General features: G+C 39.5%; 7 protein-coding genes across 12 annotated transcripts in view; 4 read left to right on the forward strand and 3 right to left on the reverse strand.

The window, feature by feature from the left end:
• Positions 1-7,582, forward strand: part of LOC133448499 (tripartite motif-containing protein 16-like) — a 9,417-nt gene extending 1,835 nt beyond the window's left edge. Inside the window, exons 3-6 of the mRNA XM_061727083.1 lie at positions 1-27; positions 113-281; positions 2,514-2,585; positions 2,686-7,582. The exon at positions 1-27 is cut by the window's left edge and continues 207 nt beyond it. Coding sequence (XP_061583067.1) covers positions 1-27; positions 113-281; positions 2,514-2,585; positions 2,686-3,233 — 816 coding nt within the window. The 3' untranslated portion in view covers positions 3,234-7,582. The remainder of the gene's footprint in view (positions 28-112; positions 282-2,513; positions 2,586-2,685) is intronic.
• Positions 6,611-27,509, reverse strand: LOC133448498 (sodium-dependent neutral amino acid transporter SLC6A17-like). Its single transcript, XM_061727082.1, has 12 exons — positions 27,396-27,509; positions 24,491-24,943; positions 19,931-20,088; positions 18,346-18,472; positions 16,806-16,987; positions 16,605-16,715; positions 16,264-16,505; positions 15,967-16,159; positions 15,695-15,887; positions 15,247-15,406; positions 14,985-15,147; positions 6,611-9,030 (listed from the first exon to the last, which is right to left on the reverse strand). The coding sequence occupies exons 2-12, from the start codon at positions 24,765-24,767 to the stop codon at positions 8,623-8,625; spliced, it is 2,214 nt and encodes a 737-aa protein (XP_061583066.1). The 5' UTR covers positions 24,768-24,943; positions 27,396-27,509; the 3' UTR covers positions 6,611-8,622.
• A 12,675-nt stretch (positions 27,510-40,184) lies between these two features.
• On the forward strand, positions 40,185-47,016 carry LOC133448500 (RNA-binding protein 15-like). The gene is made up of 2 exons (XM_061727084.1): positions 40,185-45,484; positions 46,330-47,016. The coding sequence occupies exon 1, from the start codon at positions 40,243-40,245 to the stop codon at positions 42,793-42,795; it is 2,553 nt and encodes an 850-aa protein (XP_061583068.1). The 5' UTR covers positions 40,185-40,242; the 3' UTR covers positions 42,796-45,484; positions 46,330-47,016.
• A 2,466-nt stretch (positions 47,017-49,482) lies between these two features.
• Positions 49,483-56,018, reverse strand: LOC133449350 (amphoterin-induced protein 1-like). The gene is made up of 2 exons (XM_061728495.1): positions 55,897-56,018; positions 49,483-54,663 (listed from the first exon to the last, which is right to left on the reverse strand). The coding sequence occupies exon 2, from the start codon at positions 54,604-54,606 to the stop codon at positions 53,089-53,091; it is 1,518 nt and encodes a 505-aa protein (XP_061584479.1). The 5' UTR covers positions 54,607-54,663; positions 55,897-56,018; the 3' UTR covers positions 49,483-53,088.
• A 9,235-nt stretch (positions 56,019-65,253) lies between these two features.
• On the forward strand, positions 65,254-70,099 carry LOC133449351 (G-protein coupled receptor 61-like). The gene is made up of 2 exons (XM_061728497.1): positions 65,254-65,539; positions 66,824-70,099. Exon 2 carries the CDS (start codon positions 67,026-67,028, stop codon positions 68,424-68,426), a length of 1,401 nt encoding a protein of 466 aa, XP_061584481.1. The 5' UTR covers positions 65,254-65,539; positions 66,824-67,025; the 3' UTR covers positions 68,427-70,099.
• A 3,168-nt stretch (positions 70,100-73,267) lies between these two features.
• LOC133448501 (AMP deaminase 2-like) lies at positions 73,268-110,860 on the forward strand. Of its 5 annotated transcripts, XM_061727087.1 has the most exons (19): positions 73,268-73,286; positions 73,509-73,569; positions 92,748-92,878; positions 93,947-94,077; positions 94,624-94,692; positions 97,557-97,668; positions 97,776-97,962; positions 98,798-98,939; positions 99,017-99,106; positions 99,202-99,331; positions 99,869-100,063; positions 100,168-100,299; positions 100,398-100,561; positions 101,638-101,764; positions 101,855-102,018; positions 103,283-103,403; positions 105,616-105,789; positions 105,912-106,022; positions 107,578-110,860. In XM_061727087.1, exons 2-19 carry the CDS (start codon positions 73,560-73,562, stop codon positions 107,791-107,793), a joined length of 2,406 nt encoding a protein of 801 aa, XP_061583071.1. In that variant the 5' UTR covers positions 73,268-73,286; positions 73,509-73,559; the 3' UTR covers positions 107,794-110,860. The 5 variants fall into 5 exon arrangements, with proteins under 5 accessions (XP_061583071.1, XP_061583069.1, XP_061583070.1 ...); XM_061727085.1 differs by lacking the exons at positions 73,268-73,286; positions 73,509-73,569 and adding an exon at positions 77,764-77,946; XM_061727088.1 differs by lacking the exons at positions 73,268-73,286; positions 73,509-73,569 and adding an exon at positions 86,354-86,701.
• On the reverse strand, positions 110,857-121,653 carry eps8l3a (EPS8 signaling adaptor L3a). 2 transcript variants are annotated; one of them, XM_061727091.1, is made up of 20 exons: positions 121,528-121,653; positions 120,898-120,977; positions 120,706-120,779; positions 120,555-120,619; positions 120,310-120,468; positions 118,528-118,677; positions 118,384-118,448; positions 118,238-118,302; positions 117,123-117,277; positions 116,934-117,042; positions 116,723-116,796; positions 116,558-116,632; positions 116,152-116,297; positions 115,062-115,248; positions 114,939-114,979; positions 114,743-114,839; positions 114,542-114,646; positions 114,332-114,417; positions 111,371-111,503; positions 110,857-111,252 (listed from the first exon to the last, which is right to left on the reverse strand). In XM_061727091.1, the coding sequence occupies exons 1-20, from the start codon at positions 121,615-121,617 to the stop codon at positions 111,250-111,252; spliced, it is 1,959 nt and encodes a 652-aa protein (XP_061583075.1). In that variant the 5' UTR covers positions 121,618-121,653; the 3' UTR covers positions 110,857-111,249. The 2 variants fall into 2 exon arrangements, with proteins under 2 accessions (XP_061583075.1, XP_061583074.1); XM_061727090.1 differs by having other exon boundaries at positions 118,238-118,305.
• Positions 121,654-121,896: the final 243 nt, after the last annotated feature.

The following is a 121,896-nucleotide window of genomic DNA, read 5'->3' on the forward strand; positions in this document are numbered from 1 at the left end:
ACTGAAAGCAGTGTGCATTTCCTGGAGGTGACGCATTTATTTCAATGGAAACTAAGGTTGTCTGTGAGTGACGGGTCATCTCTCCATGACTAAATCTCACCTTTTCTTAAAGGACTGGCCACATGTGCGACGTCAGTGTGAAAAACATCATCTCCAGCCTTCCCATGAGCTCTCAGAAGATCAAATTCGCCCGTTTGAGGCAACAAAGACTATTGTTGAACAGCTTGGGAAGCAACTGGAGGAATTCTGCGACAAAGAATTGGCCTCAATCTCTCACACAGGTCCGTACAAGTCTAGTCTCACAAGTCCTCAACTCCTCTCCTCACACCTTGGGTGGGTTATTACACCATATATATAGTATGAGTCGGCCAGGATAGACATGAGTCGAGAGAAAGTGATTTTCTTGCCTTTTTTTCCTCTTGCTGTAGGATTATTAATTACTAGTACCGTATAAGTAATCAATACTAATAGTATTAGTATTATTGATACTGACCTCTTCTTGTACTTGTTTTAACTCGTTTTAATCTTGTAAGCACTCTGAGATTCCCTGAATGAAGAGTGCGCTATAAATAAAATCTATTATTATTATTATTATTATTAGGATGCTTTTCCGCTACATACAATTGTGTTTTATTACATTTATCAGGGAAACATTAAAAATGTTTGCTAGAACTTGTATGTTGAGTAAACTCATGGCTCTGCAGGACATCATACATGCCAGAAAGACTTCTTCAAAGGATACAACAGTGCACCCTTGCTTATAGCTCCTCCAGCAAGTCTCCTCCCTCTCTCCTTGAATTGTTTTTAGGAATTTGGACTTCTTTCAAAATGTTTTTCTGAGATCATTTTCAGGGTCGCTGAGGAGAGATGAGACCAAGAGGTTCAAAACAGGACCGACTTCTTGTCACAAGATTATCTGTGCTTTTATTTCACAAAGCTGGTTGTTAGGATGATGATAAATAAGCAGGAAAATCAGATGATGCAGGGCGGCAAAAACGTGAGGCGTGAACGTCTCACAGCATCCTTGTTTGTACCTGGAATTTTTTTCAATTTCCCGTGTTTTTGTAAAGTTATTTTACTAAAAGTTACATACAGTAAGATAATTCTGCCTTCCTGCCTTTCTCTCAGAAAGTTAGATGACAGTGAATAAAAAGTCAGAAAATGAGGTTGGAAGTATTCAAGAGATCCTGAAATTGAATCCAGGATATTGTGTATTGAGGCATGTAGAAAAACCAAAGGTTTGTGTCTTTTAGCCCTCACTTTTTGTCATTTTATTTTACTTAACTGGTCTTTTCCTAAAACTGACCGAGTAATTTTATTAGCAACACAAAATACTCTATTTTAATTTTGAGTTTGAAGCAGTATTAGATTACTTTTAGGATCCACTGAGCGGTATGGATGACCAGGAGCGTCATGCAAATGGTAATAAGGAATTTTCATTATCTGTTATAAATTGGGGAATGAAAATATATATGCGTAAACTGGATCACAAATTAGGTATTAAATACATAAATAAAGTATTTTCTTTTTGAATATTTTATTGACTTTTTTCTTTAAAGAGATTATGTAAAGAGAAAAATAGATAACCTAATTTGAAAATTAATTAAGGACTACATTTTCAATCAGGGGATTTAAAAAGGTCATTCTGTTTTCCTTTTCTGTTTTCTTTTTTTCCTGCTGCATTTTCAAATCCTTTTAAGAAATAGCATTTCCTAATTCCATTACCTTTTCTTTTTCCCTTTTCTCTGGCAAATGCAATGCTATTCAGCTCGCTGAGCAGAGAGATGATTTGCATTCAAGGACCTTATTTGCATAGTTTAACATGCTCAAAAAGAACAAGAATATTGTCAGTCTTACAAGTGACGTGTCGTCCACATCTGTAGGGAAAGCCTGCCAGCTAAAATCTTTTTTTTTTTTTAAAAAAAACAACAACGAACAAATAAAGATAACACTCTTTGCCTGATGACAAGCTCTTGTGACCCTGAAGAGGATGAAACAGATATGTAAAATGGATTGATGGATGGATGAATGAAAGTTAAGCAATAGAGGTTTAAAAGATTTTCTTTTTGTTTCAAAAATGCCTCAAAAACTAGTATCATTGGTACAGATTGCGAATTTAATACAGTCTAACACACTTTTCCAGTATTTTTCTCAAACTTGCTGGCAGAATGATTACAACTTCACCTCATAGCAGGCATGTTTATCGTTGCATTAAGATTAACGTTTCATAAACACAATTTCCCTCGTATTTTCATAGAAGCTAATACTGTACATGAGAATAATCCCCCGGTTACTGATAACTGTATTAACATCAAGGGGATATAATTTCCCCACATTAACATTACCGGTACATTAGACTGGTTCATTTTTACAATAACATTCAAGTTCAACACATATATGGCAGAATCTTTTGCTCATCCTGAGTTTCAGAGGTTACCAGGACCCCCACTGAGACACTGAAGTTCAAGCTGCACGTGGGTTTCTATTAACAAGGTTCTGGTGTCATTTCATAGGTCTCTCTGGAGCTCACAGGATTCTGAACGAAAAGGAAGTGGAGCCTAAAATCAGAGAAGACTTTCTCCGATGTGAGTTTACCTTCAAATGTATCACACTCCATGGATTCACCTCACGTACTACTCACACAATAATGCTAATTTAACTTTGTACCCTTCTGTGTTGTCTCAGATGCATGTGAGCTTTCTCTGGACCCGACAACAGCTCATAAGGACCTAACTATATCTGAAGGAGACAAAAAGGTTATGTTTAGCCCACATACAAATAAAACTCCAGCCTTTCGTCACCCAGAGAGCTTCACCACCCGGCTGCAGGTGCTCTGCAGGGAGGGCCTGCAAGCCGAGCGGTGCTACTATGAAGTAGAAATACAAGGAGAGAAGGTGGAAATTGCCCTCGCCTATAAAGGCCTAAACAGGAAATCCCGCACCCAACTGTCAGCATTTGGGGGCAATGCAAACTCTTGGAGTCTGGATCGCTCTAAAACGTATTCTGTGAGCCACCGGGGTGACAGTGTCCAGCTCACGACTCCTCCTTCTCAAAGCAGGGTTGGAGTTTATCTTAAGTTCAAAGAGGGGACCCTGTCTTACTATGAAGTGACGGACAGTATGAAATTTCTCTACAAGGTGGAAGCGACATTCACAGAGCCGCTGCATCCAGGCTTCTGGCTTGGAGAAAATAGTTGCATCAGGATCTGTGATCTGAGACAAGACGCACTGTGAACAACAGAGGACTGGAAACAGCTTCTCTGTTCTGAGAGATTCATGCATTATGCAGAGCAGCAGCTTATCTATTCTATTTTTATACAAAAGAAAATTACATAATAACGCCATAATAACTAGGTCTATGTTCTATAGAGGATATATTTTAACCCTCTTACAACTGTTTTCCCAGGGCATCCAGAGCCCATGTGGCTACCGGTATGTTGTTCACGGTTTTCTGAGGAACTTCAAAGGTCACACACATTAACCAGCTGTTTCCAGCCTTTTCTTTAATTTAAAGATTTCCTCCCTGCAACTATTCACAATATTATCGTATAAGCTGGTGGTGCTATTTTTTGTAATTTGGCATTAAGAAATGATTATTGTTATTAGCAGTAGTAGTTATTTTGAACCCACTGACGAGTCTCTGAAGGTAGTGACCCACGAACCAGCATTGAACACTTTTATTTGTTTATTTAGTAAGCATTTTCATAGCATAAAATTGTAAATTTGTTTTTATTTATTGCAATGACATGTAGTAGCAAAGGGCAAGATTTTTGGTTCTTGTTTCCATGTAAACAAGGAGCATAAATACCTTATTATTTTAGCAGGTTATCTAGGTATAAGCACCATATCTAAATGTGATATACACTGGCCAAAATAAGTTCTCAAAGGCATTGGCAATCATTCAAACTGTTGGGGAGTTGTATGTGCATGACCTAAATGCAAACTTGGAGGCAGGAGTAAACAAAAAAAACCTATATACAAAATGCACTGCCATGGCAGGATATACTGAAGAATTAAAAATGCGCACAGAGAGGAGTATGACGAGGAGCATGGCAAACAAAATGACAAATGAGAATATATTTTCTTTATATACTCACAAATCTTTAAATGACAATCAGTGAAGACAACAGGGAGAAGAAATGGCAGAGAGGAGACTGATTAAACACAGGACAGGCCTGACAAAGAACAAAAAGAAAATATATTTGCAAAAATCATTGCAAAAGCCAGACAGAGCCCTGAACCCCACAACCCCTGAAAACCCAACAGTGAAACAAAACACAGAACAGAGTTCACAAAGAAAATGTCCACAGGGAAATAAAACCTCAGATCAGACACAAATAAGATGATTAGGAGGATGGATATGATGAGTGTGATTGTTAATCCATATAAAATTAATCTCCTCTTAAAATAAAAAGGCCCACTGAATAGAAAGTCTGGGCTCAAATATTTTTATTCAGATTTCAACTGGTGACTCACTAAGACCAAAAAAGTGGACCACGTCAGTCCAGCTCAGGTCTTTACACTGGCTGTTTGTCCATCAGAGGATAGACTTTAAAGTTCTGATGTTGGTCTAATACACCGGTAACCACCTGACCCAGTATGAACCTTCCAGACCCCTCAGGTCTTCTGGATCCGGTTTTTTATCAGTTCCTAGAGTCGGAACCGACATGGAGAAGCTGCATTCAGCTTCTGTGCTCCACACGTCGGGAACAAACTCCCAGAAAGCCTCAGATCAGCTGAATCACTCAGTATATTTACGTCCAGGTGGAAAACACCTGTTTTCAGCTGAATTTGAATAAAGCGCTTACACACTTAACCTACACTGGTACTTTTAAGCTTGAGTTTCAAAAGTTGATCATTGTTTAGCCACTGATTTTATCTGATTGTATCTATTTTCCTTATTTCTTTTTTGTTTAAATTTTAAATCATGCTTTTTATTTCTACTATGTGATGTTAAAATGTCCTCTGTAAAGCACTTTGCACCTTGTTGATTTGTGCTATACATACAGTCATAAACCACCAACGGCTCCCCGGTGTTGAACCAGAAAGGTCTAGAAGTAATACAACTGCTTGTTCAATCTTTATTTTTAGTATTTCATGTTATTATAATTTTTGTGAGTTTATGATTTTTACAATAACTGCCAGCATCATACAATCATACCACTGAGGAGAGGGGAAAAGAGAAAGTAAAAGGACATTTCTAAACGTGTCTTTTGTACATACAGTGATTGCAATGTGTGCTAAGTAAGGCCTTGCACACACCCATATGACTCTATACACACAGCACTCCAAAAAGTCACAATACTGTACATCCCTTAAGATATAAAGAGTGGTTCCCAATGATTACCTAGGAAGGGACAGTCAAGTGTGAAGATTTGGGTCCAGCCACAGTTCTTCTTATGCAGTATTAAATACCACAATATTGCTTTTACACATAACTTAATATTTTTTGCTATTATTGAGACAACAAAACAAAAGCTAACTTTCCTGCAGTCTTGTGAAAAAAGTGCATGAATCACATTCATTTTCAGTTTTTTTTCTTGTTACATTTACTGCTAAAACTGTTACTTATTAAGACATTGATATACTTCACATTGAATAAAACGTATCTTCAAAATTGTTTGGTTACATGAGATTATTTACAGACATGAACAAAACAGATATCTCTAAAGACAGACTCAGCAGCAAGTACAAAGAAAACAACACAAGAAAAAAATACTTAAAGTTTACTGCCACACGCTTTGAGACATTTAAACCTGAAAACATTTTAAAATGGATAAATTATACAGACAATGTGCTACTCTGAGATATACCACTAAGATACCAAAAATATAAAGTTTGACCTGAAGAGTGGCCATCTGACAGTGTCCATACAGTATACAGTAAATAAAAACCCTACACAAAGATTTTCTGAGGTTAACGAGAGTTCATTAATGTACATGTGTGCAGCATCTTTCTGATAAAGTTGTGCAGTTCAGGGAAACTTGGCATCGTAGAATCAGACCAATCAGGCAGACTTCTTTGTAAAAAGCGACCAGTTAGCAGTATTTCATCACCTTTGTAGGAGTATTAAAGGTATGGTAAGGGATCTCTGAATGACTTGACACCTGAACCATCCACCTCCCGTCTAGTTGAAAATCTTCACTCTTCAAAGATTTTGCAGCTCTTCATCGAAAGTAGCTTGTCTCACTGTTATGGTGCACTTCAGTAAAATTTCTATCTGTCTCTGATTTATGTTCCTGGAAACTAGTTGTTCAGTAATGGATATATTGCTTATTATCTCAGTGTATCTCAGTCAAAAGATCCCAGATGCCACTGACATTAACTCTACCATCCAGCAAAAGCTTCAAATCTCACAACAAGAACAAGCTAGACAAACAGCAGAGCAGGTCTTAAAATACTATTTCAGTTAGCGACACACAAGTATTGATAACTTGTAAAACATAAAACTTTGTTACTCATTACATCTACAATACTGCAAATATACAGAAATAAAAATATAGTCAGTTGACACCTTATAACAATTGCTTTAAATACAGTGATAAAAAAATAAATTAATAAATGTATTGATATCCGTGTAACAGTAATTAAATATGCTCTTTTTTTTAACCTGCAACTCTTCACTGTCACTGTGTAGAAAATGTTAGCGCCAAGACATCCTTCTCACCTGTACCCCACAACACTTCACGATGTTTGGTATTCTGCAGATATACAGAGAGCGGCATGTTTGTGAACATGCATGTTTCAGTCAGTGCACGTGAGGAGTCTAAGGCTTTCAGGAGTGCAAACTTTCAAGTCAGCTGACGAGTTGACATAATTTGGATTCCTTCTCTGAAGGTTTGAAAATCTTTTGGTCCATCAAAGTTCATGCTGTTTTGGTCATAGTGAACATAGTTTGTGCATTTTCTTTGTTTTGTGCTCTAATAAAGATATTTGATTAAGGATATATTTTACTGTACAGGACAGATTTGACGAGTGTCGCTAATCTCACCTTCCTGTGTGTCTCGTTTTAAATAATACAACAATCAAGGTCCACAATCATCTCTTTTGTGCTTTTGTAGCATTGAATAAGAAAACTGGATGTTTGCTTCAAATCCTTGTGAATAAACTGTGCTTCCTGTTACTAAAACATATGACCACATGTGACTCCTTCTGTTAAGTTTCAAACAGGCTCCTTGCCGCTGCTCATCCAGAGCTCACCCACCCCACCCATGGACTGTTCTCTCTGTTGTCCCGTAGCATCCGCTCCACAACAACCAGATTCACTAAGTTACTGCCCCCTAACCATCAACCTGCTAAATGCCAAATAACCCCAACCTGCTGCCACTTTGTTTCTGCTCATTCTGTTTATTCTGTACATAAGATACATTTAAGTGCAATATTTTTCTGACCCCTGTAAATAAGACTATATTAATTCTACCACCGCTCTACCACCAGATAATTGCAATAATCCACACAGCCACTGCTACTACGATATCTCTGCTTTATACTGTGTATCCTTTTAGTTGTAGTTTTACTGTTGATGTATATGGAAGCTGAGCAACAACATTTGGTTGCATAAGAAATAGCTGATGTTTTTAGTTTTTTTTGTATCTGATGACAAATTAAGTCTAAGTTCACTTTCAGTGTGATTTTGCACGAGTCTAATTTCCTGTGCTAGAATTCAAGTGTTTTGTTATTTATTTTTGTACTCGGTGGAGAAACTGAAATAAGTGATTTTCTACATAATATATCTGTGTCTTTGTTCTCTAGTTAACAAACACTGTATATTCTTAGATTACATTACCATACCTGACATTACTGTACAATAAAAACAATAGTGGCTACACATAAACTACATGGGGTCGGCTTTGGGTTTCTCTTTAAAGCAGCCTTCAGTGTTTCACAATACAGAGAATCCTGCATAGACAAATTCACACAACCTTTTTTCTAAGATCAGACGATCAAAGATCCAGATGTGTATGTCTACGCTCAAGTCAGACGAACTGCATCATTTCTAAAAGATAATAACTTGGTCAGTGTAATGCTGCTTATGGCTTTGAAACTTAGTATTGCTGAAGAGGGAGACCAATGCAAACACTGAGAGGTTTTTACAACTTGAAAATAATCATATTCACACGTATCTCAGTTCTCTCGTACCATCATGCTAAACAAAAGCCCGTCATGGCTCCAGCCACAGCATACACTACATTCATGCTTTCAGATCCCTGCACCTCTGCAGAAAGGGGCATTGCGTCTGCTGAGGTTCTTTAGACTAAGGCAAAGAAGAACAGATCACAGATTTTCCTCATATTGACATAAGCATGTTTTAAAAATATAAAGATGAGTTTATCAAGCATAACAAGCAACCTTTGTGTTAATTCTCTTGCTTCTCAGCACGTATCTCTGAATGGGCCACTGGTCCAGTCGCAGGACAACATAGACAGACCCTGGACATCTTTTCCAGTTGTTGAGGCTTGTGCTCACAGTTGAACTGAGTTGTTTTACTCTGCTTGTGGCATTAGTGGGGCAGTGACGGGAGTCCTCGGTGTTGCAGTGACCCCTTGTGGGGACTTTATGGCTGAAAAGTAAAGTGTGCTAAAGGGCTGGGTGTCAGAGGGGTGTTTGTCGGGGCTGGAAACAGTCAAGAGTCTGACTCTGGAGTGACAGGCGTAGTTGGAGTCGTTGGTGTGGTGGGGCTTATGGCGGCGTTTTGGTAGCTTGTGCCATAGCAGATGTTTGGGGACAAAGAGTTGGGGTCGAGGGTTTTGTTCCCCCCTGGAGTCAGGAAGGGTTTGCGTGTCTGAACTGAAGACGGTGCCTCGCCGGGCTTGGCACCGAGAATAAATCTGCCCTCTTCTTGCTCTTCAAGGATAGACATGTCTTTCATCATGGTTTTACGGTAGGACACAGACAGTTTATTGGAGCCATCTGACATCAAGTTGAAGCGCCGGGCGATGTAGACGATGGGCAGAGGAAGCATGGCAACTACGATCAGAGAAAAGCACATGGCCAGAGCCCAGGGAGGGTAGCTCTGGAAACGCTCCTGAGCCTAAAACAACGAAGAAAGTTCAAATGATGATGCATTACTTTAAAAAGATGACTTAAACCTTTGTAGCGAGACGATATCCATTCAAGGGTAATGAACATTACATTGTTCATAATTCCTCATTACATCATCATCTTACTCTGAGCAGCCGTAACATTAAGACCACCCTGCCTAACATCTCAGACCCTTTGGGTATGGAGGGCTAATAAATGTTGAAAAAAAAACCTTTAATGAAATTACCACATAAAAGAGGGAAAATGTTGGAGATGATTCATTAAATCCTAAAGGTTCCCGTAGGATGTCTACCTCCATCTGCGCCAGCTGCGACTCTGCAGATGGGGATGTGGGTCTGCATACTGCACACTATACATACCGACTATAAATGCAAATGTTTTGTCAGTTTGCTGGTATTAAGCACTCAGGTATGGGTCCACATAATGCCAAGGAGGAAAAATATCAAGAAAATACAAGAACCACAGTTCATGCCCGCCTCTTACTGGACTCACTTACAGTCCAACTAGACAAAGGGTTGTGAAAGGGTTCAAAGATGAATTTCTTTCTTAACCCTATAATGCTGGATGTATCATATTTGATACATGAAATTTTGAGACCTCTGAACCACCCGCATAATTAGGAAAGAAAAAGAAACATTATAAAAAAATACAAACAACTAAACAGAAAATACATAGACTTATCTAATGTAGTCATAATGACAGGGAAAAAGATGATTTAGAAATTGTTAAAAACAAAATTGGAAGTGTTTTTCATTTTAATATACGATTAACTTGATAATATAACTTTTTTGGGGGGGGTTATTTCATATGTCAGGCATTAAAGGGTTAACATTTTTTATTAAACAGAAAATAAAATTCCCTCCTTGAACTGCCACCTTACTGTGGTGGAGGGGTTTGTGTGCCCGAGTGATCCTAGGAGCTATGTTGTCGGGGGCATTACGCCCCTGGTAGGGTCTCCCATGGCAAACAGGTCCTAGGTGACGGGCCAGACTAAGGGCCTGATTTACTAAAGGTTTGCGTGTGTAAAAACGTGTGCAAACTTGACAGCACCCGCAAACCAAAGTGCAAGCTGATCTACTAACAGCGTGCAAAGAGGACTGCGCCTCTCAAATGCGCAAAATAGCACACGCTATTCATTTAGTACTTTTGCCCTGATGAATAATCAATATGGGGCGTACCCGCCAGAAATCGCTAAATACTGGGAGGGGAAAATGCAAATTTAAAGTCAAAGTCTTTGCGGGGATTGTGATTGCGTCTGTATTTAATACGTTCGAAAGGAAGGTGCTAATCTCCACATGCAAAAGGAGAAATATTTTATTTGAATGTTAAATCGAGTATTATTCAGCAAAAGGTTGCCACAGGAGGCACATTCATTTTTTTATTTGTGATAATAAATAAATCACGTGTTTTCATGGAGAAAAAAGTGTTTCTCATTGTGCGCCTATACTTTCTGTTCTGCAGTCTTCATACCCCGGTGTTGTGCCGTATTCAGCACCCCTGCCGTGAAAAGCACCCCCTCGTCTGACAAAAATGATATTCTCATTCCGTGTCATGTTCTGTTTAGCGTCCAGTTTTGTGTTAAAGGGATTGTGACATGAAAAACAAATCTTTCTTGATTTTTTGTGTTTTGTTGGGTGTCTTGACATCAATTACACCCAAAAAACCACAAACTTTTAACATTCAGTGTATTGTGTGCTTTCTGGGATTTTCCGCATAACTATGCAAAAACGGCGCATGTGGTTTGGTGGCGGATCGTTACGTAACGATCCGCTAAATCACCGCCCCCTCCACCCAGCTCCCTGTCTCCTCTCCTCTCCAGTGCACCATAAAGGCTGATTTATGGTTCCGCGTTACACCGACGCAGAGCCTACGGCGTAAGGTTACGCGGCGACGCGCACCATACGCTGACCCTACGGCGTAGGGCTCTGCGTCGATTTAACGCGGAACCATAAATGAGGCTTAACAAGGAGCTGTTTAGAGCCTCTTTTGTTCTAATCACCGGAGGAAAACTGCTAAGAAGACCCGCGGCCACTGACTGGACTTAAGATAAGGGGACAGTGCTGCTTGCATGCCTTTATTTTTATGATTGTTTGCTGTGGTTCGCCCTCCTGCTTTTCCGTGCTTCGCCTGTCGCTCCCGGCTCTCTCCGACGCCGCTGTGAGCGTATGGCTGGAGGAGGAGGAGGTTTGGAGGAGGAGCGGAGCAATGATTGACAGGAAAGGGGAGAAAGGAAGCATTTTTCACGGCGCAAAAAAACACTGTAATAAAAAGCCAGGAAAAGAGTACTAGAGTGAAATTTTTCTTGTTACACTCTTTTAGACACATTTGAGGGATGTTGGCCAAGACTTTTAATAGTGTTAAAAGCATGTTAAAAATGATGTCACAATACCTTTAATGATTCATGTTTAAATGCGCTCATGGATTCCACAATAGTCATACTTTCCCACAATCACAGTCACAGATAACAAAAATCGGGTAAATGGTTATTGATGTCATTAATTAATAGCCTGCTTACTGTGTTGTCTTCCATAATATTTGTTACTCCTAAGTATGTGTTTGTGTGAGTGTGTATATATAAATATATTGAAGTGTCAGTGTGTTGTTTTTTTTCTTGGTCTACTTATCATTGAATATACGAGGGGGTGCTTTTCACAGCAGGGGTGCTGAATACGGCACAACAATTTGCCTCTTCCACTAATATCTCTAACTCCAACTCGTCAAATTTCATTTTGCGCTTGCGACTATATCCTGCTTTCCATCCAGACTCTCCATGGTGCAAAGTTTGCGCTGCAAACCATAAGACGCGCAACACCTCATTTAAATACTGCAGTTTGCACTGTTATCAATTGCGCACGCAATCTTAGTTGATCACCCGCAAAACACACAACAACAGCACGTGCAAACTTTTTCAGTGCACACGCAATTTAGTACCTTTTATTTAGGATCTTAGTAAATCGGGCCCTAAGAGCGGTTCACAAGCCAATCATGAAAAGAAGACAGCGACGCCCGGTTTGGCGTCACCGGGGCCCCTCCCTGGAGCCAGGCCTGGGGTTGGGGCTTGAAGGCGAGCGCCTGGTGGCCGGGTCTTTGCCCGTGGGACCTGGCCGGGCTCAGCCCGAAATGGTGACGTGGGCCCGCCTTCCCGTAGGCCCACCACCCGCAGGAAGGTCCATGATAGGCTGTTGCCATGTGGACTGGGTAGCAGTCGTGGCGGGGTGCCTCGACGACCCAATCCCTGGACCAAAATCCTCGCAGTGGGGACATTGAATGTCACCTCGTTGGGGGGGAAGGAGCCGGAGCCTGTGCGTGAGGTTGAGAGGTACGGACTAGAGATAGTCGGGCTCACCTCCACACATAGCTTGGGCTCTGGAACCCAGCTCCTTGAAAGGGGCTGGACCCTCCACTACTCTGGAGTTGCCCAGGGTGAGAGGCGGCGGACTGGTCTGGGCTTGTTTATAGCTCCTCAGCTCAGTCGCCATGTGTTGGAGTTCACCCCGGTGAACGAGAGGGTCGCTTCCCTGCGCCTTCGGGTCGGGAAAAGGTCTCTCACTGTTGTTTGTGCCTACGGGCCGAACAGCAGTGGAGTACCCGGCCTTCTTGGAGTCCCTGGGAGGAGTACTTGATAGTGCTCCAACTGGGGACTCCATTGTTCTACTGGGGGACTTCAACGCTCACGTGGGTAATGACAGTGATACCTGGAGAGGCGTGATTGGGAGGAACGGCCTCCCCGATCTGAACTCGAGCGGTGTTTTGTTGTTGGACTTCTGTGCTAGTCACAGTTTGTCCATAACGAACACCATGTTCAAGCATAAGGGTGTCCATCAGTGCACGTGGCACCAGGACACCCTAGGCCGGAGGTCAATGATCGACTTTGTTGTCGTTTCATCTGACCTTCGGCCGCATGTCTTGGACACTCGGGTGAAGAGAGGGGCTGAGCTGTCAACTGATCACCACCTGGTGGTGAGTTGGATGCACTGGCGGAGGAGAAGGTTGGACAGACCGGGCACACCCAAACGGATTGTGAGGGTCTGTTGGGAACGTCTGGCTGAGCCCTCTGTTAGGGACATCTTCAACTCTCACCTCCGAGAGAACTTCTCTCAGATCCCGGGGGAGATGTGGGGACATCGAGTCCGAGAGGGCCATGTTCTCTGCCTCCATTGTCAACGTGGTGGCTCGAAGTTGTGGACGCAAGGTCTCCGGTGCCTGTCGTGGCGGCAATCCTAGAACCCGGTGGTGGACACCGGAAGTACAGGATGCCGTCAGACTGAAGGAGTCCTCCCGGGCTATGTTGGGCGGTGGGACTCCTGACGCAGTAGATAGGTACCGGCAGGCCAAGCGAGCCGCGGCTCGGGCAGTCCTGGAGGCAAAAACCCGGGTCTGGGAGGAGTTCGGGGAGGCCATGGAGGAAGACTTTCGGTCGGCCTCGAGGAAATTCTGACGGACTGTTCGGCGCCTCAGAAGGGGGAAGCAGTACTCTGCCGGCACCGTTTATGGTGTGGGTGGGGAGCTGTTGACCTCGACTGGGGACATGAAGAGGGAGCTAGTCGAAAGGCGAGGCTCTCGATTTACCGGTCAATCTACGCCCCTACCCTCACCTATGGTCATGAACTTTGGGTAGTGACCGAAAGGACGAGATCACGGATACAAGCGGCCCAGATGAGTTTCCTCCGCAGGGTGGCTGGACGCTCCCTTAGAGATAGGGTGAGGAGTTCGGTCACCCGGGAGGAGCTCGGAGTCGAGCCGCTGCTCCTTCACATTGAGAGGAGCCAGCTGAGGTGGCTTGGGCATCTGAACCGGATGCCTCCTGGACGCCTCCCTAGGGAGGTGTTCCAGGCATGTCCCTCCTCCCTAGGGAGGTGTTCCAGGCATGTCCCCTCCGGGAGACCCCGGAGAAGACCCAGGACATACTGAAGAGACTATGTCTCTCTGCTGGCCTGGGAACGCCTCGGACTCCCCTGGGAAGAGCTGGAGGAAGTGAAGTGCTGAGGCTGCTGCCCCCGCGACCCGGGAACGGATAAGTGGCGGACGATGGATGGATGGATGGATGGATGGATGGATGGATGGATGGATGGATGGATGGATGGATGGATGGATGGATGGAGAAAATAAAATTGCATCCGTACAAACCAGAAGACTTCTGAGACAAAAACCCTTGTACAGACAAAACCAAAGATGTTTAACTATAATGAGCAGTCGCATGTTGCCACATCATATAAACATATACTTATCCCAATTGTCAAGCAAGGTGGTGGAGGGATGATGATCTGGGCTTGTTTAGCAGCCACAGGACCTGAGTTGAGCATGAATTTCTTACTATAATAAAATACACTTTGACCAAATGTGAGTCCATCTGTTTGGAGATCTAAAGCTTGGCTGAAATTAGGTTTGGCAGCATAATCGATCAATCCAAGAACCCCAGCGAGTCTACAACAGGACTCCCAACAGAATCAACGGCCCGGTCCAAATCCAGACATAAATCTGTATGAAATGCAACGTTGGGGCCTTATGAGAGCTGTGTTTAAACAAATACCTGTAAACTTTAATGGGCTTAAACACAGTTTTGACGAGCTGTGGGTCACAACAAAGTGAGATTGAAAAAACTATAATTTACTGAATAACACACTGAATCATAGTCTGCACACTTCTGCATTTCCATTCAGTCTTTGTTAAATAAATGACTAGGTAATATGTCATGTGTTGTTGTTTTTCTGAGGTCATATTCAGTTAATTTTAAGACCTGGTTAGAGCCCGAATTGAACAAGGGTGTACGGTACTTTCTTTCTCACATGACAGTGTGTGACCTACTGCCCTAAAACAGCAGCTGTGATCGGTCCAAACTGTCTGCTTTGATCAATAAGGTTGAGTAATGTCAAAGCTATTCTAACACTGTGCTATTATGAGACGAGCACACACATTCATGTACGTATACACACATGGACTGACCAGATCTTGAACCCAAGCGTTATATCCTGGAGGGCTGATAGCCATCTCTACGACCGTGGCTGAGATGAGAACGAGGAGACAGAGAGGGGAGACATACTTCCACAGGTAGAAATAGATGATACATGGTCGGAAACCAAGCATGTCCTCCAGGTCCTGCATGAATCTGACAAGGAGATAACAAAAAAAGCTAAGGATGTCTTCTTCTGATGCAGAGTTACTGCAGTAATCACAGACACACATAATAGCTAAGAGTTTGTCTTACCTTTTAGTGCCGTATATCCAAGCAACGGACACATTTTCCAGGATGACCACGACAGTGAGAGGCAGACCAGCAGAGTAATCATCGAACATGGTGACAAAGTAATTTCCTGAACGCTGAACAAACAACAGGCCACAAAAGAAAGCCACAATGCAGCAACACACTAAAAGAAAAACCCACAAGAGGAAAGATTAGAACAGCATTCACAGAAATTATTAAAAAAAAGTTATTGTTTTTTTAATCTAACAGCCAGTGAGTGTTTTTTTTCCTGCTCCTGTTTTGCATTCAGTACACTCAGATCAATGATGGAAAAGCCTAATGCTTCCGAATCCCAGATGCACTTTAAATCTTGCTAAGTGCTGAGTAAAGTGTTTCAGCAACTCAGTTGAAGAAACCTGGCGCTGGTGTGGGTGGGGGCGTCATGCAGTGAGAGTGGATGGGGGGGGGTTACCTGTGAAAAGCTCTTTCTGTACTTTGTAGGCATCCAGAACAGGTGTGGTGATGCCGGTCATTGTGCCTATCATGCTGCCCAGACCGAGGTTGATAAGCATGAAGAAGAACATGACTGACCAGAACGGGGATGCTGGGAAATGGGTCATGGCCTCCGTAAAGGCGATGAAGGCCAGCCCAGTGCCCTGAACGGACTGCGGAGAGACGTCCAGTGGTGTGAGAGACAGTAGATGCTGGAGTTTCAGACGTCATAACGTCTCATATCAGACTCACCTTGTTGAGCTCGTCCTCCAGGACACAAGGCTCCAGACCCAGCTGGGCAAAGCTGTCCTCCTTCACCGTCTTGATAACCCCGTATATCTCTGCGTAGTCTAATGTGGTTAGGTGGGAAAAGTTCACATGTGGAGGAATGAGGTCATGACTCAGGACATTAGAGTTGAGGTATCCCAGGATCTTTTCACCATTCCTACAGAAACAAAAGAACAGCATTTGTTTACATGCGTTCGCAATATGGTGGCCCATCTTTATGCATTTGTCTCCACAAAAGTTGGTTTAAGGTGTCTGACTTACTCTGTGACACACTTTTCGTTCATGATGTTAGCCTTGAATCCCAGCACGGCGAACACGACCAGCGTGGCCAGAATGGACGTTAGGAAGTTGATGACCGAGACGAGCACTGCATCAAAGTGACAGTTGTTGTCAATTTTGTTGTAACTGGAGAAGGCTATGACTCCTCCAAATCCCAGACCCAGGGCAAAGAAGACTTGGGTGGCGGCTTCCCTCCACACTTTCGGCTCCAACATTTTCTCTAACTGAGACATGAGGAGATGCGCTTGATTATTAGGTGTTGAATGTTGAAATATTTTGGTGGGAGAAGTTGTGAAAAGACACAGGTGCTGTATCCGTCTCACCTTGGGGGTGAACATGTGAGCGATCCCGTCTATTGATCCTTTCAGCATTAAACCCCTGATCAGGAAACAGAACAGCACCAGGTAGGGGAACAGAGAGCTGAAGTACATTACCTGTGGATGTCAGTCAAAGAAAACCCACACTCAGCACAGGGAGACGGTGATACTTTTATTATTTAATTTTGATTCTTTCCACTACAATACCTTCCCAGAGGAGGCGATTCCTTTAATGACGGCTAGGCAGACGATGATCCAGGCCACAAGCAGAGACAGCGTCATCTTGACGTTGAGGCCGCCACTCTCTGCGATAGTGCTGGTTGTGTTCAGAGTCTGCCGGTACCAGAAATACGTCGTGGCGGAGCTTTTTTCGCACTCTGGCTCCACAACTCCACACCAGAGGGAGAGAAAAGTTTACTGTGACTGATAAAAAACATGCAGGAAACACAAGAGAGGAGCTGAGGAGGGCAGACACGGGGATCTTCTGATAGAGAGCTGTTTTTTCATGGTCTCTATCTCAGCTCTCAGCTGGTTTGCACCTCTCAGATGCTGCACAAGGTCAGTGTACTTAGTATGCAAAACACAAACGCCCAATTCACACAAGTACCGTAGACTTATTATTTTTTCTGAGCACAGAAAACCTTGTAGAAATGATACATGCTGTGTGTGGCTTAGGTTATAGTTTTCAGAATTAAGATTAGTTTAAAATTGCAGGGATGGTGTAAATGTATCGACGTTGCCCCTAAAATCTGGTGACTTTGGTGTTAGATAGATAGATAAATAAGACTTTATTGATCCCACAAGGGGCAATTTGTTAGAATGACAAAGAAACACATAAAGATACATGAATGAAATATTTATATACAAATCTATATGTGCAAATAACTGATTCATTGCCATGATGCTTCTCCATCACAGTGTGTGCAGCTGTGTACCAGGCAGTCAAAGTGAAGTATTTGACAGTCAGAGCGGCTGGATTGCTCCTCACGTCCTTCTGCCAGCTGCCCGAGCCCGACTGAGTCACACAGGCTGAGTGATTCTCGCCTGCATCAGGGGTTATGTTATTATCGGCACTAACTGAGTAAACTCCGGAGGATTTCAGTCTGGATTATGTCAGAGAAGTGGTAGGAAGTGAAAACCGTTTGCCAACTCAGGCCGCAGGGTTTGATACATGATCATTATTAATGATTTGCAGTGATCATTGAGAAGTGGCTCCAATTATGACACTGAATCCTTTTTTTTTTTTAATTTTAAGTCTTATTTGGCGTAAACTAAAACATCTCTACTAAAGTCTTACATTTGGGATGATACGAACGAGCATAAAAAAGGTTATATTAAAATCTGCTTGTATTTCTTAAAAGAATTATGACAGTTGATGTTTCTTTTTTCAATACCTTCTGTACATTTGTGTTTCTGTTACGTTTTAAATGATCTTCTGGAGCTTTAAACTAATTTATTTTCATTTCTGATATAACATACAGAAAATTGTATGTTTTTTATTTAAAGTGTTTTTTTTATGCATTGAAACAACCTAAATTTTGTCTTTTTAACAGTTTTCTCATTCATATTTTTGCACCTCTATGAATACATTGGCTCATTTTGTTTATTTCTCTGTTTAGTCTATTTAAAATCATATTTTTAAATTATTGTTTTGATTACAGGGGATGGTGCAGAGGTCCCAGAAATGCATGTATCAAATATAATGCATCAGACATTAAGAGGTTAAAACAAAATTGACGTCACTCACTGGCAAGTGTCCCATTCCTTCTGATGGGACAGTCGCTCCACGGCAGCGGGTACTGGAAGGACTGGAAAAAGTAGAAGATGCTCCATCCAATGATGACATTATAGTAGAGGCCTACAAATCCACACACCTGGATAGATATGTAGAAATAAAATGTGTTACATGTTTGATGACATCCACAGTAGTCTCTGTGCTAAGTGATCTGAACAGATCACAAATATATAATGCTTATTGCTGAAAACTGTTTCCCGAGTGAGAAAAGCCTGCAGACGAGGCAACGTGCCTGTCCCGCTCTGCTGCTAGTCTTCTAAGGGCCTGGCCAGCGAGGACATTGAGATGCTAAATACGGCTGAGGAAAGTATGAATAATTAAAGTGCTCTATTTCTGCAGCGATCTTCCATGTGTTATTTATAGCTATTTCTTCAGCAGTTCTGAACCTCTGGAAATAAAATGTTACCTTTCCTTCTCAACACATCAATGACAACCAGGAATCCAAGACAGACGTGTGATTTTGCACAAATGGCCACATGCACAAACAGTATCTATCTACAAATCTGCAGGAGTACTCCAAATTTTTTACATTTTTATTTATATATATATATAAATAAATACAAATGTAAAAAAAAAAATATATATATATATATAATATATAAAAAAAATATAAAAAAAAAAATATATATATACATATATATATATATATATATATATATATATATATATATATATATATATATATATATATATATATATATATACATACATACCAGTCATACTTTAGGTATTTGGCATTGTCTCAACAAGCTTCATGAGGTAGTCAGTTGATATGATTCTCAATTAACAGGTACAGTAAATGTTAATTACTTAAATTGCTCTCCTCTTTGACATGTTTAAAGCTGCCACTTGTGTTGTTTCAGTGTAGTGTTGGTTTACACTAAATACCCATATTCAGCAACAAAAACTCAGTAAAGTAAAGAGAGATAAATGACCCTCATTATACAAGTCACAAAGGTTGGCTGGTTTGAAAACTAGCAAGACTTCTGATTATGTTTTCAGATGCAGTGGAAAAAATCCTGAAACTGGCTCTTGTCTGGATCAAACCAGGACAGGAAGACAGAGACTAATCTTTACTACACTTACAAGCCTCAGAAATCATCACTTACCTGCACCTCAGATCAGACTCATAGGTTTAGATGTAGACATCTCAATATCAAGTCGTTCAAGGCGATTTGGGACCTAATTTACCTAAGTGAGAGAATGTCACCTTTTTCTTTTCTTTTGAATTTAATTGTATAGAAGACATATTCTTTGTATTAAGTATTAAGTGACTGCTCATATAGAGCAGAGGACACCCTCATAAATCACACAGATGAAGCCTGGGCTTGTTGTTTCATCCAAAACCTGGTGCACATTCAGACATTACATTTCTGTTTAACTACAGGCTTCTATGGAGGACCAAAACTGACATCATTAAAATGAATAGCAGAAATATATATTTTTTCTTTTTCCTTATACGTGCGTTTTCATAAAAAAAAAATGCATTTGATTACCTTGACTGATGCTTGTTAAATGATTCAAAAAATGTCCTCACCATGAGACTTGACATCCCTATCCCACCCAGACGAGGACAGACGTAGTTCCACACGCCAATGCTCCCACGTCGGATCTTCTGACCCACCGCCAACTCCAGGAAGAAGAGTGGGATGCCGATGATGAGGAGGAGGATGAAGTAAGGAACCAAATAGGCCCCTGAAAAACAGATTAGTATTTTTGACTGTCTAAAAGTGGCTACGTCATGCCATGCCATGTCTTCTTATGAACGTTATGCAATTTCAAAAGTTTGGGATATTTTGATTTCTTACATAGTTATCTTCATGTATTTAGTTTATGTGTTCCATTTTTGTGTTCAATAGAAATTAAAAGAGCAAAAGAAAAAAAAAACAGGAACATCTAAGCCATGGTAGGAAATACAGTATAGATCACAATAAATTAATAAATAAAGTGGTCTCTTTGAGTGGTTTGAAGAGTATAAAACATTATGGGATGTTCATCCTTCAGCCTTCACAGGCACCAGATCTCAACGCAAATGAACACCTGGGAACAGTGGCGGCTGGTGATAAAAAATTTTGGGGGGGGCGCACTGGCGAGTGGGGATTAGGGTTAGGATCAGTGTTGTGCTAGTTACTGAAAAATAGTAATTAGTTACCATTATTAGTTACTTCATTACAAAGTAACTCAGTTAGTAACTCAGTTACTTGGACCAAAAAGTAATGCGTTACTATGAAAAGTAACTTTTTAGTTACGTTAAAGCAGCACTATGTAACTTTTCCACCTTAATATCATATTTCCAGAGTCATTTTGATGGTACATCAATTTACAACAGGTTTAATGACACCTCTGTCATGGTCTGAGGGGTCTGTATCGCCTTCACTGGCACTATGTAACTTTGAGGAGCATGGTAGGAACCCTGCCACACTAAAAAACTACAAATTTTTACGGCTTTGACTGCTTTACGGCATACGTCACTTCCCCCTCCTTCCCGATTCGTAGTCGAGACGAAAATGGGCGGGGCGTGGAGCGCAGCTCCGCAGAAGCTGTTGTTGAGCTAAACACGGAGCTGCTATCATGGGTGAAGCAGCGAAACTTTCACTGTCAGTGCGAAGGCCCTATTGCAGGGGTATTCAACTAGATTCGGCCGGGGGCCACATCTGCAAAAGGACTGTATGGAGAGGGCCGCACAATTTGGAAATGTGGGGGTTTTCAAAATGGATTTTGCATTCAAAGACGAAGACTTATGTAAATATAATACATTTGTATTATACATTTGAATATATCTAGTTTACATATGAATTATGTATTAATTGTCTCCAGATTTAGTAATTGTGAATGTTAAATATAATATTCAGATAAAGAAATATTATTTTGAATGCAAGTTCATTTTGAAACCATGCATTGTGCAAACTTAATGAAATTGATATTGACCTACTTTTAATAAAACATGCCATAATGACAAAGCACCACTTTCCACCAAGATTTCCTTATTTGAATATTATATTAAGCATTGAGCACAACCATTTTAGTCCATAGTAGCCAGTTATAAAAATATTATTTAAAAAAAAAAAAAAAATTCAAGAAACACCCCCTTTTTTGAAATATGACCGGGGGCCACATAAAAGCTCCTGCCGGGCCGCATGTGGCCCGCGGGCCGCCAATTGAATAGCCCTGCCCTATTGTATCTGTAGGAATGTTGTTTTTTTTTTCCCTTCTTCCGACGAAATTAGGGCCTTTTTGCACCCCTAAACGTGTCCCAAAAGTTCCCAAATTTTGCACGCAAGCCAGGCCTGGTGAGATGATAGAAAAACGAAATTCGCTACACATGTACAACATGTCAAGACGCACCAAAAAGTCTCCTGGACCAATACCCTAACACTTACAGGAAGTCGGCCATCTTGAATCAAATGACCGTTTGGTGGTGTCATCGGACTCGGTTTTGAGTCCTTGACCATAATTGGTGCAAATTAGCCCCGCCCCTTCTTCTGATTGGTTGATATTTGATAGATCCTATTTTCTGCCATAACTTTTTAATGGTTTGACATAAAGAGTCATGGGTGGTGTCATCGGACTTAGTTTTGAGTCCTTGACCTTTATTGGTGAAAATTGCACACGCGAGAGCTCGTTCATCGCTGCTTGCAGCTTTAATTTTACTTGCAATTGTATTTTCATTTCAGTTAATTTTGCATTGTTAATTTTAGTTTTGACTTACTTTTAGTTTCTTAAAAACTAAAACTGTTATTTCTGTTAACAGGATTATTTTTTCCCTGTTAGTTTCAGTTTTAGTCAACTATAATACATTTTGCTAGATGCTCCATCACCAAATGAAGGAGCATCTTCTGGAGGTTTGTTATTGTTGAGATTGGTAGCGTCTGTGTTTTTAAGTTACAATAAATCCTGTGTTTTCAGACTGCAGCCACTGCTGCTTTTTTATTCTGCTTTACATATTTCTAGTAAAATGAAATAAAATAAAACGCTGAAGCATCACTTCTTTCACAAAGTGGCAAAAACGAGGGCTTTTATTAGGTACTTTTATTTACCATTTTCTTAGCAGATGAAAGAAACAGCTCCAAATATGCAAATATGAGTCATATGTAATTCTAAAGTTCTCAAATTTTCCTTGAAGAAACCAGTTTTAAATTACTTTAACTTTCCAAAACCAATAGCAGAGTTTAATTTTAATGAGCGTCTAATTTTGTACCCCTAAGAGCCTGATTTAGGGAGGAATCATTAAGATGCAAACGTGTTTTATGCATAAAAGTTGAATAACCATCGCGGATATGAAGATTTACAGCAGAGAAACGTGGTATTAAAACATCAACAGCAGGAGTCACATTCATTCACACATCGTGTGAGAGAGTAATGAGGCAGAAATATGGGAGGCTAAATCAAGAATGCTGAACGAGGGTGAAAGATAAATGTGATGAACAGCCTTGTGTTCAAGCCAAGAACCTTAAATCAGCTTCAAGTGAGTACGCTCCATCACATTTATTATAAAATAGAGCCAACGTGTACAGGAGAGCCTGCATACAGCAATTCAAGTCAAAGACAAAGACAAATGAGGTCGAATGATAAGAAAAAGGATGGGAGCCCACACTGCAATAACTACCAAACACAATGGGCCTTTAATGTGTCAGTAATTGGCTGTTGCAGAGCAAATGACACAGTGAGAAATGGCTGCTCGCCAGGTCGCGTAACTTGACAAGTCCGGGAGTGAAGCTTCCAGGATTAAATCCAGCCCAGAGGATATAAATCCCACATATGCGGAGCAGGTCAGGTAAAGACACGGAAAACAGCAGTACATCAGTCCGTGATGAGGCGTTTTAATCTGATATAGAAAACAGGTTACATCCTAGACACAAACAAAACCTCATCCCTATACATTTCCTACCAGCCTCTGTCTGTTTACCCGAGTATGACTGGACCTCAGCCTGTCCTGCCAGCTGTTGTAATCGATACTGCGTCTATATTTAGACCTTTCTGCACAATACAGCTGCTCTCCTGGCAACTCTGCACTGAATGAAAGGGCTGAGTGGTTTTTGATAGTTGCAATCTGACTGTCATAAGCAACACATCCAGAGTCCATGATGGTATGCAGTTGTATCAATGCTCTTTGGGAAAGCTGGTTTACTCTTTTGGGATGGCAAATTAATGCAGAAAAGTACAATTATATTTTAGAGCAGCACATGCTGCAAACAAATTGACATTTTTATTCTGGGGACATCTATGCATGTTTATGTAAAAATGACAATCTGTATATTCAAAAAAGGCTTGGATAAGGAAGAAGAGGGAGTACAGAACTGGCCAACCTGCAGTTATGACCCGTCCCTGGAGAGATGATGAAGATGAAAAAGCTTAATTGCTTCATAACTTTAGCGGTAAAACGTGTTATGTGTTGTGACAAGGCAACGTGGCAAAGTGATAAAAGCGCAATTTCCCTTTTATTTTTGTACTTATTTATTTATTTATTTATTTATTTATTTATTTATTTATTTATTTATATCAGTTGAACAGTGCTGCAGGCCTGAAGTGCACACTTTTAAATATATAATATCTTGGGTTGATTCTATTTGCATTGAAATAATAGTCATAGTAAATAGACTTATGCTGCTGTTTTGATCCACTCATGCAAACTACGGTGAAGGATTTGTCATTACTCGGATATATCAATGGGTCAACCCTCCTGTAGACTGTAGTTTTTAGTTTTTTGCACTCTTAGGTCATAATCTCAGTCTGACTGCAGACTATAAATAACATACTCAGCTACGCTAGGGAGAGTTTCTCTTTGTTCCTCCTCACATATCAAACTAATCCATTAAAATCCCCATAATCAAGTCCACTCTATCAGTCACAATTTCTGAGCCTATTCTATTATATCTCTCACAGCATTTGTTGTGCTTTGCTCCTGAATCTCCTGGTGTCATCCTGCGATGAACCCTTTTACCAAGTTCCAGTTTCCATCGTGATGCAAAGTCAGAACTAACTGGGTGTGCTTGGTATTTTTACATGTTCCACAGGGCGTGACTGGATATTAATGGCTATTTGTACCTTGTTGTGTTACTCCACTCTGGTCAGATTGTTGTAATTATTACAAGCTTACCTCCACCGTTCTTTTGGCACAGGTAAGGGAAGCGCCACACGTTCCCCAGGCCCACAGAGAAGCCCACCTGGGCCAGGATGTACTGCAGTTTGCTGTTCCAGGCGGGACGCCCATCGTTTTCGGGCAACTGGGGGACCTTCTTCCCCGCGGCCGCTCCGACATTCAGGGAACTGTTCTTGTAGTCGATCGGCTCCTCGTGTGCGAGCAGGTCAGCCACTGATTCTGTGACGTGCTCATGGCTCTGCTCGCGCTGTGTCACCTTGCTGTTCTTAGGCATTGGGGAGGCTGAGGGTTGGGAAGGGGTGGGGGTGGAGAGAGAAAGAGAGAAGGGCAGAGACCGGGAGGGACAGAATAATAAGTGATAGCAGAAAAGAGTGGGGAAGAGCCGTATGGATGCGACTGAAAAGGCGATGCTGAAGGACGGCAGCCGGGTTCCAGGGCTGGGCTTCAGTCCTGCGACAGGAAAAGAAAAAAAAAACCCATAAGGTTCAAGCTAAAAATTATGCTTCAAGGACATCATTGGCTTGAAAATGCTTCGGAAGAAAAAAGATAGAACAAAAACAAAAAAAAGGTTGATATCAAGTCATTTTATTTGTCTTTTCCTGGTTTTGGTCTTTATACAACACTTAAGTGCTTAAGTGCTGACTCCATTATTCTTCCATTTAGTGCTCAGTTAAGCTTGCGATAAAACACACTGTTTTGTTTCTCCAGGGTCACGAAATATGTCAACATAAAGACAGGCGAGCATTTGTCTCGCCCATACAGTAGCGTTACCCACCACAGTTCTCCCTCTTCCATGCAGTAATTTTGGTTAAAAAAATTCCCAATCCTGCAAATTGTTCTGTTTAATTTCCCTGCTCGGCAGAGCTTAACTTTAGCGATGCTTTTTTTTCTGTAAATCCCCCTAATCCTCTGGAGCTTCACAGTGACATTCATCCCGTCCCCCTCTTCCAGGGAGTGGTTGGTTCAGACCAAATGTAATGGAGGAAGTGAACACGTCGCTTCGGATGAAGTGCCCTCATGTGTTCTCCTGATCCACATCACCAGCCCCTGGTGTAGGCTCATTACTTATTGAGTGGCCTGTTTCTCTGGTATAAAAATCTATCATCACAAAACTGTAAAGCTTTGAGAGGTTCAAAAATGTAGAAGAATGAAAACAAAGTTTGTGCCATGAAGTTTGTGACTCAGTCCAGTCAAAGGAAATGGTACAACCCCACAGGTGAATGAAGGCACTCCATCATACATGTTATGTTACAGCAGTGACGTTCAGCTTTGTTCATCGTCACACCACTCACTCCTTACGCCAGTTCCAAAATAAGCCTTTTCTCCATCAGCAGATTCAGCACAAAATCCTTTTCCTCTGACAAGAAATCAGAGAAATCTTCATATTCACAATGTGTTCGTTTTGCTTTCCTGCTTTGAAAAAACTATTTTTTCTTGTGGTGTATGTAAAGATGAGCCTGTGATGCAATAATCCACCAACAGCCATTCACAAGTCTTCATAATCCCGTATGCATTAACTGTAAAATCCCCAGCACTGCTTTTCTGTCTTGTCATTCAATCCGACTCTACAGTGAACAAGACACGTAAAATCAGTCAGCTGCTGCATCATCTAGCCAGGACTGGGAATACATCGGCTCACCCGACCAATAACCAGAGTGGAAAAGCACAGTCAAGATGGAGTGCGGGGAGTTAAAACGTCCCGTAGTTTCCACAGCTGAGAAGAAGCCTTTGCAATCTGTTTTCATTCAGTTCCTTTGTCCTTGAAGGGAATTCTCTGAGCTCAGTTGAAAGCCTATAACATGTCTGACATGTGTGCGTTTACTCTTTTAGTGTTTTATCCTGTAAATGCATGACTAAGTACACAAAAAGGTGAACAAATAATGCAAATAATGCTGACCGGTGTAATATTCTTCAGAGCAGGTAAGAATAGACTTTCTTTAAGGAGCTAGACAGTGCTGCATGCATGACAGCACATTTTCATAAATATAAGACCATCCTTTATGATTCCAGATTCATGTATTCTTAATACCATCTTTTGTCATTTAACATGATTATGTTAAGTGTCAGATACTAAATTAACTGACATATTGTAACACTCTCTGCGTTCTGAAATTGTCACATTATCTCAGGTTCCATCATCAAACCTGATGCAAGACTGGTGAAATTTAAGTGCAATAAGTGGTTTTTAGCCATTTTAAGAGAAGGATACAGATTCATTAAAAAATACACATGCAAACAAAATGAAAAGACATCACAGGTAGAAGATGCACTGAAAAAATTTAGCTGTCAGAGATTGATTTACACACGCTCCCTGAATGCATCAGCTTCACCAATTACTGATGTTTAAAAGTACAGAACTGTTCCTAACATTGATTATACAACTCCAAGGAGCAGTTAGCAGTTAATCGGCTGCTTTGCAAAGGAAATCCCTAAAAAGTATGAATCTTGGGTTTAAGAGAGCCAACTGAGTTGCTGTTTAGTATCAAAAGCCCATGATGTAAAAACGTGGAGAAACATCTAAACTGATGCTGATATGTATCTTTTAAAAACACAAATACTTTAAAGATGTGCAATACCAATGAACAGCTTCAGCAGCATCACCACCTGACACATCTTCTGTAGATAGTGATTGCTTTTCTATACACATTCAAGGTCACAGAGGACTATTTCTCGACCTTTTCCTAAACAAAAGCACATTTCACACAATTCCAGACGACCTTTGGGGACTGAAAACAAAAGTTCCTGTATTCATTCTTAAGATATGCCACAGAGTGACTCGAACTATTTTAAAGTAAACTTCTGCTGTTAAACAATCTCCAATCCTTTAAATTCCGGTCTGAACACTGAGACAAAAAGAAGAGAAAGGAGGGATGTCAGAGCATGAAACACTGTTATTTCTTACCGTGAGTCGTCTGGAGCTATGAACAATATCCAGAGTTGGAGGTAATCACACAGCTGTGGTGTAAAACAGGAGGAGACGTGGATTTATCCAGCGAGCAGCGCGTGTGCATCGTTGTGATGGTGAATGAGCCTCACAGGACGGTGGGAGGACGAAGCGTCACATGCTGAAGCCTGATTTATGGTTCTGCGTTAAATCGACGCAGAGCCTACGGCGTAAGGTACGCGTCGACGCGCTCCGTACGCCGTAGGCTCTGCGTCGATTTAACGCAGAACCATAAATCAGCCTTAAAGCCCCAACAATTGACATGCAGGGTGGAGAGTCCGGAGCGCACCGTGACGCACGAAGTGCCGCTCAAGAGGAGCAATGACAGACGATCCGCTGCTCGTCTGAGGCTCAGAGCAGACCCTGCATCTCAGCATCGGGAAAGGGATGCTGAGCGGAGAAAAGAAGGTCAATAACAGACGCCGAAATGTGAAGGTTATCCACTCCTACCTGAGGAAGTAGTTTTCTGACGCAGCTGTCGTCATTCACTTTTCAGCTGAGGAAAATCTGAGATGTTCAGGGCTGTCCAGGCTTGTTGTAATAAAGGCAAGAGGTAAACCTATAGTTTAAGGGGCATCAGTGTTGGGAATTCTGACAAAGAAAACACACTTTGTTCCCGGGTAATGGAATGATGGTATAAAGAAAGGAAACAAAAGGATGGGTATATTGAGTATCATTTTTATAACAATTTAAATAATCCTTTTTTTTAACATATGTGTGTGCAGATACATGCATATATGTAGTGTACATATGTATGTGGATATGTAATGTGCTCGTATGTACCGTATGTACATGTATGGATATATGTGTAGGTACGTATGTTAGTACGTAAGTAGTTAGGTATGCATGTAAATATGCATATGTTTTTTTTTGTTGTTAGCTATTATTCATTTGTTGTATTTATTTATATTTATATGTAAGAAGGGGGGGCATTCATAAGCCGAGGCTTCAGCCCTGCCCCTTTGGTCGTGACCTAAGTGTATGCTTGGTGGTGACCAATACATTTTTTTCATTCATTCATTTCACTTTCACCATTGTGTACAATTCATTTATTTTTTGGAAGCTGCTTGTCCTGTGCGTACTTGAAAAATCTCTCCCTCCACAGTCCATGAAGACAAAGAGAGAAACGAAGTGTATCCTACAAAATATAGAATAGAATAGAATACTTTATTGTCTGTCCCAATGGTGACAGAAATTCCTCTTTGACAGGGCTCACAAACACATTCACACATTCCCATCAAGCCACATTACAATAGAAAACGAATAAATACATTAAAAATACATTAAAAAGAATAAAAACAGTAAATAAGTTAGAACAGACATGACTAGTGCCTGTTAAGTTAGGATGTTAAGTAAGGTATGTTGCTTTATATTGATTGTTTGGTTTGTTTCTGTACGGTCCTGTTACATATGTTATCTGTACACGCACTGATGCTGATGCTTTTCCACAAATGAAGTTCCTAACGGATAAATAGTTATTTATTATTTATTATTATTATTATTATTTATTAAAAGTGCAATGATCTATTTAATAGTGTTCAGAATGATTGTGGCAGATGGAATGAATTATTTTTTGTAAATGTTTTTCCGGGCCAGTGGGATTTTATACCTTCTGCCTGATGGCAGTAGTTGAAATGAGTGGTGGAGGGGATGAGAGGATGAGAGGATGAGGGGATGAGAGGATGAGAGGGGTCTTCTGTGATCAGAGTGGCCTTCCTGATCACAGAACGGTTGTAGAGATCGACAGGGGTGTGTGTTGTGATCTGCATATTTTGCTGGCCTGGTTTATTATTCGGGAGCGTCTGGTTTTGTGTTTGGTGGTGAGCAAGTTGTACCAGGATGAGATGTTGAATGTAAGAATGGATTCAATGAGTGAATGGTAAACCAGAGTTAAAATGTCTTTTCTGATATTAAATGTCTTTAGATTTCTCAGCAGGTGGAGGCGCAGCAGCACAGTCTTTTCTGGAGTAGGCTACTTTTGGCACCAACATGGGCAGTTATGGCACCGCAAAGTGGACAAGACATGGCCCAAAGATCACGAGATTGACCGAACTTGTGTTATGGCATGTGTTGTATGAACTGGATAGACAAGGGTTACAAAATGTGTTGTGGAGGCCTGGTGTTGCCAAATGGTCAAAATAAAAAGCAGATTTAAGCCATATCTGGTGAATATGTATATGTATTAGGCGGCCGCTGCCATGCCAGGACAACACAGTCAAGGCTGAATGAAGACCAAACTTTTTTTTTTTTTAAATCTGGGATGTTATTCTCATTAACGCTGATCAACAATTTGTTTTGATTTCAACCGTAATATATATTTGTACAAAATGTTTAGTAAAATGTTTCAGCTGAGAACTTTTGTCTAACCCTTTTGTTATTTTCCTAGAAATTGTGGTGGTTATGTTTCCTGTCGGGTGTTTGGTCCCTGGCTGCTGGCATCACGCCTGCTGCTCGTTGGTGATCAGGCACGGTTAAAAGCCTGCGCCATCCTGGAGTCCGATGCCAGATCATTACCTTGATTGGATGGAACGCAGACACCCACTTTTTTTTTTTCATTTCATTTCATTTATTCCATTCATGGTATATATTCTTAATAATGTTGTACAAAATTCCATGAAGTACACATTATCACCATGAAAGAAAAGGAGCAGGAAGAAGAAAACTTATGATACCTGCCCTCTCTGTTAATACAATTACGTTGACTTACTGAACACCAATCTATCTATACACATATTTATAACAAGAAAACAAACAAAAATACCACTCTTCTATCTATTTTTTTCTCTTTCTCCTTCTTCTTTTTTGTAGGCACTTATCTTTCCTTTTTTAAACATTTTCTTAAGCTGATACAAACTTTTCAGTTCCTTGCTTTGTCCATGCCATAATTTTACACCTGTAACAGAAATACACATTTGTTTTATGTTTAGCCTTGCAAAAGTATGTTGTACTTGGTTGCATTCTTGGTGGCTCGTGCCTACTCAGCCTTGGCCTAACCCATCTCAGCAGCACATCTTCCAGCCCTGCGGCTCCTGGACCCGGACTCTCCTCTCTGCCCTTTGACCTGGACCCTGAACACACCCATGGCTTCCTGCTGCCTACACTCCCCCTCTACCTAAATAAGTCCTTCATCCTACAGTCTTGTGTTTGCTTCTGGCTCCAGCCATCACCAAAGCCTTAACAGAAATGACCCCACTTAAATGTACACTCCCTTGATCCAGCTGTAAACCTCTGGCCTTGAATGGGGTGGTCCCTGTTCTATTAAGATGCTGGACATGTGATGCGACTGCAGCAAACACAGACACCCAGGGGTCCATATATCAGGCGCCGTCCAGCAAAACATTTTTTAACACCTCCGAGATAGGGGAGGAAGATGGCAATGAGAGGCCGTTTTTCATCTTGAGCCAAACAATTTATTTTGCTCCCTGTAGCATACCGGCCTTCTTGGCTTTTATGGTAAAAATATGTGCTTCTTAAATTCCTATGTCCTTGTTGGCTGCTCAGGCCTCTGAGTCTTCAGTTGTTTTGACACTGGCATCTCCTCCTTCCACCCCACATATTTCCATAAAACTCTGCAACATTGTTGACACCTCTTTCGCGAAAAATAGCTAAAAAAGAAAACTCTTCTGGACTGAAAAGATGTCATCTAGACCAGTGAATAATATTCCATGGGTGACATTTCTTTTAAGCTATGCTGCCTTGTTCATCTATAAAACTATAAGCTGTCCTTGATCAAAGCAGCATGACCACGATTGCTGCAGGGTATCTGTTAATTGGAGAGCAGCATGACACTCAGAGATGCATACACACACATTTGGGCTGTTTTACTCAGCAGTCCTGCAAGCCTGTGGGATTGGTAGCGCGGCGGGGTTGCTGCCCTCTCTGGTTAGCAAATAACCCAACAATCCCGTCTGGGTTTAAAAACACACAGCTTTGTTCCACTTTCCCTGATTCCCTGTCTCTCTAGTCACACTTCCACTGTTTTAATAACATTTGTGGTTAGATTTAAAATGTGTTTTAGCACTAGATGATCACTAAAAATACTCACAATGTTTTCATTATTAAAAACACAATGGTACTATCAGTAGCTCCACACTGTTTTTTGCTAAACTAATATTGTATTCAAAAGGAGCTGAATTCTCACAAAACTCCATAAAGTGTTACACTGACAGCTGAAGGCACCTAAAACGGTTAACAATAGCATTTCTGCTCATATAGTATCAATTATATGAAAAATAATTGGAATTTTCTTTTGAATATTCAGACTTTTACTTGACTAAAAAGATGTTTTCATCTTTTACTCCTCTGACTGGCTTCAGAAAGTGTTTTATTTTTCAGCTTTATTGATCCGTTGGTAATAGACAGATACTTATCCAATCACCAGCAAAGTATTTTTTCAATTTTCTCGCCTTTTTCCATTTACTACGGCAGATTTCCCAGATGGTGCCGTGTAACTATCACAGACTGGATGCATCTTCCCGGTCTGAAAGGTGAAATCAGCGTAAAAATGCTCTAAATGTGCACTCTGAAGGCTCTGTCAGCCATGCAGGCGTTTAAATTATGATGGTTTTTCCATAAAGTGTGTGCAGCTTCGCTGTGTTGCACCTTGTAGCATCCATGCATCACTTTCAACGTGGTTTGAACGGCTGCAATCACATTAATAGATAAGCAGAGCAGTGACGCCCTATTGCTTTCTGATCAACTGTTTAGAGTAATCCTAAGATCATGTCATTAAATAAATGAGTAAGGGCACCGTCCAGACTTTGGTACTCCATTGTTTTATCTATATTGATTAGATACAGACCTTTTTTTATTTATTTTTAATCAGTCTGATCTAAATGAATGACAGAAAATGATTTAAATGCAGATCAAACAGATTCGATTAAAAAAAAACAAAAAAAACACTGTTAAGTTACCTGCTGCATTGAAATCTGTCACTAAAGGCGACCAAATGTATGAACAAAGGACACCACGAGTCTAAAATGACAATCTGATGGTGTAGTAGTGAAGCAGGGCTGAAACTTTAGAAGCAAATGACAATTTAAAACTTGACTTATTCCACAGAAAACATCTTTCTTAGTGAATCTTTGGTCCAAACTGATATTTTCACATTTCTTTTTGTCAAATTTCAGTTACCGGTATATAAGTTATGCTTTAATATGCAGCTATCATCTGGCTCTGCAGCTCCCACATGAATGTGTTGGGTTTTAGTTATCCACGTGGAAACATTTGGATTCCGATGAACAAAATGGTGAGAAGGTTCCCGGTTCGACTCCCAGGCCCAGCAGGGTCTTTCTGTGTGGAGTTTGCATGTTCTCCCCATGCTTGTGTGGGTTCCCTCCGTGTACTCAGGCTTCCTCCCACAGTCCAAAAACATGCATAGTAGGTTAATTGATGTTTTGAAATTGCCCGTAGGTGTGAGTGTGAGTGTGTCTGTTTGTTTATATGTGGCCCTGCGATGGACTGGCGACCTGTCCAGATGAACCCCTGCCTCTCGCCTAAATTAGCTGGGATAGGCTCCAGTAAACACCCGTGACCCTGCAAAGGATAAAGCGGGTATAGAAAATTGATAGATGACCGACAAAAGACTGAACTTGAGGTTTAAAAGCGGTTGTCTAGAAACCAGGAGGTTGCCGTGGATACGCCACGTAACGAAGCCATCTGCATCGTTATGTTTCCCCAGACAATCCCATTCTGACGAAGCTAATGCTGACATGTGGACATTTACCAGCTGCCTGTGTTGACAATCTGAGTTTTTTTTTTATGTTTGAATGGTAACAAAACTATTACCAGATTATAGGAGTCAATAGGCTTCTTCCCATTGGGACTTTCACTGGCTGAACACAATGTGATTGCAATCCCCTCAGCAGTACAGATGATTTTCTCTAACCTCCCAATTTAGGGAGCGACGCTTCTTGCAAAGCTCATGAGCTGAACTAAATAACTGGAAAAGCTTAGGTGACAATATCTATGGTTAGTTATTAATTCAGAATTCAATCTCTTCTGTGGCTTGTTTGGTTAGTGATTAACCTTGATCTCTCTGAAATGTAATCGTGCCTTGTCTTTTCTCTGAATTCATTTCAGAGTCTTCTGCCCACTGTCCTTCCTCTTGTTTTAAAGATGCTCTCCTGGAAATCTTTCCTTTCGATGTCCTCTTGGGATGTTTTTTTTAATCTCACCTTTCCTGCTGCCTGACGTCGGCACCCTTTCGCAGCACATTTCTCCTCCTCTGCTGCTCACCCCGCTAACTTCCCAGTGTCTCCCTGCTGGTTTGCAGCCCCTGCTTTCTTTTCTGCTCGTTGTCACACACTCACGTGCTCATGCTTTCTGCATCTGCACCACCACACCATCCCAGTACTTTTCCCCTACTCCAGTCTCATTTTCACGCCCCCCTCCTCCTCCTTCGTGCTGTTTGTCTGGGTCGCTCTCAGCTGCTAAAAAAAGCTTCACTCTGCACTGGGATCCAAGGTGTTATTTATCTATGCTCATTTTTTCTTAGTCCAAGCACGTGGACAAACACAACGGCAGATGCATTGGAAAGCCAGAAAAAAGCATGTGTGAGTGTTGTTGATCAATGTAAATGGACAAATGAAAGCGATTGATGTCGATTAGTGGGTCCACATGGCTCACAATGATATTTGACTGAGTGAAATTATCACTTTTGTTCAAGATGCTTGGATAAATTGCACCAGACATTATTGCTTCATTAGAATAATGTGTGAAACAAAACAAAATCAACACAAACATTTTGAAAAAGTACTTTTTTGTGCTATTTCTTTCCTAAACAGTAAAGCTGCCAGGCATACTATTCTTCAAGCATCTTTTTTTGATTTTATACTCAAAGCTCAGAGCTTTTATCTTTTTAAACATCCTCAGTTAAAAAAAAACAGCTGCAGAGTTTCACTTCAGCTTAGTACGAGGACGTGCTGGTGTTGTGCAGGTGTTTATACGGCTGAGAAAGTGGGACATTCTGGATCTCTAACCCACAACAGGATAGGGGGGGGCACCGCCACATTCGCACCTGCCTTCGTCTCATTACACTGCCTTTATTCATACATCCCAGGATTTACCAACATAGATCATCTATTTCCCCCCTTACATGAGGGGGAAATTCATCACGATCGCACCGCTAATGCAGATTATCCAGGTGAAAGACTGACTCTCTTTTGGACAGTTGATGACAGAAATACACTAAAAAATCTGTCACCAAACATCTGTTCCACAATTAAAACAAGTTAGAGCTTGCCAAAACCATGTCATTCACCTGCAAGCCAAGCTTCACTCATAAAAAGCTGTTTCTGCCTATAATCCCTTGCAGATTTCCTCTTTGAGAGCTCATTAACAAAATGACCTCTCATATGCAAAGACTTTCATATTCTGTCACATACGTGATGTCACAGTAGTAAGAGATGAATCCCCTATCCATTGTAGAATTTGTACAAATTGCATAATCCTGAATCCATACTGTGTTATCATAGTTTTGTTTGGGATGTTTAGAAATAACCTGGATATTTGATAGTTTGCTCTCATACGCCATTCTTTAAAAACACACTTAGAGTTATTTTAATGTGGGCAGCAGATTGTCATGCACCGCGGGAACATGTGACGGCATGTAGAAGTTCACCAGATGGATTCTCAGAGATGGGACAAACTCGCCAGGTTGAGGGTATAAAGCTCCTACTCCCATTTTCCCCCCCAGGTTTTTTTAGGACAACATAATCCTTTAAAAATACCAGTACAGAAAAGCACACACGTTCTTCACTAAGTGTTGTTTGTGCAGATACAATATGGCCAGACTCAACTAATAGTGTGATTTAGATGTTAAAAACTGTGTATATTTTAGTGAAATATATTTATTTTTTTTGTAACTTGAAAGCAAGAGCTCAGTCTGTTTGTCCTGTAGTAGCCTGGTGGGATCATACAATCTATCTGTATAACAGTAAGATCACTGACCTCAGCGCGTGTGTCTGTATATGTGTTTGGTCCTGAATTGGCGCTCCATCAAGTAAGAGTTTAATAAATGGAGGACCATATCTCCCCCCGCTGCTGTGCAGCCGGTAATCCTGTGCGTGGGCGTGCCCTACATAAATGCTTCAGCATTTTATTTCTGTATTTTATTGATAAAGATTATAATAATGTACCTGTCACATGAGCAAACAGCTCACATGGTTGACGTGTATTGATGATAGCACAGGCAACAAGCAGCTCCCAGCTTTTCTGTTAAAGTTTTCATTGATTTAAAACAGCAGTCAGGAAATGAAACAAGAACTCCTTCTTTCCCTCCGTGAATGACGCTGGACGTTCTCTCCTTCTTCCTTCCCAGATCGTTTTTTTTTTTACTTCTCTACCTGTCTGTGCTTTCTCATTCTATTACCTCTTCATCTGTGCTTGAACTTAAAACTTTGCATAGAGGAAAGTACACAATATGGAATTCAGTATTATATAACCAGCTGCTATGTTCAGTGAAGCTTTTAAGATTTATATTTAGGGATATGTATCACATGTAACACACACACACACACACACACACACACACACACACACACACACACACACACACACACACACACACACACACACACACACACACACACACACACACACACACACACACACACACACACACACACACACACACACACACAATTATAAATAATTGGATCGTTTATAAAAAATCCTTATTGATATTTTATTATAAGTGATAAATGGTCTCAAGTTTTGACATCATAATAATTAAATAAACAATATTTATTGTTTTTAAGTTTTTAAGATCTCTGTTAGATACTGATAACAGGGTTAAATCCAAACACAATTTCTAAATAGATTTTTGTAGCTTTGAGTGAAATTAATATACACTATACAGAACTGTCTCAGAAAATTTGAATATTGTGATAAAGTTCTTTATTTTCTGTAATGCAATTACTGTAAAAAAACAAAAATGTCATACATTCTGGATTCATTACAAATCAACTGAAATATTGCAAGCCTTTTATTATTTTAATATTGCTGATTATGGCTTACAGTTTAAGATTAAGATTCCCAGAATATTCTAATTTTTTGAGATAGGATATTTGAGTTTTCTTAAGCTGTAAACCATGATCAGCAATATTAAAATAATAAAAAGCTTGCAATATTTCAGTTGATTTGTAATGAATCCAGAATGTATGACATTTTTGTTTTTGTAATTGCATTACAGAAAATCACAATATTCAAATTTTCTGAGACATTCCTGTATATTACAGTAAACTGGGTTTATTGATGATCTGCCACTGATGTGGTTACTAGAAGAAACATTTCTGCCCTCTAGAGGTAATATTAGATAATGCACTATATGATTTAGTGGTGATAGATAATGGGATTCTTCCTAATGATTGTGGTAAAATTTTACGTAGAATCAAGTGATTCTGTGTAAATGGTAAATACACAAAAATTGCATTATTTAGCTACACAGTTCGAAATGAGTGTATTATTATGATTTTGTACCCCAAATAACAGTGGGACAGGGGAGACTTGATAACAGTGGTACTCAACTTTTACATTGTTGTCACATCCTTTCCCCTTTTTTTTCTGTCCAAACATTGGATCGGTTCTGTATATATATATATTATTTATGTGATAGGAAAAAAGTGTTTCCCATACTTGATAAATAGAAAACTGCTGAGAACCTCAGAATATAGCCTTGGCCGACAACAGGTGCCCGAACAAAGATTAGCAGTGGGAACACCAATGTTTTGTCTACTAGAATCTATCATCCTCTATGCTTCAAAATCAGTATGCTCCTCTGTTTCATTGTCATTCTGCATCGAGACGCCTGATATATTTTCTGACCCTTTTGCATGCAACTGTTTAATTAAGTCTACAAAAATCTGGATCATCTCACAAGTCTGATATTCTTGGTAACTTAGACACTCAGTTTTCAGTCCAGTTATTCACCTAGTTGGAAAGAACGTATTATAGAGGTTTGACAGGTTTTTCCACAACAATTTATATTCCCCTTGTATAAATTACAACATAACACCAAAGGGAGTCCTATGGAACAATGAAAACTTATATTCCAGGAAATTGAAAAGCCTGGGTGTATTGCATGTTGTGATTATGTATGCCACAATAACTTAGAGCCACAGGCTTTTAGCTCCATGTGAGTTTAACTGATGCATGTACAGTGATGTGAATCTTGTGGTCAGTGAAAGGATTAAATATTTGAAATGAAAACTTCAAGCATATAATCACCCTTATGAACATTTTAAATAACCATAATTTAAAAAGAAATTGATATTGTAGCTAATCTCCAAGTCTCAGCCTAGGTAAAAGAAAATATGAGACACTGGCTAAAATATGAATAGAGACTGAGTAGGATTATTTGAAAGCTATTAAAGCTCTGCATTTGTACAGTTCAAAGAAAAAAATTCAAATGTTGAAACAAGAAACAACAATTAGTTTTTGAAAAATATATAAGTTGTGACTATAATGTTTTGTAACACCTAGGAGTATTTTACGATAATTCAAATTGAGTCAATTTTATGTTAATATTATTGTAAAACTATAACAATAATGTATTATATATGTACACTTTTAAGAAAGGAACTGAGAATTGGGTTAGATCTGTATGGTACTGTTTTTTATTTTATTTTTCCTTTTTTAACATGATCTGTCCCTTCTTGTAGAGCCTCGGTGTTTTGTAGGCGAACACTTAAGTATCTTTAGACTTCCACCACCTCTACCTTTAAGGTAGGTCGCCCTCTAATTCACCATTATCTCCTTGACCTGTTGCCACCTCCTATCTCAGATGCAACTCTGGACTTTTGTAGCTGGTTTATCTTTGCTTTAACAGATTGCCTTTACTCCTACTTAAAAAAAAAAGAAAATCTGGTCATGTATATATGTATATACAAATGTATGTTTATATATATATATATATATATATATATATATATATATATATATATATATATATATATATATATATATATATATGTGTGTGTGTTTGTGTTTGTGTTTGTGCACATATATATTCAATACATACTTAAACAATACTGGCATTACTTCTGTGCAAACACATCTTCAGAATCAGAATCAGGTTTATTTGGCCAAGTCAGGTCAAACACGACAGGGGAATTTGACTCGTTTATTTTCGCTCACTGTACAGTAAATAGACAAATCATATATACATTTTTTTTTAAGTGAAAGGTGCAGCAGTATGAGGTAGACATTGTTATTGAAAGGTGCATTGTTACAGCATATGATTGTGGTTATTATTATTATTATTATTATTATTATTATTGCACAGTGATTGATTACTCTGAGACATCTTACCACTTATAGTATTCAAATTATGAATAGTAAGCCTGGAGAAGAGAAACACATTTCATTAGTTCAGACTAATCTTAAACTTTTTTTTTATTAAACTTTATTTAAAATAATTATCACAAAATAGTATACAGGAACAGTATACAAATAAAATACAGAACATGTGCCAGGGGTGATGTCTACAGTTTTAAAAGCCTTTTCATTTGTTGATTTAGTGATTAATTTTAAGTAAAGTTCAATTTCTTTCTGGAAAACATAAAAGCAAGAGGTTTTCCTTGAAAATGTACTCTTATGAATATGAAATTTGGCAAGAAATAGAAACAGATTTATCAAAAAGTAAAATTTTCCTTCTTTCTTATGGAAACAATGGAAACCAAAAACAACATTTTCTCAATGTAAATTAAAATCTATAGCAAAAGAGTCAATAATAAATTTGCTAATATCTGCCCATAGTTTTTTCGAATGAGAGCAAAGCCAGAATAAATGAACAACTGTTTCTGGATGAAAATTACAGAAGTAACAATTTGTATTAATGTCCTTTTTAAATGTCTGCATGTAATGGCTAGCAGGATAATATTTATGTATGATTTTGTAAGAGACCTCCTTAACCTTATTTGTGATTAAAAACTTGTTAGGAAGCATCCAAGTTTTTTTCCAATCAATATGATCTGTGAAACTATTCCAATAAACAGTAATATTAGGGGTAGCAACAATATATATTTTAAATAAGACACGTACCCTTTTATTATTATTCTTTTGGGTCAGTGAAAAACATATTTTACCTATTGGAGAGTCAGTTGAGAATGGGACTGACACATTTCTAGACGAGGAAGTACAACTGTTTTTAAGACTAATCTTAAACTTATCTCGTTTCCTTTCTTTGATATAACCTTTGCTTGTAAAAGTGTACTTTGACCCCAGTTCATGAGGCGGACCATAATGCCGCGTTCCATTTGTCCTCGGAAGTAGGGATTTCCCAGTTCCCAGTCGGAATTTTCAACTGGAACGCCCCTCGAAGTGGGATTTCCCACTGGGAAAGTGGGAGAGTCTTCACCACCCCCGAGTTCACATTCCAAGATGGCTGCCCCGGTTGTAAACAGTAGAAGAGAGCTGTGTAAAAATTCGTAGCACTTCATTCTAGTTTTGGTCACACTAAATCAGTCGTATAAAAGTATTGTTCGGCATATATATGCTGCTATAGTGTAATTTACATTTTTCATGTGGTATATGCGAACTACAAACTTGTTTACCTACTTTGTAACTGGAACGCTGATAACTCGGCTGTGACGTCAATCCCAGTTGCAAATTCCGACTTCCGAGGTAAATGGAACGCAGCATTAATGGGAGAGCTGCGTGACGTCTCCCGTGATTGACAGGTCGCAGGGCCAATCAGCTTCTTCCACAGGCACACGGCGGAACTTCCGGGACAAGCGCTACAACTTTTCAGTGACATGGCGGCTGCACGGCTCGTCTAGAGACGGAGTGCTTTCTGACCCCGTTCATGCAGTTGACTTCAGTTTCAGTCGCGCAAAGGGTGCATTTAAGTTCGAGTAGCGTTTTCGTAATGAAGGGCAAAGAGCGATCTCCGCTGAAGAAGCGCTCCCGGGCGGGGGACGACGGCCGGGAGCGGGAGCGGGAGCGGGGAGGGAGCTACCCGGGCGGGAAGAAGCCCGCAGCCCCGCCGGGCAGCGGCGGCTCCGCTCCGGGCTCCGCTGCGGGCTCCGCGTCCTCCAGGAGGAGCTTACACTGCGACAAGAGGGACTCCCGGGACTCGGACGGACATCATTTATCGAGCAGAGCGGGCGGTGGAGGCGGTTACGAGTACGGGGGAGTTTCCTCGGGGCCGCCGCCAGGGGGCGCTGCTGTCTCCGCCCGGCCGCCCGCTCACCCGGGCAGCGAGTACAAGACCCTCAAGATCAGCGAGCTGGGCTCCGAGCTCAACGACGAGGCCATCGAGGACGGGCTTTTCCACGAGTTTAAGAAGTTTGGAGACGTGAGTGTCAAAATCAGCCGTGAAAACGACGACAGGGTGGCGTTTGTGAACTTTAGAAGGGCGGACGACGCCCGGGCGGCCAAGCACGCCCGCGGCAAGCTGGTGCTGTACGACCGGCCGCTGAAGATCGAGACCGTTTACATGAGTAAGCGCAGGAGCCGCTCGCCCCCTGTGGGGAATAACAGAGCCGCGCATGCGCAGAGAGGCCTGTCTCCCACGGGGATGGGTTACAGAGACTACAGGCTGCAGCAGCTGGCCATGGGCCGCCTCCCTCCTCCACCGCCTCACCTCAGAGAGCTTGAAAGAGAGAGGGATTTCTCGATATACGAAACCAGGAACAGACCCCCGTTCATCGCTGAGTGCTCTGTTTTCCGGGAGGAGGATATGCTCAGCCCCGAGGACGACCAGAGGGCCAACAGGACGTTGTTTCTGGGAAATTTGGACATTGGTGTCACGGAGAACGACCTGAGGAGGGCGTTTGACCGCTTCGGCGTGATCACCGAGGTGGACATAAAGCGGGCGGTGAGAGGGCAGAGCAACACCTACGGATTCATCAAGTTTGAGAATCTTGACATGGCTCATCGGGCTAAAATAGCCATGTCGGGGAAAATTGTGGGTCACAACCCCATCAAGATTGGATACGGCAAACCGACGCCGACGACCAGACTGTGGGTGGGCGGGCTCGGACCCTGGGTGCCGCTGGCTGCTCTGGCCAAAGAGTTTGACCGCTTTGGCACCATCAGGACTATAGACTACAGGAAAGGGGAGGTGTGGGCTTACATCCAGTATGAAAGCCTGGATGCTGCTCAGGCTGCGTGTACTCACATGAGAGGGTTTCCTCTCGGTGGCCCTGAGAGGAGACTCAGAGTGGACTTTGCAGACACAGAGCATCGCTATCAGCAGCAGCAGTACATGCAACTTCCTCTCCCCTTGCCGCATTATGATTTGGTCCCCGAGCCCTTTTCTCACCGCCTCTCTGAATCTGTGAGAGCGAGAGAGCGGTCCCCCCCTCGCTTTAGAGACCGGGATATCTACTCCACTGCTGAATGGTCTGGTCTGAATGTCCATGACAGGATACGAGGACCGGGCTTTGATCCCATCGATCGTCTGGACAGGCATCCGAGAGATAACTGGTCATTGGAGCGGGAGCTGCAAAGCAGGAAAAGGAGACATGTGGACGACGGCTGGCGGCCAGAACGCTCACCTGAAAACACTGACTATGGTCTGGGCCGTCGTGGCGGCTCGTTGGACCGCAGTCCTGGAGGAAGCAGTCGTGACGGCGGGCGCTGCAGCGACCCCGAGCGCCCGCCCCGCCCTAGCAGAACTTCTCCTGCCCGAGAGCGGCAGAACAACCACGACACCGCCTTCGCAGACAAGAGAAAAAGAACACACAGCCCGTCTGAGGCGGGTTCCAGCTTTGACAAAGATCGCAAACATAAAGCTGGTGACTCGTCTAAGAGCCCGGTGAAAAGGGAGCATCACTCAGAGCATCCATTCCCAAACTCCTCCAAGTCGAGCCTGGCCCCTGATCCTACCAACGATGGACAGAAGCTGAGCCAGGCCTGGCAGGGAGTCATCCTGCTCAAGAACAGCAGCTTCCCCACCACCCTGCACCTGCTGGAGGGCGACATGAGGGTGGCGTCCAGTCTACTAATAGAGGGCGCCACAGGGGGGAAGACGCCCCAGCTGAAGATCAACCAACGCCTGCGCCTGGACCAGCCCAAGCTGGATGAAGTCTCTCGTCGCATCAAGGCCGCCGGCTCCAGCAATTACTCCATCCTCCTGGCCGTGCCGGGAAAGTGTGCAGACGGCGAAGGCCAGGACACCAGCAGCTCGACGGAAAGGCCGCTGAAGAACCTGGTTTCCTACTTGAAGCACAAGCAAGCCGCTGGCATCATCAGCCTCCCCGTGGGGGGCAAAGGTGACAAGGAGCACGGAGGAGTTCTGCATGCTTTTCCCCCGTGTGAATTCTCCCAGCAGTTCTTGGATGCCTCTGCCAAAGCCTTTGCCAAATCTGAGGACGACTACATGGTGATGGTCATTATCAGAGGAGCACCATAAAAAAAATATATATGCAGATGTCTGGTTTTCACATTCAGTAACTGTTAAAGTGTGTGGTGCAAAAACAGGGAGAAGTAATGGTAACAAAACAGAGCAGGAAGGTTCTGACAGCCACCATGACGGTTCTCTATGATGGCTTTTATTTCATATTGTTGGAGTTTTATAGAAAGGAAAATCCAGTTGGGTTAAATAGATTGATTTGGTAAACTAATACAAGTGATATGTTGCCTTCTGCTGTTGAGTTATCAGATAAATATACATTTCCTGAAAGGTACTTTTCTGAAAGTTACTCAGACCAATCTGCATCTCTGTGAATCTGTTCAGTGTATTGCCTTATCTCTTTTTTAAAAAGAAACAAGGTTCCTTTAATATCATTTCACCACCTCCCTGTAACAAGACAACTAAGGCCCAAAAGAGAGCATTTAGCCTTTATTTGATTTGTTCTTTGCATAATTTGAATTGATAACATTTTAGTACTTAATTTTCTCCAGTCAAGCTAGAATTCAATTAAGCTCACGTGACTTTTATTTTTCTTTTTATCCAGCTCTCATTAATGGACATATTCCAGATGTGCATAAGTGTTATTTGTTGCTGATTAAGTTACAGTTTTGAGTACCATCCAGTTCAAATGTTCAGCGTACCAGTTTTTCTTATTTTCAGACGGTTTTGGCCAGTCCTGCTCAGAGCTAGAAGAAAAAAAAGACAAGTTGTTCATGTGAAGGGTTTGTGTGTATTTGACATCATCATCAGAGATCCTTTCTGAGCTATTCCTGGAGGTTGTGTGCCTTTACCAGGTGGGAAAAATGTAGCTTTCCTTATGCTTTTTTCCTCAATATTCTATTCAGAAGTGGTTTCTAGAGCAACTATATTGTTTTTTTTTTCTTAAATGTAGAGAGGATGGACACATCAAGAAAGCTCTGTATTTCCCTTCTTGTTTTTATTACTTTGCATAATGTTAATTGGAGTTGTACTGACCGACTATAACTTTTTGATTCAAATGGGAAAAACTGATGGAAGTGACAAATGTGCGCATATTACAGTATTTTAGCCTGACCAGATCTGGCTTTCTAGAAAACTTAAAGCATTAAAATGCTTGGATTTTTTTAAATATATTTTTTCCAGTAAAAATAAGCCTGAACAAATGCTCAGTATTCAACAGATTTGTTCTAGTTCAGACAGCTTGTTTGTTTTTTAGGGCTCTTGATTAAATAGGCAAAATTCTCAACAGAGTCACTTTTTTGTGTCCGTCCTTTCTACAAAATAATTTTACTGTCATCGTATTCACTTTGGTGGTGCAGTTGCTAAATTAAGCTTAATTTTTTGTCTGGCATTATAATCTATTATTTTGATTTACTACCCCAACAAAACGTATACTGTTAAAGAAAAAAAAGAAAAAAAAAGCTGGTGTAATCTTTGAATCAAGCGGTATGTGTATGTGATGTACATGTTTTACTTGATCTGGATTCTAAAAGTAGAAATGATTGCTACATTATCTTTGGACTTTTAAGAGAAAATGCCTGCCTGTCTGGCACTCCAACATGCCATCCTCTGAAAGGACTTTTAATAATTGTTTTTCATGCTTTGATTTGAGTATTGTGTTTCAAATGGAAAGAAAATGTGTGCTGTAAACTCAGGATATCTGGAGAGAGAAGTGGAGAACACCAATCCTCGGGCCTCAGAAGTATAGCTAACTGTCAAGAGAAAAAAAACACAAAGTGCAGCTTGCACTTGATTCATCTTGTCTTAATAAATTTGCTCTTTCGTGGGAAACACGAGTGCCTCGGAAGACAACTTTTGTGACCTTTTCTGTTCTTGGATTTATGTATCAAACTGGAGAGGCTTTCACTTTGACAGCAGGAGCCGTCCCGGCAGGAAGGAAAGGAAGTGTGAGAAAGGAGGGAAGCCTCTCCGTTCTGTGTTTTCCATGTTTTGCAACATTTATCGAAAGGCCTCTTTGAAGAGCTTTTCATGTGACCTTCATTCTAATTGAAATTTGGTCCAAACTAGAGTACTTTTTTCAGCAAGTCTAGAGTCACTGTGCCACCTTTTGTGTGGCTTGTGCATCAGTCAAGTCTGTTTCTGTGGAGGCGTGGCTGAAAAACCAGCAAATCGTCACCCCAGAGTCACCGTCTGCATCGGGTGGTTTCTGCGGAAGCACGGCAGTGTTAGATGGCCCCGGCCATCTTTTTCATCCCACTCTGGCAGGAAAGCAGAGTGTTAATTCAGCGTCTCCAGCAGCTTGAGAAGGAGCAGTATTTGTGTAGTTTTGAAGAGGAAGATCGCTGTGCTAGGGCCAGACTTCACATGTCTCAGCCTCTGTCTGGAGGAAAAAGGTTGAGACGGTGACGGCACTTGCCGGAAATTGGAAATGAAGCACAACAGAACAGACAAGATTGCTTCTAGAGTCCAGTCTAGTTGATGCATTGATCTGATTTCTGCACTGTTTAAAACATACTGTGGCAAACTGTTTGAGAGCCAAGTGACAGGTGTCAGGCTGCCTGAGCCTGCTGCAGGATCTAACTCATCTACGCATTGCCACGCCGACTCGTCTTCTGGGTCGCCCTCCAAACAGAAGGATGGGAGAACAGAGGGAGGTGGGGGGGTTGCAGATCTGTCTTCGGTGTATCTGGAGCTGCAGGAATCTGCAGCTTTGAGTCCCTCTCTGGCTGTTCATGCTTCTGTTTCTCAGGTAACGTATTCAGAAGTGGTACGGGTACGTATTGTAATGTTGACAATGTTTTCAGATATAACGTTCCATAGTGATTTCCCTCTGCTGGTTGAGCTTTCCTGTTTTTTATAATTGTTAGTCATTAGTGCACCGAGGCCGACAGCAAGTCGGCAGCACAAGCAGTTGCACAAGACTACTGCTGCTTTAAAAGAAAAAAAAAAGAAAAAATTGAGATTGTTTATCAAGCACATGAGCTGCAATTTAAGTAGTTAATTATGTGTACATATCCAAAGTTTAGGACACCACTCCAATCATTTAGGATGAGTTTTAAACAGAATTACTATAACTGGATGCTTAACTTCAGAATAAATGCTCCACCTGTGTAGTGTAAAGCCTTTTGCAACAATATTGAAGCATATTTTGCTTCCCTTGTCCATTTATACACTATTTTATATTTTAAAGAGTAAATTAGTTTGAAGTTATTGTAATTTAGACCTATAATTTTACACTGAAAGGTAACTTTCACATAAATCTCATAAATTATGGAATAGAATATAATGCTCAGGGAAATTGGAAGAATATAATCTGCTGAATAATGGTACATACCAAGTGCACTCAGTTTTACCCACGAGTCCATAATTTAGATTGTATAATCCGTCTCCATGTTGGAAAGGCATCTAGCAGAGTTGCAATAAACCCGAGGGTTCTTTATTTGAGTTCACTAAACATGAAAAACGTGCATGAGTGAGCAGTAGTGGTTTAAAGAGTTGCTGCAGAAAGATTTAGCGTGAAGAATGTTTTTTGAGGGTTTCCTCGAAGCATGCAGCTGGAGATGAATTCATGATGTGCCGTGGTCTTCTCTGCAGAGCGGGTGTGACGTACATGAGCTGCAGTCTTATCAGTCAGCAGCGCTGATGGCAGGCTGATACGCAGGCTGCTGGAGGATGACTGTGCGACTGCACCTGCGCAGTCAGGTTGGTAAACGTACGGGCGTCACACTGAGCCAATGCAAATACTACTAATGAGCGCTGGTTTCACAGGAAACTAAGAATTGCCCTGTTTCAGAGATATGCAGGGCTTTGGAAATATGTGGACTTTTTGTGGTTTAAAAGGAGCTCTTGCAAAGATTTGGAGCTGAAAAGTTATTTAGCTCTAGTTTGCCTTGTTCCTTTTATTTTATGCAAACTGTTGCTCATCCTTAAAAAAAAATAAATACAGTTATTGAGGTGTTGCATGTGTTCAGAGGCTGCTCTTAATTAAAATCTCGAGTGTTTCAGGCAATCCATCGACAAAGTTGCAGAATGAGAAGAGCTTCTCTGTCTGAGAGCGTTCAACTTTACCTGCAGCATGGATGACTTCTGTCCGGTCCTTGTTCCACTCAAACATGCAGAAGTCCTGGAGATTCGACACATTCCTTAGGCATCTATGATGAGCTGAATTGGTGAGTACATTTTAACTTGGTTTCAAAAATGTTCAGTTCTTATTTGTATGTTTTAATATTTGAAAATCTGGAATTTAAATTGTATTTGACTTGTTTGAATAAAGGCAGCTACTCCTGAATGAACATGCTGTTATTGTCTGTTTTCCCCCTTCACTACAATCATCTTGGGTTCTTAAAAATGTGAGCGTAGACATTTATTTATTTTTTCTAATGATTTCTTTTGGGCTCTAGTGGCTCTTTATTGAAGTTGCAGACAGGAAGGGGGTAGAGAGAGAGAGTGGGGATGACATGCTGCAAAGGTGCGCAGGCCTGGATACAAACCCGCGACCACTGCAGGAGGACTGTAGCCTCAACACATGAGCCGCTTGCTTAACCCACTGCGCCACCGAGCGGCCCGAGCATAGACATTTTTAAATGTTCCCAGCGTTTTGTTTTTAAGAAAACAATATTTCTCTCATAGGGCACTTTACTCTGCTATAAAAAGTTGAAGAGCTTTTCTTTAAATACAAAGAAGCAGTCACTCACTATATATTGATTCAGAATAAACTTAATATACTTTTTTATTTTGTTGGAAATACACAGAATGAATCCTGAGAGTCATCAGAAGCCGCTTCAGTGTCTTGCACACATCAAACCTTGGACATTTGTAATAATGGTGATAAATGTGCATCCATGCGTGATATGTTTCTTATTGCTCCAGAGAGTCCGTAAAGAATCCCTTTTAAAGAGAAGGAAGTGACCCATAAAGGTGATGGAAGAGAGGTTTGTATAAAACCCTGAAATGAGCAGACTTTTGTATGGTGCTGCTGTGCGAGCAAATGAAGTGACCTTTTCTTTTCATGGAAAAGAAAAAAGTCATATAAAGCCTCTGCTGTTCAAATATGAATCTTCTGTTTAATTTAAAAGACACAATAATTCCTAGTTTTTGACAAAAAGGGAATCAGGAATATTCTAACAGGAACCTCTTCAATCTTCACCAATATTGAGAGGAAAACAAGTACATTGATTTAGAAAACTATTGGAGGAAAAGCTAACGATGAAAATAACTGGTTGCGTTTTTGTTGCAGATTATATCGGTATTTAAATACAACTGTAATGTTTTTTTTAATGTTCAAAAGACTTTTTGGGATCACCACAATGTGTTGATTTGCTTCTACTTATACAGGCCTGGCACCAGCACATTGAAAAAAAACAGTTGCAGTCGAGCATATGTCGCTTTTGAAGCACACACACACACACACACACACACACACACACACACACACACACACACACACACATGCAGTTACTTGCAAAATAATTTCAACCATAAACTGATTCAAATTTGAAACTGAATACGATTAGATGTATTTATGCCAACTTCAGAAGTTGATGTCAGCAGCATGCTTTCAAAAGAGTTGGGACAAGGACACAAAGAAATTTCATGGTTTACAAATGCAAAGTTTCCACATGTTTTATCACAGTGTATGCAACACGTGTAAGTTCATATCTGCCATGCATGGACGGATGGGTGGCAGATAAACACTGAGAAGAAAGATGTCCCGCAAATTTAAATTTTTGCAAAATATGAAATGGATATACAAATTAGTAAAGCTTTCTTATTTATATATATATATATATATATATATATATAGATTATATATTAATCCAAGTTTGCAATTGCCTTTTTACCATGGCACCTTGTATTTCTATTGTATACTGTGTTTTTTTTTATATATATATATATATATATATATATATATATATATATATATATATAAATTCTGTCTCAGAAAATTAGAATATTGTCATTGTCATCATGGCAAAAATCATCTCAAAAAATTTGAATATTCTGGGAATCTTAAACTGTAAACCATAATCAGCGATATTAAAATAATAAAAGGCTTGCAATATTTCAGTTGATTTGTAATGAATCCAGAATGTATGACATTTTTGTTTTTTTAATTGCATTACAGAAAATAAAGAACTTTATCACAATATTTTAATTTTCTTAGACAGTCCTGTATATACATATCATTTTTTTAATACAGTTCATTACAAGAGATAGATTGATAGTTTCTTTCTTCCTAAATTGGGAAAATTAAGTGTTACAGCAGAGAGGTTAAGGTACAACAAACTAAAAGAGAGAAACATATCCCATAAACCTCTACAGATCATGATAGTGCTACAACTCGCAGTAATTATGACCACAAAGCGTACAGATTTAAAAGTGCACAGGCTATATTATTAAATAATAGCTGATTAAGCTATCAAATGTCCAGGCTATAATAAGTATTTCTATTAATGAAGTGAATGATGTGTTAAAGATCAGTACAACCGTATTTCTCTCTTCTAAAGATGAGATTTGGGAATTAAACTGCGATGATATCACTTTTAAGATATTAAATGAGGTGAGTCAAAATTCCACTGAGTATCAAGGCTTTGCTGGTGCCACTAGATGGCAGAGGACTCACTAAGCTGCACTGTTGAGCCACTTCATCATCATACAATTCTCCAAGGAGGCGCCTGAGGAGACGATGAGTCACAGCACTCAAAATCCAGTCCACAGTCATTCATCATCAGCTGGCGCCTGCTCACTCTCATGTGTCTGATGTGCACTGATCTGAGCCTTTCTTCAGGCTGCTGTATTTGTTCTAATTATAATCTGTGATTTCACACCCAAATAGGATCCATTCGTCAGCTCTCATTCATGTGCACACAATGAATAGACTCACAACAACTATCTTAGCATGTGTTTCTATTTATAAGTATGAATAATTTCAAACTCAAGACTGCATTGTGCTGGTTTTTCTAAATGGTCCAATAATCAAATGGCTGGTTTTACATGTACTTTAGGTAAACATAGTAACATGATCATGCCCGCAGAGTGAAAGTGTAGCCTGGCAGGTGAGGTTACAATCTCAAATCCAATCCAATATATTTTCTTTATATTGTAAGGTCACAACAAACAGATGTATGCATTTGAAGAGTTCTGAATATGATGCCACTCATTAAGCCCTTGAGGTACCATTTTCTTTGGGAACTGTGTAGCCAGTGATCCAAATAAGGGCATAAAATTCAGAAATGCCAAATATTCCTAGAAGTAAGCATGACAGAAGCAAACAATACAACTCTGTTACTGCTCCAGTGATCTGTGTGGTCTCTCATTTCAGCCCCGAGTGAAAAAGTCTGCGTCATTAGTGTAAAACAGAAACTGGGTGGTCTCCTCCTGTTAAAAGTCTCGATCCTAAGCCGAGATAACTAGGATCTTACTGTACTCTTTGTGCATGTGAGCAGCGTTTGTATCTGACATATTTGGTGCATTCACCTCACAGCCTATAGTAGATGTTAATACCTTTAAGTTTATTTTAGCTGTTTATGATGTACAAGAGTAACACGATTATAAACAAGAGCTGATACATGAAATAATAAATCACTAACTCTTTAAACAGGACTGGATGACTTGTCACTAATGCAGTATTACAGCACATGATGTCAACATAATACAGACAGAACAACTGCACTGATTATTCAATTCACGTATACGCACGTCTTTGGTTATTATCAGTGACTTTCTGAGTAAAAACAAGAAAAAAACATGGCTACTTAAATTGCAAAACAGTGTTCACAATGTCCAGATCATTTCCAAGGCTTCAGTTCTCTTAGGCACATCTGCTTCATGAGTTCATTCATTCATCTCATGTAAACGATCGTGTAAATTATTTTGAGAAAGCACCATGACAGGCGAGGATGTACAGTATATCATTATCGTCTCTTCACAATAAAAACAGAAGTTTGTATTCTTATACATTTAACACACCTACAATCTAGACATTAGCATGTTTTCTTGTTATGTTGTCTGGCTTGTTGTAGACTACCATAGTGTGTGTGTGTTTTGTGTTTTATATCTATATCTATATTATAGTTTACAGAGAGGCTAGAACTTCTTTCAAAGTTATTACAACATGTCTTCTAAGTATTTTCATTATTGACATTGCAACTACTATGAAGACATCTGCTTGAAATACTACAAATTCTGTTGTAACACTACTGGGTGCACCAGCAGCTGCCATTTCTAACCTTGTTTATGAGACTTCTGGCTGATTTGCTAGGGTTGGGCACTAATGCACAGAAGCATTTAGTGGATGGTACTTGCTCTCATTTATGTCCCTCTTGGCAATACTTCCCAGCAACTCTGAAGTGCCATTATTGCATGATGTACAGTACACTTTCATTATCTGTTGGAAAGTCATTTAACACATCATACTAAGGGTGCAAGGAAGGTAAAGTTAATAAATTGAATCGCTCAGAATTCATAGAAAAAGGTATGCTAAAGTGAGGAGAGGGTCAAAAGCAACTGTAAACGGGTTACATAGAAAAGAGAACTGAAAAAAATAATGTGTGACTTCCTTTTAAAGCTGGGATGGCTGAAGTGAAGAAGCAGTTACCTGCAGTAGTCGGCAGTCACAGTGATTTCAGTTTGGAGTCTCAAGGAGGAATACCGATGGGAAGCGAAGCTAACAGTTACTGAGAATGAAGGCTGTAGAGAAGCCAATTTTAACCATCTAAAACAGTGAAAACCTCAAAACCGCCTTCAGGCTTCGAACAGACACTGTTTCAGATATATCCACGCTTTTGGAGCAGGTGGTTATTTTGATTTCTTCCCACAGAACGTCCCTGTTTCGACACAAACCTAGGGCTATGTCACATGCTAACTGTTGCAGCACTCATCACATGAACCGTGTCACACAAAACCCTGATTGTTTATCTGTGTGATTCAGACGAGATGCTGTGTAAATATGGAAAAACAGTTTTTGCTCCAACCATGAAGGGACTTAGGAGGTTTATCCCTGCGTGTTGTGGCGCAGTATTGCCCCTGATTTTCTTTCTATCACCTTTATTCCTTAAAGGGGTCACACCTGACCCTTATCCTCATCTCATCCTGCCAGCTTATATCTGAGCTCCTGCTCTCCACTCCTTGCCAGCCCATTAGACTTCTGACATGAAGCTCTGAGGAATCCACCAAGTCCCACTTTGCAGATGAGTTTTTGTTCATCCTGAAATTCCCCTGAAATCCTGTTTTTGTTTTGTTTTTTTTTAGTTCATCTTCTCCCCGTGGGTGCTGTGGGACTTCTCTGTGTCTTTTCCAGAGACCCAGCTCTGAGTTTTTGTTTAACTTATTGCTTCTCACCCATCCCGCTTTTGAGTCTTCTGATTTTCGGAGCCCTTACGACAAATGCTTCCCTTATCCAACACACCTGATTCAACTGAACTCATTTAGAAATGATCATTTTTGATTTTCTTATCAGGGAGACGGGGTTTGAGCTAAATTTAGAGCAAAAACTATCAAAAGCACAAATGTGTAAAGTATTATATCATTGGAATTACAGCAAAATTACATTTAAAATCACTCTGAAGAAGGCCACAGTTACTTTCCAGTTAAATCTCACTTGTATCTAAAATAAATTAGGTTGATCCAATTACATGAGAGTGGTCCTTTCTGGCATGTTCTTTGATGATTAATACAAAAAGTCATGACATGCAAAACTAAAACTTTAAACAAGTTCCACAAATAATTAAATTCAAAGTGCTTTGGATAAAAATGAGCTCCATTTTCAGGCAACACTCTCCTCCCAGCACCATATTTCCTGCTGCATAAAAGCCCTATTTCATGTGCTCAATCTGGACATTTAAATGCAAATCATGCCCAAGAAGACCATAAAGATGTTTTCATGCTATTTGTCTCTCAGTTGTTGGAGTTTCTCTGTGGCTTTTTTATGCAAACAAGGCGTCAAGCTCTTATATTCTAACCTAACAGCTTTCAAAAGGACATTTTGAAAATTACAATGTCCTTTTCCACTCTTGACTACATATATGTTGTTTTTATCCATTGACATCACATCTGATGTCTGTTCTCTACTCTATGGGACCTTGATCAATTATCAATTTTCAGTCGTGAGATACAGCAAAAGCATTCATTGAAATATGGCATGCTAACTATTTAAACAACAGTTTTCCACACTGGAAGGGTGTTCTGTATGTTTGGGTTGTTTTTTCTCTAATTGCTTTCATACAGATGTTTCAACAATCGAGTACCAGTATATAACATTTCAGTAGAGCCAGTACAAGAGCCTATTAAAGCTTTTGTTTTCAGTTTTGCACACATTCATCATCTGTTGCTGTCCTTCCACGCCGGTGCTGGTTCTTATACCACCATGGGAGTATCAGAGCTGACGGACTCTGCATCCGATCTCCTTCTCTCCTTGTTGTCTCCCTGCCACTCCTCTTCTTCTTCACCTATTGGGTTCAACTTCCCGTTCTGCTCCAGAGGATCCTTGTGTTCCAGCAGAGCTGCATGCCTGTAAGGGAAGCCGCCACTCGCCCCCCTCTGTTGCCCCGTCTCTTCATATGCCTGAGAGACGCTGATGGTTGAGGAGTGGAGGCTTTCTCTGGGCTCTTCTTTCTCCATATCTTGACCCGGGCAGCAAGCACAGCAGCAGGGGGTGAGATAGAGGTAGATGAGGACCAAAACTATACTGACCAGGCATGCTACAAGGGTAGTGTAGGCTGTTTTTAGATTCTCCAGTCCACCACTCACGGTAGAGTTAAAAACCACCACGGTTATGAACAGTGTTTCATTGAGAGAATCGCTTGTAGCGTGGCAAGTGTAGACTCCTGAGTCCTCTGCTTTCAGGGGCCCGAGGCGGAGGCTGCCGTCAGAGAGCATGACGGCAGTCTGGTTTTCTGGAGCCAGAGGGATGTTTCCTGGCAGTTCCCATCTTTTCACCATATCCTTCTGCCTGGCATCACAGTCCAGGACCACATACTGCTCAAGATGGGCCTCTTTCTTTAATACAGTCACCTTACTGCAGTTTAGATAGGCTTTGTCCAAATCCAGTATGGGCATAATTTCCTTCCGCTGACCTGGTATCACACACGTATGGATGCTGGTGAAGTCGGTGGCAGAGCTAAGCTCCTTGAGGAACCACCGTGCCACCAGGTCGTGCAGCTCGCAGCTGCAGGTCAGTGAGTTGTTGTGGAAGTATAAACCATTCTTGATCCAGGCCGGCAGAAGCTGAAGCTCATGCAGGGGCAGCGCTTTAATCCTGTTGGAGGAAACATCCATTACTCTAAGGGTGTCCCACCTGCTTTGCTCCTTCACCAGCTCCAAGGGGAAGCGCGAGATCTGATTCCGGCTGAGGTAGAGCCGCTGCAGAGAGTTCAGGCCAGAGAAGGCCGAGCGATCGATTTGAGAGATGCTGTTGTTGTAAAGTAGCAGGACTTCAAGGTCCTCCAATGGCTCAAAGATGAACTCATCCAGCAGACGGAGGCCGTTAGAGGAGAGGTCCAGGTAACGCAGCTTTGTCACGTGCACAAACGCCTCTGAGGAGAGAAAAGTGAGGCCGTTGTTTTTGAGTATTAAACTGTGCAGTCTGCTGAGATGGACTGGGGTCCACTCAGCACGCAGTTTGGTGATGGAGTTGAAGCTGAGGTCCAGAACAGCTGTATACTGAGGGAGAGCTGTGGGAACACTTTTGAGACTTGCATTGGAACAACTGATGACATCACTAGCGCACACACAGGTCTTATGGCAGTCCAGGGGGACTATCGCCAGCGGCCCGTGGGCTTTCACTGCTACTAACAATGCAAGTAGATGCAGAGCAGTGGTGAGGTGTCTTCTAAGAGCTCCTGCAAGGGCAAAGTTGATTGAGGGCCCCATCATGTCAGGATTGCAGGATTTGCTGTATGGGTGCCCAGTCTTCACAGTAGAGGCAGGACGCTGCAAGGACAAAACAGGATCAACAAATCTGCAAACAATCAAAATAAAACAAGCCTTTGGAGGGGATGATGATGATGCTGAGAGAAAAGGCAAAAGTGCTCATGCAGCTTTGCCTTGCAGACGTGGACTGAAGGAGCACGCAGGCTATAACCAGTACTCGAGTTGAGGGGGGTTGAGGGGGGATGGCATCCCCCCTGAAATAAAAACAATCAAAATCATCCCCCCTGTAAAACTGCCATCCCCCCTTTCCACCCCTTATGTCATTTCATCAATGAATGTGGTTTTACTGCTATTTCAACATTTAGAGTCATCACCAGAAAAATAACACCAGAAAAATAACTTATTTGACAATTTTCACCTGTTTCAAGTAAATTTTCACTTGAAATAAGTAGGAAAATCTGTCAGTGGGACAAGATTTATCTTATTACAAGCAACAAAAATCTTGTTCCACTGGCAGATTTTTCTACTTATTTTAAGTGAAAATCTACTTGAAACAGGTGAAAATTGTAGTTTTTTCCAGTGATGACTCTTGTTTTAAGTGTAATGAGATTTTTTTTACTAAAATGAGACATTTTAACTAGAAATAAGACAAATATTCTTGTTAAGATTTTGAGTTTTTGCAGTGATCCATTTTACTTATCCTGTGAAGGACAGAGTCATATTGATAAGTTCAGAAAAGTGTTTTTTATTGTTGTGTTTTGATGTATTTGATGTAAGCCCAGTGGATATTTAAAGCTTACAGAAGGCTGCATTTAACTGCTGCTATGTCATTCCTGCAGTATTTCTGCAGGTGTTTTGGTCGGTGCTATTATTTGTAATATATTATATTATTTGTAATCAGCACAAATTATCTGTCCCCATATGATAAAATCCACCACCCCCCTGATTTTTTTTTTACAACTCGAGTACTGGCTATAATAGTACAGAATAACCCAAAATGAGTCATTAATAAATAATTTATCACTTGAACAAAGTCGCAGGATTCGTGCATGTATAACTTAGCAATACAAAACAGTGAAACGTGCTTATTTTGTCCGCTCCCCCCGATCACTATCCCATAACCGCGTCTCCTCCAGCATGTCGTCAATGTTTGTCCCAGCAGGTTTATTAAGGCTGATTTATGGTCCCGCGTCACACCGACGCAGAACCTACGCCGTAACCCTACGGCGTAGGCTCTGCGTCGATTTAACGCAGAACCATAATTTAGCCTTCACTGTCCGGCTTCTGCCTTACCTTTATTTTCCTTCTTCTTCCTTTGTCGGCGTCAGTAATTTCAACAGGCCAAGTGTTCACTGAGATGTTGTTTCATGTCAACATCCTCCCACCTGTCAGCCGCGTCGGTCCCTGCAGAGTTTGTGCAGGTCAGAATGACAGAGAGGAGAGAGTGTGTCCGCAGCAGCGGACCAAACACACGCAGCCAGCTGGCTGCTGGTCGGGGGGCGTCCACGGCAGAGGAGGAGGTGTGTCACATCCCCTCCCTTCCTCCCTGCCTATCTCTAATGCATATTACAGTTTAAAAGGAGAAAAGCAACATTAAGGCAACAAAACAAAAACATGCCCAGCGCTGTAAATGCATCACAAGTGACCTCAGTGATGCAGTCTCTCCAAAAACAGTGTAAAATGCTTTCATTTTAAATGATTCATTTATTGCAGTTGCTCATCCAGTTCCATGGCGCCTTTAATAATGAAGCAGTAGTTTTATTACTGGGCTGAAGGACAGAGCAAACACCCTCTGTGTTCCTGCAGCTGCAGCAGTCGTCGGCAAAGGACGTGATCTGCATGCAGCATGAGATGAGGGATCAATACGGGGAGGTCTGAGCAGCAGCCACAGCGTGGCTTTAATGGATGGGTTTACCCCAGACACCAGTCAGACGTGGGTAAAACAGGGCAATCAAAGCAGTAATAGTCAACACTATCAAATAATATAATGGAAGTAAAGTAAGGAGATACTGAGCAGGAGATGCAGAGTAACACACATGTAAAGGCATAATTTGCCGAAATGGTGCTGGAAACTGTCTTGCAGACAGATTACACTGATACAAATATTGCACTTGATCTACTTAAAAAAAAATAAGTCAACTTTTTGCATGAGATTATTATGTAGATCAAGAAAGACTAGTCTTTGTATAAACTACTTAATTATTTTTATGTAAATAATACATTTTGCAAGTACAGTCAACTTAATTGTGTTAAGTTCACTTTATTTATCAAAATTAAGTTGACTTTACTTGCAAATTAATTTTGTACATACTAAAAATTAAGTCGTTTATACAAAGACTAGTCTTTCTTGATCTGCCGTACATAAAAATGACATGTGAAAAAGCTGCCTTAATTTTTGTAGATCAAGCAAGATATTTTTTTTACAGTGGTGTTCTACTTAAACAAATAAAGCATGTTTAATCCAAACGTTGGTCAATCTGCCCAATAAATTAAAATTGTTAAAGGAAAGGTAAATACAACAAGATCATTGCTTGTTGTTTGTGTGTAAATGAAAAGATTGCCTGGGATTCACATAAATACTGCTTGTTAAGGAAAACAAATGCAGATTAAGATCAAAATGTATTCATGTAAAAGCAACAAACTTAATATCACAGATTTAAATGTGTCATATTTACATGCGCTTAGATTTATTTTTTTCAGTGTAGGGACAGCTCAGTGGGGGTCTGCTGCAGAGGGAAGTCTCTAAAAGCAAGCAAAGAGCCATAACTTTTTTCATGGCCAGTTAAACTACCCTTACATAAAAAAATGATGTGCCCGTGAAAACTGTCTACAGTCTCAATCTGGGTGTCTGGCAAGGTGCATGTGGAGATGAGAGAGAACTGTGATGCACTGTGTGGCTGATATGATCCAGTTAAAAAGTGAGATCTACTCAAAGGACATATTTACATTCTCAAGATAATTCTGACGTCCCACAAGTTACAAAAAATAAACAAAAAGAAAAATGTAAAGCATTCTCAGCTGATCGAAACCTGAGAGGACTGAGTTGTGAAATGATTCAAGAACAAAAAGAAAAAGAAATCATATAAAAAAGCTCTTGAATACTCGATTGTGTGTGGCTTTTTTGTGTAAATTGAAATAATTGCCGTCATGTTAAAAAAAGTTTTGATTTGTATTCTGAGACCTGTTGTGGAGCTTTTTCAAACTCACATGAATTTAAAGTGCTGCTTTGTCACAAGAGTCAGATTCACGATTATCAAGACAAAGAACTGCTTTAACCATCAATTTATCCATTAATGATGAGTGACAATCTTAAAAAACTACATATGAATGAAGTTCATAACAAGGCCCATGCATTCAACGGCATCTTTATTTTATTTTATTAGATTTTCAAAATAAACTGATAAAAATGATATCATTATTATCATTATTATTGACATCTAAATCATAGATTGTCGCCTAATGTAACTTGCAAGGCCCGATCTGTTATGAATTTGATTGATGGTCTGTGGGGTCCATACTCAGACCCTCTTGTGAAAGAGTTGCTACCACAACAATAGAGTGAAAGATATATTTCTCCTCCGAGTCTCTTTTTTACAACCCTCACACTCTTCAGCTCCATCACTGGTGTCTCAAACATCTAAACCATCTCTCTTGGATCGTGTTTTTATCATGCATCTTCATCCAGGATTCTTTTGTTTACGTCATGTATGTGGATCTAACTGCCAAGGAATATCATACTAATTATGTTAAAGTACATGTTTTGATTTACATCAGCTCTCACAAGGTTGCATCACATCTTCCTATTAGTATGACTCTTCAAATTGTTGGAGTTTGAGGAGACAGACAGTTGCTGGGCCACTATTTTTCAAATCTTTTATCTGTAATGTGCTGAATGTTTTCATCGGTGACAAATTCAGATGAAGACAAGTGGCAGGAGTACACAATCCTTCAGTCTCACAAACGTAGGTGTTTAGGTCCCGTAGTGAGTCATCAAGGCGATTGTGGAAGCACCCAAACTGTCTAGTGGAGTTTCTTACACAGTAATGAATTGCATTAAACACACTGGAAAAATCAGTGAAGTCAAGAAGTCTTTTCTTTAGTCTGGAGGATGCAACATCTGTGCTTTCCAAAATTAAGTCCTGATTTGGATTTGTGAGACCACATGACCCATTTTTACGATCTCAGTCCATCTTAAATGAGCATGTGCCCTTGAAATATCTTTATACATGTTCTTTTATTTGCATGGTAGTTTTTTTAACCAATGCTTACTGACGCAGAAGTGAGATGTTATACCACTTGTTTTTCCTTTTTTTTATTTTCATTTCCAGTGTTTGGTTAAACAAAAGGACATTTCTTAGCTACAAACTATATCAGCATATGATTTTTTTTCTTTTGTATTTTTCAAATGGTTTTATTAAAGGACTCATGTGTGATTTAATTTTTTATTTACATTTTGCGTATTTTTCTAACTTATTTTGATTTAACAGCAAAATAATATTTATAATAAAGAACATGCAAATGTAATGATTAAAAAAACTCTTGGAATCAGAATCAGAAGGCTTTATTGCCAGACAAAGTGAAAAACTATTTACAGTACTAGGAATCTGTTGTGGTCAGAAAAATCTTATAGTCTTATATGTATACAGATTTGTAATATATACACAACAGAATAAAGGTGAGATAAATAAGAACAAAATGATCAATAAAAATATACATTTAAAAAAACAGTAAAGCGTTATATAAAGAATGATGGGAGAGAGATGTAGTGCAAATGAAAATGACTGAATTGGGGGGGTGATATTGCATCAAAGAGTTGTGCAGGAACGACGCTTCTGCAGCATCTCCTCTCTGTCTGACACAGTTCTCAGTGGCAGTAATTACTCTTCATTTTCATAATCAGCTTTGAATTGATTCCCATTATTGTCCAAACCCAAGCACAAACAATCCATGAGTATCACGCTCTGGGAAAAGATGCAGAAATTGTCTCCAGCAGTGCATATGTTCTACTTAATTGTGTATAATGTTTTTATGGTTCAAGAAGATGTATGACATTAGACCCACAATCACCTTGTATTTCAATCTTAAACTCTGAAATTTTAATTCTCGAGAGAAAATGCATTTATAGCTGTGACACATACAGTTAAAGTCACAAAATAAAGTAAGATTTTGCCTGTTAAGATGACGGACATGATCCTCATGAAGAAGAATCAATATTTCATTCTACAGCTACTGACTTGTGGTATTCTCCGGTGCACACTATTGATCACAATGTGTCTGCGTGTTCTGGCATTTGTGGTCATTGTTCTATCATCATCAAACCATTTTTTCACTGAGATCATTCAGATTGATGTGGTCTGAGTGGGGAAGTAGGAGAGAACCGGGTTGATTAAAGCACATTCCTGCTGGAGATCTTTAGCTGTGAATTATAAATTCAGGTGCGACTCTGGGACAGTGGCAGCAGGTTCAGGTGAAATCCAGCCCAGACCAACATGCTCCCTCAAGTACATGAGTTCAGCCTCTTTTTCTGGAGAGGGGATGTTTGTTGTCTGAATTATAAACACACATAAGCTGATCAAGATGATGCCACATTTTGGTCGTCCTCATGCACTATGATGCTTTGCTGAGGCTCATGTGCTGTACTATACAAATGTACTAAATAGCAGATTGTTGCTTTCATAAAATGCTTTTGTAATTATTAAGGCTGAAAGACTAGCGTGTATCAATCAATCTATCACTGATTAGTAATTAAGGTAAACTGCTGTGAATTTTGGTTTTGTTATGTTTTTTGTTTTTTTTTCAGGTCTGTTGGCTGTTTTGCAAAAATCTTTGTGAACGCTTGAGGTCATTTTGGGCAGTTTTCTGTCCTTAGATGCTCATGTTCAGCAGCTAACTCATTCAGCTTTCTCAGGAACGTAACAAATTAAGGCAGAAGTGGAACTGATCATTCCTGCCTTTATTTCTTTATGGCTTTTATTCTCTCTGAACCTGTCAATGAACAAAACATCGCTGATTCTGCTGCAGTCTGTTCTAAAGGCAGTCAGACTTCTTTTGTTCATCTCTAGAAAGACAAACAACATTACTCTTCACTGGCTTCCAGTCAGTTTTAAAGTCAGTTTCAACGTTCCAGTTGTGACTTTTAAAACTCTCAGCGGGGAGGCGTAATGGTCATACTCTTGCAGTCGTCTTTAAACACGTGATCAGGCATTTGCTGGTAAGGGCACCTGCACTTTTAACCAAGGTAACTTTAACTCAGTATGTGGACAAAAACTGTGAAAAGGGGATGCAAAAGGTAACAAGTTCATGGCCTCTTTTTTCTATAGAACTGAATTGGTACTTAAATATTTATGACAAACTAGGCAAACGTTAGAAGTGCAGGCCATGAACTCTCCTCCTTTGCAATTATCAACCACACCTTGTCTGAGTTTTAAGGAAATATGACGACATGGCAGCGAACAGAAATTTCTTTTAATAAACTATGTGAGCACGTACAAAGTTAAAGTAACCTTGGGTCATTTGCAGGGAGCCTATTCAAGCTATAGTGAATCTTTGATTTTTATTAGAAGCTTAAAATGATAATTTACTCTCATGTCAGAACTTACCCACTGGGCTAACATTAACAGTTATTATGCAGCAAGCACATATTTTATTCTAACTCAAAACTGCTTTGATAGATGGTCTTTTGGTCATTAATTAATGTTTATATTCTTTAATGGACTTGGTGTTAATTAAACTCCGGGGTTTTCCTTTAAGGATCACCAAAACGTGCCATATATCCTCTTAATTATTTTGAATGAAACTTATATGCAAGAAATGTTCCCTTTTTAAAGTGACTTCATATTCAAATGAAAGCAAGAACAAGTGCACATTTATGTTTAAAATGTCTTAAACAAGTATATGTTCAGTGAGATATATCAGCTAAAGCAGGTAAAATATATTTCAGATGTTTTTTTTCATCAAGATAAGGATCAGTTAGTTTGGGGATCATGTTTAAAATGGAACATTTGCATTTCTTAGTGTCCTCTAACAATGGCCAACCTCATTCAAAACAAATAACTTGTTAAAACACCAACATGCCCAGTTGCTTACATAGATGACGAAATATCAAATTAGTTTCCAGAGAGGATTAATGAAAACTCTGCTCCAGACTCAGGGTTTTACAGCTCTGCTGACTGCAGAGAGCACACTGCCACCATGTGTCGCAACCAGCAGGCTCAGGGGTCTCGCTCAAATTATAACTCAGTGAAAAACCAAGACTCAGCCTGCGTCTTGCAACAGACTTCACCACTGACAGGTACATTTGAAACTTATAAAAAACAAATGCTTTTTGAGTGTTTTCACTTTGTGAGTGCTGAACTTATTTACATTACAAGTTCAACTGCACGTACCCTGATCAAAAATGATGAGATAGTGGAACAGAGACCTGAGAACTTAACAAGTGATATACCCTTATATGTATAATATGCATACAAGTACAGGAATAGACATACTGTGAATATGAATATGTAAATACATACTATGCACAAGAGGATGCAAATATTATATAAACATGATATATAATGGACACATAATGAACATGAGTTATTAAGTCTAATTTCAGTAGGTAGGAACGATTTGCTCCATCGTTCCTTAGAGCAGCGAGGTCCATGACACAAGCTGTTGCACAAGCATGGTTAAACGTAGCTTGTGCACTGCTTCAGTTGAAAGGTCAGTGGTATCAAACAGTAATTTAATTTAACTATGCTTTATTTGCTCTGACAAAATGTAGTTTGTACGTTCTGTTTTATATCTTATGAAATCTATGGTTAACAGGCAATGCAGATGCTTACTGCATGGTGTGCTCCTATCTGCAATGCGATGGGGAAACGAGCATGATGGAAATGGTAGAGTATAATTAAAACGTGTGCTTTTTAGGGCACATTATTCCATTATATCCATTATTTTTATATTAATTTCCCAGCCATAGTGCTTTGTATTGTATTATTAATTTATATTAATATATATCTTTAATTTGTTTGTAGGTGCACTGCGAGTCCTCCAGTGGAATGTGTCCACTATGACAAAGGGACACAATATAAGTGCCAGAAATGTGGCTGAACTGTTCTGTTTGGCATTTTGTTGTTGTTCTCTGTTATGTGTGGCCAGGTATGGGTTGTGTTTCATTTTTGGGAAAAGTTAACCCTTATTTTTCCTCTGTCCATGGTAGAGTTTTCTTATTTTAGTTTGTTATTTTAGTTTGAATTGGCTTGGCAGACTCTACTCTTGAAACGAGAAATTGAGACAATTTGTTTGTGTGCCTTTACCTTTATTTCGTATTAATTTATACTTATTATCAATCCAAAAATAGTGATTACAAAATGAATAAATTGGGGGGTATAAGTATGCTGAGATTCATCCTGCAGTGGTAGTGAGTTGATTAGTAGTCTTACCTGAATGCATCAAGTGATGGGAGCATTATTTGATAGGATGTTACTGGACTATAAAATTATGCTACCCCTGAAATATTGATTTAAATGGATAATATGGGATGTTGAGTATTTGATCCTTCAAAATACATTACCCATGACATGAATTGTATTACACTTTGTGAACATTATACAATAAAGGGGAAAAAAAAACAATTCTATCGATTTATTTGATATTCATTCAGTCATTCGCCTTTATTTAACCAGGCAGGTCATTAAGAACACATTCTTATTTACAATGACGGCCTGGCAAGCGACAAGGACCACTTGGGGGGAAAAGGACGTGGGCTAGGGAGTAAAACACAGTAGAATTGCTCTACAAAAGGTAGAAAACCATTATGTAGCATTTTTCGATAGGGTAGCAAAAATCGACAGATGCTATCGGTTTATACAGCGGTAGCATTTTTCGACGAAACAGCAGAAATCAACAGAACACCGGAAGTACAGTTGGGAGAGAGAATGTAAATTAAATTGAAAGGCAATGATTTGCAAATCTCACTATTAAATATCATTGGCTCAGAAAAGAGCATTTAGGATCATTACCCCCGGACGTTTGGAAGTGATATGTAAAAAGTAGCGTTGGCAAAAGTGAAACAAGTTCACAAGTGCATCTACTGTTCCTGCTCCTGAAGTACTGACAGTGTCATTATCAGGTTTACAGTTAACCTTATTAGTCAGTCAATGCATGGAAGGTGCTGCACATTAAAATATGTTCGTTAATGGAAAGAAAATGGAGCAAGATGTGATTTTGATGAAATGCAAATGTCTAATGTTTATCAAGAGGAACATTGCAAATGCAAATGAAAAACATCCAGGACTCAATAGCTTCATGCACACTCCTTTAGTGGAGTAGCCTTATCCATAATAGCCCGGATATCATTGTCCCCCTAAGACAGAGCAACGAGATGAACTGTATGTGAAAAAGATCACCGTGGCAACAAGAGTCCCAGTTTGAGAAGCTGGGGTGGTGGAGACTGAGGCCTGGCCTAATCAATGTCTCCTTGTCTCAGTAAAGCTTGCACTGGAAGACATCTAGGGAATTCCTGCCTAAATCATTATTGACTGAAAATGTAAATAATTTGAATAAATAAAGATAAGTATAACAAATACAGGAAACAGATATGAAAGAACTGCACATTACACATACCAACATATATGATTATCAGTGGGAGTCTTAAATGGTCACATGTTGGCTTGGTAGATGTGAGGCCTCCAGCTGTGATCTAGGCCAACAGCACTAGGAGGCTGTAATATGATCAATTCAATTTCATTTATATAATGTCTATTAGAATGGGCAGTGTATTGTGATAGACAGTTTATTAATAAATTAAAGCTGAATTACAATACAAACTGTCTCCAGGCACTTTTCAAAAATCCAGAACATGACCTCTGAGCAAATATGAAAGAGACAATCAGTGGCAAGAAAAGCTCCCCTTCAAGAATGAAAAAACCTTGAGCAGGACCTGGATCATAAGAGGGGACCCTCCTGGCGAAGGGGAAGAACAGAGGAGGGAGATTGACAGAGAGGATTATTCAGAACGAAAAATAACATTTTTGGATGGATAAAAACTAAGAGAGATGGCAACATGTCACATGTCAGCACTTCAAGATCTGCAGTTAATAATACCAAGTTGTATTCTGTCTGGCTTAGTAGCCTGTCCAGAGTTAACAAACTGCATTAATGTTTACAGCAACTGATATTCTGCATGAGGTTTAATAACTTTTATGAGATCAGCATGAAAGCATTTAGGCCTAAAGATTTTCATTAATGTAACATACAAAGCAGTTAGCGTGACGAGATATTAAAAAGAATAACAAGGTGCATACATGCAGTTAACAGAGCTTTGGTCTATGCTATGAAAAACATATTTACCAATAAATTATCAGCATGTTAAATAAAATACCAAATTAGTTTGTATTAATCCACTAAATACCAGCATTAACTTACCTGACTTTATGAAACCCCTTCAGAAGCATCAGATCCATCCTTTAAGCTTTGCTTGAAAATACATTAATTCTTCCACACATACATTTCCCATTTCCATCATAATAACTTCCTGTTTTTGTGGGTACAATTTTGACAAAACTGTGAGGAAACTAGGACCCTGCAGAGATCGCAGCTCTGCTCTTATTTCTCTCTGCCTCCTGCTCCATCTCTGCGGTCACTGTGTGTGAGTGGAGGGGAAAATCAGAGAGGAGCTGGTGTCTTCTTTGGGAGCGTTTACATCAGCATCGTGTGAGGAAAAAGAAAACCCCTGCCACCACAGATGTAGCCATCCATTGAGGAAAATGCACAGGGCAGATGGAGGGATGATAAAAGAGCCATACTCTTACTGTGGAAAGAGCTCCAACAGCATTTACAATGTGCAGTGATTGATTTCCACTGTGAACCTCGGCAGTGGGAGCAAAATCAGGTTTTCCATCCTTGGAGACCAAAGCAGCAGACAGCTGCATCAGGAAATACTCAGAAACAGGTACACAATGATCTTTTTCTTGTTCTCCTTCTGTTCTCATCCCATCATAATCCCCGATTATCACCAAATTGTCTTGCATGTTCTCCACCTTTTCCTCTAATCTGCTTATTATACACAGCTGATTACAACAGATGCATCTACTTTGATTGTGTTTTCATACATATGTAATGTGGGCCTTGCTTCATAATGGGCTTAATGCACTGATGGTTAACAAACAAATGAGAAGGCTGAAAGAATGAACCAGGAGCACCTATATGTGTGCTACAGAGACACTGCCCAGCGAAGCAGTCTGTCACAAGTGATGAGAAATATGGGAGTTTGATTCTTTTGCATCCATGTTTGTTTAATCCTCAGCAGACAGGACATCTCAGGCTTTTGTAACATATGTAGAAGACATCATTTATAGCAGTATAGCACTACCTAGCATGTTTCTTGTCTCCAATAGATGGGCACAGCAGACATGCATATGTTCTCTGTAAGTGTAAAACATGTTGAGGTTTTGTGTTCACAACACTATATTCAGCCATACAAACGCGGTCAACGTGGCTTCTGTTCTATTCAGGTGAACAGGGACAATTACGGAGTAAATCTCAGACCTACACACAGTTCTGAGGCAAGGGCGTCCAAAATCAGTGATCGCATTTATATAAGAACTAAATAAGGACTAAAAATACATGTGAATGCAGGCGATCCTGCGGAAGAGGGCTAATACCTGTTCTGTGCCAGAATTAGTTTTGGTGAATGAGCTTGCAGTCATGCATTGAGAGGATGTGTGCTTGAAAAGTGCACATCACCTGCTGCTGCTTACACTTAGATTTCACCAATTAAAAAAAACAAAAACAACATACAACATAATGCTAAGATCAAAATAAAACATAAAATGATATGCTTGATTTCTGGAGGATCAATGAGAAGGTGCATACCATAATTTAGAAATCATTTTTAAACTGCTTTTAACAACGGTTTATCTCTGTAAAAGGTGCTATGCCTTGAATGATCCTTCCATCCATCCATTTTCTATTCTCTATCCTAGCTCATTACAGGCGAGAGAAAGTATGAATGATCTGTACTTTGAGTTAATTGGTATGAGGGTTGTCTTTGAAGATTTGAGAGGCTATAAAAGTTAATAAAAGAGAATTAATTTAGTAAAAACTGACACAGGAACAACATGTTGGAGGAATTTGCTTAACACGAGTTTTAATGATGAAGTATTCACTGATAAGAATAAACAAATGCAAAAACACTGAGAATGTATTTTCTTCTTTTTGTTCATCTTTATTTTAGGGTGCATTTTATCAGATGGCAATCATGACAGTATCCGCCAATGGACAGGAATCATAACATCTAAACCTCCTGGCCGCCACAACATCATCCTCTGGACCACAATGCAACTTTCGGTCTAATTTTCAAGCCTCACAGCCTGGCTTTGAAGGATGGGTGATGGGCCTGTGACTGATCCTGCCTGCCTGTGTCATCCCACCCTTCAATGGAGCCGCTGTGGAACTCCTCCCACACACCTCCACAGCCCTCATCCAACATGTCTGCCTCGTCTCTGCCAGAGGGCTGGGCTCTGTCCCATTCGCTGGCCATGCTGGCAATGCTGCTAATGGATCTGCTGGCTGTGGTGGGTAATGTGGCTGTTATGGCGGTCATTGCCAAGGCCCCACAGCTCCACAAGTTTGCCTTCGTTTTCCACCTTTGCGTGGTGGACTTACTGGCAGCCCTGGTGCTGATGCCGCTCGGCATGCTCTCAAGCCGAGCCTTCTTTGGGGAGGCTCTGTGCAGGAGCTACCTCTTTCTCAGTGTGTGCCTCGTCAGCGCTGCCATCCTCTCGATCTCTGTTATCAATGTGGAGCGTTATTACTACGTCATCCATCCCATGCGCTATGAAGTGAAGATGACTATTGGCCTGGTGGCTTCAGTGCTAGTGGGGATCTGGGTCAAAGCTCTGGCTATGTCGGCTCTGCCGCTGGTCGCTTGGTTCCTGCAAGGTGGGAGACCTCCTCTTCTGGAGGGCAGTGTGGTTGGGGGAGGCGGAGGAGCGGTCCCATCGCCCCCTGCTCAGGGTCACAGGCGCTGCTCTCTGCATTGGACTGGGGGAGGATCGAACCGCCTAGCCTTCATGGTCCTCTTCACGCTGGTGTATTTCCTGTGCCCACTACTGGTCATTCTAGTTGTGTACTGCAACATGTTCAAAGTAGCTCGGGTGGCTGCGATGCACCACGGACCACTGCCTACCTGGATGGATACCCCTCGCCGTCAGCGATCTGAGTCACTAAGCAGCCGTTCCACAATGGTAACCAGCTCTGGGACTGGGAGTGGGACTGACAGAGCTACTCCACAGCGCCCCTTCGGGGGAGGAAAGGCTGCAGCAGTGTTGGCAGCAGTAGGTGGGCAATTCCTTTGCTGCTGGCTGCCTTACTTTACTTTCCATCTGTACTCGGCGCTGGCTGCCAGCCCACCTGCTACTCTGGCCTCTCTGGAGGAGGTGGTTACCTGGATTGGCTACTTCTGCTTCACCTCCAACCCCTTCTTCTACGGCTGTCTGAACAGACAGATCCGTGAAGAGCTAGGCAAGCATCTGCCCTGTTTGTTTCGCAGAGCAGGGGTTGAAGTTGAGGACAGACTGCCAAGCCGCGAAGGCTCCATAGAGGAGAATTTTCTCCAGTTTCTTCAGGGCACCGGCTGTAACCTGGATCCTCAAAACTCTCGCAGCACTTCCAGTCCTAAGGGGGAGGCCTGCTGCCCTGTAGCTCAGCCCCAGCCAGTGGAGCCAGCACAGCCAATACCCATTGATTTCCGAATCCCTGGACAAATAGCAGAAGAAACTTCAGAGTTTATTGAGATTGAGCAGGTGAAAAACAACCATATACATACAGACAACTGAGTTTTGATTGTATTTATATTCTGAAAACACATCTGAAGATATAAAGTCTTTCAGGAAGTTTTTCATTCACTCATGATAAAACTGTCTACCAGGCAGCTCAGCTCATAGGACTTTAAACTGCATCTTTAAATCATTGCACTTTGCTCCATCAGGTTTTCATCTTAAAAGAAAAAAAAAGTTAGAAGCAGTTAGAATGCACTTGAAGTCATTGCATGTGAAAACAGAAGCTGCCACTACATCTAAAAAAATAAATGGATGGGATTTAGCTGAAACACTCTGCTCAGTAAATGACTCATACTGATTTAATTTACCATCTTTTTAAGTGTAAAACAAAAGCTTAATTAGGAGGTTTGATGCTATGTCAGGACCTGATCAATTTACTGACTTAAATGGCTCCTGAGTGTCCCTTTTAATATGATATTACAGTAATAATGCTGGCTTTCTCACAAATAATTGTGTTATTGTGCCATTACATTTTGCTCCTGGAGAAACTGCCTTTAGCACCACAGACCAACTTTTTGATATCCAAAACTCTCGCAAGTCACTCGTAATGTCAAAGACGGCAGCAATAAAATGCACAAAATTGTAAGTGTTGATTTGTTGACTGAATTTCATCAGTAGACAGTGCCATTGCTATGCTTAATCCAGTCTACATTAGATGAGGAGGTGTGCATATTGTGGCCTAATCTCTCATGGAATTGCCAAAAGCTATTTACAGAATCAAACGTTTTTTTCAAACACATCTTTCTTTAATGATCAAAAAAGCAGGTCAGGTCTGATTTGACTCAGCTTATAACTCATCTTTAGGCCTCCAAGCTTTCTACCATGTAGTGAATTTATCAGTGTATTTAGTTATTATAAATCTAAAAAAAACAGTATTGTTTTGATGCAGTGCATCAAATTCACATGAATATATTCCTTACGTTGCTTAATGTAGACCGTATGTTATGTTTAGTAAAACTGTATTTTTGGGTTGTGTATGCCACTCAGTGCGTGCATTTTTCATTCTTATCTGTGGTAGTGAGCATTTGTTATAAACTTCGTGAGAAGGAGGCTGATGTTTTACAAGTATGCAGTAACTGCCTTTACGCGTCTTTCAGCTTTGGAGATTTTTTATTCTGAAAGAGAGTACGTTTAGTTTACCTTGACAGCTCTGCTCATCAGGGTTATTTTCAGTACCTCAGTGCAGGAAATGCTATTCTTTTATAGTCATGTGTGTACTTTCAGGTATGATTTCTGCACACTAACATTTAAGGAGGCTAAAGTAGAGAGACTCTGTTTAGGTTTTATTAGAATTACGGGTGCAGACTTTATGTTTTCAGTTTGACAACATGTTCGAGTGGTATTTTATAGCAAACTGTAAAGAATACAATATATATGATAAAGTATCAGTGGACATTACTGACACAAAGCGTTTTTCTTATGTATCATGGAAACAGGGTTTTTAAGGTACTTTTCTCAGAGGGACTTTTAGTGACAATACCAATCAAAAATCAATGTCTTGCTGAGCTCAACACTTTCTTCTCATCATGTCTGTATATCCCAAACTGTGAATGATGTTGAACATTTGTGTTAGCACTTGCATTTGTTCAGAGATCATTTTTAATGCTGTGATTAAAACAAAGAATGACTTCCATTGTACCTGCAACGATATGAATGTGTTTAGAAAAAAATGTGGCTAAAACTTTGAGTGCAAGACACTGTTGTAATAAAGAGTTTCTATGTTTGTAAAAGATTTTGTGTGAACACTCATTATTTTATGCACTTAAAACACAAGAATGAGACTATTTGCTTACGTAATATTGATGGTCTATATAGCTCATGATTAACATCTCAGTGCTCTGTTACTGTATTTTTAGCTTCTCTTTAATGTGTGTGTGTGTGTGTGTGTGTGTGTGTGTGTGTGTGTGTGTGTGTGTGTGTGTGTGTGTGTGTGTGTGTGTGTGTGTGTGTGTGTGTGTGTGATTTGTGTTAATATCCCACAGCACAGACAAGTGGTGGGAGGGCCCAGCTCAAACACTTTGACCTTAAGGGTAACATTTCAACTTTAAAGGCCAAAGCAGTAGTAGCTGTGTTCAAACTTTATCAGGAATTAATAGATAAATACAAATTAACAAAACAAAAGAAAATGTGGAGAATCAATAAAAAGAAATAAGTGAAAGTACTCACTCGAATCCATCCTCTGATTAATGCTGTGCTTTATTTGGAAGATGCTGCTGTGTGCGAGGCCTCACACCTCAATGAGGGACCTCATTCTAACCGCCTCCAGCTTCAGCAGGATCTGCCATCCCCATGGCAATTATTACCTAGTGACATTTCTGTCTGCTGTAGTGGGCGGTAGGAGGAGCTTGCTCCAATGGCAACTCAAAAAGACACAAAATGAAAGGCTTCTTAAAATATATTTAATTTACTATGTACCAGAATGAACTATCAAATATCCTATCACGATTATAACAGTGTTATTTAATTGTTTTTAATTTTGGAAGTTTAACAGAACACGTTCCTGCTGTATTTTCATTTATTTATTTAGTTTTCAACTTGCATATTTTATTTTATTTCTATACTCAGTTAAATAGATTATATATTTTATAGATTAAAAATTTAATCATAAATGTTTGATCTGATGGAGGATATGTCTCATCATTTTTTTTTTCTAAATTCCGCTTTAATTGTTATTGTTATTAGCAATCCTTGGATTAAGTGACATACCGTACATGGTTAACTGAGGCTCTGGACTTTAGTCACAGTGAGTGAGCATTAAATTCCTATTTCTTATTTTTCTTTGAGTTATCCATTTACTTTTGTAAGTAGATCACCTCGTTATTACTTAACTGAACGAACTTTAAAACATTATGTGGCATTTTACACTGAATTTACTTCTTAAATACTGACCTTTATAAACATTGTAGTAATCGATTACATATAATCAGATGTTTGTTTGATTAAGGGTGACATCAATATGTCAATCTGTCAAAGTTACTTTATTCTATTAGGTTTTGCTGATCTTACTGAACAATAAGTTATTGTCTTTGTGGTTAGCACTGTTGCTTAACTGCAAGGAGGTTCCTCGTTCAATTCATGGCAGGAATCCTTTTAAGTGGCATCTACAGAAACAGCTACTCCAAAAACATATATGTCAGGTTAATGGTGAAAATGTCCCCATAGGAGTGAGCACGTGTTAATGTACATTTTTAGCTCTTTTTTTCTTCTCCTTTTTTTATCAGCACAGTTATATTTCTGCTTATTTTACATTTCTATTGCATTTTTCACATGCTGCCTTTAAATGGTATGAAAAACATGTTTTCTGACTGTGTACATGACTAAATTTTAAATCTTGAATCGACGCCACCAGCTGATCACTGTGACCCCGCATTGGAATAAACGTGTATAGATAACAGTTGTTTGTTTTTCTTTCCTCCTGGTCCTAAATCCAAATGAGTGGTCCACTTTACAAGATCAAAGTCCTCAATGTGGCCTATGATTGATAACTACAACAGAAAAAATATACCGCTTTACTGTGAGGTTATTTTGAACTATTCTAAATAAACTTATATAAAATGTTTTGCGTTTAACCTACAAGCCACATTCACCCATGTACAAGAATGAAGGCACCATATTCTACATATTTGTTTCTCTTTTATTTTGGTACTGATATTATGATACTGAGGAGAAATTTTGAGTGGCATACAGTACAGACCAAAGGCTTGGGGACACCTTTAATTCAAACAAATGGGCAAGTGTGTCCTAACGTTTGGCCTGTACTGTACTATATATATATATATATATATATATGTATATATATATATATATATATATATATATATATATATATATATATATATATATATATTTTTCAAAAAATACTAGTTATTTAGGATTTTGTTGTTGTTTTAAGCGTCAAAATGTCATGTGGTGCGACCGTCCGACCATGACTCTTGTTTTGAAAACTTTTTTTGCAATCACTCTAAATGTATTTAAATCAATCTTCTGCCCTATCTGGCATGATTTCCGAAATATTTTGTAGTCCTGTATAAGATTGCAACACATTTGCATTTATATTTCCATAATAATATACAAACAAAGTTTGACTGATGATGTCCATTTTATGAAATATCATGTGGCGCAACTATTAAAAAAACAACCATTTTTGTATAATACTGAAAACTTGTAAAAAAAGATGTCAAGATGTTAAGGAAATTAATTTTAATATTTATCATGGTTGCACCACATGACTTTTTTAAGGCTAGTGCCAATTCATCTTGGCCAAAAAAACTCTGAAATCACTTAATTTAAAATTTGAACATGAATTTATGTGTACACAACATTCTTAATGTTTGAACTACTGCAAATAGATATTCTTTTTATTATTATTTAAAATTGACCTGTTCGTCATTGACCCATATATATATATATATATATATATATATATATATATATATATATATATATATATATATATATATATATATATATATATATATATATATATATATATACTAACTTATACTAACTTTTGGTCTGTACTGTATGTTAAAAGTGAGTATGACTTCTGCATCTGTTACTGTCGGTGAGAAAAGACGGATTAGTTTGTTGTATGAATTATCTCCGTGTTGTTTTGTTTTTTTCCTCCAGTTTTTTCTGCAGATAAGACTTTATCAACCATTATCTAACTGCCAGGCCTCCCTTGTGTCGGCCTCTGGGTGTGTTTTACATGTGTCGACCTTTGAACCACTCACACCGCAGGCGGTTCCTCCCAAGACAAAACCTAATTGTGTCCTTTTGCAGGAGACCGACATTTGTTCACCACCTGACCAGCACGCTGAGAGAAACACCGGTGCTCATACCGGCCACTGCAACACTGTAATGGGACAAGTGAATAAACCTTTAACGTGAAGAGTTTATAAGCGATAATTGATAATTACAGCGCTACTTTAAATTATTGATGGTCATAGTTAAACTAGCGAGCAGGGCACGTTAGCCTCGTGAAGGGAGCGACTTTAATCAATATTCTGCTTTATAAACAACTTTATCAGTAGCGACCTACATATCTATTTATTTATTTATTGTCATTGTTTTCTTCAGGACTTTTGCAGCCAACTAAACCCTCTGCTGGCAGATAACTTTTCCTGCAACATGTCCAAAGGTAAGTGAAGCAGCAACAACACAGTCAGGCCAAAACACCACAACAATAAACCGCTTTAATGTCTTATTTTAGACGAATGGGGAACAAAATAAATCATCCAAAGCATACACAATACGGCGTACATGTTTGAACTCTTCATATAAATATAATACTTTGAATATAATCAGCTGGGGAGCATTGATGATATATTAGTTCACATTTTCACAAGTGAGTAGCCTAATAGTTTCCACAACTGAGTTTATTCATTCATGATTTTTGCAGTCACATGATGTCTGTATCGTTTTATTCCTAAAAACGTGGTAGAAATATGTATTTTCTAGCATTTGTTGTTGCAATTTGAACCTTTGACTCCATGTAAACAAAATCCACACACAGAGACAGTTTCTTCCCCCAAGCTGTTGCTCTGATGAACTCTCATCACTCATAGAGTCTCAGAGAATCAATCACTGTGCAATAATAATAATAATAATAATAATAATAATAATAATAATAATAACCTCAATCATATGCTGTAACAATGCACCTTTCATACTGTGGCACCTTTCACTTAAAAAAAATAATTTGTAAATATGTTAATAAGAGCTATCATTTGTCTATTTACGGTACAGTGAGCAAAACAACCGGAGTCAAATTCCCTGTCTTGTTTGACTTGACTTGGCCAAATAAACCTGATTCTGATGCTGATTAATTTTGAACCTGGCCTTATGCCACATTCACATCCTGCATGTGTATGCAAAAGCGATAATTGTATTTAATATGGCAGTAAATTGTCATAAAGTTGATACTTACAAATCAGTATGCTTGTTTGCCAGTATCAGCTGGAGACTTTTCTTGGTAATACTGACAACGGAAAATTGTACCACATTACATGTGGCTTGATAGATTTACAAATTCTTCTTGAAAGGAGTTTATGTTCATAGTTTAATTGTGATTTATTAACATGAAACAACCTACTGTGAATTGCACATGCTTTATTACTGAATTTGCACTGCCTAAAATCATATATCTGGACTTTTAAAGCTATCTTAATCTCTTCCTTATGTTTAATTACCTTTTTGAGACTATACCAAACAGCAATTTGTAAAATGTTTTTCTCTGACGTCATTGAGGAGGATCTCTGATGGTATCTCACATCCTTACATACTCTTTATTACTAGCATTTAACACACTATTTTCAAAGATGATGTCAAGAGAAATCTTAACGGCAGTCTCTTTTTTTTGCTGTGCTTTATAAGCGTCCTTGTTTTTTATAAATCTACTTTCAATTTGTGGAAAAAAGCTACAAGAACACTGTACTTAGTTTCGTTACCATCCAGTATCTTGCTTGAGGTGGTAAATTATTTGTAGAACATTTCAAAGCTTTGATTTCTAAAGTTGTATACATACAGCTGACGTTATATGTCTGTTTTAACTTATGAAGAAGGTATTTGGAAAAAGAAGGCACACATGATTTTTCCCCCCTCCCTAAAGGCCTCTGCAAACAAAATAATGACGTTCAGCAACTTTACTCTGAAGGAGTGAAAAAAAACCCTCAGAATCCAGGGATATGCACAGTACTCCTTTTTTAAGCAAAAGGGTGTGCAGGCTGAAAGTTTGACCAAGCAAACAGAGAACCAGAGGAGCTACCAAGTAATATAACTACTGTCAGTTTCCTGCTCAAGCTCCTGAGTGTGAGTAATTTGGTTTTAACAAAATGTGATCTATTCCAGGAGACTTTTATGTTGTTGTTTTTTTTAACCGCTCAGAATGCTTCTGTTTTTAGCCTTCGCTCTGTCTGCTTCGTCAAATAGAAAAACTAGGTCAGATTCCAAAAAAGGCTGAATTCAGCCTGAAACAATGTTTTTTTCTTTTAACTTGGCAGTAGCTGTATAAAGAATCATATCTTTAACTTGGTCAGACAATAAACTGATTGAATTGATCATTTATATATGTTAGTGTAAAGCTCTTTCCACTCGTGCTTCTCCAAGTATGTTAAGAATTTGGTTGCAATAGTTGGAGCAAACCTTTTTTGAAATATAGTTTTGTCTATAAAGATGAGTTTTTTGAGTATTGGGGTCAAATCTCAGATGGGTTATGTACTGCTGATATTCAATCCCAGTCCGAAATGAGCTGATTTTGAACAGTTAGTGTAGAGGAACTGGTAAATATTTACGTAGTAGATATTTACGTAAATAATCGTGGTGTGTACTGTGTGTACTGTATAGGTTGCATAAAGGCAATCTGGAAACCAAAGATCAAAGTATGATTAAACATAATTACTTTATTTCTAAAACTGTTTCCTGTACAATTTTAGATTCGGTAATGGAAAGACAGGAAGATAAAAGGCCTTTTTGTCCAACTTCATAATTTTGTTAGACCACTAGATGGGGATATTCCCTCTTTTATAGTTCCTCTTGGTCTGGAAACTGGGTTTAGTGTTAGAATATAAAAATGCATTAAGTTCACCGTACCATAATTATTAGTTATCAGTTCTTACCATCCTATAGTAAGTGGTGTATTTTTTTTTAACATGTGGACATTTATACACAACATGAAAAATATCTAATCTGATATAGTTTCCATAATCTAGTGTACTTCTAGGTCAATTATTTTTATATCTTAATTTAGTTATGATTGAATGTATTTCCCCAATTTAAAAAGAAAAACAAATCTGAATTATTATTATTTGAGAGAAAAAAAAAGTTAATTGTGGTGTTCGGTTAAGCTGACGGTGGTTACAGCTCTTTCAAAATAGGTGTTTGGAAATTATAATTTTTTCTCTTAAATTACAATAGCCACGTGAGAGCAGGTTGTAGGCTTACTTTCGTTGTCACGTCTGTGGTACTCTTTGTTTTTTGCGGATCGGCTGTCACTATTTATAAGACTTCATGTCAGGCAGGCCTGTGTGGTGTGTGCTTAGGCTGTCTGTCTAACCCCCAGAATCTTCCAGAAAAGAAGATTGGGCGGTCACTTCTCAGCTTACATGCTAAACTGGCTTTTATGCTGATGCAACCTACTTTTTTTTTAATTCTCCTGCTGGATCATTTGTCCTTTTTTCTCTTGGCTGAACAGACATATACTCATGACATCTAGTCTATCTTAAGACTAATTTTAGACGAGTCAGGAAACTGTTGTCCTTCACTCACCTTGTCATCCAGCTAGCAGGGTGAAGTCAGACACCAGCCCTGTTGGCTGTCATGCTAGATGCACACTTTTGCAATGGCCTCTTCTGTGGTTGTATTTGTGCTTCGGCTACAGGAAGCTAACTCCCTGGTTGCTAGGACAACCATAGACATATATACGTAGACGCCCCATCGAGCGCTGAGCCGTACGTCAACGTCGCCACCATATTGGTTGTGGCAAGACTGTCCTGTAAACTAATACAAGTAAATGGACTTATTTTCATAAAGCGCTTTTCTACAAAGAGATTTACGTTTTACGTCTCATTTATTCATTCACACGCGCACTAATATACTTGGGAAACAGTTAGGCACCAAATATAATATATTTAATTTTCTCAGATGGCAAAAATAAGAACTTTATTGATCCCACATAGGAGTAATTCATGTTTTATCAGCTATAGAGAACAAGGTAAAAAAAAACATTAAAAAAAATATATCCACCCTCACAAAAATAAGAAAAATAGAGAAATATTTATTTAACATTATTTCTCATCAACAAAGCATATTTTACATAAACATATTTTACATTTTTCAAGTAACAAAATAACATATTTGAACCATTTTTCAGATGTTATTTTATTGTCTGAAAAATGGTTCAAATATGTTATTTTGTTATTTGAAAAATTTTAAATTTGTTTTGTTGATGAGAAAATATGTTTCTCTATATTAGTGCGTGTGTGAATTAATAAATGAGACATGAAACGTAAATTTCTTTGTAGAAAGGCGCTTTATGAAAATAAGTCCATTTACTTGTAATAATTTACAGCGCAATCTTGCCACATTCAATATGGCGGCGGCGTTGACGTATCGCAGCAGCAGGCAAAACCACTGGATGGGGCGTCTACGTATATATGTCTATGCCTGGCAAAGCCTTGGGCAGCCTTTAGTGTGTTGTTTCGTAGCCTGCCTGCTCATCTGCCTCTAGCTGGGAGGGGGAGGAGGAGGAGCCAGCTTTGCAGAGGAACGTGCCCAAGCATCGCAGGGGTCCTGCCGCTGCACTGCCCCACCGTGAGACAGAGCTCCAGCATTAGAGTTGGTGCTCCTCTCTCCCTCTGCTGGCCGCTGTGCAGCTCCGGCTCATTCTGCTCCAGTGGTAACAAGAGCACTGGCGTTAAGATGTCATCCTCCTCCTCCTCTGCAAACGATGGACAAGGGAAGTCTAAACCAAAATCTCCGCTTCACAAAAGAGGGAGCCTACAGAGTACCACCAGCCCTGGTGAGTGTGAATGTTGGGGGATCCCATACAAAGAGTGACTTCAGCTGTTACGCTGATGTGGACTTTATCTGGTTTTGGGGCATTTGCTAAATTTGTTTGTTTGTTTGTTTGGCTTGGTGGTGGTTAGCACTGTTGCCTCACAGCAAGAAGGTTCCCGGTTCAAATCCCTGGCCTGGGCGGGGGTCTTTCTGTGTGGAGTTTGCATGTTCTCCCTGTGCTTGCGTGGGATCTCTCCAGGTACTCCAGCTTCCTCCCACAGTCCAAAAACATGCGTAGTAGATTAATTGGTGATTCTAAATTGCCCGTAGGTGTGAGTGTGAGTTTGTCTGGTTGTTTGTATATATGTGGCCCTGCGATGGACTGGCGGTAAAGCAGGTATAGATAATGGATGGATGTTTCAAAATTTGACAAAATATTTTGCTTTCAGCATGCAAGCTCCTTAGTTTGCAATGTATGCCTGTATTCCACTGTGCTGAAGAGTCTTAAAGAGAATGGAGTTATCTGTTCATAATTGGTGTCGTTTTTAGGTTATTAGTGGGGGAATTCAGTGACTAAGATGTCAGATGTTAAAATAAATTATTGCACTTGCTTGATTTTAGAGTTCAAACAGCTAAAACTCCAATTAGTGGCGTAATTGTAATTATGTTAGCTCGGTGCAAAACGGAAAAGGGACTCACAACCTGTTATTTGTGAGATGTGGGTCAAATAAAATGGCACTTAAATTACCTAGTATAATCAATCAGCTATGAAAATTGCTATTGATTACATTCGTTAATATACTCAGTTAATCTACAAATTGATCAGCTGCTTCTCAATAGCTGACATTTAGAGATGTTTTTTGTTTATTATACTGCAGTTAAGGATTTATAAATAAACTGTTATCATATAGCCAGTTTAAAAAAATAAACCTTTAATCATTGATTTGACGTAATATAAGAAAGTGTCACATTTAAGTTACTGTTGTTCACTGATAAGTAAACAGGTTTTTAAATACTACAGCTTTAAAAAAGAAAAATACAGACAGTTCTGTAATAATTCTAATTTTTACTATAATGGAGCGCGGATATTAAAGAAAAACAGAAATGAAGATGCTTTTTAAATTTGTTGCATCACAGTAAATTACAAACTCTTGTAAGCAGTTATTTTTAAATATGCATAATGTGTTTTCATGCAAATCCTGGATTTTCGTGAAAGTTCATAATTAAAAGACTCTTCAGTGACTATATGAATATTTGGATCTTTGCAAATATACAGGCCGAATGATCACACGTCCATGATTATATTTGAGAATTATGCTAACTGGTCTTTTTAGGGAGAAGCTAGTATAACAGTCATTTATATGTAAATGGAATTTAATGAAAATATTAGTGTAGTTTTAATCTGTGTGGGCTTTCACTCAAAGGGGTGTTGGGTGGTTTGAAGAGATGCAGCAGAACATTATAAGCAGTATCTCACGTTGGCACACATTGTGCAGTATTTGCTGAGGAAGCCTGTGCGTGCTGCAGTAATAAATAACTTAGAAGTTTCTCCATCCATGCAGTCATTTAAGTCCTCTCGATTAGCCGCTTGGCTGAATCCGGTGCACTCAGTCTTTCATGCATCCCATATGTAGGCTACCCAATATATCTGACCACATCAGGCTGTTGGCATCCTTGCTTGCAAATTACTGTTGTTAACAAAATCTGCTGTAAGTTGCAGAGGGAGTAAACAAGTCATGAACTAAAGTCATCAATATTTGCTTAGTTACTTCTAGTATCCTCAGTGGAAACACTTCTCCTCCATCATCTTTCATCCATCTTTCCTTGCAAGAGTCATTTGAGTTTGCTTTTTTGTGCAGATGACGTATCCCTCAAGCATTCCAGCATCTTTGAAGTCATTTTTGTTGTAAAAGCTGGAATTGATTCTGCATTTGCAAACACTGATTGCTCAGCTTACCCATCTACGAGAATACGACTCGGCTCAAAGGCTGCAATCCTCTCACAGCGTATCGCCATAATGCAGCAGGGTATACAGGAATGCAGACAAAGTTGTATGATTGTGATGTATGGAGGTTATTAAAGTATCTGCCACAGTGCTGGAGGAAATTCTGCTGCCTTGCTATTTGTTTGAACATGAATCAGTCATCTGTCTTGATCTCTACTGAAAGTTTACATACACTATGTTTTTTATCAGTAGGCTTTATGTTTGAAGATAGTTTGTATTTTATATAACATCTGCAGGAAGCAGTGATCACTGCCTCATTACCTTAATTTCACACTGTATAATCTTCATGACAATTGTTAATGTATAAAGAGTCTTTTTTCGTACAGTATGTTCTCATTGTGAATCTAATCAATAATTTAAATTCAAATATGGTTATCTTACCAGAAGAGGTTATGCAGTTTATTTATTAGCAGGATTACTTAAAAACCTGTAAAAGTTTTAGCTTGAAAACTTAATCAAGGTAAGGCAAGTTTATTTGTATAACACATTTCATGTGGAAGACAATTCCACATGAAATGTGCTCTACATAAAAATATTAAAAAAAAATGCATTAAAAGTAAAATAGTTTTAAAAGCAGAAATTAAAGACAGACGGGCATAAGTTAAAAATAATTGATCAAATGAGATGCAAGAAGTAAAGGTTGTGGTCCATTATGGTGGATTACTGAAATGCAGAAAAAGGTTTTCAGCTTTGAAAAATTAGAGCAAATGAGAGATTCGGCAGCCCTGATGCATTCTGGGAGTTTGTTCCACAGGTGAGGAGCATAAAAGCTGAACACTTCCTCCCTGTGTTTGGTTCTAACTCTGGGTACAGAAAGTAGGCGTGACCCTGATAAGCTGAGGGTTCTGGTTGGTTCATGATGGACCAGGAGATCAGAGATGTATTTTGGCACTAGACCATTCAGAGATTTATCAACCAACAGCAGGATCTTAAAGGAAGCCAGTGTAAAGATCTAAGAACTGGAGTTGTATGGTCCACTCTCTTGGTCTTAGTGAGGACTCAGGCTGCAGCGTTCTGAACTAATTGCAGCTGTTTGATGGATTTATTTTAGGGAGACCCTTAAGAACAGTATAACAGTATTTATTTTTTTTTTTTCATAATTTGAGTAGGTGGGATCATATATATGTTAAACAACAGAGGCCCCAGATTCGAACCTTGTTCGTTATTTTTGTTTAGTTCAGATTTGTCCCTGTCTTTTATATAGAACTCCGCCCAGTTCCTATCGAGATGTAATGGTCCACCGTGTCAAATGCAGCATCTGAGATCCAGTAAGACCAAGACCAGGTTGCCCCTGTCTGTATTGGGGCGAATGTCATTAAGGACCTTTTCTAGAGCTGTCTCAGTGCTGTGATGTGGCCAAAAACCTGACTGGAAGACTTTAAAACAGTTATTTAGTGTCAGGAGGTTGTTTTTAAAAAATAGCTTTTTCTATGATTTTTCTAAGAAGTGGTAGGTTTGATATTGGCCTGTAGCTCTTCATAATAGGTCTGTGTTGAAAAAAAATTAATTCTCGATTCGAAATATATTCTCATATTAGTTCCTAAAAATCGATTTGAAATTATTTTTTTTTAATTATTATATAATTATTATATTATTATGCCCAGTGAACTTTAATCCCAGTAATTGCGTCATTTAATTAATGCATGCATGTGGTGTGAAACTCAAACAATGAACATGGTCAAGTTTAATACTAGTATTAATATGTTGCATAACTACACAGTCATGTAGTTCAGGTAACAGCTCTAAAAAAGGTTTTTAAAAACACTAACTCAAATCGATATTGGATCAAATTTAATCAAATCAGGATAATCGATTCTGAATCTTAAGAATCAGAATTTAATTGATTCTTGACATTTGAATCGATCCCCAGCCCTACTTCATAAGTGACATCTTTTTTTTTTTAAAGGTTACTTATTAACGGCTGTTTTTAGGCACTGAGGAAAGATATCTGTAAGCAGAGACATATTTTACAATGTCTGAAGCTCCAAGGCCATAAAATGTGCAATACTACTAAAAACCCTGTTGGCAGAGTATCAAGGCAGCAAGAGGTGATGTTAGATGTCATCCAGGTTCTTTTGAGTGATGGGACAAAACTGTCATGATTTCTCTCAGTGGCCACAGAAGCGGCACATAACCTGCATCTAGCATAGGAGCAGTGGCTGACTGTCTCTCTGATTTTCTGAATTTTCATAAATCAAAGGTGGGGACTTTCACCAATTTGAAAGCATTTGGCTTTAGATGTTGATGTGGATATACTATTTATATTGTTAAAATATAAAGATCAAAGTTAGGTGGGATGCAAGAATGACACATTTGGGACTTGGAGCAGCTAAGAACTTTTGTTTAAATGGTTCATTTGAATTTTTAACTGGCAGGCCTGAGCATGGAGAAACTAGAAACATGAGATAAATAGCATCTGAGAGGTTTAATCTTAAGCTTTTATTGTAAGTTCCTGACTTTACTCCTATGTTTATCAACATTTCAAATGATTTAAATAGTTTGAATCTCTTAAAAAGGGTCATGTGTGTAGCTCTAGACTTGAGAAAAGCAAGCACGTTACCTTACTAGATTCAGCAACTTTCTTCACTTCACCATCTCACCACTAGAGGGAGCCACGGCGATAAAAATGCTGTATAGTGAGCCCATCAGTTTGAAACAAGTGACCGGTTGTGAGTGTCTGGAGTCTCTGACTTTGCTGTTGTCAGACATGAATCAGGACCAGTTTGCTCATATGTTTGGGTGGAAAATTCCAGGGCTTTCTTCCGCTATGAATAGCTCGGTTGCTTCCCATGTAACATGTCGCTTCTGGAAAAGGGATTTTGGAGAGCTGGGAACTAAAGCCATGAAAACTGTCACATCAACAGGTGGACCAGATATCCAGCCCTACTGCAATATCTGCCCGAACACACACACAATAAGCACATGAGTTCACACTAACACACAGCAGGCTAACTCAACACGTCGCTATCATGTGTACCATCTTTCACCGGGGTGATTTGCAAGCTGACCAACATACCAACAATAAACACACATGGTTATGATGGGTTGTATTTCATTGGTGAGGTACAGTTAAGTATGCTGCTTTGGTCCATCTCTGATTCCAGTCTGCCCCCTAATGCAGATCCTCTGTCATTTAATCCACCTCATTTGATCACAGATGAACCAGCGTCAGCTGATGTTTGGTCCCTAACTGGCTCTTTATTCTCTCCTGACCTCAGAAAGAATTACTTGTCAACCACAAATCTGTGCATTTAATTAACAAATAACTCACTTTCATTAGGGACATGCTCACAAATGGGGCTTCACAATTTAAGCATCCGGTAAAAAAATATATGAACTGTTTTTCTTTCATCTTAATTAGTTAGCATTAAGTAAATCACACATGTAACCTCTTTAAGTAGCAGTTTGTCAATTAGCAACTGTTCATGAGAATTGTTCTTCATTTTGTGATGTTGGTGATATCAACTGGATTCTACCTCTTGTGTTAGGATTTGCTCAGCCTTATGTGTATCACACCAACTTCTGTCCTTTTTAAAAAGCCAGATTGTTCACTATTAGGGCTGTTCGATTAATCGATTTTAAATCGTAATCGCGATTATGTAATTAGAACGATGTTAAAACGTGAAACTCGTAAAATCGATTTTTCACTTTTTTTTTTTTTTTTTTTTTTTTTTACCTTGTCTGCACACATATTAATGATTGATGGAAATACCTCTCAATACCTGCGACAAGTGCCCCATTGGAGAGGCTCTTTAGTGTAGGAGGGGGCGTTGTAACATGCCACCGGGCATCCCTCAAGCCAGATGCGGTAGACCGTATCGTGTTCCTTGCAAAAAACTTGTAAATGTGAATAGCAAATGTAATGAGTTACATTACACACCTCTACCTCCTTCATGGGTTGCATTATTATTTAGCATGCAAAGACCCAGTTTAGTTTAATTAGAAAATGTCTTGTTTTATTTAATTGGAAATATAACTTACTGTATGTTTGCAAGTGCTGATTTGCTGATTTTTTTTTCAGAGATAAAACTTTATATTTTATTATATTTTTTAAAACTTTTTTTCAACTTATTTTACAGAGTTTTGCACTTTATTCATTCATTTTTGGTTTAATAAGAGCAAAGTTTGCACTTAAAGCCCAATGGGGCAAGTGTTCAATAAAAAAACAGCATATTTGAAATAATTTCTTTGCCTTTTGTCAATTCACAAAATAATCGTAATCGAAAATCGGATTTTGAGAGAAAAAAATCGAGATTTTATTTTTGGGCAAAATCGAACAGCCATATTCACTATGTTTGACTTTCATGGAATAAGCCTTGATAAATGCACAAAGTAATTCCCAGAAAAAAAAAATGTGTTGTCAGAAGCCTCACAATTCAAGCATCAGTTCTTCCATCCTCTGTGTACTTGACACACCCTCATCTCTTAATGGAGCACTGTTGAGCACAGTGTGATAAATGTTTACAGTATCAGCTGACATAGTGTGCCTCTTTGTTATAATCTGATGTGATGCGAGGTAAACTAAGAGAAGTGACAACATCTATGGTTAAGTTAATCACAGAGCTTTGTTGGGAATGATGTGATTATGAATCTCTGTTCCTCTTTGTGTTTGTGACTATTAGTTTGTACATTTACACATGTGTCAGTATGGGAATACAGCTTATTTTGTGTCTTTTTACATATTATGGTTTCCGGGGAGAATTTATTGTTATGAGAACAGTCCCAGTGATCTTGTTAAGGGGAAACGAGAAGTCCCAACTTTGGTTAAAAATGTTTTGTAACTGTGTTCCTTATTTTGTTCACATGGGAATTTTTCTGCTGAGTTAGAGATTGGGTTTGTTTGACATTGCTGTTAACAATAATGCCAGCTGCTGTATTCCTTTGTGAGAAAGAGAATGATCCTTTCCTTCTTGGGAAATGCAAATGTTGAATATCAGAAGTTATAATATTGAGACTCGGTCAGAGATTAAAAAGGGAAACATTTGATATGGTGCTTCGAAGAATGTGTTTAGGTAAGAGAAGTGGACATCCAATAAATACCAAACGTTTTATTCTGAGCAGCCTGTGCCTAGGTCGTGGTTGCAAGATTCTCACTTTATTTAATTAAAGTGGATAAACATCAGCGGTGGAGTCTGTTATTTCGTCTCTACAAAGTCTGTTGGGCTCAGAAGAGAAAGTCAGAATGAAAACTACACCAAGTTAAGATGATTTTATAAAATATAATGTGTAATAGAAAATCACAAGCCCTGGAGGATAGGTTGAAGATCACATAACTCTATCTCTATCAAAACTTCTTCTGTCTATGTTCACATTATTTTCTTTATAACCTCCTACAGCTTCTTACTTGGTGAAAAATGCATATCATCCCACCTAATGTGAGATATGAGCTATCACTCCAGATAAAATTGATTTTAAAAAGATTAAGTCTAAAAAGATTGAATTAAGGATATATGGAGATATACGTAATGTACTAACTGAATCTTGCACCATCACTCTAATTTCTTCTTTACATTATGATAATTTTAGATTCCGATAAGAATTCTACCACCTTTCGTTCAGAACTATAAAATACTTTTGTTTGCAGAGATGCTGGACTCAGCTTTTTATTATTATTATTATTATTGGTTTCTTTAGAAAAAAATGCAGGCAAAAATCTGTGTGACCTGCACTATGATCAAATCTAAACAGCCATAAAGGCATTGAACTAGTATAGCACAGTTCGTGAGCAATCACATTTAGGTCAGCTTTGTGATTTGTGTAATACTTTCTAAAGTTCCATGAGCTACTTACGTGCCAAGTACAACAATTTTGTCATTGCTGTTTCCTTTGTGAGAGGTTTTGCAATATTGCACAAGATGGGGATTTGCTGATGTCAATAAATTTCCTGTGTGCCTTTTCAAGTTTGGGTTACCGACAGTATATTCACAGTAACATTCACCGATGGTCTTCACTTTTGATTGTGGCTTTGAAAACTAACTAAACACTGAAAATGACTGAATGGAGCAGTTCTGTACTTTGAGTACTGTCACTGGGCTTTGTTGGTCATGTGACAGAAGAAAGAAATCACTGTCATGGGTACCATGTGATCTGATGAAAAGTGGAGTAGGTATTTGAGGTGTTTGCAGCTTGACGGATACATTGGAAAAGATTCAGTTTGCATGAGAGGCATGTGATAGCATTAAGATAAAGAAGTCATCCTATTATTTACAGTTATGAGATGATTAAAGTAGTGAGTTCATGAATAGGGGGTGGGAGACAGAGAAGAGGTGGGAGTGGCTAGTTATCCATGGCCTCCTCCATTTCACAGCACAATAGACCATGAAGTGGTTCACCCCTACTCCTTCCCCTTTTTTGCCACGTGGTACATTCCAACCCAGTATTTAAATCCGGGATCTTGGAGGCTGTGCTGCTCATGCCCTGAAAACCGGCGTAATCCAGGAAGCAGCTGTGACACAGAAACAGGGGGAAAAGAGAGAAAACAAACTGCTTCAGCAGCACACTGAATGTGGCGACAGTTACAACAGGGGAAGTAAAGCCAAGACAGACGAAAGAGAACTGTCTGATCCCACTGTCAGAGCAGCTTGTGTGCTGGAGAGCTCATACGCCGTATTGCTCCTCTCTCTGTTTGCTGTCATTCTCTCTCTTCCACTGTAGCTGTGGGGGAGGGTGCACCGCCGCCTAGTTACATGTCCCAGCATCTCGCAAGAGCACAGACAAGGCCACTGCGACCATAACGGAGACTGTGAAAAAAGGACAGGACAGGCAGATAGAGGTACTGTAACCGATGATAATTAATCATGAACAGTACCTTATCATGAAGAGTTTGTTCATGTGAATCTTGTTTGACCGGAAAGATCCAGTAATTCTGCATTTCGTAAGTTACTTGCCACTTCAAATATTTGTATAGACAGGCTTATAGTGGAAGGTGCCAAACACAGTTGCTGTGTTTTTAAACAACAAGACAATGAAAGGGAACTGAAAAGGAAGGGAGTATTTTGCCATAATGCTGATCTCTATATATAACAGTTGAGACACGTAGTTGCTGCTGCTACAGTTCAGTATGATGGAGCTCAGCTGCCAAGTAGTTTAATCCCTGACATTCTTGTGTGCGAGATGAAAAAAATAAAACATTTGGGACGTATTTTACAGGAGTTTGTAGCCAACCAGAAAAGTGGGATACAGTAGTGTCTCAAGTGCTGACGTTTAGGACAACGCAAATCTCAGTACGATATGCATCTTCATTAATGCTGCACTGCTTAGACAGCCTGAGTGACTAAACCTAGTGAACTGCTGAGATCTCAGTTTCAGTCGTCCTGAACATGCAGACCTTTTCTGATGATTGTAAAAGGAGTGTTTTTAATGGATGCCATCTGTTTTGTGCGTTTTTATATGTGCATGCTACCTCTTGTATGCCGTTTGTTATGTTCAGGTGAGCACAGAAAAAAGTGAACACAATAGTTTTTAGTATGTACTGTATAAATAATATGCACGAGAGAAAAAGAGGAAAAAATTGCATTTTAATTATTTGAAATGTAATAAGTACATGCATAATACACAAGAAAAGGCCAGAGATAGTCGTATGAATAGTACAAAAAAAATATTTTGAATTGTGAGGGTAAATATCAGTTTGAATTGGTTAATCAAACATGATTTGAAAATTTTTGCACAAGGATGGCTTTGTTGAAAAGGCTGCAAGAAGCAAAACTTCTTGTCTGTAAAGAGAGCATGGCAAAAAGGCTAAGATTTGTGAAGTGCCATTTTAACAAACCACAGGAGTTCTGAAACAATGTCATTTGGATTGGGTATATTACTGTATGGCCAAACATTTGGAAATCTTTGCCCATAATGTACAGAACAGAACATATCGGAGTAAACCCCTCTCAGCAACTCTCAGGCACAGTGTTGGAAAGGAGATGATTTGGACTTCTTTTGCAGTCAGAGGTCCTGGCCACCCTGAAGTCACTGAATCAGCTGTGGACTCCTCTGTAAGACAGATGCCGGGCCTGACCTATATTGGATCATGCAATAGGAAAAGGATCCCAAACACGGCAGTAAATGTGCAACAGAGTACCTTTAAAATAAAAGGGCTGCTGTCATGGTGTTGCATTTGCCCTATCAAAGTCCAAGTTCAGACCTCAATCTGATTTGAAATACCGGGGAAGGACATTACTGGCTATGGTTGCTTGGTACATTAAGCACATACCATCATTTTACATCTCAGGGACTAAATTGAACTATTTTTAAGGAAAAACTAAAGTTTTGCTAAAGCAATGGTCATACTGGGCATTTGTCTTCCACTAACATGTACATGATACTTTGTGACCGCATGACAGCAATGACTACATGCCAATGACAATTGGCTTCCCTGTGTTTGCACTGATCCTTTTTGTCAGCCCTGTAAATGTAAAGAACCTTTATTTGACAGATTTTTCCCAGTGATTATGCTCATCGTTTATGCACAAAGTGATTATGTTATAGTCTTACAAGACATATGTGCAATACAGCACCAATTAGGGATCAGTGATGTGTCGATATTTTATTTGGATGACTTTTAAATTTTTTATTATGAATACGATTTGTACTCTTTAAAGATAAACACAAAAACTATAAGTTTTAACTCCTTTCTATTCAATCTCTTTTTTTCTTTCATAAAAACAAACTATAGTCCTGAATTATTTCCATAAGGTTTGTTCTGAAAATGGGTACTGCTGGTTATGACCAGAGAGGAAAGAAAAACAATTAATTGATATCGGTCTGGTGATTCAGTTTCATTTTTAAATGAAATACATTTCTAAATTAGAATTATTGATTTTTCCTGCGGACCAGAAGTGCATGGTCAGGACAATCCAAATCAGAAATGGGGTCCTAATTTGCAAAGTTGACGATTTATTATCTCTGTCTCTTTGTGAGCTTTAAAATGTGGCATCATCTTTATTCACTAACCAACCATCTTAGTAATTTTTCTCTAAAGCTACTTTTTCATCGGTGCATAATTAAAAGGTTTCTGGGAACATAATCTGTTTTAATATGTTGTCTTGTTCTTCTGTTTTTTTTTTGTTTTTTTTTGTCCCATTGAGATTAATGTTCCAGAGTACAGCTTGAAGAGTTCACAATAAACGTTATTTTTGTATTCTAGTCTTGTTGAAAAACGTTATTAATCAGTGTTGTTCATGAAAATGATTGTGTAAGTCCTTGAGCTCTAACAAAGATGTTAAGGAAAACGTTCCTGCTCACAAAGCATTAGCAAAGCTGATTTTTTTCTTAAAAGTATTTTAAATCCATCATTGTTACTGTTCATGTCTTTTGCCTGCCTTTTTGTTAATTTGAATGATAACCATATATAATTTCCAGTCTCTTTGTAAGGCAAAAAGAAAATACTGAAATCTAGACTGAATAAAATCATAATTAGTATAATTGCAAACTTAGAAGCTTGGGATTTCCTCAGCCACAGTAAAGCAGCTCATACTGCTGCATCATTGCTGTAACTTTTGCAAAAAGTACTCTACCTTAATTGCAGATTGCTTTTTTTCTTTCTCCCCCCTCGGCTTCTTGCTTTTTGTGGTAAACTTTGAGCGCTGTCACTGTCCATTAAAAAAAGGAAACATAGTAACTTGTCTCCACTACACAGAAACATGTTTTTGATTCCCATCTCTGTTTAGACTTCCTGATAAAAATGCCAGATAAAATGAAGCGGTGGACCAGATTTGGCCCATGGGCTTTGACACATGGTCTAGAATCTCATCGCCAGAGTAAGCCTGCTGATGGGAGGAGGAGGAAGACTATGAGGACTGTACTGGTCCATATAAAGCAGCGCTATCTCCACTGATGTGCACAGTCGGGTATCAGAAATGTATCACAAAGGAAAGATGGATGGCTTTGTTCACATTATGTCCTTGTATAAGAGGTGAGCTCTTGATGGCACTACAATGAAGAGCAGTTGAAGCATTCCAATCTAAAATAGACTCCCGCTCTACCAGTAAACATCGAGTTTGAGGCAAAGCTCGAGACCGCACAACCACCCTCTGTGCCAAAGTCACACTGAAACTTCAGCTGGTTATTAAAAGGGTTTTTTAAACTTATGTGGAAGTCTGCAATAATAATCTATTATAATAATATAGTATAATAATCAATAATAATTGTGCTGCCTACTACACTGATGTCACTGGGACAGAATAAGTTACTGTATCCTGGATTAAGAGACCTCTGCGGTGGAAAGTCTGGGGGATTACATGAACACTATATTTGCAATGGTTCTTTTTGTGTACATGTTTGATCTTTTGAAAATGCATGGTATTCAGTGTGATGACAGGACCACGTGTCTTCATATAATCTAACAAGCGGCTGTCACAATTATTCAGTAGCGATTTAGGAGATCATTATCAGAAATGTTTCTGGGTGAATCAAAAGCGTTAGTTGCCCTTTAAAGCACGGATGGCCGAACACTGTTTTTTTTTTACTTTAATTTTATTCCGTATTCCTGTAACTCCTAAGATTGATGCTTTGTCAGTTCTGTGTGCGATATTGAAAGGTCCAAAAGTGTTAGTAAAAAGAGTTATGCTCTGCTCGTTCCTAACTCCAGAGAGTTAGAAGCAGACAGCAGATGGCTGAGACTAATTGTCACAGGCCAGGCGCTGTGGCAATAATTGCTCCAATTATAGCGGAGCCGAGCACACCACTCCCAAAGAGTTGAGTGAATTACTGTGTGTTGCTCATATAACTATAGATAGATTTACTTTCACTGTTTAGCAGCTCTCTATTATATTTAGTTTAGCGTGGCAGTGATGTCTATTTTTTCTAACAGGAACAAGGAACTTCTCTGTCACATTCAAATACTTTGGAATCCACATGTCATCATATGAGTGAGGGAAATTTATTGTTGAGGTTTGTACACTGCACCTGAGGGGGGGACAATCTGTCCCTCCTCAAGCTGTTCAACATTCCTGGACATGTCTCAGATTTTCTTTTTCTATCATGGATTTGAGCCACTTTAAGTAGAAAAACAGGCTAACTGTATTGTAAGGAAACAGAGATGAGAACAAGGCAGGGACGGGGCTTCATAGACTGTATTATCTCGTGACGTGAGGGATGTATTTCCATTTAGTAGTGGTTTGTAAGATCTGCAATAATGACAGGAGGTCACCAACAGCAATTCCTCTACCTTCCTTTACAAAATGGATAACCATTTGAAATAACTGTAGTCATTCTCAGACATAAATATGTGTTCATTTAATTTGGTGTTTGTGTGTCGTGAAAGTAAACTGTGGTGACTAAGTGAAATATTGTGCCTAGTAAAATAACCCCCTCCCATGTAAAACCACACAGCCATCTTTGGCAAACCAAACAGAATTTCTTCACTTTTTATGTCTTTGATGGTAATATTTGGCTGTGTTTTCTTTTACATATTTAGTTCCCTTAATTTTTTTCTCTCCAAACGGTCTGAAATGACTGAGACCTTTTAACTTTGGAGGTGTTTTTCCGTTTTTTTTATTTTTTTTCTTTTAAATGCTTTTTTGTACTATATTGTAGCCAGAAAAGGCAAAGGTATTTGAAGATAGATCTAAACCTCCACAAAGTTTGTCAGTCAGAGGATTTTGCATATGATTGCAATTTAGCGGTACTCCAAAAAGAGGCTACGTTATAGAGGTTTTGATATATTTAAGGTCAAGTGAATTGTAAATACTTTTACTATGAACTGTTTGGCTATAGACATTTAAGTTATAAACTACAGGTTTTATCAGTCCAGCAGTTCTTCATGTTAGCACATCCCACGCAGAACATTTAGTTACATAAGGTTCATTAGGCTGTTCTCCACAGAGGCCGTACCAGAGCAGAACACTTTCTAAAATGCATTTTTTAACCGGAGGAACTCCAGTTGATACAGGCAGTATGTCTTCAATAAAAGACAATAAAATAAGTTGCCAAGTTACATTGCAGAGAGAAAAAGGCTATTTCCATGTTAATGCAACAATAGAAAATGAGAACTAAAGTTCAAAATGTAGTAGATTCTTAATTTGCATTGTCTGACTTTACATAATGAAAAATAAACCATACAACAATCTTTGGTCAAAGGGGACTGAAAGCATATACTTTTTACTACTTGTTTGCAAAAGTACTGTCTTTTTAAATTGCCTTCCTACCAAACAGTTCAGCCTAGTATATGTATTTCTCTCTATAATTACTTTGGTAAATATTTTTCAATTTGATTGAAATCCTTCTGATTAGATGTTTACCCGAACACTAAATGAAGAAGGAGAATGAATCAGAATGAAGTTTTTATTGTCCCTGATAGGTAAATTGTGAGAAATCCAATAAAAAAAAAATAAAATAAAATGATTTTCCAAATGTAATGTAACCTTTTTTGTGCTAAAATGTTTGTTTATTCAGTAGAAGAAGATTAGTGCTTTGAAGACAAAACATACTCTTAGTTCTGAGACAAGGAAAAGAGTGAGTGTTTCACTGTGAATGAAAATCCCAGTCCATGACTGCTGGGAGGTTGTCCTAGCTGATTTAGGGGTTTGGGAAATCATTAGGATCAATCAGGAATTAATATGTTTAACAAGCCATTACTATTTTTAAAATCTTCAAGAAAGCGTCTGTTTAAGACCAGTTTTGTGTTGCTGTCACCATGTTTTTATCCCTTGGATGTTCATCATATCACTTTGGATGTGGATTTGGATTTTGATGTGGTTGGCTTCAAAACTTAATTCTAATCAATTGGTTTGATCTTTACCAGACTGGGGATGAAAGTAAAGACACCACTTAAGTGTTATTAATCACATTGTATCAAATGCTGTAAATCTTCCCTCCTAATCCTGCAGACCTCTGTAGTGCGTCTGGGTCCAAGCCCCTGAAGCCACAGCGATCGCTTCCAGGGACACCTGTCTCTTTCTCACATTACCCAGGCGACCTGCGGAAATCCATGGAGGAAAAGTACAAAGAGATTGCAGAGGTGAGAACTCAAAAATCCACCAGCAGTGGAACTGAAATGCTGCAATCTTCTAATGACATTTGACCTCACTGATACAGTTGCTGTTGATGCAGGTTATTTATCGAATCAATTAAACATCACAGTTTAAATCCTCTGCTACTGTATTTTATTTTTAATTTCATACCTGAAAGTATGAATTAGTACGTTTCTGAATCCCTTCTCTAAGTATAAATGAGTGTAATCAGTGGATTCGTACTGCCTTTTGCTCGTTGCCTGAAAGAAGAAAATGTGTGTGACTGTCTGTTTTCTGCGGGTAAATGTAACACACAGTTTTGTTTGTGTAATTCATCTATATAGCCGTGTGTGTGCAGGGCCGCCGCAAGGGGTGTGCGAACCGTGCGACCGCACGGGGCCTCGCGCCCCAGGGGGCCTCGCGCTATGGGCCGTTTTTTTTTTTTTTTTTTTTTTAATTTTTTTTTTTTTTTTCAAAATTTTTTTTTTTCGTTTTTTACCTTATAAATATCAACAGACACGTTCCATTACAGACCTAAATGTGTACTAGTCTGTGCATATCAATAAATATATGTGCAATGATGCGCGTGTCTGTCGTTCAATACAACTGATCAGACCAAGCGCAGACACAAGCTGCTCTGATCCAGACGGTGGAGTTGGAACAAACTGTCACACAATGTCGAGGGAACGGGATAGATTCAGGAAATTTCTATCAGGGGATGAAAAAAGAAAAAAACTAAAGAAAATGGAAGAGTTTAATGCCTCTCTGAAAGGCTCGTTTGATAAATTTGTTACAAAAATCACCGATCCGACCGGGTCTCAAGCAGCCGCGGGGCCCCGCGTCGAGGCAAGTCAAATGATGATGAGGCATGGGAAGGTATGCAGTATTTTGCTAATTGGAGAGTTAAAATTGTGTATATAGACACCCGATCCGACCCGAAAAACCCAAAAATTCCCCCCCAGCCATTTCGCACAGGGCCTCGCAAATCTCCCAGGCGGCTCTGTGTGTGTGTGACATGTTGACATGGTTTTTCTGTTTTATGACACCATAAACTGTACAACTTATGCTTGAACCAGGAGCTGTTCACACGCAGCATGGGGGAGAGCGAGATGCGAAGCGCCCCGTATGAATTCCCGGAGGACAGCCCGATTGAACAGCTGGAAGAGCGACGGCACCGCCTGGAGAGGCAGATCAGTCAGGACATTAAGTGAGGAAATGCAGAAATATCCCATCTAGACCTCATCTAGACTCCAACCAAGTGTCTACATGACCACAGACAGACACAGCGCTCCCCCTTCCTCTGTCCTCCTTTAGAAAAAAAAAGATGTTTTCACGCATACATGCTTATCAGCTTCTAACATGCAAGCGTGTGGGCTAAACAATCTCAGCAATCAGTTCAGTGAGCTGCCCAGAATTCAACACCTGCTCTGGCAGTACATCTTCAACTACATAAACACGCATCACACAGACGGTTCCCAAGGTTGATGCTAACTGCACCACTAAGCCAATCGTTCGGTGGTTGTCTGGCACACCCTCCGCGAGCCCCTGTTTACCAATCAGGGTGTACTGTTGCTAAATGATTACATTGTCTTTATATGTGTCTGTGTGTGAGTGAGAGTGCTTGTTGGAGCGCGGGCTTGTGCTTGGAAGTGGTGTCTTTCCTTTTGTGTGCCTAATTTCTTCTCACTACCTCTGCTGTCTGTCTGCCCCTGCCTTGCCCACGCTATCGTGCGCCGCTGCATATCACCCCAAGGCTTGAGCCAGAGATCTTGGTCCGTGCCAAACAGGACTTCATGAAAATCGACAGTGCTGCAGACCTAGAGTGAGTGAGCTCTGCCTCAGGATGCATGTTTTGTTTATTAGTCAACTCTGTTTTGCTTGCTTGTAGTCTGAAAAATATGCATGACAACTAATCACCTGTGAATTTGATAGGTATCCTTAGTACTTAGTAGTTATTAGTGCCTAATATAAATGGTTTAGGAACTCAGCTTTATTGCAAATAATTCTCTCCAGAACAATTGATGGATATTGTCAGCCTATTGACTGCATCTCCCTTCTGCTGGTTGATCAGTAGATTTACAGGTTTACAAGTGGGCTTTTTAACTTGATTCTCACCCTTAAAAGGAGTCTCTTTCATCTTAGAGAAAAGTCTTTTTTTTTTTTATTGTATTGCTGAATTTGGTTCCTCCCCCTGAATTAATCTTCCTGAGATTCCTGAGTTATTTTAACAGCTCTTGCCACTCAGCAGCTTTTTGGATTAGCTAGTAAGGTTGATCATTTATAAGTGTATTTTTTACTGTCTGCTACTCATGTGTGGTGGTTTGAAAGGTAGTTGTGAAGTACTCGCATTAAGTTCATATTTGCAGTGAAAGTAAAACTATTTTTGAGCCTCAGAATTCTAAACCACACATGTCAGAGCTTCAAGAAATATGATATGAATTGTAAATATTTTATATTAAAGTTAAAAATTGTTGGTCTTTTAACGTGTCTCTAAAATTTGCATGATGACAGCACACGTGAGCTCCTGCAGTGCTTAGGGTTTTATTCCAACAACTGTTTTTTTTACTTTTACTTTGGCAGATACTTTTTTTTTTTTTTACTTTGCTCTGTTCTATCATTTAAAGGCTAAAACAGAAATTTGATTACATAAATCTTGAAATAATTTCTAAGACTTTTTTTTTCTTAAGAAATGAAGAATTTGCAAGCTGCTTACATAGTGAGCTGCAACATTGAGGTCACTGATTGAATGAAGACTGATTGAATCAGTCCTAGATCTGTTACTATATGGTGATGAGGGTAAACTCTCCTTGGGGACCAAAATGAAGTGAGTAACAGCAGTTTTGAGTTGGAGCATTTGCAGCATAATGGCTATTAATGGAGCCCAGAAGGAAAGTGGTGAGAATAGATTCCTATTTTAAGGTTCTGACGAGAGTAAGAAGTGTATAAAAAGAACTGTTTGTACAGGGATGTCCTTCCCATTTGCGGCTACTACAGACGCCTGTGTCAGACGCCTGTAGGCGGCCTGGTTTGATGAACTATGTCTTTTTTATATCATGTGGCTGTCCAAGTGTTTATGCATAGTCTAACTTGGGAAATGATGGTGGCAGGATGCACTTTTATATGCTCTGTGTCGTTTTCTGGTGAGAAACATGCTGATACCATCATAAGTATTGCTGCAGGCCATGCACATGGCAGCAGTAATCCTAAATGCCAGTCGCTTCTATTAGCAAAATAACGCACCCTTCCACATTGCAAGAAATGTTCAGGAGTTTGAGGAGCATGATCAAGAGTTTTAGGTGTTGACATGGTCGCCATACTAAAGTTTATATTTAAAGAAGCTTCTCAAGGATGTGCTGACATCTTGGTGTCTGACTTAAGGTTCTACAGACAGTTTACACAATGTTGTGAAACCCATGATTGAGCTGATCAGAAGTGTTTTACACCACAAAGTGTCCTATTAGACATGTGGTTTTAAACTGATGAGTGACTGCCCCGCACACCAAGTTAAAAATCATATCGTGGAATTAGCTGTGTTATTTGTTTTTAATTTTTTTGAGGCACTGTTGGCCTTTTATTAGTAAAGAAATAATGGAGAGAGAGAGAGAGACAGGAATGATAGAGAGCAAAGTCAGGATTTGAGCCCGGTCCTCAACAACGAGGACTTAAACTTCTGTATCTAGGACCCCAGAGATCACTGTTTAGCCTTGTGGAGGTGTCGTTCGACTAACTAAAGCACTGATAAAAAGAGGTTCCCAAAAGAAATGTCTGTTATCACTGCTCACAGATAGAGAGTCAGGTTGTGCCAAGGTCTTTTACTCACTGCTATCCTTCTTTGGAGCACATATTTCTTGTGTTTATTTCAACTTTGAGGTGCCTGCTCAACCAGATGAGCTATGTGGCATCTCTACTTCCGTATTGACCTGGATATAAGACGACCTTGCTTATATGATACCCCCCTATTTTACAAGACACATCTTTAAAACAAAAAAACAGGGCAAGTGCTGGGTGAGATAGTCCGTATGTGTTAAAAAGTATTTTGTCTATACACAGTGTTGTAATGTAAAAATGTAATGGTCTAGGTTTTTAAAAGTAAAGGTCCTAACATAGGATGGCCCATCATCTTCAGATATTTTCAAAGGGTAAAACAAACAAAAATAAACCACCCATCTTATATTTGGATCCCTACGGTATTGATTCACAATCAGGGAGCACCATCAGTGTCAGTATAAGAAGGTTGGCAATTCACAATACATATTGTGAAGCTTAGAGATCTTGTTTGAAGAGTTTTCCTCAAGACTCCAGGCTAAATGTTCCATCTTGCATGCAAAAGATGCATATGAAATATGATATACAGTTTATATACTTTTACTGTATGTCTGAACCATGTTGTAAACTTTTCCATTTTATATTTATTAAAAACATCCAAATGGTATAAATATAGGAAAGTATCACAAAAATCATTAAAGAGAGTATTAAATGTAGGCTTTCCAAACAGACTTTTTAAACAATGAGCTGCACTAACAACTGACACAGCCATAGCTTAATTACTAGAAACTTATTTATTTAATTTTTTTAACTTTTAATTAATGTCTTTTTAACCTCCTGCTTTCCATCTCTGTGTGTCAATAGTCCAATGGTATCTTCCCACTCTGTTTTCAAATGTGTCTGTGCCTGTAATCCCATAAGGTTAATGAAGGACAAAAGCCTGGACTTTGTTGACCTTTCCTTTAAGGAGGGGGCGATGCCGGTCGAAAGAGAGTACCTGCGAGTCTCAATCTCTGGAGACGAAAAGTGTGGGGTGAGAATCTAAAACAAGATCCCAAACCAGATGAATGTTTAAGGAAGTGCACAAAATAATTGCATTCATTTGCATTTGTTTATACTTTCAAATTGTCACATTTGCAGGTGCCCTTCACTGACCTGGTAGACGCTGCCAAGTGTGTGGTGAAGGCATTATTCATACGGGAGAAGTACATAAACCTGTCCATGCAGAATTTCTGCAAGACTACAGCTCACGCCTTACAGGAGCTCGGGACAACGCCTCTGAATATGAGGGTCTATGATGATAAACTAGAGACCCCTGTAGATGCTGGTATGGCAGGCACACATCCAGTTAGAAATATACTCATTAGTCTGACAGAACCACACATGTTTTTTGTGTTTGATCATTGTCAGTTAATATATTAATAAGTTACAGAGATAGTACTTATGGCACGGGAAGGAGTGATGACTATATCACAAACCTGGACAGGTTTTTACCATCTGTATCTAACATGAGGTGATAAAACCTTTTTCTTTAGTCTTAAAGGGATTTGGAAATCCTTTGTTCAGCTGTTGAAGGAATTTTGAAGGAATTATTGCTTTAACCCTGTTTAAATTGTCATGAGGTGGGATTAAAGTTATATGGCTGTAGAAGGGCAAATTGCGACATACAGATGCAACTAATGTGAATGAATTTGTCAGTACCCGAAGAAAAGTTTCTATTTCTGTGGGATGTTTTTAGGGATTATAGTGACATCATTAATAATTTTAGCAGTAGCGGCTTGCATGACCAAAATTGATGGTTGTTTTTACATTTTCAAAAGGCTTCGCTGGCTTTAAAGATGAGTAGAGTATTATATATGTCAGTGTTTAGACAGCGAGAATTGCACTGAAAACATGATTGAAAAAAAATACAACTAAAACAATTGTCCTTAAAAAGACACAAAAATTTTGTAGTATTTATTTTTAACAATAAATTATTTACAAATACTTTTTTTCATGTTAAACAGTCAGTTATAAGTCAATAATAAGTCAAAGCTAGAGTGTATGAGAACACTTTTAATCACATTTTGATAAAAATGTACATGAGCGTTTAAAACGCCACCTTAAGAACTTTATTTGGTGAGAAGAAAGATTGACGAGTGTCAAACCTCCCTTGTTCCCAGATGCTCCGGTCCATCCACCTGTTTCAGAGACGCACCCTTATGACAATCAGGATATTAAGAACATGCCACCAGACACAGGATATGGCTGCAAGATGGTTGATGGTGTAGTCCATGTCTACAACAAGAACAACAATATGGACAAGTAAAGTGTTAATCATAACGATACAGTAAAGTATTTTTATATGACTGTAAATAATTGTGAGCTGTTGTACTTTTCAGAAGCACAGAACTTGATCTGATGTATCCTGACCTGAAGGAATATATTGCAGACATGAATGTGATGATGTCTCTTATTATCAATGGGCCAGTGTGAGTTTGATTTTTATGTAATTCAATCAATTCAACCTTTAGTTGCTGAGTGTTTGGTCTGAATAAAAGGCGCCTCTTTTATTTTGTGTATGTAGGAAATCCTTCTGCTACCGTCGCCTGCAGTATCTAAGCTCTAAATTTCAGATGCACATCCTCCTGAATGAGATGAAGGAGCTGGCAGCCCAAAAGAAAGTTCCTCATAGAGATTTCTACAACATAAGAAAGGTGGGAACTAACAAAAACCTTTTTCCAAATGTTGCGTACCATGGCTCTTTCATGAAGGAATTATGTAAAAAAACAGTACAATATTTTTTTAAATTTTTTTTGTAAGGGCATGTAAAGTTATGTTTTTTTATTACTATTATTTTATGAATATTTGTGCATTTTAGCAAATTACTGATGTGTCTATGCCTGTGGACAACCATTTCACAAATAAATGAGAACAAGCTTAAACAGTTTTTTTCCTGTTGAGATTATTTGTTTTTTTTTGTCTAGAAAGAATCAAAAAGATGTAAAAAAAAAAAAAAACCAAAGTCAGTCAGTCAGTTTATCATGGATTTATGTATTCAGCTAAAAAACACCCTTAAATGACAGTTTTACTCTGTGAATTCACACACGGATGTAAAAATGTGCATATAAAATAGTTTAATGATAAAACCTTAACCATAGACTGTAGAGGTCTAAAGAGAATCGCTGGTCTTAACAGGAAAATAATTCCCATTTTTGTTGGTGTTGCTCTGCTGGCCTCTGTTCTTACTCTAGGTGGACACACACATACATGCGTCGTCCTGCATGAACCAGAAGCACCTGCTGCGATTCATCAAGAGAGCCATGAAGAAATACCCTGGAGAGATTGTTCATGTTGAACATGGACGTGGTCAGACCCTCAAAGATGTTTTTGAGACCATGAACCTGACAGCCTACGACCTGAGTGTAGACACACTTGACATGCATGCGGTGAGACGTAGGAGTACATAGAGGAGATACATTTGAGATCGTATAATGTGTACCTCATTTTCTATCAATACAAATAATATTTTTCTTGTGTTGTGTTTTTTTAGGACCGTAACACATTTCATCGGTTCGATAAGTTCAATGCCAAATACAACCCCATCGGAGAATCCATCCTCAGAGAGATTTTCATCAAGACTGACAACCACATTAAAGGAAAATACTTTGGACATATAGTTAAGGTGTGACATAATTTCTTTGTGAAGCACTTACCTCATTGGAATGATTCTTGAATACACACACTAAACCTGGTTTGTGTCTGCTGCCTCTCTTTGTCCAGGAGGTGATGTATGACTTGGAGGAGAGCAAGTACCAGAACTCGGAGCTGCGACTCTCCATCTACGGCCGCTCCCGGGATGAATGGGACAGTCTGGCTCACTGGGCCGTCGAACACAGAGTTTACTCTGATAATGTGCGCTGGCTCATCCAGGTGCCCCGTCTATTGTAAGTTCCCCTGCAAACCTGTTTAATATTAAAGCTGAGATGAGCTGCACTGACTAAGCTCAGAACAGTCTGTTTAAGTCAACCTTTCATTTGTATTTATCAACAATGACTGCGCTGTTTTTAGCCTGTGCACTTTTACTCTGACATGATGCAGTGTAAACCCAGCGGGATGTCTTGTAAGAGAACCAAGTGTCTAAGTCAGGGGTGTTAAATGTGCGGCCCGTGGGCCGCATGCGGCCCGAGAGAGGTTTTCATGCGGTCCGCGAGAAGTTTCCAAGGCAAAAAAACGAAATGTTAATTTACTAAAAAGGAAGGCATAAATAATTGCCATGAATTGCAGCATATCCGATAATATATTACTTTTACAAATCCATCGTTATTCCACAAAGAGAGCAGTTTTCGACATTTTTTTAGTTTTCTAGAATGCATTTGCCGATTTTATTTCTTTGTAGACGGTCGTTTATTTTTATTAACTGACTACTAGTATTATATATTTTCGCAGGAAAAATATCACTGCTAAAAAAGATGATAGAAGATATTTATTTGGATAATTTCAGTTTTGAATACGAGGATAGTGACAAAGTAAAACCATTAAAAAAGAAGTGCTGACTTTTTCGACACACTGGCGTAATTATCCGCGGCAATTTCTAAAAATAAATACACTTAATTGTACTGGAAAAATCTCTAAATCACAAAGAAACACTATCGGATGTAATAAGAAAGATTTTGCTTTTAATTAAATTTCCTATAAAAAAAACATACTTATTTCTGTTTATCTTTGTAAAATGATATTAAAAGTATCTTACATAATTTGAAAAAAAACGAGAAATTTCAAGAAAAGATCCTGAAGAAATATATTTTACATAATTAGAGTGTAAACGAAGTGTTTCCTTTAAAATTAACTAAACTGATATTGGATTAGATAACAAAAGTAAAAAAAAAGAATTAGAGAAAAAATGTCTAAGTGGTCATGAATGAACTTTTACAGCCTCTGGCAATTAAAAGCGATGTCATTGTCAAAAATAAACACAGAATTATTTTCTGTACGTTTTTCTGTTCAATAATCACCTTTCTAGTGACGTGTACCACACGAAGAAGCAGCTGGGCAATTTCCAAGAGATGTTGGAGAACATCTTCCTGCCTCTGTTTGAAGTCACCATCAACCCAAGCAGTCACCCTGATCTGCATCTCTTCCTGGAGCACGTGAGTGCAATCTCACAAAAAATCCAACCTATCCATTCCTAAAGTCATGGTTTTACTTTTATTTTATCATCTGGTTTTGCTTGTTGATAGGTGGTGGGCTTTGACAGCGTGGATGATGAGTCTAAACCCGAACACCACATTTTCAACCTTGATAGTCCGCTGCCAGCTGACTGGACAGAAGTGGACAACCCACCCTACTCCTACTACCTCTACTACACCTATGCCAACATGACTGTCCTCAACCAACTGAGAAGGTAAAGCCATAAAAGGACACACGATTGTTATTTTTATCCATTCACTCAAACATAATGTCTCACATATGTATAAAAGGGTTTAAGATAACTCTGCGGTGTTACTGAACAACCAAAGCAGAGTAAACACGGAAGCGCGCCGTTTTTAAACAACGGAGCGTTGAAGACGGCGGTTAAGTTAGCAGACTCTTTTATTATTACATCCATTTATTTAATAATGGATGTAAAACAGAAGCAGCAGTGGTCTACGGTACAATCCATCAACAGTAACGTCGGCGTGCTCCGTGCCCGCCGATGGAGCGCCACCTCGCGTTCGAGCCCTCTCCCAGCCCGTCCCCGCGGGCCGGGAATTTTTATTAAATAAATGGATGTCATAATAAAAGAGTCTGCTAACTTAACCGCCGTCTTCAACGCTCGATCCATTTATTTAATAAAAATTCCCGGCCCGGGTTCCTCATATGGTGTGACGATCGACGCAGAGCCTACGGCGTAGGTTACGCGGCGACGGGTGCCGCACGCCGTACCCTACGCCGTAGGCTCTGCGTCGATTTAACGCGGAACCATAAATCAGCTCCGGAGCCAGCAGTCAGCCAGAAATTCCGAAATTTTCAGAGCAAATTTCTTAACAGGCGTTATTTGGATAAACTGAGCCCAGGTTGGGAATCTTAAAGGTTACTTTACCTGAAAAAATATTAAAACTTAATAAAGTGCCATATTAACAGCGCTACAGCTGAAATTAAAACAGCTTTTGGCTCTCAGCTTCCTGATCAGGGTGGGGATGAAAACGAGGAGGAGTGGTGACGTGATGACGTGGCTCTCTGGCCAGCTGCTGGCTTGTGTAAAAGCAAACGGTTCTTACTTAGAACCAACCGCGAACCGGCTCTAGCACCAGCACTAGCATCAGCCCTGGAACCAGCTTGGTGTAAAAGGGGTAAATGTGGCTCAAATCTGCACTCTATTGGGGCCAATCCATGTCTGAAAACGATGTCTCATTGTCCCTGAACCTCTCTTGTCCCAGTTTAAGTATTGTCATCCTGAAATAAAACAATGATCTGTGCCAATGGGAAAGAGACAAGTCTGTTGATGGAAAAACTTGGTCATCCAGTACATTTGGGTATTCAGCTGACCTCGTGATTTACACACATCACTGCTGACACTAAACCTGACCAGTTAAACAAACCTCAGACTACAAGGTTAAATAACACACGTTGTCTGTTCTTTCTGTATGTACACTGAGATACTGATTTTTATTTTTTATTTTTTGCAGGCAACGAGGCTTCCATACCTTCGTGCTGCGACCTCACTGTGGTGAAGCCGGGCCGATCCACCACCTGGTGTCAGGTTTCATGCTGTCGGAGAACATCTCTCATGGGCTGCTGCTCAGAAAGGTCAGGACGCCACACAGTGGATTATTACCAAAAGACCTCTGTTGAAATACGTGGCTTTATCATTCTTAGATAACACATATAAGCTTTTAATTTGTAACTTTTTAAACACATTTGACCAATAATTTGGAAAGTTTGTCAAAAGTCATGAAGGTTTATATTTATTTTAAATGTTAAAGAAAGTAAATGGATCCAATCTACCGTCACCGCTATCTCCAAAGCAAGTATGTTTTGAAACTGTGGTCCCTTCAAACATAAGAACTGGTGTCTCCTGTGTTGCTTCAAGTCCTAATAGAATTCTTGATATTTCTAAAGTTATTGTCAAGTTGTGTTTTCTTGTTTGGGATTTTTTTATTGACTTAGTTGGAATAAATAATCATCAAACACATACTTGTGACACGTTTTGAATGTGCAGAAAAGTGTGAAGGCTAGCTTCTGAAGCATAAGCTATTACATTCCAGGTGTTTCTGGTTAGAGTCATTTAATTATGTCGTTCATGTGAGAAGAAGACGCACACGCACTTAAAAAGATTTATTCCCCAAGCAAAAAACTGTAGCAGAGAAATCATCCAAACCAAATTACAACCCTCAAAATAAAGTTGAAAACACTACACAAAGTTAAGAAAATAATATTTGTTTAATATCTGCAGTACATAGTACTATACTTCAGGTCTTGTGCCAATGCCAAGTTAATTACTTTCTGCACTAGTGGCTGGACTAGTGTAAAAGTATTTTACTACATGTTATACTCTGTATAACTTGTTTAGGGGTTTGACTACAGAGGCGTCAGTGCAGGAAGAGTTCATCAGACCTACTGTATTTACATGTGAACTTAACAGATGGTAGCAGAACTTATGCTACATGATGAAACGTGTATATGTTTCCCTGAGTGAGGACCCCCTCACTCCCTTTCTAAACTGTCCAATTTGTGTGGGATAAAAAAGATATGACAGAACCATTATTTTCATTGACTGGTAAATAATAACAGATGGGGATGGAGCTCAGCAAAGCTGCCAGTCCCCTGCTGCTGACAAACAGTTATGCCACTGTAGCTCAAAGCTGTATTTATTTGTCAAATCAAATCAAACTTTATTTGTAAAGCACCTTTCATACAAAAAAATGTAACACAAAGTGCTTTTCATAAAACACATAAAATACATAAAATTTATTAATGCCCTGCCCCCCTCCCCCCTCCCCGCGCACACACAGACAGACACAAGCATACCACAATTCACCCAAGTTACACACACAGACACACACACAGACACACGGTGCAGACATGGCTGAGCACAGAGGATCCAGGTGAGGAAACGGTAACAGGGAGCCGTCCACACCAGGAGGTCTCATAGCCCGCAGCTACAAGGGGGAGGGGGGGGGCCCACAGAGACCATCCCAGCCCGGACGGATAGAGGAGTCCACACCACAGCGGTGAAGCCGTGGTGCAGAGCTCCACAACCATCCAGGCCAGAACCACCCCCAGGACGACCCCCCTGCAGGCCAGAGTCACTCCCAGCATGGAGGCTCCCCATGAGGAAACACTGGAGATAAAAGCTACAAGAAAGCAGGATAAGATACACTAAAGGAGTTTAAAAAGTATAACATAACGTAAAATCCTAAAAGTATGTCTAGAAAGCAAGACATTAAAAACTAAAAGAATAAGACAGTAAAATGTATAAAATAGACCATAAATAACAACTAAAATATTTAGATAAAACATTAAGATAAAACAATGAAAATAAATTATGATAAAAAAGGATAAACTAAATATAAAACAGAGCAGTAAGATCCAATAAAAATAAGGGTGAGCATAAAAAATGTAAAAGAGTTAAAAGAGTCAGTTAAAAGCCTGATTAAAGAGATGGGTCTTGAGCCTCTTTTTAAAAACATCAACAGTCTCTGCGGCCCTGAGGTTCTCCGGGAGGCTGTTCCACAATCGGGGACCATAAAAACCGAATGCCGCCTCCCCGTCTGTCCTGGTTCTAACTTTTGGTATGGTTAAAAGGCCAGCACCGGAGGACCTCAGGGTCCGCGAGGGTCGATAGTGTAAAAGTAGTGCAGACAAATAAGAAGGCCCAAGAACATTAAGACACTTAAAAACTAGTAAAAGAACCTTAAAATTGACCCTGAAGCGCACGGGGAGCCAATGCAGCCATTTTAAAACAGGTGTTTTTTCTCTGTCTTCTTCTTCTCCGCTCCTTCTCTGATATACCCCTCAGGCCCCAGTGCTTCAGTATCTTTACTACCTGGCTCAAGTTGGCATCGCCATGTCACCGCTGAGTAACAACAGCCTGTTCCTGAGTTACCACCGCAACCCACTGCCGGAGTATTTGTCCAGAGGCCTCATCGTCTCTCTGTCCACCGATGATCCTCTTCAGTTCCACTTCACCAAAGTCAGTTTGAGTCCACGCCTGTCTTACCCTCTCAGTACAACATGTAAAAAGATAAGAATCAAGAATCTGATTTTCCACTGATTTGCATTTGAGTGTGTGATGTGCGTGTTTGATGCTCCCAGGAGCCACTGATGGAAGAGTACAGCATCGCCACTCAGGTGTGGAAACTGAGCTCGTGTGACATGTGTGAGCTGGCAAGGAACAGTGTCCTCATGAGTGGATTTTCACACAAGGTAAACAGTCAGGTTTTTACTCTTTTTCAACTCAAGAAAAGGTTTACAGATTAAATGCTATGTGATGTAGGGCTGGGTATCGATTCAAATGTCAAGAATCGATTCGATTCCGATTCTTAATATTCAGAATCGATTATTATGATTCAATCCGATTCAATATTGATTTGGCTCAGTGTTATTTAAAATGTTTTTTGAGCTGTTGCCTGAATTATATGACTGTAAAATAACAAGTGAAATAATAATTTCACAATAATTATTGTGAAATAACTAAGAAATAAATAACTCAAACAGGCCTTTCAATATCCATTTAAAGTGCAAAAAAGAAAGAAATTGCAACAGTTCATGCAGTAAACAAATCATTTTAGCTTATCTAATTTATTCTGTCACCACGCACACATATTGCCATGAAGCACCTGGCATTTTTCAGAAGTGTCATGACAAACTGTGTGTCCGACTACTGGGATTAAAGTTCACCTGGCGAAAATGATGGAAAAAAAATAATCGATCTTTAGACATGAGAATCGATTTTTAGGAATTAATATGAGAATCGATTTAGAATCGGAAAATCGATTTTTCCAGGCCTAATGTGATGTGTTTCGGCTGGCCCTGTGCCTCTATACGCAGCAGCACTCAGGGGTTGAAGTTCCAAAATCCTCCACCTGTTCTCTGTTGGGGACAGATCAGACCTACGGGCTACAGGCTGTGGTCCAGTAGTCGTACCCTTCCTCACCCATGCTTTCGTAATGTGTGCAGCATGTGGTTTTACATTCCTTTGTTGAAAAATGCGGATTTCTTCTGACCATGATACATGATTGCACTGTATGATGATCCATCCCAGATGATTCTGAGCCCAGAACTCTCAACACCACCTCCAGACAAGGTTAACACAAGGCTTCTTTGTTTCACAGTAACATTTTTAACATGCATTTGTGAATGTGGCCCTACGTTATGGTGCTTGGGAATGATTTTGGCGCTACGTCCTTTAGTGCAACCATATGAAATTCCTTCAGATTCCATGAACTACTTCATGATATGGTGGTATCTTTTCTAATCTTGCTCTAAGGAACACTGTTTTCAAACATTCAGGTGGTTTTCTCATGTTTTTTGACAAAGATCTTCTGCCCATCTTTGCTCCTCAAAGAGTCTGCCTCTCATGGACGCTGCTTTTGTGAAAAACAACCAAACAACTTTATTATAATAAAAAAAAAAAATCACTATTTTTTTTGTTCTTGGGGAGGGGGACGTGTTACAATCAAGTTAGTTTTCATGTTTTACTCTCTCTCCAGTGTCAAAATGGGGTTATTGAAGGTAGAGTTTGACTGGACTACTCTGCATTTACAGAGGCAGTTTGTTAAAATCTCCTCTGAAGATAATGCATTTCAGTACAACATATCACTGTGACTCCAGTGATATAATATAATAATCAGCTAATCAAATTATCAGTATCACCAATGTATATGAAGTGGTTGAGAACCCCCTCTAGATTCCTCAGAACAGACTTGGTGTTTTACTGCAAACTCACTGCTCCCACTGATGCAGCTTTTTCAAATTACAGGCAAAAAGTTACTGGCTCGGCCCCAGTTACTTTAAGGAGGGCCCTGAGAGCAACGACATCCGCCGCACCAATGTCCCTGACATCCGCGTGGGGTACCGCAGTGAGACGCTCACCGAGGAGCTTCACCTCATCACTCACGCTGTGCGCACAGAGGAGCTGGACACCAACGACGAGGAGGACTCTCTGACCATGGGTCCACTCACTGGGCCACGCTAAAGTCTCCTGGTCTCTTCCTGTAAATCCTCGACCCTGTAGCCTGCTCAGCATGACAACAGAAACACGTGGTGTGAGGGTAATTCTGTCGAGCATCAGTGTAGAAGTATAACACACTCTGTCAACTACACAGACATGATTAAGCCAAGGTTTTAGTGCCACAGTTTCAATATTCTTCCATTAGTCTGTGTGTTTTACTTTTGGTTTTTCTTCAACCTCTAACTCTTCTGTTTCAGTTATTCGCTGTGACATGTTGAGTTTGCTGCAACAATTAGCATCAGGGTTTATTAGTAATTGACCAGCAGGATAACAACATGTGTTTGTGTGCCCATCAGTTTCTGGCAACGCTGCCACATGATCCCTGTGAGGTTTTTCTGTTTTACACTAACAAGCCAGCACATTTAAACCTTTTCTATAGCAAACTTGTCTCAGCGTTGCTTAATTTCCACTCAACAGTTATGACACTTAATCATCCTTTTTTGTTCATCTGCATTATTAATGCAGAGTAATTGTAATAGCATGCTGGGATTGCTGTTGGACCTTGCACACACCCTGAAAACAATCTTTAACCAGTTTCTGTTTTATTCCACTGAATGCTGCAGCTCTGACTATTTGCCAGATGCAGATCTTGTTGTGGATTTTATTTGCTAAATTGCACACATTTCAAAAACATTCTTCTTTGATCCTAAGTAGCACAGAACGCAGCATATTGGAGAGAAATGGCTTTGAATTTCAGAGACTTTAAGCGACTGACTGCAAACATTCCTTATAGAAAACAAGCCGCGTCAGCTGTGCATTTAGTTATACTTGCAAAATTACTGTTAATTTGTGGGTTTACTTTGATGGTAGCAGAAATATAAAAGAGAGATGTGCACTGTATAGCACAAAAAATGTGGATTAAGTTGTTTTTTTTTACTGTTTCTGTGGCTTTGAAGCACCCTCTTTGCTTCTGCAGGGCCGCAGTCGTGCTCATTCCTTCACCTTCAGAGAAATGTTTCCTTTGCATGCAGCAGCACATGGTTTCTAAGCACCGAGCCACGACTTCACAGTGCCTTTTAATAATTAGCTTTGAGCACTGCATGTTCAGTTTTTGTTGTGATAACCAGCATTTTCTCCATAGTACACTGATAAAACTCAAACCACCTAGCTGCATGCTCGGTGTAAAGTAGCTTTTATCTGCCTGAGAGAAGAAAGACTTATTATATAGGCTATATACATTTTTTTTTTACTAGTGCTAAGCGTCATAGGTGCTTTTCTGCATACCTGCATGACTAATGGATGTCAAGAGAGAATGAGTTACTGACTTTAACGTAAAGCATCTTTAGTAGTTCAGGGTGTGCCGACTAGCTTTTGAGGTGGAATCAGTTTTTTTTTTCTTTTCAAATAAACAGATTTAAGCTCAGTGTTGCAGAAATGAGCAAACCATGCTGGGACATGGTTAAAACTGTTGCATGGTTCTGCAGCATTGCTTTTATATTGGTCCCAAACCTGGTCAAAAGCTACTGCCACACGCTTCATATTTTTACATCAGAAACTACAAATTTTCACGCTGCAAAACTTGCCACTGAACACAGTCCAAGGATCAAACTGATCGTTGGATTCTGCCGTCTAGCAATATTTAGGTCATAAATCCTAGGTGATGTTTAAATAATTAGTGTATAGTATTAGGATGTGTTTGCTTGATAGATGATTAGAATGAAACACGAGCATCTATTTTTGTTTAGTTAGGACATCACTGCTTAAAGGAGTAAAAAGATGCGCTGGAGCTGAACTCAAACTCATGTAACCGGTGGATTTCATCTACCGTATATATTTTTTAAAGGTGAAAAAGATTTTATATGCACGATATAGTCATGTTAAAGGCAACACTTTTATTTTGGTTGGTCATTGTGAGCATGATGTGGTGAATTGAGTTTCAACTTGGTTTTATTCTTGTTGGGCTTTAACAACTAACTAGACATGATATTTTAATGTCCACCCAACTTCTATATACATATATTACTAACGTAGCGGTTTTCACTCACTTATGTTTGATTACCAGATTGCTATACTACAAAATAAGACATTCACATTTAATGGTGCATCTTGATTTAGAGCGGCGGGCGGGTCAAACACCAACACAAACACTGACTCCTCCTATGCATCACATCAGCAAAGTTGATTTTGTCCCGTTCTTTGTCTATGAATGGATTTTAACTTAATTTTCTCATCTTTGTCTGCCTGCCTTAAAAATTGCAACAGCTTTTTTCAAAACTGACTTTTTTATCAGTTTGAATGTTTAAGAGTTAATTTTCTTATATAGGTTGCAGTGCTTGTTTATTCTGTTAGGAGTACGGTTTTGATGATTGTATTCTGGACCACTCAGTTTCCATCCACTCAGCTTTTCAACCCATTGACTACCGTTTAATTTGTTCACAATATCGTGCATCCTACCTCACAATTAGTCGTCTCCTCTTTTCCGTTAATGGCACGACTCTGCCTACAGAGACGACATTGGCCCACCATCGGCCCACAATTCGTATTATTTTCATAATTTCATCTGTTTGGTTGTAACTTTTAATAGTTTGTTAAAAAGAAAGTCTCCACTTTCAATAGTGGAAGTACTTAAAGATTGCTTTTCCCAAACGTACTAAAACTAAGAAATGTTTGGTTTACTATGATAAAAATGAGAGCGGGAATCAAAAATGTTAAAAAATAGATTTTTTTTTTTTTTTTTAGATTGTATTCATGTAAATTGATGATCTCAATGTCAGAAAAGCAAACACTGTGACTATTTGGGAAAAATAATAATTTCACTTTCATCCTTAGTTCTTTCTACATTCATTTCTACATTTTTTTTATACAAGTTTCAGCTCGCTGCCTTCACAATCTTGAGTTAAGTAGATGTTTTTCATAGAAAAGTATGTTTTTACACGGTCATGTCACTTTTTTTTTTACATGGTTTTATTTTGAATTCTGTCTAATTTGATCTGTAGCCTTATTATTGCTTGAGATGGACTTCCAGAGTTTTCCAGATCTAATAAGATTCACATGTTCTAGATAACAAAATAAAGCATGTTAATCCACTCAACTTGTGCCAGACTTTAATTTACAGGTTGCAGAATGACAATAAAAATCATACTTGTGTTATTAGTGTTCAGTTATGCTGCAATATTAACGTGTTACTAAATCATTTGCGATACTTCTATTTACACTTCATCAAATGTGCTAATTTGATGACTTGAAACATTTCAGAATAACACTAAACAACTTCACTAATATACATTTAAAAGTCACATTTTTTTAATATTTTATAAATAATAAAATTATGTATAAATATGAAGTATCTTTCTTGATTATAGAAAGTGACTAAATGCCAAAGTTACTTTTTTCTGTTGCTTATTAGTAGCTGAAATCCAGTTTCCATTCACTGTTTTGGTCCAAGCATATTTCCTCCCCTCTGCTCCCAGGGTGCCCTTTTCACTGCAGTTTGAAAAGAGAGAGAGTTTTCTGTCAACACTGGCATTTGTCTGTAGGGCACTGATATAATGTTGAGATGTAGGGTAAAAAAAATAAATTAAGACCTCTGCGAGTAACTTACAGCTAAGGCAGACTTGACTGCTTGCAGCTGGAAGAAGACCCGCCCTCCTTCCTCTGGACACACCATTTTCAGTTCCTCTCTGGTCATTCCCAACAACATGGGGCCGCTCAGCCCGCCTAGACAGCGCACGGTGCTGCAAGTGAAGACATCAAATCAATACTGGTTAGTTAATGTGTAACATTAGAAACTGTGACCTCAGCCACATGCATGGAGGTTTTTAAGTCAGCCACTGCAACAGTAAATAGATCTTTTAGTGTGAGGAGCTTTTTACATTTTTCCTTTAAGTATTAAACTCATGTTCTTGCATTCACGATTCACGATACATCCACTTTAGATCAGAAAATGGCTACCTTAGAAGGAATACGATAAAATAGAGAACCAAAGGAGAAAACAGCCACGGTGACCTTCCTCCTTAAATGACACCATATACAGTTACCTACTTGTCCTACTTAGGACAGAAATTATAAAAGAGAATCAGTGTTTTTCTCTCAGCACAAAGCTACAAGATTAAGCTTAGCATATAATGAAGCCTAATTCAGTGTGGTCCAACATGTTTAATACCATGGAAATACCATGTGACCAGACAGCCCTTAAAGTAAAGCACGGAGGTGGGAGTGTGATTGGAGGGAACTGAGTATGAACAAAGCCTTGGTGATGTGACTTTTATTAATGGTACCATGCAAGCCAGTGGAAACTACTGGCTGAAGAGTAGATAATAATGATCCATAGTTTACTGCCAAAATACCACCAGAGTTCCTTGAGAAAGAAAGAAAGAAATAATGCCAATTATTTTGGCTTATTTTAGCCCAATGAAATGTTTAAGAACAAGGGAGATGTGCAGAGTTGTGGCAACTACAGAGGAATAAATCTGATGAGCCATACAATGTTATGGGAAAGAGTAGTTGAAGCTAGACTAAGGGCAGAAGTGAGGATCTGTGAGCAGCAGTATGGTTTCATGCCAAAAAGGAGTACTACAGATGCAGTATTGGCTCTGAGGATGTTGATAGAGAAGTTCAGATGGAGCTGCATTGTATCTTTGTAGATCTGGAGAAAGCTTATGACAGGGTGCCCAGAGAGGAACTGTGGTATTGTATGAGGAAGTCTGGTGTGGCAGAGAAGTATGTTAGAGCGGTGCAGGACATGTACATGTATGAAGACTGTAAGACAGTGGTGAAGTGTGCTGTAGGTGTGACGGAGGAGTTCAAGGTGGAAGTGGGACTACATCAGGGATCAGCCCTGAGCCCCTTCTTGTTTGCTATGGTGATGGACAGGCTGACAGACGAGGTTAGACAGGAATCACCATGGACTATGATGTTTGCAGATGACATTGTGATCTGTAGTGAGAGCAGGGAACAGGTGGAGGAGAAGTTAGAGCGGTGGAGGTTTACCCTGGAAAGGAAAAGAATGAAGTTTAGCCGCAGCAAGATGGAGTTTATGTGTGTGTGAATGAGAAGAACCCAAGTGGAAGAGTGAGGTTACAGGGAGAAGAGATAGAGAAGGTGGAGGATTTTAAGTACTTGGGGTCAACAGTTCAGAGCAATGGAGAGTGTGAAAAAGAGGTGAAGAAACGTGTGCAGGCGGGATGGAGCGGGTGGAGAAAAGTGTCAGGTGTGATGTGTGATAAAAGAGTTTCAGCTGAAGGAAAGGTGTACAAAACTGTGGTGAGACCAGCGATGTTGTTTGGTCAAGAGCCATATTGGACCAAAAACACAAAAAACAAACATTTCTGGAGCCGCAAAAAATGAAAAGTCTTGTATAAGCCTTAGAATGAAGACAAATGGCGAAATGTCGAGAAAAAAGTTGAAATGTTGAGAAAAAAGTCGAAATGTTGAGAAGAAAATTTAAATGTCGAGAAAAAAGTCGAAATGTTGAGAAAAAAGTCGAAATTTCGAGAAAAAAGCCGAAATGTCGAGATTAAAAAGGAAAGGAAAAAGAGAAAAAAAGAGAAAAGAAAGAAGAAAGAAAAGAAAAAAAAAGGAGAAAAAAAGGTCAAACATTTTTGAAAAAGCTCCAGGAGACACTAGGGCGGCGCTAAAGAGCTGCATGCAGCTCTAGAGCCGCGGGTTGCCGACCCCCGGTCTAGAGACAGTGTCACTGAGGAAAAGACAGGAGGCAGAGCTGGAGGTAGCAGAGATGAAGATGCTGAGGTTCTCTAGGAGAGACCAGATTGGACAGGATCAGGAATGAGAACATCAGAGGGACAGCACATGTTAGAGGCTTTGGAGATAAGAGGATAGTGAATATATTGATAGAAGGATGCTGAGTTTTGAACTGCCAGGCAGGAGACCCAGAGGAAGACCAAAGAGGAGGTTTAGTGAAAGAGGACATGAAGGTAGTTGGGGTCAGAGAAGAGGATGCAGAAGACAGGCTCAAATGGAGGCAACTGATTCGCTGTGGCGACCCCTGAAGGGAAAAGCTGAAAGGAGAAGAAGATTTTAGCCCAATGAAAATGTGGTATTTTAAAGAATGTGCAACTCGACTCCCAAAGCAGCTGAAAGAAACATTTATCCAAAAACTGACATCATCCATTCCAACAGACATAAATGAAGTAAAAAAGAAAAAAAAAAGAATAAATAAAGGAAATGAATTTCAGATTACTGGTTTTTATGCATTGTTTTCCTTTCGTTCAACCATATTTGTCATGCAATACATCTCAATGGTTAGATTTTATGTTTTCATAAGAGAAAATCATACTGTTTCCTTTAAAAATTACATCTTTAGTCAGAAGCAATACAAATTTGAATCATCTAATATATTGCTGCTGTTCTTTACGTAAGGATGATCAATTTCCTTAAATCACTACAATTCAGGGAGAAAATATGCAAATGTATAGGTTTAATAAAACATTTGCATGGATAAACCCTCAAATATTTAATCAGGGTTTGTAAAAACATAAATCAATAAAAGAAAACCTTTACCTTCATTTATGTAGTACCAGGTTTAGCATGTGATGCTACTTACATTTGGCTGAACTCCTTGTCTTCCAGCCAGGCTTTCACTTGTGGTGGTTTGGATTTTCTTGTTAGCAATGGAGATGCCTCATATTTCTTGGAAAAGGGAGCAATAGGAGAGGGATATTTCATTCTTTGTGTGAACAGATGTTATTAATGGTCAGTGAATCTTTTTCTGATGTTTATGTTGAGCGACTGTCATCATATTTTTGATAATCACCTCAACAGATGATTCGTCATCAGCCCCCAGGACATTATTGGGCACATAACCTTCCTCCCCGTTGCTGTTCTTCACTTTCCACCACTGCTTCGACTTGTCCAACAGCTGGGGACAAACAAAGCAAAAAACTGGTTCTAGTGTTCAAGAGATATTTGATCTCTGAGCACCACTGAGTCCTAAATAAAAGAGACGGATGCTCACCTCCACGATTTCTCCTTTCATGATGGAGAGCTCTCGATGATTTCTTGCAATGAAGTCATACTTAACGCGCAGGTCACACCGTTTTGATTCAGGTAAGCTGAAAAGTAACAACAACAAAAACAAAAAAACAAATTAGAGCCCTAAAGTTTGAAAACATTCCTATTACATTAAAAGATAACTGTGTGCTTGTACATACTTTTTAGCTTTTGGTGGTTTTGGTTTACACTTGGCATAGATCTGTGCAGAAAAGATCAATAAACACAGTTGTTTCAATTTCCTTTACTAGAACTACAGACTTGTGGCTAAAACTTAAACTCACATGCTCAGTTGTGCTTTGAATTTGAGGTGGAGGTGAAGGTTTTGGTTTTGGAGCAGGTTTGGGACTCTCCTGTCTGCTCGCTGGTTCGCTCGGTGCAGGTGCTGCAGTTATTTCAGGGGGCTGCCAGCCATCACTGAACTCCAGGCTGTAAACTGGAATGTCCTCATCGTCCTCAGGCCACTGGGAACTTGTTATATGATCAAAATCAGACATGATTATCATCTGGACCCACAATTAATCACAACAGTGACTATAAGTGTGATTAAAGAGGGGGTGGTAGTCTAGGCCAGTGTCTCCCACTGGGGGGGCGCCAGAGATCTCTGGGGGGGGGGGCGCGAAATTTTGCCTGCTTTGAAATTATGCAGTTCTAAAAATGATATTTGCGAATGAGTCCTTCATAAGACATTGTTAGGAATAATTTATGAATGCCTTGAATATTTTTTGTGTTTTTTATACACTGGTGACAAACAGAGGAAATTATTTAATTCGTTATTATTATATCATTACTCAACATTTAATCTACTCCGACAGGTTGTTAAAGGAAAAATGTTAAAATATGTTGGTCTCATTAAAAGAGACATTTTTCAGAAATATTTGTATGTCCTTTTGTGCGTATTTTATACATTGGTGACATTGGAGAAAAACAAAGTCATATGTATACAGAGTAAACCGAATAGAAATGTATCAAAAAAACATAATAAATGTTCATTTTTTTCAATTAAAGACTATTTTGGTGCTAGTACGTACGGGTCGGGGGGCCTGGCAGGTCTTAGACACAAGTAGGGGGGGCTCCAAGGAAAAAAGGTTGGGAACCACTGGTCTAGGCTACAGAGGTGGGCTTTGGTCTGGAGAAGATCTGGAAGCCCTGGAGTGGCAACCAAGATGAACCACCTTGGGCCCCGGAGCAAGGCCCTTAACCCTAATTGCTCCATGGTGTGTGTGTCTCAGATGTAAGTCGCTTTGGATAAAAGCGTCTGCTAAATGACAGTAGTAGTACTAGTACTAGTAGTGCTAGTAAAGAAGATTAATCAGAGGAGGGAATCAGAGTCTTTCAGTGTGTGCAGCGGATGAAGATAGGAGCTTATTGCACCTGGGGATGTTCCAGGGGTCTCCCAGAGACTGCCACAGCTCGTCCTCCTCGCTGGACGCCTCTTCACTCAGGAGACGGATGCATTGAGGGGTGAGTAGCGGCGCCACAATGGTGGCCGGTTGATCTTTGGGGCAGTGAGACACCAACTAGAGAAGGAGTAACAAGTGACTCTAGTGAGCTGTCAGTTAAGCAAATTATTTTGGTTAACCCATCCATGAGCAGATTAAATAAAAAAATACAAAGTATACTTTTAAAAACTATTAAAAACCAACATGGCTCAAAATATTTAAATACAAAACGGTAGTGCAAAATAAATGGAAAAAATGTAACTCACTTTTCAACAGCAATGAGAAATACTGATATAATGGAAGTAAAGAAATTAGCCGTTCAAAGAAGAGTGACTTACATATGCTAATGTTGAGAATAAGGAGTGGATGAATTCAGGCGCTCCTGGATTATGGATCTTTTTATTGAGCTCTGCCTGTAAAAGGCAAATGTGCTTTAAAGCGTGAACAGGAACCACACAAACTGCCATGATTGCTTATAAATGTTAAAACAGAAAGAAACAAACCAGAAGGTTAAAACCATATTTGCATTTATGGAAACATTCTGCAAATTCTTCTGCAGGAGGCATTCCATCCAAAGCTAAAGAAAACAAAAGACGAAAACAAAGTACATAAAAATGTTGGGGTTTTTTTCATGAAATATTCAGTATGCATGGAAGCAATACACTGGATGTTGCCTGTGCATTTGTTATGTCTGAGGTTTTTGCATTGAAGTACCTTTTCCTTTCTTCTTCTTCTTTTTGTTTTTCTTTGCACTTTTAGCTTCTATAGCAGCTATTTTCCCCATGAAGATTTCTATCTCATTTAAAATGTGATTCAAAATATCCTGCAGAGAAACAATAGGTTACAGCATGTAACCCCCCATTAAATGATATGTCAGAATTTCAGAGTTGCTGTGAAACTCACCACGTTCCTCTCCAGCTCGGTGTATGCTCTCGGAGGGGGTGCAACGAGAGGGGGCTGGGGCGGGGCCTGCTCCCGGCGCGGTGGAGTGTCCTCCTTCTTCTCAACCTCCCTGCCCTGAGTTGGATGTGGTTCACTCTTAGGATAATCAGCCTCTCCTAGATGATAGGTAAGAACAGGTTTTATAAAAAGAAAGAGGGGGTGCTGCTGTCAAAAAAAAAGATTCAAAATTTTCCCGCCACTTAAATATAGTCAAATACAGTTTTTCTGCTTCTGAACAGTCGAAACACAAATTCTTTATATTGACTGCCATGTCTGAGAGAGGCTGAGGAAACATATGGTGTAAGTAAATCAGGATTCCCAAGTCTCTCTTATTTATAAACCTCATGAAAGAAGGGATGAGGGAAATATGGGGAATTTAAAAGTTTGACTCATCCACTCCTACAATTTTATGTTACCTGAAGGTCCCACGCACATCTGATCAAACACTAATGCACAAGCATAGGCAGCACTTTACACCAAAGCTACATCAGTGCAAAGTAAGCTGAAAGGCCACGATGGAAAAGGAAGCCACTGCTCTAAAACCACCACGAAAAAGCCAGATTACAGTTTACAGGTGCCCGTCGAGCAAATGTCTTAACTTTTCAGAGGCTTGTCCTGAGGTCTGATGACACTATGATTCAACTTTTTTTTCGTTATAATGATCATTTTTATGTGGCAAAAAAGAGGAAAAAGCTTGCAGGGGTCAGACTGATGTGGAAGTGTGTTAATATGGACCTGCATGAAGATAAAAGCTGTTGTGAAGATCTCGTTTATAGACAGATATACCTTAATAATTACTGACAATGGGACTTCCAGTGTCTAGATGGTTGGCAGAAGAAAAATATTGTTGGCTGACAATAAGTCAAAGTTCCCTAGCAACATTTCACAACATTTCCACTGTGGAAAATCAGATTTAATGTATTTACGTTTTCTAGTAATCATCGCAGGGCCTTTTATTTTAAAGTGTTTGAAATTTCCTTTTTTGCAGGATAACACTATCTTAAATGATATAAAGTTAAAGTAGAGCTGAGGAGTGATCATATTCCTCATACGTGAATATCTTTTGATGGTCTCACCGTAGTCAGAAGGAATCCACTGTGGTTGTTTTTCTTTTTTAGGTCCTTCTGCTACTTTCACATTTCTACTTCAAAACATATAAAAAGTACATTAAAGGAAGAAACAAAACTGCTTACAGTATTTGTACAAGCTGGCTGTACTGTACCTGAGGCCTGACTCTTCTCTTCTATGTGTCAATGTTTGGGATAGACTCTTTTGAATGTAATCAGCCTGGAAATAACAAGAAACCTTCAAATACTCGTGTTTTTCCCTTCAACGGACATGATAAAGGCCGGAGATGTGCCCTCACCCTGACGTCTTCACACTGGAACATGAAGACCGTGGTGGTGTGTTTGTTTCTGGACTGAACTGACAGGGTGAGCAGGGAGTTGTACACTTCAGCATTCAGCACGGCCTCCAACTCCTGTACATCGCTGAGAAGAATGGACTCCAGCTCCTCCTGGCAAAACACAGAGGTGTGCACAAAAAACCTCTGTTAGTTCACCTGTAAGTTGTGGGAGAGTATTTGTACCTGCTTCTGTTTCTTTTTCTTGGCACATGAAAAGACATCTGTGCTTCTCCTGCTCTGACTCTGAGGTCATTCATACTCTTATCCAACTTAAATAACTTTGCACTAGTGGAGTTTTCTTCATGTGCAATGTCATAACCTTATTCATAAAGTATTTCAAGTATTTTAATGCAGTAGATAAGAAGGGGAGTCTCTTGGTTTACTGTATGTGGGTGTTTTTAATTCAACTTCTGTGTACAGTGGCCTTCTTTTATATTGATCTCTAGTTTTTAAGTTATTGTGGTTTCACTGCTACGGACTACCGTTCGTGAAAGTCATTCTCTACAACAGTGATTCTTAACCATAGGGCCGCGGCCCACACTTGGGCCGCGAGCGCCATCTAGTGGGCCGCAAAAAAAATTCTGTTTTGTACATTTGGGCCGCGGGGGCCGCGGGACTGCATAGCAACTCTCGACCAAATGAGGAGAAGACACTCAGCTAGCTGTACGTGTAATAGTAAGAGAAATGGTGTGTATTTACAGAGTAAATCCTTAATTTTGCACAGAGTAGGTTTAGATCCGCCAGTATCAGGGATCGATTACTTGGGTCTGCGCCCAGAGCGAGCGAGCGCGGTCTGATCATTTATCCCGACGCGTCCCCGCGGCCGGGGAGGTCGGTGCCGCTCGGGCTTGCGGGCTCCGTCGTTACTGCTGAAGGATTGTACATGTAGATGCATGGGCTGACGTGTCTGCTGGACTGGGCTGTTCGGGCTTTCTCAAAAGCATCGGAAAGACTCAGGTGCTCCGCAGCCAGAGAGCTGCGGGCTCCCCGTCTCAGCTGATCAGGCTCGGATGAAACCTGACGCGCTGAGTCCTCTGACAACTGATTAATGTAATATTAATGTAATATCTTAAATAAAGTACAATCAAACTAAGTTTTGCTTTGTAAAACTAAATATCGTTCCAGGCTCACCAATATTTATATTAATTTATTATAAAAATGTGTTGAGACAATTAACAAAGAAAAGGGGAAATTCAAACTGCTGGTAGAGAAATAAAATAAGATAGCATTTGAAAAATAAAATAAAATGTATTTTATTTTTAAGAGAAAAAAATGTGTGTAATTCAAGTTACACATGTTAAGTGGCAAATATGTACTTTTTTTAATATACCAGTCAGATGCAGATGTTGATACAACTATGAGGCTACTTGAATATATACATACATATACACACACACACATATATATATATATATATATATATATATATATATATATATATATATATATATATATATATATATATATATATATATATATATATATATATATATATATATAATGATGTTCTGGACCTTCGCTTGAGTGAATTTTCTCTAAATGGACCTCTTAAAGTTTTAGTTGAATACCCCTGCTATAAAGTGTTAATATTTAATGGGCCCCGGGCCACTCTGTACTGAAAAAATTGGGCCCCAAGGTCAGAAAGGTTAAGAACCCCTGCTCTACAACTCTTGATCAGGCTCTGCAATGGAGTCAAAAGTTGTTTTTTTTTAGTGCAAAAATACTGTCTGTGTCACCATTTACCATGGTTTCGATGTCTTTGAAGAGCAGGTTGTTTCCTCGCACCTCCAGTAGCATGTTCTGACCCCACACACGATCCATCTGATCCAGCAGCTTCAGGCGCTCCACACAGTCTTTGATGTTTTTTAGCTCCTTCCCATCCAGGTTACAAGTAAACAGGTGCTGCAACAAAGAGCCAATAAAAACTCCACAAACAGCTCCGCGACATTCACCCGCCTCACATTTGATACGCGACAAAATCATGATACCTCCACCCGGTACTGAAATGTGTCCAGCATCTTGTTTAACGAGTCTGCGTACTCCCTCCTCTGCACTGTTGGAGCACAAAACAGAAGTTTGAGGGATTCCTAATGAATAAAAACAAGTTGTGATCACTTAATTGCAGCAGAGTTGACTCACTGTAAATGGACTTCGCACTGAGGCTGGACAAATTTGATATTTGGGATGATGCATCATCCATTGTGGAATAACCACTGTCACACAAACACACACACACAAGTATAAAATCACAGAGTTAATGAAGAAAATGAATGAAGAATGAAGAGATGAATAAATGTCTCAATAAAATGCAGAAAATTCTGGGACACGTACTTGGACTGTATGGATCCTGCATAGCTGCTGGTGTCATAGTCAGAGGGAGGGTTGCTCCTCAACATCCTGTCCTCACAAACCTGCAGTTTCATACACGATATCCATGAGACACATCCGAAATGTCACTGATGTGTACCGACTTACATTAAACATAAGTCTTTCACTTTTAGAAGTGCTTTGAGCCGGATATCTTCACATGAAATTTACAAGAGCAGCAGTACATAGAAAAGCTTGTTTTTGTTCATCATCATCTGGAAACACACAAGTCTGATGTAACTCCTTCATTACTCCTTCATGCTGATTTGAGTGACTTAAAAAAAGGTTTTTTACACTTCAAAAGTACACAGGCAGCAGCAAATGATGGATGAAAATAAAACCCATTTAACAACATTTTACCTGTAAATTTACAATTTTAGGTTCTACCTCCTTTCAGTGTGTTCTTTGAACATTTTTATTACAGGCAATAGGAAAACTAGTGTGATATTTTGGACTTTAGTGTCTTAGATTAAATCTACACTCAGAGCAAGTCCTAACTACACGTCATTCACACACAAAACAAATACATACATAATAATACATACATATGTAATACATACATACATACATACATAATAAGTCTCAAAAACTTACCGCTGATGTCTGGTAGCTTCTTGTGTTTTCACGCGTTGAGTGGAAGTTGTAGCTCAGCTCATGTTTTTTATCGAGCACCTTCAGGAACATGTACCCGAGACTTCCTCATAAAACCGTGAGGACAAAGTCCGCTACCAGCCCAGTAGCAGATTGGTCAGTGGGATAGTGAGTTGTCAGGGAGGGACATCTTGAAAATAGTGTCATGCTTGAGCAAAGGTGAGGAGAAACAGAGAAAACTGCCCCACCCACAAGTTTCCAGGACAAAATTAGATGCCTGTCAGCATTTTGACATTTTCCAATTGGGAGGGTTGAGGTTGATTTAACATGTTTACTGTAGATATATTGGTCAGAAAACTAAGACGATTTAGA

Source organism: Cololabis saira, chromosome 8 (assembly GCF_033807715.1).
Source record: "Cololabis saira isolate AMF1-May2022 chromosome 8, fColSai1.1, whole genome shotgun sequence".
Lineage (NCBI taxonomy): Eukaryota > Metazoa > Chordata > Actinopteri > Beloniformes > Belonidae > Cololabis > Cololabis saira.

Excerpts from the sequence above, each read along its gene's own strand:
- LOC133449351 (XM_061728497.1), top strand. The coding sequence starts at position 67,026 with ATGGAGCCGCTGTGGAACTCCTCCCACACACCTCCACAGCCCTCATCC.
- LOC133448498 (XM_061727082.1), bottom strand. The coding sequence starts at position 24,767 with ATGCCTAAGAACAGCAAGGTGACACAGCGCGAGCAGAGCCATGAGCAC. Across the intron at positions 16,716-16,805 it reads GAATCGCCTCCTCTGGGAAG|GTAATGTACTTCAGCTCTCT; the intron begins GTATTGTAGTGG and ends TGACATCCACAG. Across the intron at positions 9,031-14,984 it reads ACGCTTGGGTTCAAGATCTG|GCTCAGGAGCGTTTCCAGAG; the intron begins GTCAGTCCATGT and ends TCGTTGTTTTAG.
- eps8l3a (XM_061727090.1), bottom strand. The coding sequence starts at position 121,617 with ATGTTCCTGAAGGTGCTCGATAAAAAACATGAGCTGAGCTACAACTTC. Across the intron at positions 115,249-116,151 it reads GACCCCTGGAACATCCCCAG|TTCCCAGTGGCCTGAGGACG; the intron begins GTGCAATAAGCT and ends TCATATAACAAG. Across the intron at positions 114,647-114,742 it reads TGAAAGGAGAAATCGTGGAG|CTGTTGGACAAGTCGAAGCA; the intron begins GTGAGCATCCGT and ends GTTTGTCCCCAG.
- LOC133449350 (XM_061728495.1), bottom strand. The coding sequence starts at position 54,606 with ATGATGGGGCCCTCAATCAACTTTGCCCTTGCAGGAGCTCTTAGAAGA.
- LOC133448501 (XM_061727085.1), top strand. The coding sequence starts at position 77,847 with ATGTCATCCTCCTCCTCCTCTGCAAACGATGGACAAGGGAAGTCTAAA. Across the intron at positions 97,963-98,797 it reads AGAGACCCCTGTAGATGCTG|ATGCTCCGGTCCATCCACCT; the intron begins GTATGGCAGGCA and ends CCTTGTTCCCAG. Across the intron at positions 103,404-105,615 it reads ATGGGCTGCTGCTCAGAAAG|GCCCCAGTGCTTCAGTATCT; the intron begins GTCAGGACGCCA and ends TATACCCCTCAG.
- LOC133448500 (XM_061727084.1), top strand. The coding sequence starts at position 40,243 with ATGCAGTTGACTTCAGTTTCAGTCGCGCAAAGGGTGCATTTAAGTTCG.